This window comes from Oncorhynchus clarkii, chromosome 16 (assembly GCF_045791955.1).
Source record: "Oncorhynchus clarkii lewisi isolate Uvic-CL-2024 chromosome 16, UVic_Ocla_1.0, whole genome shotgun sequence".
Taxonomy (NCBI): Eukaryota; Metazoa; Chordata; class Actinopteri; order Salmoniformes; family Salmonidae; genus Oncorhynchus; species Oncorhynchus clarkii.
In genome coordinates, this window is record NC_092162.1 from 43704785 (window position 1) to 43848963 (window position 144179).

A 144179-nucleotide genomic window follows, 5' to 3' on the forward strand; every position below is an offset into this window, starting at 1 on the left:
CTAACATGGTCCAAGCACACCAAGGCAGTCGTGAAGAGGGCACGACAAAACCTTCTCCCACTCAGGAGACTGAAAAGATTTGGCATGGGTCCTCAGATCCTCAAAAGGTTCTACAGTTGCACCATCGAGAGCATCCTGACGGGTTGCATCACTGCCTGGTATGGCAACTGCTCGTCCTCCGACCGCAAGGCACTACAGAGGGTAGTGCGTACGGTCCAGTACATAACTGGGGCCAGGCTTCGTGCCATCCAGGACCTCTATATCAAAGACCCCTGCCACCCTAGTCATAGACTGTACTCTCCGCTACCGCACGGCAAGCGGTACCAGAGCGCCAAGTCTGGGTCCAAGAGGCTTCTAAACAGCTTCTACCCCCAAGCCTTAAGTCTCCTGAACATCTAATCAAATGGCTACCCAGACTATTTGGATTGCCCCCCCTTTTATGCTGCTGCTACTCTCTGTTACCATCTATGCATAGTCACTTTAATAACTCTAACTACATGTACATATTACCTCAATTACCTCGACTAATCGATGCCCCCGCACACATTGACTCTGTACCAGTTCCCCCCTGTATATAGCCTCGCTATTGTTATTTTATTGCTGCTCTTTAGTTATTTCTTACTTTTATTGCTTATTTTTTTTAGGTATTTTTCTTAAAACTGCATTGTTGGTTAAGGGCTTGTAAGCAAGCATTTCATTGTACACCTTTTGTACACCTTTTGTGTTCGTCGGCGGATGTGACAAATACAATTTGATTATATTTTAAAATGTCATTCAAGTCATGGGACCAATATTATATTCGAAAGTATCTAAAAGAAATTGTGACGATCACTGAAGTCACTTGTAGATGATTTGTACATGATGAGCAAATTTTTTGACAAATCGGTCCCATGACTTGAATAGGATTTGTGCCACAAATGCTAAAATGTTAGTATTTGCAAACAGTGGCAGGTAAACTAAACCAAAGCATTGATTGCTGTCATATCTTGTACAGGGTAAGGTAACCAATGTGTAATTTTGTAATTTGGATGAACTATCCCTTTAAAGACTCTTGGAAGATTAGTTCAAAGGAGAACTAAAAGAGCTCCTAATAAAATGTCTCTCTCTCTCTCACTCTCAGTCAGAAATACACACAGGAGATGAAATCACAGCAGGACTGAGAAAATCCCACTATATGAAAGGACTCTGCCAAGGAAAGAAAGAAAGTAGGATAACGGAATAGGGATTGTAAATGTGGAAAAGGGGTTTTGTCATCGAAGCAAAAACAAATTATCCTGCCATTGTTGTCTCTCCACCAGTAGACAATGTGGTTCTGCATGATTTGTGTTAGGAGGGTAATCATGGCAGTTATCCAGGATACATCCAATCTAATGACTTATTCAGCTATTCAGAGCTGATTATTATAGCTTTTATAGATGACGAACCCTCATAATCACAATCAGACTAATGATGAGTAGCTGAAGGAAGCAGCAGACGCACAAGGTCTTATTGTTTGCTCATTCATGTTGTGTAAAATAAAGTTGCAGGCTCACTTTTTGCCAGAGACGGATTAAGGTGATACATGTCTGTGTTAGAAACAGGCTCTTCAAGATACTTCGTTTTGAGCTCATTCCAGATGTTCTAAGATGCCTGCAACCTGTCATTTTGTCTGATATACTGTTTATATAAAATAATTAAACTAATACAGTATCTCATTTGAAACATCCTACTCATCCTAACATCCTACTCATGTGCTCATGTGATGGCATGGGGATGTCTTGTGAATTTGACTGCAGGGAGAGAGGGAGGGCAGGGCTGCACCCTGAAGGTAATGTATTGTGAATGGGTGAGCTAGTTTCCACAGGTAAGGCTGTGTAGATCAGGAATGGGTAACCCTTGGACTGCATGGCCCCCCTTTTGAAGGCCCTCAACTCAATAAAAAAGGATATACTGTATATATTGAAAATATATATAAAACGCAACATGCAACAATTTCAAAGATTTTGCTGAGTTACAGTTCATATAAGGAAATCAGTCAATTTAAATAAGTTCATTAGACCCAATTCTATGGATTGCACAACATTGCACAACATTTGAGAGAAATAATCTTTTTCTGCATATGGAACATTTCAGGGATATTTTTTTTCAGCTTATGAAACATGGGAGCAACACTTTACATGTTGAGTTTATGTTTTTGTTCAGTGTACCGTACCAGTCAAAAGTTTGGACACACCTACGCATTCAAGGGTTTTTCTTTATTTTGACTGTTTTCTAAATTATAGAATAATAGTGAAGACATCAAAACTATGAAATAACACATATGGAATCATGTAATAACCCAAAAAGTGTTTTAAAAAATCCAAATATATTTTATAGTAGTAACCACCCTTTGCCTTGATGGCAGCTTTGTACACTCTTGCACATATGGGTACGCAGACCCACAAGCAAGTGCAGCCCCTCATGATGACTTCAGCTCTTTTGTGGCCCCCACCCCCATCAAAGTTACCCATCCCTCGTTTAGGTAGTAGAGCTCCAGCAACATGCCCTGTCCTGTCTGCATTCCATTCCACAACCCTCTCTCTGTAGCACGGGCACTGGAACATTCCAATATGAGTCAAGATGGTAAGATTGGGGGAGGAATAAAAAGAGAAACGTTCCTCAAGTCTTTGACTACGTTTGAAAGTTGAGACTTCATATAGTACATGTATTTTTTATTTAGCCTTTATTTTATCAGGGAGTCATACTGATGTGTAGTACATATATAGTACAGTAGCACAGTACAGTGTAGTATAGTACGGTTGAGCAGTATAGCACAAGAGGCAGTGCAAAATCATGAATACAGTCACAGGTGTTGTTCCGCCCTGACGCAATAGCATAGGGCCAGTCACCCCATTTACCTGGGACTGTATTCATGATATAGCACTGCCTCGCGTGCTTTATTGCATTTAAAAAATATATATACATCAGGTGGGTCTAATCCGCATTCCAGCCAGTAACTAGTCCACAAGTTACCACCGGCTAAGTCTATGACGTTAAAATGCCTATTTACTCTGTTCCATCAGACTGCACAATCCACTGTGTCGTCAGCCCAGCCAGGCAATTTATAAACTTGATCTCCACTATAAAAAGCATCTAGACATTATCTCACATTTCTTTTACATTTGGAAAACATTTGGAAAACATTTGGAAAACAAATGAAAACATTTGGTTTTCAACAGCGGAGATTTCTATAAACCTTGCTGTCTGGCTCTCTGACATTTGCAACATTGTTTCAATATTCAAATTCGATCTCCAGAGGACCCATTGTAATGAACGTGTCAGGAGTCGGGACCAGACAAACAGGCAGGCAGTGTTTTTCAGCCAGTCAAAATCATAAATCAGTTGGCATCATTTTTATGGAGATATACAACGAAATGGTAAATCAAATCCAAGTGCAGCTAGTTTGCAGTCTTTCCGGCTTCAGTGTGAAGTGATTATGTTCGCTGTGTTGTTGGCTAGCTCCTCTGAACAAGTATCCAGACAAGTGAGCATTTTCTATGCCAGGTGAAATCGCGATAGGTCATTGTTATGGATGTGTCCAAATAAATGTCACTAGAAAACAGCTTTATAAAAAGCAAATGCAGCTACTTTTGCTACTTTGCTGACGTGACTGTAAGCTACCCATAGTTGTCTAGTTAGCAAGCAAGGGATAAGAACGTTGCCAGGACAGTATGGCAATGGAACATTTAGAACCAACGACTGGGTCGCGTCCATGGATACAGAACAAAAATACTGAATGACTGGGTCGTGTCTCTGGCAACTGAACCAAATCAAATCCAATCAAATCAAATCAAATGTTTATTTGTCACATACACATGGTTAGCAGATGTTAATGCGAGTGTAGCGAAATGCTTGTGCTTCTAGTTCCGACAATGCAGTAATAACCAACAAGTAATCTAGCTAACAATTCCAAAACGACTACCTTATAGACACACAAGTGTAAGGGGATAAAGAATATGTACATAAAGATATATGAATGAGTGATGGTACAGTGCGGCATAGGCAAGATACAGTAGATGGTATTGAGTACAGTATATACATATGAGATGAGTATGTAAACAAAGTGGCATAGTTAATAAAGTGGCTAGTGATACATGTATTACATAAAGATGCAGTAGATGATATAGAGTACAGTATATACGTATACATATGAGATGAATAATGTAGGGTATGTAAACATTATATTAGGTAGCATTGTTTAAAGTGGCTAGTGATATATTTTACATCATTTCCCATCAATTCCCATTATTAAAGTGGCTGGAGTTGAGTCAGTGTGTTGGCAGCAGCCACTCAATTCTAATAGAACAAACGACTAGCTGACTTGGGTGGCAACACTAGATTTGTGTCGGGACTATATCTTGTGGAAGGATTTTTTAATTAAAATATGTCAATCATTATTTGAATATGTTGGTAATCTGTTGCATAAAAGTGATAATGACTTCGAAGCCGGTGTTTGGAGGATATATATTGGCACGGTTTGCAGACTTCATCTAGGGCCTAACAACACTTGTGCCAATATATTCTCAAAACACCGGCTTCTCTGGCATTATCACTTAAATAAAATTGCTACCAATTAAATACAATTTAACTCTTCCACCAGAAGATATAGTCTGGACAAAAATCAGGTTGTTAGTTCTTTTGGTCATGTTGCTACAGACGTGATCCAGTCGTAATTATTTCTACACACGCAAAGATCGGGCTGTCTGTTCTAAACAAAATGGTTGCTATGCAGGCTGGATACATAACGTTCTTGGCAATTGCTAGATAGCTAGCCAACTTCAGCTAACTCAGTCACGTCAAATATTGAACCTGGAATGACAGTACACTAGCTGCATTTTTGTTTGTTTGAGCTTTTTTTTTCTATTGGCATTTACTTGGATATGTCAATAATAATGACGTAGGTACGCGATTTCGACTGGCTCAGAAAAAGTTGTCTTGTCTCGTCTGAGCACCGTTCACTAAATGCTAGGCTGGAAGCAAGGGGAAATTATGTGTAAGTTGAGATACATACAAGAGATGATTCTGACAGCAGCATGAACATGACGTTTTTATGGAGGGGTAGTGATTATTTTCAGATGGAACTGTTAGCAGGCATAGGTGTGGCTGTGCCCTGCCAATACAACACGGCTTGGAACGCTGTTCATCCAATCAGCATCCAGGATTCAAACAACCAGTTTTATAATATTCAATAATACACATTGAAAGAGACATTATGCACTAAGGTATCTATCTATACATCAATGAATTACAGTCAACATTAGCAATATGCCTGTCACATTGGCTTCTCTCACAAAAGCTATCACCCTGTATGACAGACAATACCCATTCAATGTTGACGAGTGCATGCCTCAAGGCCGTTCAGTCACTAATATATCACCAAAGCATTGCTGCTGGAAAAATATGAATGTATCAATATTTCAATACCAAGACTGCTGAATAGGCTACTGTATATTGTTCCACAGTATCAACCATGCAATGGGCCATAAAATAATGCAATTGCTATGGGCCAAATCCGCAATGAAAATGTAAAGCGTCATAAATCTGTATATGTCTGGCGTGACCCTGAAACAGTCATTTCTCCCAGGATGCCCCACCATCACTCCAGTGAAAAAAAGGAAAGATAATGAAAATATATTGTAGATTAGAAAGGAGTGCATTCAATCAAACCCAGGGAGAGCCTCAAAAACGTTCTTATCCGCATGTAAAGTAGGAAAAAATTCCAGCTCGTGCTCTGTATTTCACTGTGATAAATAAGCAGTGGTGAGGTTATACATCTGCCTTCTTAGTTTTTCTCTTGGTAGATAAAGAGTTTGGCCTATGAAGAGGAATCAGCGTTCAGGGGCAGATACATAATTTAGTTTCTCAGCCTGCTTTATCCAACCTTTGCCACCAAATAAATACAGAATGTAAAGCCCAGGGGCTCCTCTGCCTCGTTTCTCAAATAGTGGGAAACTCATTCTTCTGCTCATGATTCATTCAGATACAGTGAAGACAGAAATAGCCAATACCAGATTACACACTCTCAATTTGATGCCGATGAGTTCCCGGTGTATCTAAAGGAGTCACAACTTTATTTCAAAATGAATCATACATACAAGCAGCCTTGACTAATTTTGACAGATTCTGACTAGTTGTGTTCTTGCAATGACTAAAGAAGACCTTTGAGTAGAGTACATTCCTCCCTATTTGAACATTGCTCACCTACAGTTGAAGTCGGAAGTTTACAAACACCTTAGCCAACTACATTTAAACTCAGTTTTTCACAATTCCTGACAATTAATCCTAGTAAAAGTTCCCTGTTTTAGGATCAACACTTTATTTTAAGAATGTGAAATGTCAGAATAATAGTAGAGAGAATGATTTATTTCAGCTTTTATTTCTTTCATCACATCACAAGTTTAAACTTCCCCTCAATTAGTATTTGGAAGCGTTGCCTTTAAATTGTTTAACTTGGGTCAAACATTTCGGGGAGCCTTCCACAAGTTTCCACAATAAATTGGGTGAATTTTGGCCCATTCCTCCTCACAGAGTTGGTGTAACTGAGTCAGGTTTATAGACTTCCTTGCTCGCACACGCTTTTTCAGTTCTTCCCACATATTTTATTTTCTATGGAATTGAGGCCAGGGCTTTGTGATGGCCACTCCAATACCTTGACTTTGTTGTCCTTAAGCCATTTTGCCACAACTTTGGAAGTATGCTTGGGGTCATTGTCCATTTGGAAGACCCATTTGCGACCAAGCTTTAACTTCCTGACTGATGTCTTGAGATGTTGCTTCAATATATCCACATAATGGCCAAACAGTTCTATTTTTGTTTCATTAGACCAGAGGACATTTCTCCAAACAGTACGATCTTTGTCCCCATGTGCAGTTGCAAACCGTAGTCTGGCTTTTTTTATGGCGGATTTCGAGCAGTGGCTTCTTCCTTTCTGGGCGGCCTTTCAGTTTATGTCAATATTGGACTTGTTTTACTGTTGACATAGATACTTCACAAGGTCCTTTGCTGTTGTTCTGGGATTGATTTGCACTTTTCACACCAAAGTACGTTCATCTCTAGGAGACATAATGCGTCTCCTTCCTGAGCGGTATGACGGCTGCGTGGTCCCATGGTGTTAACACTTGCATACTGTTGTTTGTACAGATGAACGTGGTACCGTTAAGGCGTTTGGAAATTGCTCCCAAGGATGAACCAGACTTGTGGAGGTCTACAATTTTCTTTCTGTCTTGTCTGATTTATTTTGATTTTCCCATGATGTCAAGCAGAGTCACTGAGTTTGAAGGTAGGCCTTGAAATACATCCATAGGTACACCTTCAATTGACTCAAATGATGTCAGTTAGCCTATCAGAAGCTTCTTAAGCCATGACATCATTCTCTGGAATTTTCCAAGTTGTTTAAAGGCACAGTCAACTTAGTGTATGTAAACTTCTGACCCACTGTAATTGTGATACAGCGAATTATAAATTAAATAATCTGTCTGTTACCAATTGTTGGAAACATTACTTGTGTCATGCACCTGTCCTAACCGACTTTCCAAAACTATAGTTTGTTAACAAGAAATTTGTGGAGTGGTTGAAAAACTATTTTTAATGACTCCAACCTAAGTGTATGTAAAACCTCCGACTTCAACTGTAGGTCCATTACATATTGATATGTGGTTTTAGTTGTTTAAGTTTAGCATTTTTCCATCCTGAAAATGTATTCCATTATTTATTTTTTTACACTGTTTAGATTTAGGCAACCCCGAAAAATAAAGCTTAGGTTGCCCGGCCAAGGATTAAAATGGCAGAAACATTCCTGAATAAACAGTCTATAAAGTATTGTAGCAGTGACCTTTTCTGGTTGATCTGGGATCATCTCCTCTTAGACACCCCTGACACTGAAAATGTATTCTCACCACTAATGTACTTCTGGCAGATTATCTCAGATTATCCCATAACTCTGTCTATAGCCGAAGTCCATACTGCTGGAGTAAGTCTCTCCTGTAAGGGCATTCCGCTGCCCTCAACAACATACTATTTTCCTCATGAAAGTAGAAAAGGAATCTATCAATATCAAAACCTCTCTCTGGGCACAATATGTGAATTGTGATGATATACTGTCAGTGGTGTATTACTCCCTCTCTGGAAAATCTATATGGGAAATATAGGTGTGAAAGCATTCTCCACCATACGAGAGGCAGTCAGTACTCAGAGTGATCGATCTCACGCTCTCATCTGATACTAATCAATGCACCGGATGATTGATCATAATTCTAGCAACCCTCACAGACACATTATCTAAAGTTTCTCTGTGAGATTTTCTCTAAGGCCAATTCCATGTTCAGCTGATGCCGCCATCCATTTCGACAACGTTCACACCTCCAAAAGCAGCTATTGAGTTCTATGTTTTACTGATGCAGCCATCAATGTTCCCACCAAGGGTGTGTGTTTAATGTATTCCTCTTTGAAATCATCTGTGAAGAGTACATAAATACAGCCTACTTGCCAAGATCCATGTTCCATTTGGAACAATGAGAACTGTAATAGAATGACATGTCCAAAAATTCAATTAGTGGGTTTGAGTTTCACAGAATTACATTAAGAATTACATCAGAAACAAACATGGAACCCTAATTCTATTTCGGATAATACAGTGCATTCGGAACGTATTCAGACCCCTTGACGTTTTTCTAATTTTGTTACTTTACAGCCTTATTCTAAAATTGATGAAATACTTTTTGCCCTCATCAATCTACACACAATAACCCATAATGACAAAGTGAAAACAGGTTTTTAGCCATTTTTGCAATTTTTGCAGTATTACAAATTAAAAATCAGAAATACCTTATTTACATAAGTATTCAGACACTTTGCTATGAGACTCAGGAGCTCAGGTGCATCCTGTTTCCATTGATAATCCTTGAGAGGTTTCTACAATTTGATTGGAGTCCACCTTTGATTGAAAATGATTTGGAAAGGCACACACCTGTCTATATAAGGTCCCACAGTTGACAGTGCATGCAGAGCAAAAACCAAGCCATGAGGTCGAAGGAATTGTCCGTAGAGCTCCGAGACAGGATTGTGTCGAGGCAGAGAAACGGCGGAATGGTACCAAAAAATGTCTGCAGCATTGAAGGTCCCCAAGAACACAGTGACCTCCATCATTCTTAAATGGAAGAAGTTTGGAACAACCAAAACTCTTCCACCTGGCCAAACTGAACAATCGAGGAAGAAGGGCCTTGGTCAGGGTGACCAAGATCCCGATGGTCACTCTGACAGAGCACCAGAGTTCCTCTGTGGAGATGGGAGAACCTTCCAGAAAGACAACCATCTCTGCAGAACTCCACCATTCAGGCCTTTATGGTAGAGTGGTCAGACGGAAGCCACTCCTCAGTAAAAGACACATGACAGCCCGCTTGGAGTATGCCACCTAAAGACTCTCAGACCATGAGAAACAAAATGATCAGGTCTGATGAAACCAATATTGAACTCTTTGGCCTGAATGCCAAGCGTGACGTCTGGATGAAACCTTGCACCATCCCCACGGTGAAGCATGGTGGTGGTAGCATCATGCTGTGGGGATATTTTTCAGGGTCAGGGACTGGTAGACTAGTCAGGATCGAGGGAATGAAGAACGGTGCAAAGTACAGAGAAGATCCTTGATGAAAACCTGCTCCAGAGCGCTCAGGACTTCAGACTGGGGCGAAGGTTCAACTTCCAACAGGTCAACGAACCTCAGCACACAGCCAAGACAACACAGGAGTGGCTTCGGGACAAGTCTCTGAATGACCTTGAGTTGCCCAGCCAGAGCCCGGACTTGAACCTGATCAAACTTCTCTGGAGAGACCTGAAAATAGCTGTGCAGCGACTCTCCCAATCCAACCTGAGCTTGAGATGATCTGCAGAGAATAATGGGAGAAACTCCACAAATACAGGTGTGCCAAACTGGTTGCGTCATACCCAAGAAAACTCAAGGCTATAATCGCTGCCAAAAGGTGAATCGACAAAGTACTAAATAAAGGGTCTGAATACTTAAGTAAACGTGATTTTTCAGTTTATAGTTTTTATAAATCTGCAAACATTTCTAAAAACCTGTTTTTGCTTTGTCATTATGGGTTATTGTGTGTAGATTGATGAAAAAACACACAATGTGGTAAAAGTGAAGGGGTCTGAATTCTTTCCGAATGCACTGTAAGGGTGTTCATTTGACAGATTTTACAATAGAATGCTTTGCAAAAACAGGTTGACGAATGAAGATAATAAATAGCATTTTGGTCTTGAGACACACATACTGGCACTAGCGCCTATCCTTTACACAGCCTCAGTTTTTTGTCCTAATTATGATACAATTCCCAAACAGGCTTTTTGTTCTGGCAATGGCACCCTGTCTATATATATAGTTCTATTTTGATCAATGTGTTTTTCATGAAGAATGATCTTTAAATGTGTATATGTTTTACAGTGTTCATAAGAGGCTGTAAGTGAGTGATAACATTAGATATTTTAACTGTCAACTGTCAACTTTTCATTGTTGCACTAACATTAGTCCAACACCAAATTAGCCTTTCATTTACATAGGTCATTTATGTAACAGTATGAACGGTGTTATTCAAATCAAATCAAAGTTTATTTGTCACGTGCACCGAATACAACAGGTGTAAGACCTTACAGTGAAATGCTCTAACCAACAGTGCAAAAAAAGGTATTAGGTGAACAATAGGTAAGTAAAGAAATAAAACAACAACAGTAAAAAAGACAGTGAAAAATAACAGTTGTGAGGCTATATACAGTAGCGAGACTATATACAGTAGTGAGGCTATATACAGTAGCGAGGCTATATACAGTAGTGAGGCTATATACAGTAGCGTGGCTATATACAGTAGCGAGGCTATAACAGTAGCGAGGCTATATACAGTAGCGAGACTATATACAGTAGTGAGGCTATATACAGTAGCGTGGCTATATACAGTAGCGAGGCTATAACAGTAGCGAGGCTATATACAGTAGCGAGGCTATAACAGTAGCGAGGCTATATACAGTAGCGAGGCTATAACAGTAGCGAGGCTATAACAGTAGCGAGGCTATATACAGTAGCGAGGCTATAACAGTAGCGAGGCTATATACAGTAGCGAGGCTATAACAGTAGCGAGGCTATAACAGTAGCGAGGCTATAACAGTAGCGAGGCTATATACAGTAGCGAGGCTATAACAGTAGCGAGGCTATATACAGTAGCGAGCCTATATAAAGTAGTGAGGCTATAACAGTAGCGAGGCTATATACAGTAGCGAAGCTATAACAGTAGCGAGGCTATATACAGTAGCGAGGCTATAATAGTAGCGAGGCTATATACAGTAGCGAGGCTATAACATTAGCGAGGCTATAACAGTAGCGAGGCTACAACTGTAGCGAGGCTATATACAGTAGCGAGGCTATAACAGTAGCGAGGCTATATACAGTAGCGAGGCTATATACAGTAGCGAGGCTATAGCAGTAGCGAGGCTATATACAGTAGCGAGGCTATAACAGTAGCGAGGCTATATACAGTGGCGATGCTATATACAGTAGCGATGCTATATACAGTAGCGATGCTATATACAGTAGCGAGGCGATAGCAGTAGCGAGGCTATGTACAGTAGCGAGGCTAAAATAGTAGCGAGGCTATATACAGTAACGAGCCTATAACAGTAGCGAGGCTATATACAGTAGCGATACAGTAGCGAGGCTATACCAGTAGCGAGGTTATGTACAGTAGCGAGGCTATAACAGTAGCGAGGCTATATACAGTAGCGAGGCTATAACAGTAGCAAGGCTATAGCAGTAGCGAGGCTATATACAGTAGCGAGGCTATAACAGTAGCGATGCTATAACAGTAGCGAGGCTATAACAGTAGTGAGGCTATATACAGTAGCAAAGCTATAACAGTAGCGAGGCTATATACAGTAGCGAGGCTATACCAGTAGCGAGGCTATATACAGTAGTGAGGCTATAACAGTAGCGACGCTATAACAGTAGCGAGGCTATAACAGTAGCGAGGCTATAACAGTAGCGAGGCTATATACAGTAGTGAAGCTATAACAGTAGCGACGCTATAACAGTAGCGAGGTTATAACAGTAGCGAGGCTATATACAGTAGCGAAGCTATAACAGTAGCGAGGCTATAGCAGTAGCGAGGCTATATACAGTAGCGAGACTATAACAGTAGCGAGGCTATAACAGTAGCGAGGCTATAACAGTAGCGTGGCTATAACAGTAGCGAGGCTATATACAATAGCGAGGCTATAACAGTAGCGAGGCTATATACAGTAGCGAAGCTATAACAGTAGCGAGGCTATATACAGTAGCGAGGCTATAATAGTAGCGAGGCTATATACAGTAGCGAGGCTATAACAGTAGCGAGGCTATAACAGTAGCAAGGCTATAACAGTAGCGAGGCTATATACAGTAGCGAGGCTATAACAGTAGCGAAGCTATATACAGTAGCGAGGCTATAACAGTAGCGAGGCTATAACAGTAGCGAGGCTATATACAGTAGCGAGGCTATAACAGTAGCGAGGCTATGTACAGTAGCGAGGCTATAACAGTAGCGAGGCTATATACAGTAGCGAGGCTATGTACAGTAGCGAGGCTATAACAGTAGCGAGGCTATATACAGTAGCGAGGCTATAACAGTAGCGAGGCTATATACAGGCACCGGTTAATCGGGCTGATTGAGGTAGTATGTACATGTAGGTATGGTTAAAGTGACTATGCATATATGATAAACAGAGAGTAACAGCAGCGTAAAAGAGCTGTTGGGAGGAGGCACACAATGCAAAAAGTCCGGGTAGCCATTTGATTACCTGTTCAGGAGTCTTATGGCTTGGGGGTAAAAACTGTTTAGAAGCCTTTTTGGTCCTAGACTTGGCACTCTGGTACCGCTTGCCATGCGGTAGTAGAGAGAACAGTCTATGACTGGGGTGGCTGGGGTCTTTGACAATTTTTAGGGCCTTCCTCTGACACTGCCTGGTGTGACACAGCTAAGCCTCAGTGATGTACTGGGCTGTACGCACTACCCTCGGTAGTGCCTTGCGGTTGGAGGCCGAGCAATTGCCGTACCAGGCAGTGATGGTGCAGGTGTAGAACCTTTTGAGGATCTGAGGACTCATGCCAAATCTTTTTAGTTTCCTGATAGGGAATAGGCTTTGTCGTGCCCTCTTCACAACTGTCTTGGTGTGTTTGGACCATTCTAGTTTGATGGTGATGTGGACACCAAGGAACTTGAAGCTCTCAACCTGCTCCACTACAGCCCTGTCGATGAGAATGGGGGCGTGCTCAGTCCTCCTTTTCCTGTAGTCCACAATCATCTCCTTTGTCTTGGTTATGTTGAGGGATAGGTTGTTATTCTGGCCCGGCCAGGTCTCTGACCTCCTCACTATAGGCTGTCTCGTCGTTGTCGGTGATCAGGCCTACCACTGTTGTGTCGTCTGCAAACGAAATGATGGTGTTGGAGTCATGCCTGGCCATGCAGTCATGGGTGAACAGGGAATACAGGAGGGGACTGAACACGCACCCATGGGGAACTCTAGTGTTGCGGATCAGTGTGGCAGATGTGTTGCTACCTTCCCTCACCAGCTGGGGGCGGCCCTTCAGGAAGTGCAGGATCCAGTTGCAGAGGGAGGTGTTTATTCCCAGGATCCTTAGCTTAGTGATGAGCTTTGAGGGCACTATGGTGTTGAACGCTGAGCTGTAGTCAATGAATAGCAATCTCACGTAGGTGTTTCTTTTGTCCAGGTGGGAGAGGGCAGTGTGGAGTGCAATAGATATTGCATCATCTGTGGATCTGTTTGGGCGGTATGCAAATTGTAGTGGGTCTAGGGTTTCTGGGATAATGATGTGAGCCATTACCAGCCTTTCAAAGGACTTCATGGCTACGGAAGTTAGTGCTACGGGTCTGTAGTCATTTAGGCGGGTTGCCTTCATGTTCTTGGGCACATGGACTATGGTGGTCTACTTGAAATATGTTGGCATTACAGACTCAATCAGGGACATGTTGAAAATGTCAGTGAAGACACCTGCCAGTTGGTAAGCACATGCCCGGAGCACACGTCCTGGTAATCCGTCAGCCTTGTGAATGTTGTTTTAAATTCTTTCTCACATCGGCTATGGAGAGCGTGATCACACAGTCGTCCGGAACAGCTGATGCTCTCATGCGTGCCTCAGTGTTGCTTGCCTCGAAGCGAGCATAGAAATTATTTAGCTTGTCTGATAGGCTCGTGTCACTGGGCAGCTCTCGGCTGTGCTTCCCTTTGTAGTCGGTAATAGTTTGCAAGCCCTGCCACATAAGACGAGCGTTGGAGCCGGTGTTGTATGGTTCAATCTTAGCCCTGTATTTACGCTTTGCCCGTTTGATGGTTCATCGGAGGGCATAGCAGGATTTCTTATAAGCTTCCAGGTTAGAGTCCCGCACCTTGAAAGCAGCAGCTCTACCCTTTAGCTCAGTGCGAATGTTGCCTGTAATCCATGGCTTCTGGTTGGGGTATGTAAATACAGTCACTGTGGGTACAACGTCCTCGATGCACTTATTGTGCACCACACCAGTGACTGACGTGGTGTACTCCTCATTGCAATCGGAAGAATCCCGGAACATGTTCCAGTCTGTGCTAGCAAAACAGTCCTGTAGTTTAGCATCTGCTTCACCTGCCCACTTTTTTATAGACCGAGTCACTGGTGCTTTCTGCTTTAATTTTAGCTTGTAAGCAAGAATCAGGAGGATAGAATTGCGGTCGGATTTACCAAATGGAGGGCAAGGGAGAGCTTTGTACGTGTCTCTGTGTGTGGAGTACAGGTGATCTAGAACTTTTTTCCCTCTGGTTGCACATTTAAAATGTTGATAGAAATTGGGTAGAACTGATTTAAGTTTCCCTGCATTAAAGTCTCCAGCCACTAGGAGCGCCACCTCTGGGTGAGCGGTTTCCTGTTTGATTATTTCCTTATACAGCTGAATGAGTGCGGTCTTAGTGCCAGCATCCGCCTGTGGCACAATCTAGAGACTTCCTTAGATTTCGTGCACCAGCTGTTGTTAACAAATATGCACAGACTGACCCCCCCCCCCCCCCCCCCCCTCGTCTTATCGGAGTGTGCTGTTCTATCTTGCCGGTACAGCGTATTACCCGCTAGCAGAATATCCATGTCATCATTCAGCCACGATTTCGTGAAACATAAAATATTACAGTGTTTGATGTTCCGTTGGTATGATATTTGTGATCGTACCTCGTCTAATTTATTGTCCAATGATTGCACGTTGGCGAGTAATATTGACGATAATGGCAGCTCTCCCACTCGCCTTCTGCCAATCCTTACGAGGCATCCCGCTCTGTGTCCTCTGTACCTGCGTCTCTTCCTCTTGCAAATAACTGGAATGTTGGCCTTGTCCGGTGTTCGGAGAATGTCCTTGCTTGTTGAAGAACAAATTCTAATCCGATGTAAGTGATCTCTGTCCTGATATCCGGAAGCTCTTTTTTGCCATAAGATACGATTGCAGAAACATTATGTACAAAATAAGTTACAAATAACACAAAAAAAACACATAATAGCACAATTGGTTGGGCGCCCGTAGAACTGCTGCCATTTCTTCCATTTCTTCCATTTTCTATGTACGATGCAGGGTAATGACTGCCTTTTAATGACAGCACGGGAAGAAGAACTCATTCTGTTGTTCCTTCTTCACCATGAGAATGAATTTGCCCACACAGTTGTGGTAAGCAGTGAAAAGTGAGAATGGCAGCTCTCAAAGACACCCCCTTCTCACCTTTCTGATGCTTGTTTTGTCTCTGGATTACCTCCTGACTGCAGAGGCACAGGAATCTAAATTGGCTCTCAGTGACCCTTTAAGTCAAGGCACAGTGATTTCCTTTTAATCTAGACATGCTTTGTGTTGCTAGGGCCCGGTGCCCAATCCCCTGCTCTATCAGGCGGTTTTAGGGAATACTTTCTATTAACAGGGAGCACCGACTATTAACAACAGAACGATCATTAGAATGGGCAACAACAACAAAAACACAGCTGCTCTGTGCCGTTACAGGTTTCTCATTGCTCTGGATCTCAATTCAAACTTGTGGACTTAAGGACTAATCAGATGATTGCTTTCTGGACCTCGGGGAGAGGTGGAGAGATGCTGAGGTGAATAGGCTTTGACCTGTGTCAATAGAGGAGAGACGGTTTCGCCCGGGTCGAGTGCACAGTCTCACAGTCCTTTTTTGGGAACAAAGAATATGTCGTAAAGCACACTTCAACTAATCAGCACCTCATAGCCAACTGGAATGTCTTCCTCGATCAGACTCTATAGAATCAGAACAGTGGCTGGGCGAAACAGCAGGCATGCTGAACACAGTGCAAGACCAGGCTCATACGCACACAGATAACAGGGCTAACAGGGATGAGAAGGGAAGGGGATGAGGAATGGAGTGCTTTTGGCAAAGTGCACTTGTTAGGTACTGTGCAAACACATGTGGGTCTATCAGTTCTTGTTACAAATATAGAATAGCTATTCATCTATGCACGGCACAGAGTTTCAGTGTTCAACAGAGGTCAATTACGTCATGTGCTACGTGTTTACACTTCAACTGCATACTGGATATTCATAAATGGCAGAAAAGGGAGAAATAACCTCGATCTGGTATCTCTGTCTGTGTCTTCCGCTATGGCTGAGCTAACAAGTCATGTTTTAATGTTCTGATTAGGCCCAGAGTGTTTGAGGGAGAAAAGAGCATCCCATTATGACCTGCTGTGATGCCATCTCTCCTCTGCTATTACTGAGAGTTCCATTACACCACGTCAGGGAGAAGAGACAGATAAACACTGGCTTCTGCCAGACAGCCCAACATGAGACTCACTATACCAAACCCTCTTAGGAGAATCATTTTGGGCTGAAAGTTTTGATACACTTTCCGTGCGATTTTGAACGTTTTTCAACAGAATAGGGCATTAATGTCTGTCTTGGTAACTACTCAACCGTGAATAATGTACTTTGCAGTCACAGTCATTTTCCCATCAGTGTGAGCACAAGGAAGCGAAAGGCAAGCATAACCAAATATTTAAGAGGACTGTCGACTGCAGTACATATTCAATGCAAGATATTCAATGTGTGTTTTCTAAAGTAAACTTGCAATTTGTTTGTGATCGTGGTCTCTGCTCTACAAAATATAAAATTGACCTTTTTGCATTAATATCCCAGCTTGCCAACAACATCTAACAAGGACTGATAACAAGAAAACCACACAGTTTCTCTCCACACACACACACACGCACACACACACACACACACACACACACACACACAAATCATACCCACTGAGGCCAGGTGACCCTCATTTCCCCAGGGAGAGACAGCCCATTTGTATTCCAGCCACCGCATCTTGGAATCTGCATCCAAATGGGGAGTGAAATATTTATGCTGTAAAATGATGGCACTCTTCATTGTCAATTTACTTGGACATAAAAGTGCATTAGATGGATGGTGCATTCCTGCTCGGGCGAGTCAGAACAGACTCACTCAATGAGGCATCAGATTCCCATCAGTAGCTGGGAGAAAACGAGAGGGGGGAGAGAGAGAGAGGAGAGAAGGAGGGAAATGAGGGGAGCGAGAAGAAGGGAGAGAGGGGAGAGAGATGAGTAGTGAGCTTGGGGAGAATGCAGCAGCAGAGGTCCAGGCTGAAGACTGCCCGATCCCTTAGGCTGCATATGGGCAGAGCTCCCATAACCCCAGCCCTAAAACAATCTCAACACCATTATAAATCCCAAACTTAAAACTAAATGTCAAACGACTCCAAACCAAATACCATGCTTAGACACAGCCAGGCAGGCCTTTATGATGTTACTAATTATTCCTGATTGGACTTGTCTAATGATGACGGTGTGGTTTTAGATTAGGTCTTCACTATTTAAGCCTGTCATAAAGGAATACTTGTTAGAATATTCAGGTAATATATATTGTCCTTTCATGAGAACAATTGTTGTCATAGCCTCGTCAACATACCGGCATGCAGGGCAAGCTCAAATAAAATAAACAACTACAGCAAATCACTGATTGCATAACTATCATGTTGGTATGCATTCTTAAGTATCTAATAGAGCTAGGCACATTTTTTGACACAGTGCAGTTCAAGATATCAGCGATTTGGCTTCAGTGTGAGCGGCTTTACATAAGCCAATCTCAGTCGTTGCCTGAAGGGCTCCACTGACATTCCTTCCTGACTGTGGCATGTTCAGACACCGCCTTTACTTAGGAGGGAGCTGCCTTCGGGGAGCATGGCAGCACTGAAATTACCATCTCATCTCTCACATCTGTTTCTCTCTTTGTCTTCCTGTCTCTCTCTCTCTCTCACAAACAAACACACCTCTCGGGTCTCTGACTCTCTATATTTGTCTCTCTCACTCTCTGTGGGTCAGTGCTCTCCCCAAAACAACGGAACAACAAACACCTTTGTTTTCCTATAAGGAATCCTGGTTGTTCCTTTAAGAGATAGATACAAGCCACCCAAACACTGAACACTTTAGTGTACGGTCACACACTGGCATGTATCACTATTACTAAAGACACTTCAGGGCATGGTCACACCCGTGTTCCATTGACCAAGATGTCCACTTGTTCTGAATCATTACACAGCAACGACATGTCCTCCTCACCACCCTTCTCCAGGTGCTGCTGTCAATGGCCGTGTTCACTTCCCATTGACCTTGCTGTTCTATGAAAATTGAGAGGCTTTAAAAAGAGGCTTTAAAAAGTCAACAAGTCCCTATATAAAACACATTTCCTCTGAGGACACTGATGGATATAGGGGTTTATAGAGGGTTGGACCTATGGGATCGATACTCTATTTGGTCTATTCTGTGGTACTTGGAGACAAAGAACAAAGAGCTGATGACACCATGGGTTTAACTTTTAACCTATATGTCACTTCAGTTTGTGGTAGAATATTTACCTAAGCATGGAGTAATGTCTATCTATTGTTATTTGCCTCACGGCTCACGAACAGAAGTGGGTTCAAGCCAAATGGATTGTTGAAACAGCAAGCCATCTCAATCTAAGCACCAACCTTCTACTTTAGGTGACTATGCTAAGTTTTTGTTTTATTATTTCACTGCCATACTGTGTTCGATCTTGTCTAGCCATCTTGTCTCAAGAGGACCACAATGGAAATAAGTCCCAGACTTTAATGTGTGTTCCCCTCGATGATTTTATTCATGTGCACGTATGGCTTTTTCCAGTTTTATTTGTGCTTGTTTTTTTTTTTTAAATGGTCGAATGAATAAACTAAACTAAACTCAACTATGCAGCACAACTTATTGTGTGATGTTACGACACACATTGTTCGCCATGGGGTTGATCTGAAAGCAGGATATGAACTTTTACTCATATTTTTAGTTTACCCATGATATGCACATCATGAAAATGTCAAGTCCTTTGGCACACATTGTCACACTTCGTCTATTATCTGTTACGCAATCCTTCTTTCCAAAATGCTCTACAAAGCTGTACCTGCTATAGGCAACACTGTTCTGCTGACATTTCTAAATACAGATGTAGGTTTTTTTTGTACCAGTTTCTCACAGCAGGAAAATAATTCTGCATTTTTGTAGGGGTTGAATTTTGTTTTGTTAGGGCAGTGGAAATTACAAACTTTAGAAGCGTTTTTAAACCTTGAATAGACTACAAGTGTGCATTTCCTTCTGTGCAATGTCTCCACAACTACTTTTACCCCCCTTAGCCTGCCTCCACCTCCTCTCCCTTTTATTATATGTCTACTGTATGGTAACACCTGATTTCATCTGGGGGGGGGGGGGGGGGGGGGGACTCCCCAAAGTTATGCCCTGAGGCTATTTGAAGAGAGGGACAGCAAAGCCCCACCCCAGTGTCCACTGAGCAATGGCTTCTCTACAGCATGCAGGTCTGTTGTGCTGTGAACTCTTTGTTCCTGTGGTAAAAAGCGAGAGAGCCATCTCTAATCTAAGAGCTTTTACAGGCTCATTTTTCACCTGTCACTTCCCCCTCGCTCCTCAAGATTACCCTGAAGAAACCCCAGTATACTCTAACGTCCCGAATGGCAAATGATTCTTTACACAGTGCACTACTTTTGACCAGGCAGCTTAGGGGTCTGGTCAAAAGTAGTGCACTACATAGGGAATAGGGTTTGATTTGGGACACAGAGGCCCAGTGTCTGTCCAGGGCTATCAGGCCCACACACAACCCAGAGTAAAATATAATATGTCTGTCTGAGGAGCACAACAGCAACTCATAACTCAAAGATGTTGGTGTCCTTGTCAATAAAATCACATACAAATAGATTGGTCTCAAATGAATGTGCTCTCTCAAGATAAATGTATTGTCAGGTGAGGCTAGGTGCATATAGGCCTCATGGATGTCTCAGAACTGTCCCCCTCCTGTCCATCCCTCTGTTCCCTGCATTGCCTGGGGGTGAAATTCCTTTCAGGGAGCCACAGCCCTTTCAGAGTGATGTAGCCCCTTTTCAATAAAGTTGGGGGGAGGAGTCGACGGAGCTGTGAAGTTTGAAATGTTACAGTGAAGTGACCAGAATTCTACATTTCTATCACGTTGGTTGCTGCTGAAATTAAAAAGTTATGATACTGTACATTACAATAAAGACTGCATGAAAAATGACTATTGTTGAATTATTATGTTAATATCTCATTTCCATGTGGATTATAGTAATTCTAGGGGATAAATGCCACTAAGCACTTGAACATTCATGGTTGTCTCTAATTACGACGACACAAATGATTCCCTTTCACAAAATCTATGCAATTATCGCGCCAATATTGCTATTAGAATTGATACAAGAGCAGAGAGGCTCTGGATTACAACAAAAATGAACCAGTTTAATGAGGAGAGTGATATCCTCTGATGGGAAGGAGCAGGATGAGCAGCGCCTTCAGCAGCACATTACTACGATGAGCAAAGCTCTACATTACTACGATGAGCAGAGCTCTACATTACTACGATGAGCAGAGCTCTACATTACTACGATGAGCAGAGCTCTACATTACTACAATGAGTAGAGCTCTACATTACTACGATGAGCAGAGCTCTACATTACTACAATGAGTAGAGCTCTACATTACTACGATGAGCAGAGCTCTACATTACTACAATGAGTAGAGCTCTACATTACTACGATGAACAGAGCTCTACATTACTACAATGAACAGAGCTCTACATTACTACGATGAGCAGAGCTCTACATTACTACGATGAGTAGAGCTCTACATTACTACGATGAGCAGAGCTCTACATTACTACGATGAACCGAGCTCTACATTACTACGATGAACAAACCAAACTGATCAAATATATGGCCCCCAGGCCAGAAGCAGAGGTACTATTTGTTCAACGTTAGTCTCACGTTTCCCATTTTCAGTTAAAGATTCCTAAAATTCAGAGGTGTAGCTAATGTTCAGAGTTTAGGCTGTAAAACAACACCACATAGAAGGGTGTGGCTCCTGTATACCATGGCGAGTGGGGTAGAGAGGTTGGCCTTTTTTGAGAGGCTGATCTCCCATTGGTCGACGTTGGGCCTCTAAAATAGCATTACCTGAGTCAGGTAGAAAAGTAAAGTCAGTCTGAAGAAAGTTAGGATCGTGTTCTGTTGGTAACATCAGTCTGCAAGGACCAACATTTTCTGTTTGGCAGTTCTGTTTTTCACATCGGCATTTCTCTTCAGAAGGTGGGGAACTAAAAGGCCAACAAGGTGAGTGAGGTGAGTGAAATATCCATATTAATTAGCAATGCCGAAAGTGATGTCTTAAAAGTTCCTCGATGCTTTGGTTTTTTCAATTTTGAAATCTTTTCTGGGCGCTGAGTTGGAAAGTAATTTGTTTGCTGAGATCTTCATCATAGCGGAATCATGGACTTCATGCAATTCAATTCTGTAGAGAAAAAAACTACATATTTTAAAGGAATAACAGCTAATTAGAAAATAGAAAGGAGGCGACTGAAAACAGAATAAGAACCTAATAAAAATAAGATACTAATAAAAAAAATATCCATGTAACCAACAATGATACAGTACAACCTGGGAAGGAGTTCGTCATGTAAGTGTGTGTGTGTGTCTGGTCAGTATCAAAGCTCCTAAGCAGGTTTGTGAAGCAGTAGAGGGATGGTGACGGTGATGAGGGGTGTTTGGTTTCCTCAGGAGGGGGCTCTGAGGCAGCGGTGGAGCAGTAGAGGGGGTCACCGTGGAGGTGGCAAGGCTTTGTGAGTGAAGACAGAGCCAGCCAGAGCAAGCAGTCAGGCAGGCCTCTGATTGTATCCCAGAAAGAGGCCACATTCTCCTACCTGCCTGCCTGGAGCCATGGAGCAGTTATAGGACAGCACAGGCTGAAATGGAGAGGCCAAGTTACACTCCCTTCTCTGCTCCACGCCCTGTCCCTGCCACCCCCTCACCCTCCCTCACCTACTAACTGGAGTCATTAATTACATAGGCCACCGTCTCCTTCCCTCTATACTCAGGTTGAAACTGTTAAAAGAACTTAGTAGTTCTTCATAAACACCATGCAGCGAGAAAGGGCGTGTTGCTGCCTAAAACAGACACTCTGCCATTTTGTTCTCCACGGTGGGAGAAAAGGCATAATTAAATGTATTTAACTAAAGTTCCATAATAATATTTGCTTATTTGACCCAACTTTTGTTTCAGACATAAGATGGCCTGCTGGAGCCCTGCTGTATCGGCCAGAACTTTCTATGGATTCTATCCTTCATTCCACCGGAGTCTGTGTCTTTATTCAACCAGATTTCTGTGAAATGAAGTGTAAGAGACATGGAGCTCGAGCTTTGCACCCTAACTGAGCAATGGAGTCCATTTCCAAAGTGTTGTTGCCAGCAATCTTTAGTACTAAGTCTAATCATTTACACCAAACGATATGAATGGAAAATCTATATCCTGTATAGCTGATATTGCCCTGGAAGGAATGTCATCATAATTTACAACTGCTGATGTAAAAAGGGCTTTATAAACACATTTGACTGATTGATTGCTCATTTCAAATTCATCATAAAATCAAATGGGAAAATGTAAATGTTTTGTAATCTGATTAAAATTCTTATTTAATCTCCGTGTTTGCTTGCACTGTGACTGTAGATCAATGCTACTCTAGTCCAGATAACTATATGCTGAATGACCTAAATATATCCTGTCTCTGACCCTGTCCTTTGTGCAAGAGCTATCCCTGTCCTATCCTTTGTGAAAGAGCTGTTCAAATACTAAACAACATTTCCACAAATGTGTATTCAACAATTTACAGCAGCCACACCCTTTGGTGTAACTAGGGCTGGCACAATTACAGTATAACTGTGTAACCAACGGTTATGGATGAAGACTGAAATGAAAATATTTTTTTTCATTGATCAAACTAACAGCTGACTGAATGACCACAATGCAACAGGAGCACACATAGAAATATAATTAACAGAACAGGCTTGGAATCTCTAACCCTGGCAATTTGACTGGTAAACTCATTGGTACACTTGCAATGGCTGTCTGATATTGTGATGCAATACTTTCTATGATAATGTAGAATGTTCATTCAAATGATCTTAACTGATGTGGCTCATGCAATGGAATGTCTTTTTTGTGATGTCAGTTGAGTAAAATCAACAAAATCACAGCACATATTTTACTTCCTGCTTTGCATTAACTTGAACGGGGACGCCCGTTCCGTTCTATTCATTCTATTTCTATGGCAGCACAGACAGTCAGGAGCGGAGGAGAGGAGAAAATGCGCGTCACTTGCTGTTGGAATGCTAATTACAGTGACTGTCGTCATTTGGCTGGCCAATTACCGCCATCCAAAATACCATGACCGTCACAGCCCTAGGTGTAACACACCAGAACTCAATGCCACAACGTGTTTTTTCATTAGCTGACATGGCTCATCCAAGACTAGCCCACACACAAACACAATGCTAAAGTTCAGACAATGAAGTTGAGCTGAGAGGCCTCAGAGTAACTTCCAAGTTCAATTATCTATTCAGAATGTGCCGCCACACGAACAAATGTAGCACTACTTTGAATCAAATTGTATTGGTCACATACACATATTTAGCAGATGTTATCGCGGGTGTAGCGAAACGCTTGTGAGTCAGGTGCATCTCCTACCAATACATTATAGAGGGCGTGTCCCAAACGGCACCCTATTCCTTACGTGGTCCACTATATAGGGGATAGGGTGCCATTTGGGACATGACCAGAGCGTGAAAGTAGAACACAACCTTTTGACGTCCTCTGACCTCTTGGTGTGCTGCGGGTAGCTATTCATCTTTGAATTATTCTATTTCAAACCCAATCAACATGTGTCTTTACATACTGAACTAGAGAGGAACACGTTTCATATGCAACCTTTTGTCTCAAAGAGTAATGTCTTCTCTAACATCGAAGCTCAACGTCACTAGCTGCAGGCTTCTATAAGGCCTGGTCAGGCTAAAGCTTTTATGTTCAATGGTATTCTGAATGAAGCACAGCAAAACATTACAATCTGGGGTTTTACCCTGTTTCCAGTGGCATTTGTTTGCTTTGGTTGCCTTTTAATCAATTCCCCTTCGGAGAGCTTTTAAAAATGTCCAACGAAGCCATTTTTAAAAATCTCAATATCAAGTCTTTGCTGAGTCACAGTAAGTTCTCAATTAAAATGGTCAAAAATTAACATAAATTGCTTCTTAGCAAAGAGCCATTTCTCATGCAATAACTTTGCTAGGACTGTCTATGAGTGGTCTGAGTGGGAACCGAAAACTAGCTGATATTGGGAGAGAAGTTTGAAACCATTTCTTATTGGTTTATTAACTAATTAATTTACCTCCTGATTGCTGCAGGCCATAACTCCATCCCACCAAAACAGGCAGAACTTCAGGTGGTCTTTTCAAACAGCTCTTACACTAAAAGGGCATTATCATCATTTTCACAATTTCACAGTATTTTTCAATCTCATAGTGTGGAAATATATATAAAACACGGGAAAATCACATTTTTGACAGTACTGGGCCTTTAAAGTAAAAAACAAAACAATCAATCCAAAAAGCAAAGCAACAGATTTTCAGCACAGGGTTGTGGCTCCTCTTATATATAACCATGAATGCACCCACCTGCTCTCATTAGCATGGAAGCATTTTCTGCAGGCCCCAAACAGTGTTAAACAACAAAACAACGACAGGCTTTCATGTACAATGTTACTGTACACAGAGACAGCAACGCTAGGCCGTCAAACAGACAAAAACCCACAGAACAAGAGGAGAGTGCTGGCATTGCTGAAGCAGGGATTGGTAAAGTAGTCTACTGCCGGTCTTCCTGTCTAATGCGGAGGTGGACACCAAACCAAAACACACAAATAGCCTAATTGTCAGCGTTGTAAACCAAATGCCAATAACCACTGACATAGTCAAAGACATCTTTCTCTCACACGGTGTTGGAACAGTTCCAACATAGAAAAGAGAATGTTCCTTACTGTTCCGTTGTCTTATGACTCTATGAGTTCCGGATCACTGCAGTGTTTTGAAAATAGCTTCTACAGCAGCCAGGGAGCACCTCCTGCACTGTGAGTGAACTGGAAACGGGCACTGCTGCAGTAATCATGCCCGTCATGGGAGCTCCCTCACTTCTGTTTCTGCTCCTACTGAGCCCGAGCCTGGGGGAAGACACAGGTGAGAACCTAAAAATGTTCCGCAGAGCTGATACCGTGCTAATCTGTCGGAAACTCATCTTCACTTCTAATGAGTCTGGGGTTTCCAGTTGCTCCACCTGTTGTGTGAAATGAGTTACATGGGTTTATTTTAAAAAGACGGAAAATGTTTCTCATCACACATACAGTACATACTAATTGGGATCATGTGATTCCCCTTCCTGGGACGCTTTAGCACTATGCACCTTAGTCATACCTCTTCCTGTAATGCCACAGCCACAAGCAGTGATTACAATCATAGCATAAGGGTATTCATGTTAACACTGTGCCCTCCTATCCACTCCTAAACACCTCCACAGTGGCGGAGGACATGGGTGTTCACCAGCTGGGTCGTCTGGTGGAGCTGCTGACCTCAAGGGAGTGTGAGGACCTCCTCTCTGCCCTGTCCCACCCAGAAGAGAACATATTCCAGCAGCTGGACCATCTCTCACTGGAGAACAACCAACTGGACCTCCAGAAGAGAGTCAAGAGAGACACTGGTACTGCAGCGCTGACAGTACATCACAACCAAAAGCTCATTCGTTACACTGTGCAAACTCAGCCGGGTCTGAACCATACATTTGCTGTGCTTCTACACATACGTTGATGTACTGAGATGCAACGCAACAATCAAAAGGGCCTAGCTAGCTGTCCTAGCTAAATGCTCTGCTCTAACTCAACACTATATAGTGGGTATATTTATAGTGAGGCATTCAAAGCGATCGTTTATTATCCCAGTCTGTGAGGACTCAGAGGAGAGTGAGCGGTCTGTTCCCCCATGTCCTGTTCTGTTTACCTCTCCCTAGTTAGCTGCAGCAGCGTGGCTGGGTCTGCTGTCTGAGGGCCATATGCTGTATGTTTATCAGACAGGAACAGCGAGGCTCAGTGCCGGACAGCTCTGACAGACTGGCTGCTGAAGCACGGAGAACAGACGTACTACGACAGGCTGTCTCGCGCCCTGCAACACATCGGAAGGACAGACATTGCCATAGGTCAGACAGACAGATACAGTGCATACATACACACACGTGCTCACGCAAACACGCACACAGCACTGGTGACGTCTCATTGAAATCAGTCATCAAAGATATGGGATTCAGCTGCCAGAGAACAACACGATAAGTTAACTTGAACAAATTGTATTTTGACATTATTTCAGTGCACAAGGCTACTACTCATGACTTCAATAACATTGTCTACATACTTAATTCACTACAACAAGGTCCACTGTAATTAGAATAAAAAAATTGCATATTTTGGCTATGTCCGTCTCTGGCATGTGGTGTGATCTAGTGTGGAAGAGACTCCACAGTCGAGTGGCGATTGATCTGAGGTGTAAATGATCTGACAGAGGACTCAGTGGAGCTCACACCACATTCACTACAAACCATCTGGTCCTTTCATCATCGGAGAAAGAGGGGGGTAGAGAGAGCGAAAGAGAGGGATTGAGAGAGAGATAGCGGTAGAGAGACAGAGATGGAGAGAGAGGGGGTGGGTAGAGAGAGAACGAGCGAGAGAGGGGGGCAGGAAGAGACAGACAGAGAGAAATGACAAAAGCGTGACAGCCCAAGAACATCCCTTTAGTCAATACAGTGTATGAAAGCTATTTATTTTTGGATCAGAATGAATGTGTGGAATCTGTGGATACACAAAACACCAATTACCCAGGACCTGATTGCAATTAGGAATAAATCCACTTTGACACAACAACTTCGACTGTTTGTTTACTTTCTTTTTTAAAGTAAAAGTGAGAGCAGTTGCTGTATTGCTGAACTAATTGTATTTACCAAGGCCTGCTTAGTTCAAGTCCATTAACTTATGGAGGGCACCCAACACATGTTACCCATGGTTTCTCTCGGCCTCTCTTTCCCAATGCATAAACTGTAGATGGGTCGTTCCACAAAAAGAGTGTATTTTTCATCCCTGTGCACCAATATTTCATTTTAAAAGCCTGTAAAATTGAATGAAGTACCACAAATAAGCATTGTGACATGTCCATTTGTGTATCCTCTGTCTTCTAGGAATAATTGAATCCACTTATGTCTCCAAGTTTTCACCATCATTGTGTAGCCCTAGTCATTTCTGAAGATGATTATTTATTATTCATGTGATTAGTGGTTCATTTGTCTGTCCCTCATTTTAAGGTCAACCCTGTTGTGTGAACTGAACTCTCGTTTTAATATGATTAAACTATTCTTTAATTAAAAAAAATAATATTCAAAAGCAACATCGAACATCTAAAAGTCAAATCATAGTATAAAATCTGGTGAGCTGGTTCTACAATTTTGGGCCCTTTTCTGGTATTTTGTGGTGGAAAAGTGAGAGGGTCAAGCATAACATGTCAACCCTCTTACCCAAAGACAGACAGGCTAGAAATGTTTGAACAATAATAATAACAACATTTTGTGACACTTGCATTCAATTTCCCCTCCCTGTTACACACAAGCTTCCATTCCTCCTGTCACAAGGGGATTTATGGCTGATTAAAGATGAAATCATCAACCCTGTTGAGATCAACCCTGTTACTTTATTTGGCACATAATGATTTTTGTATTTAAGCTCTTGAGATGGAAAAGCATGTTTTTATGAACTTGAACATGTGCTCTTTTTTGACCAAGTTACACTTCTCAAAAGGTGGAACAACCCAGATACGCCTACAGTGCATTCTGAAAATATTCAGACCCCACATTTTGTTACGTTACAGCCTTATTCTAATATGGATTCAATCGTTTTCCCCCCCTCATCAATCTACACGCAATAACCCATAATGACAAAGCAAAACAGGTTTAAAAAATATATAATAATAACATACGGAAATATGACATTTACATAAGTATTCAGACCCTTTACTCAGTACTTTGTTGAAGCACCTTTGGCAGCGATCACAGCCTCGAGTCTTCTTGGGTATGACGCTACAAGCTTGGCACACCTGTATTTGGGGAGTTTCTCCCATTCTTCTCTGAAGATAAGCTCAAGCTTAGGTTGGAGGGGGAGCGTTGCTGCACAGCAATTTTCAGGTTACATCTTGTTTGATCGGATTCAAGTCCGGGCTCTGGCTGGGCCACTCAAGGACATTCAGAGACTTGTTCCGAAGCCACTCCTGTGTTGTCTTGGCTGTGTACTTAGGGTCATTGTTCTGTTGGAAGGTGAACCTTCGCCCCAGTCTGAGGTCCTGAGCGCTCTGGAGCAGGTTTTCATCAAGGATCTCCCTTTACTTTGCTCCATTCATCTTTCCCTCGATCCTGACTATTCTCCCAGTCCCTGCCACTGAAAAACATCCCCCAAGCATGATACTGCCACCACCATGCTTCACCGTAGGGATGGTGCCAGATTTTCTTCGTCTGAGAGTCCTTTAGGTGCCTTTTGGCAAACTCGAAGTGGACTGTCATGTGCCTTTTATTGAAGAGTGGCATCTCTCTGGCCACTCTTGCCATAATACGGACTTGGTCTTTTACCAAATAGGGCTATCTTCTGTATACCACCCCTACCTGGTTATAAACTAACTGATTGGCTCAAATGCATTAAGAAGGGAAAAAAATCACAAATTAACTTTTAACAAGGCACACCTGTTAATTGAAATGCATTCCAGGTAACTACCTCATGAAGCTGGTTGAGAGAATGCCAAGAGTGTGCAAATCTGTCATTAAGGAAAAGGGTGGCTACTTTGAAGAATCTTAAATATAAAATATATATTGATTTATTTAAAACTTTTTTGGTTACTACATGATTCCACATGTGTTATTTAATAGTTTTGACATCTTCACTATTATTCTACAATGTAGAAAATAGTTTTAAAAAAGAAAAACCCTTGAATGAGTAGGTGTGTCCAAACGTTTGACTGGTATGGTATATATCGGCCATTTTGAGTAGCCATTCACAGTGCCAATGTTGTGATGTCCTTCCAGAGGTGGGGAAAAATATCAACCAGGACAAAACCCTGAGTATGAAGAAGTATGTGGAGGAGTACCATCAGAGAGTCAGCTCCATAGAGTCTCCCCTGGTCCAGTCAGAGACAGGGGAACATCATGTTGACCCAAAGCCCCAAGCAAGGCACGGTAAGGTATAGAACCCCAGGCTAGATAATGGACACATAATTAAGCAACAAGGCCCAAGGGGGTTTGGTTTATGGCCAATATACCACGGCTAAGGGTTGTTCCTATGCACGATGGAACGCAAAGTGCCTGGATACAGCCCTTGGCCATGGTATATTGGCAATTCACCATAAACCCACAAGGTGCATTATTGCTGTTAGAGACTGGTTACCAACGTAAATAGAGTAGTTCATGTAAATGTTTTATCATACCCGTGGTATGATAAAACATACACCATGGCTGTCAGTCAATCAGAATTCAGGGCTCGAACCACCCCGTTTATAATGTATTATAGAGATAATGTGATGGTCATGTATGAGCCCTTGCAGAAAATCTCTACACGGTACTGTGAAGGAAAGTCACTGAAAAAAAGATTTGGTTGCACTAGTTGGGCAGTGAGCCATCAAATGTATTACTAATCATCAGTATCAACTGATGAGGAACAATATTTCCCAGGACAACTGAAATTTCTAAGTTGCAATTATCACCTGTCAAAAGTCAAGTTTTCTCATGGGCATGTATGCCAAGTAAAAAATATAAAAAAAACAGGTGTCTGATACTCCTCTGATTTGTCTGGACTCTCCTGTGCTTTTGTTGAGTAGGTGTTTGTCACTGTCTGCAAAGGAATATGTTGTGCTGTTGTTGAAGGTTGGCAGGCTGAGATCTGTTGTTGTGCTGTGGTTGATTGGTTGTTCTGCTGTTGTTAATTGGTTGACAGTAAGAAATATACCAGTGACGGAGCTGATATGGAGTGACCTGGAGCTGGTTGTGGAGAGGGCTCCTGTCCAGCCGTACCAGCGACGTCTACTGGATGGGGCTTGGCCCCTGGTCTACGGAGTCATGCTAGGCTTTGCCGGGACCTTCCTCATGGGGGTACCCGTCCTCCTCTTCCTCCTGTACATCTCCCGGGGGGACCAGAGGAAGCTACTCTGCCGCTCCTACAAGACCAGGGGTCCGTCATCATCATCACGTGGTCGCTACAGTCGCTCCAGACAGAAACACATGGCTGGGGCTGGAGATGTGACATCAGCAGAAATGGCTCCTCTAAAACCCATTACGTCACATGGAAAGGTCAAGGGATTCAAGCCAGGGGCTGCATTCCCTCTCTCCAAGTCAAGACAATGATCCACTGGGGTACACATAAAGGACAAACGAGAATATGTGAAAAATACTCCTAAAGCTAGTCTACAGCATTTTGTCCTCTCTGTGCTGTGCTCTGATGCCTTTGTTTCTCATCTATACACTATGCTGCATATTCAATTAACAGGCTCACTGTTCAGGTTAATGCTGTAGGGCCACAGTGTTTATTAAAGCAATTCTGACTCAACAATAATGACGTTTCATTATTTGATTATGCCATTACCAATGAGTAATGTAATCCAAGCACTGCTTTCCCCTGTACGCAGCCAGCCCTCGCACTTCAACCTTCCCAATGCAGCTGGACAATGGGCTTTATAAAACACCACTCCTAATTATGATACAAGACGATAGTGATAATACGCTTTCTGATCAACTAATAATAATCCATGCTGTGTTTGGTGGAGTAATAAGCATAACCATCTTGCCGGTGGCTAGACGAGATGATTGGTGTGACTGTGACAGATGCTCTGGAACCGTTGGAAACCAGCTCTCACACCAAAGGTTGTTCCAGTACTCCTATGACAGACATGCCACTTCCCATCTCCCTCCCGATGACTGCACTGTGCCCGTCTCTACCTCCTGGTGGTGGTGACGGCAGTGTGCCCGTCTGGCGTTGAGGAGCAACTAATTACCCAGCCTGCCGCCTGCTCCCTGGAGCCTGTCTGCCCGCCCATACCTCCACAGGCAGTCCCATCCCACACTAATAACAATGCTGCTAGCAGACAATGAGACACAGGCTTGGCAGTGACAACGGCATGGTATCATCTGACAGAGAGACAGAGACCAAATGAGAAAGAAGAAACTAGCCACTAGGCCAACAGAAAGATGAATTGTACGTGTAGGTGTGTAAACTGTACAGTAAACTCAAGCATGCTATTATCTTGAAGCAACAACTCTAATTCATTACATGCAATGTATCATTTTGCTTTCACATACAGAACACTGATGAGACAAACACTTTCAAATAGCCCAACAGGACCCTCGCAGCACTGAAGCACTTAATGCTCTCCATCATTCTTTACTCTCCTTTTCTCTCTTATCCCTACTTTCTAGTTCTTCTATAATTGAGCTAATTACTTCATTATACAAATGTGTCCTAATGTGCTTCAGGAAGCACGCAGCTCAGATTAATTGTGCTGCTAAACAGCAATTACAGGCAATTCGTTTAGAAATCAACATCTAAACAAATGATAGTGCCGAGCTACAGCGGGAGTTGCGTGCGTGTGCAGAGCAGTAAGAGGCCAAGAGGGTATGGACGCGGAACATATTGCACAAGTCGAAGGGAGAACGTTGAAGTCTGACAACAGTTATCACAAGTGGTTTAACAGTACGTGAGGAGACTCCAGATGGTTTTTACCACAGTCATTTTAAACACGTTTTCGTGAACAGAGGCTAAGTAATACTCAAGTTCATTTGATTAACTAGAAAGGAAAATAAAAAAGGCGTTTTACACATATTTCCAAACATTTGTACACTAACTTTACTTCCAAACAAAAAGATGGAACACTAGACCCCCAGGAGGCAAAATTCTTTGCAAAAGTAGGCTCCACTTCTTTTTCTCTCTATTCCCCTGGTACTGTTGACTATGACAGACTCAGCACCCGCTGTGTTGCAGTAGCCACGGGAGAGGAGAGCTGGTGTTCTCTATGCCTGAGTGACCCATACAGAAAAGACAGCATCCCACCTGGGGCCTGTCTCTCACAGTAAAAGACAGCATCCCACCTGGGGCCTGTCTCTCACAGTAAAAGACAGCATCCCACCTGGGACCTGTCTCTCACAGTAAAAGACAGCATCCCACCTGGGGCCTGTCTCTCACAGTAAAAGACACCCAGACAGTACAGACAGTGTGTTGTTGTCACAGCAGGGTACAATAGCTCTCAGGTGGTGGCGGAGCTGTGTGATATGAAAACCATGGCTGGGCCCACTGACTCATGCCCATTGGCAAATGGCCTGAGAGTTGGAGATTTGAAGATTGTTCAATGCATTTTACCATGACATTTCAGCAGCCTCAAATGTGTAAATTGGAGCTCGGTCAATTGTACAGTATAGATTGGTGTTTTGACATTTGACTGCATTCCCTCTCTCCAAGTTCAGGCCTTGTTCCATTAAGAAGCAGGCCTTACCTTCATTTGTAAGTTCTCTCATTGAAAGAAGCCATAACAGAAGTCACGGTTGAAAAAGAGAGAGGAAAATCTGACATCAAATTGACATTTACTGCTGAAGCACAGCAAAATGAGCAAGACGACACTTTCCAGGCACATCCATCCAATCTTATGTAGATCAAATTCCTTTTACAATGGTTTCTTGTGGTTATTTAACAGTCTACAGAGCAGGGGGCTTATCAAACAGGATCCTCTATTCTCCGAGGAGAGCACATCTGTCTCCTGTCATCGGCTCTGCTCAGCAGAAGGAGTCAGAAGTGCTTGTCTCTAATAAAACTAAAGATCGACGGGATGTGTGGCACGCCGAGGGGATGCTCAGGCTGGGGCTCAGACAGAGAAGGCTGGGGTGTCCTTGATATGCTGAGTGTGGAGAGCGCCGGCCGTAGCCGGGCCTCTGGGGTGTGCTTAGTGTCATTAAAAGCTTTATCTTCCTCCATTTGCATCTCCAGTCTTCCGCGGGCCAATGAGGTGACTCAGCACCCACTGGCCCAATCCCCCCACTCAGCCATCAGCTGCCTGTCACTCGACGAGTTCTCCCCCACTTCTACCTCCCTCCCCCTGGCTCAATGCATATGGATCACAGGAAAGAAAGATCACATCTCCATTCAGCTTCTTTAAAGACATGCTGTTTTAAATCGCCTCAACCTCCACTTCCGTGATTTTCTCTCTTTATCGGTTACTGGTTTCCTTTGGGGGAATGAGACACTTCATCAAAGTTTCTATCCCTGATCGGACCAGCTGGTTGAGTTTACAGATAAAGCCACAGTGCCCTCCTGTGGTGATGTTTAGTCACTGAAACAGCTGAGAGGAGCGAAAGCTACACTCAAGCTGAGTCCTTTCTGGTTCTGGAGCCATTAACAAAATTTCACAAAACTATATCCCCTCATATTTTGATTAATCCTGAACAACAGTAAAACCTCCCTGACTAGTGTGTTGTTATCAACAACAGAGAGGTGTGAACAGAGGGAGCGGAGCGTTGGACATTGATGAACACACACCAGACCTGGCACTGTCTGCATAGTGCTGACTGAGCATTGTGCCAGTAACCTAAATGTCCCCCCCCCCCCCCATTTTTTTGTTAAATACAAATATTTGCTTTCATCTCCCTGTGTTTCATAATTTTCCTTGAATTCGCAAAAGGCTGAATGCATCTTACTGGAGAAAGAATCAGAGCGAGCAAAAGAGCGCATCTCTGTCTCGTTATGGGTAAACCATCTATCTGATGCGGTCTGGTCAAAAAGAGTGTGACATTGTTGCCACCCGTAGAATTGAATGAAAGGGTAGCCAGCCAGCACTTGGCCTCCCTTGATTAAAAAAAAGCATAAAATAATAGCCAATTAGCATTGAGCTAAACTGAATGAGCTCAACTGTCTGTGAATGGTCCTGGCACACCAACAAAAAAAAGGTGTCAAGGGAAGCCAGTTTCGATTTGGCTTCACTCCTATCACATCGAGAGCATACGTCATTGACATAAATAACATTTTAAAAAATTCAATTGCTAACATGCATTGGTCAAAACTGAAGTCACATTGTCAAAACTCACACAGAAACAGAAACAGAAGTGTATGTGGACCAAACTGTGAAACATTTTTCATTGCTTTCACACAAAATGTATTCAATGACCACATTCTCCATCATCCATACTCCACCACCTGCAAAACTACATATTTGCAGCACATGTTTTCAAATGCTAACACACCGTTTCCAAAACTGTTAAAACACATTCAAAACAGAATGATGGCAAATGTTGTGCATTTCTGCAGTAACCAGATTGAAACATTTCAACTCAGCAAAAAAAAAAAAACGTCCTCTCACTGTCAACTGCGTTTATTTTCAGCAAACTTAACATGTTTAAATATTTGTATGAACATAACAAGATTCAACAACTGAGACATAAACTTAACAAGTTCCACAGACATGTGACTAACAGAAATGGAATAATGTTTCCCTGAACAAAGGCGGGGTCAAAATCAAAAGTAACAGTCCGTATCTGGTGTGGCCACCAGCTGCATTAAGTACTGCAGTGCACTCCTCATGGACTGCACAATATTTGCCAGTTCTTGCTGTGAGATGTTACCCCACTCTTCCACCAAGGCACCTGCAAGTTCCCGGACATTTCTGGGGAATGGCCCTAACCCTCACCCTCCAATCCAACAGGTCCTAGACGTGCTCAATGGAAATGTGATCCGGGCTCTTCGCTGGCCATGGCAGAACACTGACATTCCTGTCTTGCAGGAAATCATGCACAGAATGAGCAGTATGGCTGGTGGCATTGTCATGCTGGAGGGTCATGTCAGGATGAGCCTGCAGGAAGGGTACCACATGAGGGAGGAGGATGTCTTCCCTGTAACGCACAGCGTTGAGATTGCCTGCAATGACAACAACCTCAGTCCGATGATGCTGTGACACATCGCCCCAGAACATGACGGACCCTCCACCTCCAAATCGATCCCGCTCCAGAGTACAGGCATCGGTGTAACGCTCATTCCTTCGACGAAAACACGAATCCAACCATCACCCCTGGTGAGAAAAAAACGTGACTTGTCAGTGAAGAGCACTTTTTGCCAGTCCTGTCTGGTCCAGCAACGGTGGGTTTGTGCCCATAGGCAACGTTTTTGCCGGATGATGTCTGGTGAAGACCTGCCTTACAACAGGCCTACAAGCTCTCAGTCCAGCCTCTCTCAGCCTATTGCGGACAGTCTGAGCACTGATGGAGGAATTGTGCCTTCCTGGTGTGACTCGGGCAGTTGTTGTTGCCATCCTGTATGTGATGTTCGGATGTACCGATCCTGTGCAGGTGTTGTTACATACACGTGGTCTGCCACTGCGAGGACGATCAGCTGTCTGTCCTGTCTCCCTGTAGCACTGTCTTAGGCGTCTCACAGTACAGACATTGCAATTTATTGCCCTGGCCACATTTGCAGTCCTCATGCCTCCTTGCAGCTTGCATATTCACGCAGATGAGCAGAGACCCTGGGCATCTTTCTTTTGGTGTTTTTCAGTCAGAGTCAGTATAAAGGCCTCTTTAGTGTTCATAACTGTGACCTTAATTGCCTACCGTCTGTAAGCTGTTAGTGTCTTAACGACCGTTCTACAGGTGCATGTTCATTAATTGTTTATGGTTCATTGAACAAGCATGGGAAACTGTGTTTAAACCCTTTACAATGAAGATCTGTGAAGTTATTTAGATTTTTACGAATTACCTTTGAAAGACAAGGTCCTGAAAAAGGGATGGGTTTTTTTCTGCTGAGTTTAGACAAATCAGCAGAATATTTAAGAATTCCAAACACAGCTGATTGCAAATTCAGCATAAAAAGCCTACCCAAGCCTATCCTTTTTTTAGTCTCGTTACCAAAAAGACAAAAGAGGACGGCTTCGGGAGGATTTAGTTTGGAAACATGGATCAAGGAAGACAGACAGATTGGTGGGGAAATAAGAGTGACAGAGAGAGGGAGAATGCATGGAGGACAAAGGAGAGGAAGACCAAGAGCGGTGGTCTCTGATGAGATAAGGGCCACAATTATTGACCATGTTGTAAACCATGGTCTCTCTTTGAGAGGCTGGTTTAAGGGTGCAACCAAATCTGCAGCTGCATCAATAGTACAAATTATCCGGCAAAACAACCGGTGAGATGTGCATCCTTCAATGATAATTAACTACATATTACAGTACAATACAGTATGTTCACATTTTTACATGTACTGACATTTTGAAATATATTGATTGTTTTGTATTTTTCAGTAGGATCCAAAGGTTGCCTCCCACAGGGGGAGAGGCAGAATATTATCAGATGCGTAGGAAATTGCCATTGTCAACATGGTAATTGGAAACATTGCAATAAAACTGTGGAAAATTTGGGACAAAGTGCAGGCAGACAATATCACTTTTGGGAATGTGAATACGATCAGTACAACGACAATGGCCAGAGTCCTAGAGGAACATTAAAATAAGGATGAATCAGTTGTACACTGTAACCTTTGAGAGAAAGGGTGAACGTGTGAAACAACTCTGGTATCAGTATGTCCAGGTAAGATGTCTGTTCAATAACCAAACCGACTACATACACAGCTATGCATAATGTAAAGTACTGTAAAACCTGTGGATTTACTGTATTTTAGAGTAATGGAGATGGAAGCCAGGCAAACTGCACATACATTCATCTTTGTGGATGAAGCTGGATTCAACCTGGCAAAAACACGCAACAGGGGAAGAAATGTGATTGGACAGAGTGCAACCATGGATGTCCCAGGCCAGAGAGGAGCTAACATCACAATGTGTGCAGCACTGTTACACAAACCACTCATTGGTCCCTACAATACAGAGAGGCTCATTTATTTTCTGGATGACCTGCATAATCGACTTGTGCCAGAGGAGACTGGGGCAAGAAACTCCCCTACCTTCCTTGTTGTGCGGGATAATGTGGCAGTCCAACACTCTGCTGCAGTCACATCCCAAGATGTCAGTACTATTCCTGCCTCCATACTCCCCCTTCCTAAACCCCATAGAAGAGTTTCTCTCTGCGTGGAGGTGGAAGGTTTATGACCACCATCCACATGACCAGATGTCCTTACTGGATGCCATGAATGCGGGGGGTGGAAACACTTCTCCTGAAGACTGCCAGCGTTGGATTAGACATTCCAGAAGGTACTTTCCAAGATGGATCGCCAGAGAAGATATAAGATATGATGTTGATGAGAACTTAGGGCCAGATGCAGGAGAGAGGGAGAACTAGAACCCTCACAGTACTGTACAGTATGAGAATTATACTATACATGTTGATGAGAACTAGAACCCTCACAGTACTGTACAGTATGAGTGATTATACTATACATGTTGATGAGAACTAGAACCCTCACAGTACTGTACAGTGTGAGTGATTATACTATACATGTTGATGAGAACTAGAGCCCTCACAGTACTGTACAGTATGCGTGATTATACTATACATGTGGGTGAGAACTATAACCTTCACAGTACTGTACAGTATGAGTGATTATACTATACATGTTGATGAGAACTAGAGCCCTCACAGTACTGTACAGTATGAGTGATTATACTATACATGTTGATGAGAACTAGAATCCTCAAAGTACTGTACAGTATGAGTGATTATACTATACATGTTGATGAGAACTAGAACCCTCACAGTACTGTACAGTATGAGTGATTATACTATACATGTTGATGAGAACTATAACCTTCACAGTACTGTACAGTGTGAGTGATTATACTATACATGTTGATGAGAACTAGAGCCCTCACAGTACTGTACAGTATGAGTGATTATACTATACATGTTGATGAGAACTAGAGCCCTCACAGTACTGTACAGTATGAGTGATTATACTATACATGTTGATGAGAACTAGAACCCTCACAGTACTGTACAGTATGAGTGATTATACTATATATGTTGATGAGAACTATAACCTTCACAGTACTGTACAGTATGAGTGATTATACTATACATGTTGATGAGAACTAGAGCCCTCACAGTACTGTACAGTATGAGTGATTATACTATATATGTTGATGAGAACTAGAACCCTCACAGTACTGTACAGTATGAGTAATTATACTATACATGTTGATGAGAACTAGAACCCTCACAGTACTGTACAGTATGAGTATTATACTATACATGTTGATGAGAACTAGAACCCTCACAGTACTGTACAGTATGAGTAATTATACTATACATGTTGATGAGAACTAGAACCCTCTCGGTACTGTACAGTATGAGTGATTATACTATACATGTTGATGAGAACTAGAACCCTCACAGTACTGTACAGTATGAGTAATTATACTATACATGTTGATGAGAACTAGAACCCTCACAGTACTGTACAGTATGAGTGATTATACTATACATGTTGATGAGAACTAGAATCCTCACAGTACTGTACAGTATGAGTGATTATACTATACATGTTGGTGAGAACTATAACCTTCACAGTACTGTACAGTATGAGTGATTATACTATACATGTTGATGAGAACTAGAACCTTCACAGTACTGTACAGTATGAGTATTATGCTATACATGTTGATGAGAACTAGAACCCTCACAGTACTGTACAGTATGAGTGATTATACTATACATGTTGATGAGAACTAGAACCCTCACAGTACTGTACAGTATGAGTGATTATACTATATATGTTGATGAGAACTAGAACCCTCACAGTACTGTACAGTATGAGTGATTATACTATACATGTTGATGAGAACTAGAACCCTCACAGTACTGTACAGTATGAGTGATTATACTATACATGTTGATGAGAACTAGAACCCTCTCGGTACTGTACAGTATGAGTGATTATACCATACATGTTGATGAGAACTAGAACCCTCACAGTACTGTACAGTATACGTGATTATACTATACATGTTGATGAGAACTAGAACCCTCACAGTACTGTACAGTATGAGTATTATGCTATACATGTTGATGAGAACTAGAACCCTCACAGTACTGTACAGTATGCGTGATTATACTATACATGTTGATGAGAACTAGAACCCTCACAGTACTGTACAGTATGAGTATTATGCTATACATGTTGATGAGAACTAGAACCCTCACAGTACTGTACAGTATGCGTGATTATACTATACATGTTGATGAGAACTAGAACCCTCACAGTACTGTACAGTATGAGTGATTATACTATATATGTTGTTGATGGGAGTTTTTTTGTAATTATTATTGCAGCCCTGGAATTTCAGGAATTCGTTTTTTGTTTCAATTTTTTTTTTTTTTCACAAGTAAATTACTACATGCAAAGATATAGAAGAAATAAAGGCTGTTGAAGCAAATTGCTGCATTTCCGAATCATTATTGTTACATATACTTTAGTACAGTCAATAAAGTGAAAAATGTGTTATTAATATTCTATAATGAAATACTGATTTACGTGAAAAATCATTCAAAAGTCAAAGAGAAGTTAATAATTTATGTTTTTAGGTCAGTGTGTTATGAGTGACAATGTATGCTTTCTGAGTGAGAATTGTTGCCAGTGTTATGGTCAAACGAGCTTATTTTGAGACATGTATGAAGTGTTTTGGTGGTTTGAGTGAGTTTTGGAGGTGAGATCAACTGTTTGGCCAAGATGCATGTTGGTAATGCAGACTGTGTGAAGAGTTTTGGTGGTTTGAGTGAGTTTTGGAGGTGAGATCAACTGTTTGGCCAAGATGCATGTTGGTAATGCAGACTGTGTGAAGAGTTTTGAAAATATGGCTTCAGTATTGACCGATGCTTGTTAGCAATTGAAAAAAAATGAATTGTTGCGTCTCATTGTGTTGTCTTCCGGTGGCTAGCTAGCTAAAAGTGTCCCTTTCCAAAATTAGCCATGGATGGAGATAGTGATTTGGACTTGTGATTTTACTTAATTCTCCACACTGGCCAATTACTATAATGGCGATTCTGATCCAACCATTAATTCATACATGGTGCCCCTGACCTGAGAGGACGGAAGTTCAATATGTAGCTAGATGTAGAAGGCTAATGTTATCTAGCGAACGTTGCACAAGAAAGGAAGTTAGGCTAGCGAGCAAGCTTCTTAGCCAGGTAGCCTAGGACAACAAAAAATAAAAGTGTGTACTGTATGACAGATTCATAGATTGTTAAGTCAAGATGAAAGAGGAGGATGGCATTGTCGTTTCTCTACAAGTAGGGTGAGCCAACATGTTTTTTGCTATTTGCATGAAGCACACACACATAAATCAGAACCATGGACAACCACATATTTAGCTTACGTTGATAAGACTAAATGGTTTTTGGTATCTTTTATCTGTCACTGTTTTACACTAAGCAGAGGTGATTTGATGTTGAAATGGTGCTGCATTGGGGGAGGCAGCTCCTGTTTTCTTTGTGACTTGCGGTAACTTTCCTTGGTTCTAAATCAATAGTTGTTTAGTGGCCCGAAAATGTTGGAAACATTAACTTGCTGGACCATGCTGTAGGTCATGTAACTGTTTGTTACATGCAATATGCTTTGTGGACTCCACCAGACAGATGTTGCTCTCCGGTTTTGTGATGAAACAAAGCTGTGGTTGAATTTATTCTGCCACTGTGTCTTCTTATTGTCTCGGCCTTTAGGCCTATATATCATGGTCACAAGGCATATGAACTAACAGATAATAGAGCAAGCAACGCAATTATCACAACACACAGGTTGTAATATGGCATTCTTCTGGCTTGGCTTCCCTAGTGATTTTACCTACTCACCGATACGACTGGTTCAAATACCTAAGGTGAAAAATTTCCCGGTGTGCCCTTGAGCAAGGCATTAAACCTAATTTGCTCCAGGGGCGCGGTACTACTATGGCTGACCCTGTAACACACATTTCCCAGCACCTATCTGGTGTATGTGACAATAAAACAGAAAAAATATATACAAAAATCTGAGTGCCCAGGGGATAATGACCAATCTAGCCCCATATACAAGCTGAAAGTCAAGAGGAATGTAGGACTGAGGAATGAGGCACTCAGTCTCTCACATTTCAGTCCAGACATACTTAAGATGAAGAACCAGGCCATGGTAGAGATCAGACTGATGTTACAGATCTACACTGCCTTCGGAAGGTATTCAGACCCATTGACTTTTTCTACGTTTTGTTACGTTACAGCCTTATTCTAAAAATGATCAAATAGTTTTTCCCCACCTCAATCTACACAAAATACCCCATAATGACAAAGCAAAAACAGGTTTATAGAAATGTTTGCACCTCTATTTAAAAAATATATATAAATGTACATAAGTATTCAGAGCCTTCGCTATAAGACTAGAAATTGAGCTCAGGTGCATCCTGTTTCCATTGATCATCCTTGAGCTGTTTCTACAACTTGATTGGAGTCCACCTGTGGCTAATTGAATTGCTTGGACATGATTTATAAAGGCACACACCTGTCTATATAAGGTCCCACAGTTGACAGTACACAATACAGTACCAGTCAAAAGTTTGGACACACCTACTTATTCAATGGTTTTTCTTTATTGGTATTATTTTCTACATTGTAGAATAATAGTGAAGACATCATAACTATGAAATAACACATATGGATTCATGTAGTAACCAAAAAAGTGTTAAATCAAAATATATTTTATATTTGAGATTCTTGCCTTGATGACAGCTTTGCACACTCTTGGCATTCTCTCGAACAGTTTCACTTGGAATGCTTTTCCAACAGTCTTGAAGGAGTTCCCACACATGCTGAGCACTTGTTGGCTGCTTTTCCTTCACACTGTGGTACAAACCACAAACCATCTCAATTGGGTTGAGGTCAGGTGAATGTGGAGGCCAGGTCATCTGATGCAGCACTCAATCACTCTCCTTGGTCAAATAGCCGAATATTGCAGATGTAGGTAGATCTTACTGTGAAATGCTTACTTACAAGCCCTTAACCAACAATGCATTTCAAAAAAGAGTTAAGAAAATATTGAATAAATAAACTCAAGTAAAAAATAATAAAAAGTAACACATTAACATAACAATAACAAAGCTATATACAGGGGGTACCAGTACCGAGTCAATGAGCAGGTTAGTCGGGGTAATTTGTACATGTAGATAGGGGTGAAGTGACTATGCATAGATAATAAAGAAGTTTTAGAAATGGAAGACGTTTGGAACCACGAAGACTCTTACGAGAGCTGGCTGCCCGGCCAAACTGAGCAAGAACCCAATGGTCACTCTGACAGAGCTCTAGAGTTCCTCTGTGGAGATGGGAGAACCTTCCAGAAGGACAACCATCTCTGCAGCACTCTTTATGGTAGAGTGGCCAGATGGAAGTCACTCCTCAGTATAAAGCCATGACAGCCCGCTTGGAGTTTGCCAAAAGGCACCTAAAGGCTCTCAGACAATGAGAAACAAGATCAAAGCATCACGTCTGTAGGAAACCTGGCACGATCCCTAAGATGAAGCATGGTGGTGGCAGCATCATGCTGTGGGGCAGGGCCTGGTAGACTAGTCAGGATTGAGAGAAAGATGAACGAAGCAAAGTACAGAGAGATCCTTGATGAAAACCTGCTCCAGAGCGCTCAGGGCCTCAGACTGGGGCGAAGGTTTACCTTCCAACAGGACAACGGCCCTAAACACACAGCCAAGACAACACAGGATTGGCTTCTGGACAAGTCTCAATGTCCTTAAGTAGCCAGCCAGATCCCGGACTTGAACCCGATCGAACATCTCTGGAGAGACCTGAAAATAGCTGTGCAGCGACACTCCCCATCCATACCCAAGAAGAATCAATGATGTAATCGCTGCCAAAGGTGCTTCAACAAAGTACTGAGTAAAGGGTCTGAATACCTATGTAAACGGGATCTTTTAGTGGTTTTGCAAAACTGTCTAAAAATCAGTTTTTTCTTTGTCATTATAGGGTATTGTAGGGTATTCTGATGATGGGAAAAAAAATGATTTTAATCAATTTTAGTATAAGGCTGTAACGTAACAAAATATGGAAAAAGTGACCAGCATGTTGCACCCCCACAATCTTCTCTCCCCATTACTATTCACCCAGGCCTACAGAAATAATTGTCATGCATGATTTAAAACATGAATGAAGTAATTGTGCACAAGTTATTGGATTATCGCTGAGCAATAAACACACATAGCCAATGATGACATGCTGTCGCAACACATTATGTGGTTTCCTGTTTTACTGTAGGTTCTAATGACATCCCTTGACGTTCCACCACACAGCACAGCTTTACATTGTCCAATCTCATTTCCCTGCTGTTCAATACTGAACAACCCAATAAGGAGACACAATCTGGATATATTTTAATCATGTTGAGCTTTATCTAATGAGCAGACTGGAGAACCCACCTGCCAGTCACTGTAATGAGTTGAAAACATAAAATACAAGTGTGTTTTATTGTAACACCAGATAGGTGCAGTGAAATGTGCTGTTTTATAGGGTGAGGCATAGTTGTACAGCAGACCTGGAGCAAATTAGGGTTAAATGCCTTGCTCAAGGACACAGATTTTTTATTTTTGGGGGGATCGGGTTAGGCTAGGCTAGGCTACCTGCCAACGCTAGGCTACCTGCTGCAATGATCACTCACATCAGATATCAATCGCTCACACATCTGCCCCTACTCTATTATCAGGCCTTTGTCTTTTGAATGTCAATGTGTCATTATGTCATCATGGTTCTCAGTAAACATGTAATAAAGTATTTAAGGTGACTTAGATTTAATCAAAACAAAAATCCCAATTATTATTTATACTTTCATTATTTTCCTACCTCTGGTTTTAGCAAGGATACATATCTAAGGGATTATGATTAATATACTTATGAAGTCAGAAGTTTACATGCACCTTAGCCAAATACATTTATACTCAGTTTTTCACCATTTCTGACATTTAATCCAAGGAAAAATTCCCTGTTTTAGGTCAGATAGGACCACCACTTTATTTTAAGAATGTGAAAGGTCAGAATAATTATTTATTTCAGCTTTTATTTCTGTCATCACATTCCCAGTGGGTCAGAAGTTTACATACACTCAATTAGTATTTGGTAGCAATGCCTTTAAATTGTTTAACTTGGGTCAAATGTTTCAGGTAGCCTTCCACAAGCTTCCCACAATAAGTTGGGTGAATTTTGGCCCATTCCTCCTGACAGAGCTGGTGTAACTGAGTCAGGTTTGTAGGCCTCCTTGCTCGCACACGCTTTTTTCAGTTCAGCCCACACTTTCTATATGATTGAGGTCAGGGCTTTGTGATGGCCACTCCAATACTTTGACTTTGTTGTCCTTGAGCCATTTTGCCACAACTTTGGAAGTATCCTTGGGGTCATTGTTCATTTGTAAGACCCATTTGCGACTAAGCTTTAACTTCCTGACTGATGTCTTGAGATGTTGCTTCAATAAATCCACATAATGTTCCATCCTCATGATGCCATCTATTTTGTGAAGTGCACCAGTCCCTCCTGCAGCAAAGCACCCCCAAAACATGATGCTGCCACCCCCGTGCTTCACGGTTTGGACGGTGTTCTTTGGCTTGCAAGCCTCCCCATTGTTCCTCCAAACATAACGATGGTCATCAGTTCTAATTTTGTTTCATCAGACCAGAGGACATTTCTCCAAAAAGTACGATCTTTGTCCCCATGTGCAGTTGCAAACCGTAGTCTGGCTTTTCTATGGCGGTTTTGGAGCAGTGGCTTCTTCCTTGCTGAGCGGTCTTTCAGGTTATGTCGACATAGGACTCATTTTAATGTGGATATAGATACTTTGTACCTGTTTCCTCCAGCATCTTCACAAGGTCCTTTGCTGTTGTTCTGGGATTGATTTGCACTTTTCGCACCAAAGTACGTTCATCTCTAGGAGACAGAGCGCATCTCCTTTCTGAGCGGTATGACGGCTGCGTGGTCCCATGGTGTTTATACTTGCGTACTGTTGTTTGTACAGATGAAAGTAGTATCTTCAGGCATTTGGAAATTGCTCCCAAGGATGAACCAGACTTGTGGAGGTCTACAATTTTCTTTCTGTCTTGGCTGATTTCTTTTGATTTTTCCCATGATGTCAAGCAAAGAGGCACTTAGTTTGAAGGTAGACCTTGAAATACATCCACAGGTACACCTCCAATTGACTCAAATGATGTCAATTAGCCTATCAGAAGCTTCTAAAGCCTTGATATCATTTTATGGAATTTTCCAAGCTGTTTAAAGACACAGTCAACTCAGTGTATGTAAACTTCTGACCCACTGGAATTGTGATACAGTGAATTATAAGTGAAATAATCTGTCTGTAAACAACTGTTGGAAAAATAACTTGTGTCATGCACAAAGTAGATGTCCTAACCGACTTGCCAAAACTATAGTTTGTTAATAAGAAATTTGTGGAGTGGTTGAAAAACAAGTTTTAATGACTCCAACCTAAGAGTATGTAAACTTTTGATTTAAACTGTATATTGACTGATGAGACTTAGCTACATAGCATTTTAGATAATGTTTAGATTTATCTGAGAAACCATGCATGAAAAATTAAATTAAATGTAATTAATCACATGCTTCGTAAAAAAAAAAACAGGTGTAAACAACAGGTGTAGACTAACAGTGAAATGCTTACTTTACGGGCCCTTCCCAATAATGCAGGGAGAAAAATTGAAAAATTGCATAAAAAGGTTTTTCCCTCAGCCTCAAACGGCCCTCTTTACAATACATCCAAATGTTTGTTATCACATAATTATTGCAGAAAGGTCAATGTAATGTGGAAAAATACAAAGGTTGTAGCAAGGCAGCTATAGTTATGCAAGAGCTCTATGTACATTTACAGAATATTACCATTTTATAGCATGATAAATAAACTATTTTTATTTTGAGGATCAAGGAAGAATTGCATCATGATATTCTTTATCCAGAATCTTATTCAGTCTTATTGATTTGTGTTAAGCTTGGTGTTGACAGCGATGAATTAAATCATTGTGTTAACAGTAAAAATATTTATCATATCACAATGTGTCCAATCGCAAAATAACCAGCTAGTGTCCATAATTTAAATCTTATTACAGAGATTCAATCTTAAATAAAACACTGTTCCAAGCTAAAATGTGATACTATCTGTGGAAATGGGTCAACTATTCAACAACAAGTTTGATTTGACAGGCTCTAAAATTGAAATACTCTCAGAAAACAACAGACAGGGACTGGGCCCTTATTCTGTTGTTTTGGAGGCCGAATGGAATACAGTATTTTACATTGAGCCGTGGACCAGTGGTGTGATCGTATAACTGGGCGTTAAATAATTAACCGTCCTCTTACCAGGAGCAGCCTCTGTAATTTTAGACCTTAATTAATCACCCGGGAAACGCTCCATTCTTGGAACCATTTATTTGCCAACAGACTCGTGGAGAGGGACAATAGACATTAATTAATACTAGATATCAGTGGTCAAATGTGCCCCCATTCAAGACTGTAAACACACCCTGTCCAAAATGCGAGGCATACGACAGCATTTTGCTGAAATGGCACGACCAAGATTTATGATCCCCTTGGCTGTAAAAAATGCCTGTTAACAAAGCTCCATAATGTAGATCTCCCTAACACAAACACACGCCTGTTATCCCAGACCGACGCATATGCATAAGATGAATTGTAGTCTGTTGGTCAATGTCAAACTAATGTTACTTAAATTTCGCAAGTGTTTTATAATGCTCCATCATTCTTAGGCAGCGTAGAGAAGATGGGATAACATTCTGGTTCTATTTCAAGCCAGGCTGATACCTAGATAGCCCATATCCCATTTGGGGCAGCAGTGGCCTCTAATGCGATTTCTCCTCCCTCCCAGGTTGTTATTTAAGTGCTGCAAATGTCAATCTCAATTCTAATGCAAAGGTCAAACCCAACATTTTGCTGAGGATGGCAGCTCCAAAAAAAAGTCTGCCTAACAGTCTACAGATACAGTCTCTCAAGTACCGAGAAGAAAATCATTTGTGTCAACAATTCCAGAGTCATATACAATACAATATAGATATATGGATTTCCAATTAGTCTAATCGCCCTAAAGCATTTTGAACGGTTTGTGTAAACAGAATTTGTGGTTCACTCTCTCTGCCTTTATCTCACCTTTATTTAACCAGGTAGGCCAGTTGAGAACAAGTTCTCATTTACAACTGCAACCTGGCCAAGGTAAAGCAAAGCAGCGTGACAAAAACAACAACAGAGTTACACATGGGATAAACAAACGTACAGTCAATAACACAATAGAAAAATATATAAATATATATACCACTATGGCAATAAATAGGCCATAGTGGTGAAATAATTACAATTTAGCATTAACACTGGAGTGATAGATGTGAAGTTGATGTGCAAGTAGAGATACTGGGGTACAAAATAGCCAAAATAAATAACAATATGGGGATGAGGTAGTTGGGTGGGCTATTTACAGATGGGATGTGTACAGGTGCAGTGATCGGTAAGCTGCTCTGACAGCTGATGATTAAGTTAGTGAGGGAGATATGTCTCCAGCTTCAGTGATTTTTGCAATTCGTTCCAGTCATTGGCAACAGAGAACTGGAAGGAAAGGCGGCCGAAGGAGGAGTTGGCTTTGGGGATGATCAGTAAAATATTTCCTTGCTGGAGCGCGTGCTACGGGTGGGTGTTGCTCTGGTGACCAGTGAGCTGAGATAAGGCGGGGCTTTATCTAGCAAAGACATTTTGTGGTCAATGAATGTGCAGTCCTTATTCATCACACTAATCTACTGGCTACTACTGATTTAATGCAGTGGCTGAATGTGGCCCAGGGGCACACATACCTCATGGAGTCATATACACTCAGGGAGCACAGTGTTTAGAAGAGACATGCATTGTGGGACAGCTGTATGAGAGGTACATTTATGAAAGTACTGTACAGTAACTGTAACCATATTACAGCAATGTGCAGATCACTTTTGGTTACCGACAAGTAGTTAAAAGAAAATAGCATTATTTGTTCAAATTACACAACACAGTTCAAATCAAATCAAACTTTGTCACATGCGCTGAATACAACAGGTATTGAGCCTTTAACCAATAGTGCAGTTCAAGAAAGAGTTATAAAATATTTACCAAATAAACAAAACAATTATAAAACAAACACAATAAAATAACAATAACAAGGCTATATTATAAGGTCACAAGGCGAGACCCAGATGCAGACACTGAAGGCAGATGGTTGGAGTCTTAGATGTTTATTAATCCAAAAAGGGGTCGGCAAGAGAATGGTCATGGACAGGCAAAAGGTCAAAACCAGTTCAGAGTCCAGTAGGTACCGAAGGGCAGGCAAGCTCGAGGTCCGGGCAGGCAGAATGGTCAGGCAGGCAGGAGTCCAGAAAACAGGCAAGGGTCAAAACCAGGAGGACTAGCAAAAGAGAAGAGAAAAAGGAGTACGGGAAACAGGCTTGGGGGTAGTACGGGCTTGGGGGTAGTACGGGCTTGGGGGTAGTACGGGCTTGGGGGTAGTACGGGCTTGGGGGTAGTACGGGCTTGGGGGTAGTACGGGCTTGGGGGTAGTACGGGCTTGGGGGTAGTACGGGCTTGGGGGTAGAAGCTGTTAAGGAGCATTTTGGTCCTAGACTTGGTGCTCCGGTACCGCTTTCCGTGCGGTAGCAGAGAGAACAGTCTATGTCTTTAGTGACTGGAGTCTTTGACAATGTGTTTGGACCATGATCGTGTGTTGGTGATGTGGGCACCAAGGAACTCTCGACCCGCTCCACTACAGCCCCGTCGATGTTAATTAATGGGGGCCTGTTCGGCTCGCCTTTTCCTGTAGTCTACGATCAGCTCCTTTGTCTTCCTCACATTGAGGAGGTTGTTGTCCTGGCACCACACTGCCAGGTGTCTGACCTCCTCCCTATGGGCTGTATCATTGTCGTCAGTGATCAGGCCTACCACTGTTATGTCGTCAGCAAACTTAATGATGGTGTTGGAGTCGTGTTTGGCCACGCTGTCGTGGGTGAACAGGGAGCACAGGAGGGGTCTAAGCACACACCCCTGAGGAGCCCCAGTGTTGAGGATCAGTGTGGCAGACATGTTGTTGCCTACCCTTACCACCTGGGGGCAGCCCGTCAGGAAGTCCAGGATCCAGTTGCAGAGGGAAGTTTTTAGTCCCATGGTCCTTAGCTTAGTGATGAGCTTCATGGGCACTATGGTGTTTAACTCTGAGCTGTAGTCAATGAACAGCATTCTCACATAGGTGTTCCTTTTGTCCAGGTGGGAAAGGCCAGTGTGGAGTGCGACTGAGATTGCGTCATATGTGGATCTGTTGGGGCTGTATGCGAATTGGAGTGGGTCTAGGCCTAGGGTATCTGGGATGATGCTGTTGATGTGAGCCACAACCAGCAATTCAAAGCACTACAAGGCTACCGAAGTGAGTGCTACGGGGCGGTAATTATTTAGGCAGGTCGAAAATGTCAGTTTAGACACTTGCCAGTTGGTCCACGCATGCTTTGAGTACATGTCCTGGTAATCCGTCTGACACCCCAGTTTTGTGAATGTTGACCTGTTTAAAGGTCTTGCTCACAGCGGCTACCGAGAGCGTTATCACACAGTCGTCCAGAACAGCTGGTGCTCATGTGCATGCTTCAGTGTCGCTTGCCTTAAAGCGAGCATTAAAGGCATTTAGCTCATCTGGTACGCTCGCGTGACTGGGCAGCTCCCATCTGGGTTTCCATTTGTAGTCCGTAATAGTTTTCAAGCCCTGCCACATCTGACGAGCATCAGAGCCGGTGTAGTAGGATTCAATCTTAATCCTGTATTGACGCTTTGCTTGTTTGATGGTTTGTCTGAGGGCATAGCGGGACTTCATATAAGCGTCCGGATTAGTGTCCCGCTCCTTGAAAGCGGCAGCTCTAGCCTTTAGCTTGATGCGGATGTTGCCTGTAATCCATGGCTTCTGGTCGGGATATGTACATACCGTCACTGTGGGGACGACGTTGTCTGTGCACTTATTGATGAAGCCGATGACTGAGGTGGTATACTCCTCAATGCCATTGGATGAATCCCGAAACATATTCCAGTCTGAGCTAGCAAAACAGTCCTGTAGCGTAGCATCAGCGTCATCTGACCACTTCCGTATTGAGCGAGTCACTGGTACTTCCTGCTTTAGTTTTTGCTCGTAAGCAGGAATCAGGAGGATATAATTATGGTCAGATTTTCCAAATGGAGGGCAGGGGAGAGCTTTGTATGCATCTCTGTGTGTGGAGTAAAGGTGGTCTAGAGTTTTTTTTCCCTCTGGTTGCACATGTGACATGCTGGTAGAAATGAGGTAAAACGGATTTAAGTTTGCCTGTATTAAAGTCCCCGGCCACTATGAGCGCCGCCTCTGGATGAGCATTTTCTTGTTTTCTTATGGCCTTATACAGCTCGTTGAGTGCGGTCTTAGTGCCAGCATCGGTTTGTGGTAGTAAATAGACGGCTACAAATAATATAGATGGGAACTCTCTTGGTAGATAGTGTGGTCTACAGGTTATCATAAGGTACTCTACCTCAGGCGAGCAATACCACAAGACTTCTTTAATATTAGACATCGCGCACCAGCTGTTAATGACAAATAGTACAAATATTATCTCATTTGAAAAGATAAGTTTTCCAGTTTCCTTTCATTGCATTCAAATCATTATTTAACATGATTATATTCCTGTTGCTTATACAAGTAGTTAACAAGTAATTACATGATAAAACTGAAATGGATTGTTATGTGCAGAGGAGAATATAGCAGAGGAACATTTGGAATGAACACAGGCTACAATCTATCTAGCTACCACAGTACATCACTTTTAATGGACCACTCCTACAGGTGAATGAACAAGAGAATAGAATGGCATTCCATTAAACTCTAGAACCCTGTTTAAAACACAACCACCATGATTCACAATAACACCTCTCTAAACACAAAACATCCACCTGCTATTCTCAGGACATCTCACCAGCTCTCACCTGTACTGTAGCCTACCAGTGACACCTGCTGGGTACAGGCCTGTCACGTATTACCACAGAGGAGTTACAGGGGGAAAAGGCAGCATGATAGAGAGAAAGCCATTAAAAAGTGCAGCATCTCGGAGTGGCTCTCCCACAGCTACTGATTAAAGCTGATGGCCGTAGGAACTCTGTAATTACCTACGGTGCCTATTTTCTTCAGAGAGGAGGGAGGGAGGCTGCAGGACCAGGTGTAAAACAGAACATTTTAGGATTATTTCCTAATAGCATCATAAATCTATTCATGCGTCACTGTTACCGACAGCAACTGACTGCCACTGGGATAGCATGATTAGTGCACCTGCTACCAACATGATGCTAGGATTCAGTTGACCCTCACTAAATATTTGCATATTTTCATTAAAGTATACCAGTGTCATACAGTGGTTATAGAAATGAAGGTATACAATAGGCCTACCACTTCAGCTCATACATCGTTAATCTATATATCTATTTTTCTACAGATTTTAAAATAAAATGTTAAAGATTGTGGCATGATAAAGATAGTAAAAATGGAATTGAATTAGTTTAAAATGCCATTGGGTGTGACATCTAGTGGGATGCATATTGTGACAATGAATCAGAGGGAGGTCAGAGTAGACGAGCTGGGATAATGTGATTGGGGAATGATGTGTATCCCACAGCATGCACACGAGCACACACACACACACACACAGGATGCCCTCCGGCGTCATCCATCTCTGCATAATTTAGACCATAATTTAAACTCAATCATCGTCACTTCAACATCCAGCCCAAGTGCTAGGCCACTGGAGGTCTGCCACAACTGCTAAACCTTAAGTGGGTTGGTGGCACTGCTGTCCCCTCGGACATGCACTTAATAGGAGTGTGGATGCATCTATACTAATATATGAATACATAATGTAATCATATATTACTTACTGCTTTCAGATAAGACTATTCTTGGCCATAGCAGCACACAAAATGGCTTAAAACTGCTGCCAAACTTAGAGCACTTCTCTCAACAATACAGTATACAAGCCAAGGGGTGTTTTCTCAGAGTTGTGAGTGTGTTTGTGTTCTCTTCTCCTCATATTCAGTAATAACATTAGCAAATTGTCAAGTTATGCTCATTTATGCTCCAGAGCAAGCCCACACACTACATAGAGACTACTAGAGTACATATCAACCCAATAAGGACATACACTGCATTCGGAAAGTATTCATACCCCTTTACTTTTTCCACATTTTGTTACATTACAGCCTTATTCTAAAATGGATTAAATAGTTTTACCCCCCTCATTAATCTACACACAATACCCCATAATGACAAAGAAAAAATAGGTTTAGACATGTTTGAAAATGTATTTTTTTAAATACTTTGTTGAAGCACCTTTTGCAGTGATTACAGCCTCAAGTCTTCTTGGGTATGACGCTACAAGTTTGGCACAACTGTATTTGGGGAGTTTCTCCCATTCTTCTCTGCAGATACTCTTAAGCTCAGTCAGGTTGGATGAGGAGTGTCGCTGCACAGCCATTTTCAGGTCCCTCCAGAGATGTTAGATCGGGTTCAAGTCTGGGCTCTGGCTGGGCCACTCAAGGACATTCAGAGACCTGTCCCGAAGCCACTTGGCTGTGTGCTTAAGGTTGTTGTCCTGTTGGAAGGTGAACCTTAGCCCCAGTCTGAGTTCCTGAACGCTATGGAGCAGGTTTTCATCAAGGATCGCTCTGTCCTTGTAGGTCCTTTCGGCAAACTCCAAACTGGCTGTCATGTGCCTTTTACTGAGGAGTGGATTCCGTCTGGCCACTGTACCATAAAGGCCTGATTGGTAGAATGCTGCAGAGTTGGTCGTCCTTATGGAAGGTTCTCCCATCTCCACAGAGGAACTCTGTCAGAGTGACCATCGGGTTCTTGGTCACTTCCCTGACCAAAGCCCTTCTCCCTTGATTACTGTTTGGCCGGGCGGCCAGCTCTAGAAAGTCTTGGTGGTTCTAAACATCTTCCATTTAAGAATGATGGAGGCCACTGTGTTCTTGGGGACCTTCAATGCTGCAGAAATGATTTTGTATCCTTCCCCAGATCTGTGCCTCGACACTATCCTGTCTCGGAGCTCTACAGACAATTCCTTCAACCACATGGCTTGGTTTTTGCTCTGACATGCAAACTACTACTATATAGACTGTGGGACCTTATATAGACAGGTGTGCACCTGAGCAAAGGGCCTGTATACCTATGTAATAAGGTATTTGTTTTTTATTTGTAATAAATTCGCAGACATTTCTAAAAAATAAAAATAAAACTTTGTCATTATGGGGTAGTGTATAGATTGAGATTTATTTGTCCTTTTTATCCATTTTAGAATAAGACTGTAATGTAACAAACTGTATAAAAGGAAAGGGGTCTGAATACTTTCCAAATGCGCTGTAATAGCGTACTATTAAACAGATGAGTCCAGGGAAACAAAAGCCATGTGAAACTGCTGATGCCAAGTTCCTCCCCTTGCTCTCCAGCCTGCATTGCCCTTCTATAGAGTCAGCTAGGTCTCCATGGGGACAAGGCAGAGCAGAGTGCTCTCTCCTCTCCACAGCTGCGTCCTTCAATGGACACTCAGACTGGGTGTTAATTACAGAAAGACCACTGTCTCACCATGCAGCAGATGGGCTTGGTCAGCAACTTCACTAGACACTTTTTGTAGGCGAAATCTCCTTTGTGATTTCCCCGGCCCATACGGAGCGATTTGTGATCGCCTTACACTGTAGTATACTGCCCCCTGGCAACGGAGTGCAGTACTGCTAAGGAAGATATTACCATTTTCTAAACTACGGAGAAGCTACAGTGAGAGTCAACTGCAAAAAACCTGAAAACAATCTGTCATTTAATGGTATATCAAAACGTTATATTAGGCCATGGAAATGGAGCCATTCATTTGATTATTTGTAAAGCAGTAAAATTTGTCATAAAACAATACAATCAACGCATAGTATTCCACCACAATCTAGAGCCTCATCTCTACTATACCATGACAGAAATCACTCACAGAGCCAACAAACAGTCCAACCTGATCTACCATATAAAACAAAATATGCTAGTATATTCTTGCAGGGATTTATTTTTTTACATTTTATTTTACCTTTAACTAGGCAAGTCAGTTAAGAACAAATTCTTATTTTCCTAGGAACAGTGGGTTACTGCCTTGTTCAGGGGCAGAACGACAGATTTCTACCTCGTCGGCTCTGGGATTCGATCTTGCAACCTTTCGGTTACTAGTCCAATGCTCTGACCACTACACTACCTGCCGCCCCAGGGATGGTATGTTGAGTCTTGCCAGTGTAGTGAGTTACGTTACAGTCACACTCCATTGTGTGATTAAATGTTGTGGCGGTCAAGGTGACGGTGACAATGGACATGGTAACCAGTGCGATGGCTGTCACGGGAAAGGAAACCACCATGACGATGTGGATGGCGATGGTGATGACGGTGGCGTGAGCGGTGGTGGCGTTTATGATGTCGTGGCCCCTTATCCCTGAGAAGCAACGCTTTGAGCAGTCTGGTGAACGGGAAGCGACCTTTGCCACACAGCGTCCCCGTGAAGTCGTCCAGATCCAGAGACCACACCATGGCTCCACCCAGCTCCTGACGCTGCAGCGCTCTCATCTGCAGAGGAGCAGGAAGGAGTTTTACACATAGCTGTGATAGTTATCGGATCAAAGTTAGTCGGCTGGCTGAACCTGGCGTAATTACAAAATGGGTTGATTAATGTGCATTGTCCCCGTCAAATAAAGTAACAATGTAATGCAACTGTATCGGCTTGCTTGATATATAAAGACAGGAAATGTGTTGCACAGATGCTGTACTGATGTAAACATGTACCTTCTCCCTCAGGATATGTATATATTCAAAGTTCAGCCAGTGATCGCATTCATGTGCCTGTATCAGCTTCTTGCTCTTATCAAATGTCACCACCGCCCCACTTTTGAGGTACTGACACACCTATAGAGTGGAGCATAGAGACAGAACCTGTCAGGAATGTCAGCAAAGTTGGAACAAACTTTATTGACACTTGAACCGTAACAGGGTTCCTATTGCACCAGGTATGCTTTTTACCTCATGGTAGGCCATAACACGTACAGTAGTATCAGTCTCAGTATATTCCGCTGCGTCCTCTTGTAGCTCTGTGTCTTCCTTGTCAGAATTGATCTCGTTCCTCAGGATTCGGGGTACAGGTGAGTAGGCAGGGAACCCCAGAGTCAGCTTCTGGGAATCCACTCCCTGAGAGAGCCAGTACTGCACTTGGTTCTGGGAAAACAGTACGGCATAAAGGATCAATAGAAGAGACTAACAAACATAACATGTTCTTTGGAAATCATGACAAGTAAAACCAGCAGAAACAAACTTGGTGTCCAAGTCATTTCAATCAGCTCTACCCATCAGGAATACAATGATGAAGTCATTTATTTGTACTGAACTGTAGTGAGTACTTCTCTCTGAGGTGTGTCCATAGCTGGATGCTTCCGGCTGAACAATGGACTGATGTGACCTGACATTCCCTCCAGTGGCCCATGGAGGCCAGAGGTCACCAAGGAGATGAAGTCAACATACCTACAGGGTCAAAAGTCAGGATTACCTTCTTAGGAACATTTTTCATCACATGGAATAGCTGTAAAATAATATGTGGTGTGGTCTATCAACAAGTACTTCAATGAATGACATGTTACATGATTATGCCGTTCGTACTGTCCCTTTTACTGTATCAGATGTCAATCTAAAACTGTGAGAGGTGAGTGTCTCTCTCCACCATAGTCCCATACTCCCTGGTGCTGTGTGTGGACTCACTGGGGGAAGGAATGTGCATCGTAGGCCTCTCTGGCATAGTCCTCCAGGCCTGACACTGCTGTGGAGAGGAGCAGGGCCTCAATCCCTGAGACACGAGCCTCCTCCTGAATTCCTCCACGCAGCTCCTATGTTTGCACACACACACACACACACATTTCTCACTTTCACAACATCAAATGAAAATGCAAACAAGAAGTCATCTCAGCTCTTACCTTGAGCAGATTAGTGAATATATGTTTCCCCCCCTGTGCTACATTAGAAGCAGAGCGAGGTTGCCACACCACATCCAGTCCATCAAAGCCCTCCTGCCTCAGGTGTTTCAGAACAGACTGGACAAACATCTTCCTCCTGGTGTTGTCAGAGGACATTTTTAGGAGCCTATGGTGGAGGGATGGTTGAATGTTACTGCTTGGGTGAAAACTTTTCAATTCCAAAAGCACTTACAATTATTACTCTACATGTGAGTGGGGTACTGACCTGGTATCCGTAGAGTTCCTTCCCCCAACAGCAAGCAGAGTTTTCAGATCTGGGTTCCTGGTGGAGGGCAGAGAAGAGATGGAATTATACAACCTGATGGTTGTGGTAGTAACACACACACACACACACACACACACACCCCTCTTTGAGCATGTTGAGGGAGTTGCAGAGGGTCTTGTCCTCCTGTGTGAAGGGTGTGATGTGATAGTCCTGGTCCAGGTCCATGTAGGCCATGATGATATGAGTGCAGACGAATGGGTCAGCCATGTCCAGGCTGAAGGCAAGCATGTCAGGATGGTGCTGGGTCCTGCTGTTCACATAGCACACCAGACGGTACTCTTCCAGAGTACACATGGCTTTAGTGACCACCAGGCTGAACCAAACAAAAACTAAATGGAAGAGAGCAATAGTTCAGCAATGTGCAACTACTCTACAGTACAATATCTAATGTAAAGGCAAGGCTACCATTTATACCGAGGAGATTACATTTGAATAAGCCTACGATGTTCCTTACCTGCTGCCACATTCATGTTGTGCTGACATCCAGGTGGGAACTTACATCTGACAGGGCAAGAAAGTAGGATCTAGGAAAATTATCGCTCAGGTTGTTTTTGTGCCGAGAAAGTCCACATTCTGTTTTGTCACACTGATCTATATTTTACAGCTTTTAAAATAGAGCAGGAAAACACCACAACTGTACAATAAGATAGATGTAATTTGATTTTACATTGTATGCTTTAGCAACAGGTTTAGTAATTGAATATTATGAATTCAAACAAGTTCGTTTCAAACATTTGATTGTTTCAGTGTTGTGTTACATCATATTCCACTAGAGGGAGATTGGTCCATGTTGACAACTACCCGTTATGCGCATACAATTTAATGTAAAAAAATGTAAGAGGCTATTTGAACTATAACGGAATGTGTTAGATCAAATATGTATATTTTATGTAAGTTCATGTTGATCAGTCTATATTGTAGTAGTTTGTTCAAATCAAGAGAAAAACTAACATTCCACAGGTAACCTAATTAGCCTAGATACCGACATTATTGCTGTTTATTTGCGTGCGACTTAACACACCTGTCCTCCCGTGTCTGGATAACACCGGCGAAGGTCTCACTTCAAATTAGGAAAAACATTACTACATGTTCTCACCTCCAGGAGAAACAAATACACTGTGCTAGTCCTACTAATCACAACATGGGCCTATTGACCAACCACTTCTTTAAACCGTCGCACCTTCTTCTTCTGTGGACTTTGTATGTCAGTTGCAACCAACTTGAAGGTGCATTACCGCCACCAACTGGACTGGAGTGTGGACCAGAGACAGTCAAGGTCTGGAGGCTATACGTGCGCTCTAGCTAAAAGTCCGCTATCTGAGCCCTGCATGCCTAGAGCACCGTACCGATACCAGAGTGGGTACACTCGCTATAACGCAACATTTTTATTGTGGGAAAAACATCAGTAGAGTTGAAAATGCGATGGATACCCATTTTACTTGTATTTTTTATTCCGTAGCCTACACGGGAATGTAACTGCAAAAGGTATTTCTTTGTGCATTATGTCATCACGCAAAAAAAATTAATCTGCACAAGTCCATTTGATGGAAACATATTTTTGTATATATTGGTATGAAAATCTGTCGCCAATTGGATGGAAACCTAGCTATTGAGGTGAGGACATGGCCAATGTGGCCATCATAATCACCTTTCCCAATAGTATACAAATACGCTTGTATATTTAGAGAACTACAAAAACAGAGAAAGGATTACAGGTTAAATGTATTTGATTGGATTAAATGCTAGCGTCATGAAAGGTGCAACAGTTAGGTGTGATCATTGTCGGGAGGAGATGGAGACAGTGGTCATGTTCTATTTCAGTATGGGAGGGAAAGGGATTGTTATTAGATTTTAAGAAGTAATGGGGTTGAAGAGCCAGAATTAAGTGAACTGCTGTGGAAATCTTCAGCGGATGTAGTATTTAGGTATTTAATGATGTATTTTGTTTCCTTGGGGTTTACCAGGGGCATTCAACCCTTACACTATGAGGTCTGTAGCCTACTGGTTTTCTGTTCTACCTGATAATTAATTCCACCCACCTGGTGTTCCAGGTAAAAATCAGTCCCTGATCAGAATGGAACAATGAAAAAACACAGTGGAACTGGCTTCAAGGTCCAGAATTGAGTTTGAGGGGCCTACATGATGAGATTATTATTGGCAAAAAGAGCAAGATTATTTTTAATTGTCAAACAGCAGCCAAGCATCGATCATCATGTCTCCAGAATAAGACCCTCAGTATTTATTGGAAAGGAGCATCAAGCTCATCACCTTTCACTTTCCCCACCTTGTGAAGTTCATAACTTATTTCATCTGCAGCCTAATACACTGCCTGCTTTCCAGACAAGTCACAGTGGGAGGACCACACATGTCATTGCGTGACTCCAAGTTTACTTCCATGTGATGGTTATTATATAAACATTTGCACATAAAAGCGTTTCCACCAACATTTCTTGCATAATTAATATCCCACCTTGTCTAGAGTATTTTGTTTTTTGTCGACATTTGGAAAGTTTCCATTGGGCCTATCATGACATGTTTTTATCTGACGTGCGCTTTTACTCACATGAAAAAGGTTGGATGGAAACCTGAATAGTGAGACCAGCTGTTCAGTCACTACAGATGTATTTTACAGTATAGACTGTCACGTGTTTATTATCATGATTTTTGAGATCATCTAAGAACTATTTGCACAACACACAATCATTGAGATGCAGAAATGGACTGTTCAGACAACACTTTTTAGTTTTGTTTATTATCAACCTAAATGAACATTTTCCTCGATCTTCATTCATTTCATACATTCTCCATACATTCAGTAGTAAAAAATCCCATGTTCAAAACAGTTCCTGTGGAGAGATAAAGGATGATTCAGAATGACTCTGGGTCGATAGGTAACCTAACGATTAGTAAACGGGAACCATCCTGTTTTACAGTTTGCTTCATCGAGATAGATTCTCCACAACAGTGATAAATGGTTCCTTTAGTCAGTGTACCTGCTCCAGATCCCTCTCCTCATCCTCCTGAATATAGAGGACCAGCTCCTTCCTCTCTTTCTCTGTCTGCAACCCCACAGAGAGACACACTTCAGTCAGGGAGCCTCTCCTTAACACCTAGCTAACTCAGGACTACACACACATACAGTACGTGATCATCTACACATGTATTTTATTATTGCACTGCTCTTTTGAACTCAACTGCTGTGTCTGTGATATCATCTGAACAAGTGATCAGAATGGTCATTCTAGTTCCAGGAGGCCATAGAGGTAATGGGAGGGAAAATAAAGGAGAAACAGACAGACGGCTTGTCTTTCTCATGACCTCTGGCGACAACAGGATTCAAAGTGAAGTTGAGAAGTAGATGTTATAGGTAGTGGTGCCAAGTTTTCCCTGGACTTGTGTTGTGTGATTTGCCTGTTTACACTAACTGCCCCAGATAAGGTGGTGGAGGTTGAATAGAAAGGAAGCAAGTGAATGTGCAGGGTGAGTACCAGGAACACAGCTAAGAAAATTCCCACCCTAACTTATCACACTGCTCCAAATGCCCCCTTATCCCCACCAGACGTCAGAACAGTATCTACCTATCTCTTCCTTATATATCTTTTAAAATCTTAACTGTGTAATCACAGACGTTCTGTGAAGTGTTTGAGCTGGATTTTTTTTCTATTGATTGGATAACTCAAAAAGAAGTGTTCCGTCTTTGTCTTTGCCCAAATTGCAAACAAGACATAGTTAATGTGTACTGGGTGTAGATGATTTACATAGAATAATCCCCTGCCTCTTGATTTACTTTGTCATTACTAAATGAGGATCTGTGAAGTGATTCATGGTCATAATGATAAGGTGTGGGATTAAGTGGGACCTGCCTTTTCAGAGGTTTCGGTGTTTCTTGACCTCTGTTGGGCACAGAGGATGGCGTCATGGACGGAGAGGAAGAGGTGACCTTGGGCGATATTGCCCTCCTCAAACACCCCTCCCCCCTCCAGCTCCTCGTACACCTGTGCTGTAGACACACACACCCGAAACCAACAAAGTAATACAAGGAGAAAAACTAGGGAGCTTAGGGACGTTGCATGCCCTCTATGATACGTGGATTTTCTGTGTAAGTAATGTGACAGACATGGGCTTTTGTGTTAAGGGACTGAATTTTCCACCCAACGTTGTGGAGCTCAAATGACCTTAAACATTCTTTTGGATCAGGAAGCCCAAGGCATTGCATATGTGATTCAGCAGAAGAACAGAGAACACTTTGTAAATGAATGGTAAATTGAATGCCAACCTGCGCTATTCCCTTTGATGAATCACCTCTTTATCTCAATAGGAAAAAGTGAGAAGGAGAAGGAAATTGAAAATTCTAGACCCTATTATGGTCATGCTGAGATTGAATTTGAACCATTAACTGTGTTCTATGTAATCTTCTATGTGCCCTTAGTTTGCGCACAGTGACTCAGCTTTTTCTCCTGCAAGTAAGATTCTGTTCCCATGACTACATTTGAAAGTCACCTAGCTACGTCATGAAAACTAGATCTTACCTTGAACATTGGCCAAGTAAAGCTTGATCCCCAGCATCTCATAGCTTGAGTTCATCTGTGAACAACAAGCGCACAACAGCACACATCAAGCCTCAACCAATTCTATGAGAGCTGCAGTGCATATCACTGCAAATGTTCAAATGCATCCTGCACTTTCAGACTTGTTAAAAAAATGAAATAAAATGGGATACAGTAGTATCCCCCATCATCTCACAATTCCTATACTGCAGCTAGCATAATAGCAAACAAATAGCCAAGGCTTCAGCTAATGGGGACCCAAATAAAGGGAAAACAAAGAAAAACCAAATGGCTAGCTGTCTGACCTTGATGAGTACTTTGATTCCCATGAGGTCTATGAAGCAGACCCCTGCCAGGTCCAGGATGAGGGTGTGGAAGGGCCTGGGTTGAGAGTCCAGGGTAACAGGGGAGGAACTTGGTTGGTCTGGGTCGGGAGGCTGCTCGCCCAGCTCAATGTCACTACAGTGGAAGTTGACATAGCTGGTTGGTGATGGTGGCGGGTAAGGATTGCTGTCACCAATGTCAAAGTCATTCTGAAGCTCTATCTGTGACATGGTCTAGACATGGGGGAGGACATAACCACAAAATAGTCAACATAAGATAGCTAGTTTAAAGTAACTCTGTCCATTTTAATGCATGAATGCCCTTTGACCTGACGCCCCTTGACCTCTGACCTCTCACCTGAGACTTCATGGTTACCAAAGAGCAGGGCTTCTTCTTCTTGGTCTTCTTGTTTTGGCCTTCTAACTCCTTCTGCTGCTTCTTCAGAAACTTCTTCCTGGCTAAGAGAAGTTTACTTGGGTCCAATCCAGTCTACGCACAAACACACATACACAAACACACCATATGGGAAACGAGTCTAAACATAATTGACTTTGCATGTCAGAGAGAGGGATATGGCCATCCTATAGTCATTAAAGTACCTTTTTGATGACTTTTTGTCTGAATATCTCTGCATTGGCAAAATAGAGAGGGGAGCAGTAGTTCACTATTTTCACCCCCTCTACACATTTCACCTACAGAAAAAATAAATTAAAATGTCTCCATTCCATTGGATAGATTCACATTCATAAAACCTTGCTATGAAAGAAGACACAAACATAAATCCAAAGTAAATGGTGAATACGATGTTTTATTACCTTGCTGTAAATCTTGGGATTTTTGTAGAGATCTGTGTCCATGATCTGAGCCATCTCTGAACCATTGCGACTGTGAAGAACCAAATATAATGAATAATATCATTTTTTACCATTATAAAACAGATGACTATAGCAAATGTTCCCGTTTGTGACTTTTATTGCGCAATCAATGTTGTTTTACTTACAACTGGGTCTGGAAAATAACCACGAGGACGGAGAAGCTGACTCCAATGGCAACTCCGTAAGGCAAACTCAGGAAGAAAGTGGCTAAAAAGGACACCACCCACACACACTGGACAAGATACGGGATCATTAGAGCAGTAGATTTGACAGTGTTTGAGTATCGTCGCCAGAGCTGACACGTAACATGTGGATTATTTGACTCACACAGTCCAGTTTGCTCTTCTTCCAGAGGTAATATGGGTCAGAGAGTTGCAGCAGTGTGTTCTTCAGGTTGATCGCTATCAGGGCTCCCAGCACAGACTACAGGAATAAATGGTGATTAAAACACTCGCTACCTTCGACATGTTATTTGTAGATCATGAACGTGTATGATATAAGATGAAACAAAGACTTCTTTTGATTTTCTACCTTCAGTGCTACTGTACGTCAGTGATTCTCAACCAGGGGTCTAGGATGCCTGGGAGGCCTCAGAGAGATTTCAGGGGGTCCCTGATTTGAAAGCGCTTCAGTGGGCCCCGGCATGGAAAAGGTTGAGAACACCTGCTGTACGTCACTGTTCTTATCTTTTATTTAATGCACTGAAATAAAGGTCCTCACCTTTGGTAGTGGTTTGAGGAAAGCCCCCAAGGCCAGCATGGTGACCATGACCACCAGCATCACACACAGACTGGCAAACTGTGAAGAGGAAAGTAGAGGAGAGATTGATTATTGAGACAAGACCACAATATTACATACTGTTGTGTACTGAACAGAGCTCTTATGAAACTTGGTACGTTATGTTAGTCAGTCAACCAGAAAGCAAATTAACAATTGAACGATTATGAAGTGAATTGTTAGGCGTAAAAGTGAGAGGTATGTTCAATGAATACTGTGTTGTCTAGTGCCGTGCAACGTTTCTACGTGGTCCTGCCTCACTGCTCCCTGTGTCTGACCTGTGATGTTCCCCCAGCATTGTCTACCGCCAAGGTGACAGACAGAGCACAGCAGATCACATGGATCTTGAAGAAAGACCCCAAGAAGTTACTGCAGCCCAGAGCCAACATCTCCTGCACAGAAACGCACACTCCTATCAGTGTTTATAGTACACTATGATGAGTAATGGAGACTATAGTCAGACAGCTTAGACAGGGATTTGGTGGCATTACATTTTTTTTTAAATGGGACAAAATGGGGTTTTCATCTCATTTGAAGAAAAAAAGACGAAGACATGCTTGTCCCCTATTCATACCTGGTTGGGATCCACATCGTAGCCATGCTTTGCTGCCAGTGTCCTGCCCATAGCCAGGTTGATCACATAGCCCACAATAGCCAGGGAGAAGGCTGTGCTCAGCATGTCATCCCACTGAATCACTGTTGGGAGGATCGGAGCAGGAAATCTAGAAGAAGAGGTTGGGACCACAGCATCTACTGTGTAAGGATAGACTGTAAAACAGCCATAATAGCAAACCATAACAGTAAACTTTTCTGGTAATATTCTGTCCCCCTTACCCTAGCGGAATTTCTCCCACTATGTCCATGTGATACTTCTCAGGCAGGTCCAGGGGACCTGATATGGCTGTGGCCACTACCACCTGTCCAAATGGAAGTTCTGGTTTAACCATTTATATTGGTCTTACAACTCCATAGCATAGCATAGCATAGTATAGCATAGCACAGCACAGCATAGCATAGCATAAGAGGAACAGATTAGTCTCCTCGATTACTCACAACAATGATCTCCATGGGGATGGGGAAAGGCAGTTTGTGACGGAAGTGTGCACTCAGCTCCTTCACTGTGATGAGTACCACACTACTGACCAGAGCAAAGACCAGCGAGGCTATGTTGGTGTCAGGCAGGCCATAAAAAATATCTTTTAGAGTCTGGGACAAAAAGGGACATCATTTTGGCAACTTTTAGAAACTATAGAGAGGGGCATCATGGTTAGTGTAAGTAGTAATGTAGTTCTGCATGCATATAGGAGACTTACATATATGGTGGCAAGTGGTCCACTGTAGGGAGGTACTTTAATACCAAAGATGTACTTCAGTACAGAGATGAGGATCTGCAGTCCTGCAGCCGTCATGAAGCCCCTGATGAACGACTCAGACAAGTAGATGGCCACGAAGCCAAACTGCATTAGGCCCAGGCCCATCTGTTCAGATAGAATTTGTGTCCCAGGTCACTTACAATTATGAAGACAGTATTATTTTCACGATACCACACTAAGGTAACATATTGTATTGACACTGTACAATGATGAACTAAGCCTCTATGTGGCCCTCAGGCAATACCTGGATGACGGCAGTGAGACAGGCCAGTGTTCCAGAGATGCCCAGTCGAACCTCGTTCATCCTGTCCTCATCCACTAGTGTAGCATTGAGGGTGGCATTGAAGTGGCTGAAGTCAGACTCAGGGGCCAGACTCAGACACACCATTCCCACCATGATACTGAGCACAGCAAAAGTACCTGGACATAGAGATCACTCAATCACATCACACTTTAAAGAGATAGTATTTCATCTAAATTCTTCAATTATCCTTTTACATGTAGATTTACCGTAGATTTACAGTACCTGGGACCATTTGGTGAGCAGTGCCCATGAAGAAGTAAGGGATGAGAGGAAAGAAGGAGGAGTAGAGGCCATTGACAGGAGGCAGGTTAGCCAGCAGAGCAAACGCCATGCCTGTACAGAACATGACTCATGAATTGAATGAATCATAAACTCTTGATAATAAATTGTAACGTTAAAAACATCACTAGGAAACTATTCTGCTTCCAACTCTCATCTGAGATAATATATAGCAGGACAACAGCTCAAATGATGAGACACCAGAAGGAGGAGACTGACAAACCCTGAGGAACCTGAATGGTGCCTGCGCTGACCCCGCTAATGACATCACACAGCAGGTTCTCCTTCACCTTGTACTTGGGCAGCCAGCTCAGGATAGGCAGGTGTCTGAACAGCAGGGACTTGAGTCGAGACCCAGAGCACCTAATAACGTGCATCAGCATGCAAGTCTGGTTAGAACAGTCACCCTATTGCCTCATAGCTGGCTCCTCTTTATTTGATATAGTACCAGCTCAGTTCTCTCTAGGGGAACATACTGGTTTAAAATGTAGATGTCGTAATGAAAGTACTCAAGTGTTGTTAGATGAGCTTTATTGACTCATGAAAAGAGACAAACAGTTGTGGGCTTTTGATAGTCAGCAGAATGTAAACGTTGTACCTGAAGCATTTCTTCACTTTCTCTCCTATGGGGAAGGCCCGTTTCTTCTTGTCAAACTCCCCATCAAAGTCTGGGAGTGAGTAGGCTGGCCTGTTGATCACATAGCGTGGGCGCTCTTGTTGCATGGTTTCAGCCAATCAGAGGATAGTTAGACAGGCCAAGAATTGACGCTAGTATCCATGCAGCTGCACTGAGGTGTGAATGAGAGATTACATTGCATTGATAAAATGACACAACATTCCTCAAAAATTAGACTGGTCCAGATCTGTTTGAGCTCTTGCCAACTCCATGGCTGTTATTGTTAAGATAAACATGACTTTGGTGTGACAATTCCATTAAGAGTTGGCAAGATAGGAGAAACTGACTGGTACTCTTCCCTGGCTACTCAAAGGACACTCACAGAGCATCGTTTGAGGTGGCATCCATATACCAGGAAGGTCTATGAATATCACGCAACTATAATACATAGGCAGTGGTTAGAAAGAAGTAAGGTTGAATTAAGCACCCTTATTTCCTGAGTATAAACCTCTCATGTTCTGCTGGGTTCCTAATCTAACCTTGAGAGAGGTAGGTAGGTCCAGTGCCATTCTGTCTGAACAGAGCTAGATAACCAATCTTACAAATTAGAGGCACGTGGTCAGTCACACGCCAACCCCTCTCACACTACAAAGACCATGGTAATACTGAACTAAAACACTGGATGGGTTGCATATTCAAAATGTTTTAATTTTTTTTTAATGACAGACCATTAAGACTAGATGTTTCAGTAACGCAAGTGAAAAGGATATATATATATAACGAACTATATTTTGAGATCCGAAAGATCATTTCTTGCATGTGTGCCAGAGTCCGAATGCAAACAGTATTTCAGAAAGCCTACACGAAGACAATAGACCACCAAGTGTCTTACATTTGATACGAGGTGATCTGCAACATACTAAGCACATTTCAAAATCTAACACAAGGCAGAGTCAAGAGACCAGCAAATCAAGAACAAAGCAAGTATGCCGCACTGTACCGTAGTGTCAGAGTGAACCATCGGATGGCACTGGTTTGAGTTTTCACACCCCAGAAAAGACTCATTATTTGTTTTATACTGGGGCTATGCTGACACCTTCTCCGTGGGAGGAGCCACAGATGGGGAAACCCTGGCCTAGCTGCCTTTAGAGGGAAAGTCATAGGCATCATGTTTGGTTGGAATACTTCATTGTGGAAGTGCAATATGATCATGGAAATTATTATTGCAAGGATCCGTCTAAATAATAATATCATACAGTCACATCTCAACATAAACCACAGTTCAACATTTATTAATAGAATGTACAACCAAAATACATCTTGCGAATACATTTTAAAAAACTCTTACCATGCAAAACGAACCAATTGTTTATTTAAAATATTTCTCTCTCACGAATAGCCTTTCTCTATCTCGTACAAAAACACACCATTCACACATTTGCAGGCATTGCTATACAAATAGAGAAGGATACCAGGTTTAAAATCAAGACCAACTTGTTTAAAGGTGGAAATTGTTTAAATACATTAGATATTTAATATGATAAAAACAAAGCCAAATAATGTGCTGATCAACATGAATATAAGACAGAAAACGTATGAAGATAGAAACAGTGAAAAAGAAACCCCATCAAATCAGGACTTCCATACACCTGTGTATTAGCTTGCATTATATCCATCCTCACCCTCTGGCCTTTTCTCTTTAAAAGCAGACGACAGCATTGGAAGAACCAATCCAATGGAATGAATAACACTTTAAAGTGCATTATTATGCATCACATCAAATATGTGTGTGTAGTTAACTAAAAGAGAATAACAAATATTCAAAAGCATATGACAAGCCAACATCCAGACAGAGATAGCAACGACTGGCTAAATAATCCTGCTCTCCCTAGTGACGCAGAGAGAAACAGCAGAGAGACCACATAACACAGTGACAACCTTTTTCCCATGGGTGTATTTGACACTTACTCATTAGATTGGACATTGGATCAATACATTTCAACCTGAAATTTAAAATACAATTCTTAAAAACTGTGTATTTTAGGAAAGCTTCGACTCAAATCCTCAGAGACAAACCCCCACAGCCTACATGACCTAGTCTTGATCCCTAAGCCACTCTACAAATAGCCTTGTGCAAATCCTTGCTTAGAAACATAAGCCACTGCTGCCTGCCATTACAGATAAGCAGTAGATCCCCATCAGAAGGAGTTTTTCCAAGTGACTATATGGCTACTCACTCCAACAAAACAAATGAGCTGTTACTGTATGTATAGTAGTGAGGGTTGACAATAATTTAGGGCTTGTCCGGAGTGTGTAACTACGCTGATTAAAAGTTCAAAGAACTCTTATGCAGCCCTTCCAGATTCTCTGTGCTCTCTTTCGTTGAAACACGTTTTTTTGACCAACTCTTCTGCAGCTGGCTCGTTCCCCAAACCTCCTACCCAGTGTATGGTGGGTAAAATGGATGGTGATCAGAAGTCACTGAGGATACTGATGTCTGCAAACTCCTGGCGGTACCTGTGAGAGTACAGGGCTAGGAGGAAGGCCCATTTGAGAGTGAGGAAGCTCCAGACACAGGACAGGTACAGGCTCGTCGGGTCAGTGGGAGCTGCAGGACGGGAGAGAATATACAATCTGTCAAACTTTCTCAGAATAACTCTACACTTAATTATTAGATGATATATAGTTTCTGAATCTGTAATCAATAGCTACATAGCAGATAAGAGAATATGAGCCAGAGAGCGAGAGAAAGACTAACATTGCTTCTGTGTGATGGCGAGGGTTAGGAAAGTAGCGAAGGCCACCACAGCCAGGATGGAGAAGAGACCCGCAACAAAGATGAAGAACTTGAGTCCCTTCAGCCATGTGCGCCAGTAGTCCTGCAGGTACATAATGTGGGTGACAAGGGCCCAGAGCGCCAGCACTCCTGTTGGGTGACAGAAACATGTGGAATACCATATCATACTCTCCAGAAGGGCAGGCATGCTGTGAGACCTCGTGACTGAACTAGGACATAGGGACAGCGTGCGAAGTTAGGGAGCATCACAGAAAAAGCCATTGGTGAAGCAGATGTAAGGGGCCCTTGTGCTAATTAAAAGTTGTGACGCTAAATGTGATGCAAATAGTCAGCCTATTCAATTCACACTTCTACACATTTATTCATAGGTTGTGAGTAATAGTCTCAGTTCATCAAGGCATTAGGCTAGATCAGGGATGGGCAACTTTGATGGGGATGGAGGACACAAAAAATCTGAACTCATCATGAGGGGCCGATCTACACCCCACATTGCGAGCAAAACATTATAGTGGCCCCCCTCTTGCAGCGGAGATTTAAAAAATAATAATAAATAAATACAGATATATTTTAGAGTTAATTTTGTGCAATTCCACACATTTTGCCATGGGGTGTAGGGAAAATGTTGCAGTTTTAAAGAGTTTGCTGCAATTCTATACATTTTGCCATGGGGCTGAGATGTACATTAGCTGTTTTACAGCTCATTTCCTGCAATTCTAAACATTTTGAAGAGAAATGTTTGCAGTTTTTATATCTGAGTTAGACTGAATAACAAAACCCCCGGCAGGTAATTTGACCATGATAACAAGTTTAGACAAACTATCAGTGACTCAGATAACAAGAGAGAAACTACTGATGTACAACCAAATTTAACACTGCACCTTCTGTATTCTACTATTTTAACTCAAAACAGTATGTTGAGACAGCCGACGGAGTTCCTAATAAATAAAAAAGATATACATATTTTTATTGATCTAACGGTCTGTGCCAGTTGCCCATCCCTGGGCTCGATCTTTTAGCCTTTTTTTGCTACAGTAACAACACAGTATTACACAAAAACATTTCACTGAAACCATGAGAAATTATGGTGAAATGCCCATTTATCTTGGCCTACAAGTCTGTCGTGTGTGTGTGTGTGTGTGTATGTGTTGAGAACAACATTAGCATGAGCAACAATAGTGGAGTTGGCGGTTCACCTTCAAAATTAAAGTCCCCAATTGAAACATGAGAAGTGCTAAAAATTGTGGAACAATGCCCCAATTGGACAAGATGTTGGATGTTGGAATGTTGTTATATAAATTCAACAAATGACAATAGTTAAATTGACACAAAACGGTAGAAATCTGTTGAAATCGTACTGCGGATGTATTTGCATTGGGGGCATACGTATATGCACTGTACAGACTTACTTATCTTTGGACCATGCCTACTCAGTGACACCCACAGACAACAATTCGGAAGAGTTTACACAAATATTAGCAGCGTAGCTCTTATTGTGTCACTTTTGTAATTTGTGGGTTTTACAGAGTAGGCTGATACCTCATTCCATAGACCCTGGATTCATAAGTAGCCCAATGCAATTCTGAACTCTAATACATACACAGTGCAATTTCAACAGATACATTTTTTCAAATGAACAAATTGTCTTTTGTTGAATATCCATAACATTTCAACATTGTTTAGCATTATCTAATCCAATTGTGGCTCATTCCACTATTTTTATCCATTTGCATCAGTTTCAATGAATGATTTATATATACACTAGATGACTGTGTTGAAGCCACTGTTCCTTCATCTTGGCACTCCCCACCGTTGTAAAAAATATTTTATAAGATATAGAAATACATTTATAAATGTCTACATTAGTTTTTGCCATGATTATTTTATTACAAACACCTTAATAAATACTTTTACATTATACTATGCGTGTTAAACCTAATAATTAAACAAATATATAAAAACATTTATACATTTTAGAGACGACTAATGTTACTATGCACACTACTACAACACTTAAATACACGCAATGTTGTCCTTGAAACAACTGAAATACTGCAGAAGTCCATTAATTCCTACAGAGGACTATTCCTAATGCCCTTGCCTTCATGGATCGTTGGGACTTCCCTACCCCATGACGTTTAAAATGGTTACCTTCGAGTTAGGGTAGGGACGGTTAGCAATATGGCCGACCGGTGGCTTCAAAGCATCAGCAATAGAGGATTTTGTTTTAATACATAATTGATTTCAATGGGGAACTTTTATTTTGGAGGCGAACCGCCGATTCCACTATCGTTGCTCAAGCTAATATTGTTCACGACACACTGGTATGTCCGCCATTCTGTTGTTACTGTACCTGACAATCCGCCCATTGCCGCCGTCCATGGTTGTTTGTATGCTATGTTCCAGACAAAAAATGCTGAAAATCCAACCAGCATACCAAAGGTAGCATATCCTATACTGATGTATGTTCTACTCTTCCCCATTAACACGGATATAACTATAACTATAAATTGAAACGTTTTTTTGGGGGGGAAGCTGCTATTTTGACGGTCAATAACAACGTATAAACGTAGCCTGACAAACACGGCTCACGGAGTATAGTGATTACGCAACAGCAGTCCTGGCTAGCTGTTGTTATCCTGAAATCGCCCGAACTGGCTATACAACATCTGATTTCAGCTACATCACATGAACCATCTCGAATTGATACAAACGAATTGGTTATCGAGCGAACACAACACTCGCTGCAATTGTGTAAATTACACACAACCGACAAAAACAGTAACCTACAGTGGCAACAAATTAACAACTTATCCTACCAGCCCAGGAAGGTTCATCTTCTTCGTTAGGGTTTTACATCGGACTTTTTCCACAAAGTTATATTGCTGCCACCTAGTGTGCGGGTTAACCATAAAAAGATCCCAAAAATTCAACAATTATGTGGCTAAAAACATACTCAGTGGTGGAAAAACTACCCAATTGTCAAACTTGAGTAAAAGTAAAGATACCTTAATAGAAAATGACTCAAGTAAAAGTGAAAATCACCAAGTAAAATATACTTGATGTATTTGGTTTTAGATATACTTAAGTATCAAAAGTAAATGTCATTGCTAAAATCTGCTTAAGTATCAAAAGTAAAAGTAAATTCTATAAATAATTTAAAATTCCTCATATTAAGCAAACCAGACAGCACAGTTTTCCTGCTTTCATTTTTCGCCTAAAATTACATACCCAAATCTAACTGCCTGTATCTCAGGACCTGAAGCAAGGTTAAGCATAGTCTTGATACCATTTAAAAGAAACACTTTGAAGTTTGTGGAAATGTGAAATGAACATAGAAGAATATAACACATTAGATCTGGTAAAAGATGATACAAACAAAAAAACATTTTCTAAAAAAACAATTCCCATCCTCTTTGAAATGCAAGAGAAAGGCCATCATATAATATTGCAGTTTAGGCGCAATTTAAATTTTGGCCACAGCAGTGTGTGTGCAAAGTTTCAGATTGATCCAGTGATGCATGGCAATACTGGACAATATTTTGTGTCAAGTCTGCCAAATGTGCCAAATTGGTCAATTGCTACTGTTTTAAGTACATAACTATAGAGAAGATACAAAAATTATATGGTAATACAAAATGTTAGTTTAGATCTAGATGGCTGGGCGGTTTGGGGTGGGTGTGGAGTCAGAGACAGCAGGGGTTCAAATTGTAGAACCCAGTTCCTACATTTAAATATAAAAATTGATTTTATCAAACAAAACTATGCTACATTTTATCTCTTGGACCCTCAGGGTGACAAATCAGAGCAAGATTACTGAATGTAAGTACATTATTTACCTTCAGAGGTGAATGTATCAAACCAGTTGCCGTGATAAGTTTTTGTTGTTGTGCACTCTCCTCAAACAATAGCATGGTATTTTTTCACTGTAATAGCTACTGTAAATTGGACATTGCAGTTAGATTAACAAGAATGAAAGTTTTCTGTCCATGTAAGACATGTCTATGTCCTAGAAAGTTTGCTGTTACTAACAACTGTCATGCTAATCACATTAGCGCACATTAGCTCAACGGTCCTGGTATAGGGACATCGATCCCGTAGAGGTTAAAACACATATATATAGAGAGAGCCAGGGGCACATTTTAACACTCAGACATCCTCTACAAACAAAGCATTTGTGTTTGAGTGTCTGCCAGATCAAAGGCAGTAGGGGTGAGTGTGTGAATTTGACCATTTTCCTGTCCTGCTAAGCATTCAAAATGTAATGACTACGTTTGGGTATCAGAGAAAATGTATGGGAGTTAAAAGTACATATTTTCTTTAGGAATGTAGTGTAGTAAAAGTAAAAGTTATATAAATATAAATAGTAATATAAATAGTAAAGTACAGACACCCCAAAAAACGACTTAAGTAGTACTTCAAAGTATTTTTTATTTTGTTACTTTACAACAACGATCACCGTAAATCAATCATCAACATGCAGAAAAAAATCTATGGTATCATGGCAGTCCGCAAACGTTCATTGGAGATGCATGCCGGCACCTACTGTACGGGTGGTAAACTAAAAACAAATAGCCATTGTATGAAAGGGCATCATGACATCATTCAAAAATAGAAACATAACAAACATAACTCCCACTCTACAATTGCAGCATCTAACCTCCACTAGCATTTTGATACTCTTCCCGTCTGCATACACTTGACACAGGACCAAATATTTTGCATTGATTGCACTTAAGGGGCTTGTGCACGAAGGCTCTTACAGGGTATTTCACATAGCCCAACTTGACATGAAAAGGGAGAGACCCCTTCATCAAATAACAATATTATGGATCAAGTGAATGTCTTCACTCCATCTACCATACAGGTCAGCCTCAGGTACTACCTCTGCACACACTTTAAGTGCCACCCCAGTGATAACCCCCTTGATAGGTGCACTGTTTTGAAGATCCTACATTAAAGATTCCACAAATATATCTTCTTGAGGCACTTCCTGTCTTCGGACACACAAAAAAACGAAATAAGCACACTTCTTGTGACTTCCATTGATCCCACTTCACCCAATGCTTCCATTAGATTTATCAACACTTCAAACGGATCTCCAATGTTTCATTGGTCCAAAACCCTCACTCCAACTAAAAATGAGTCCACCACTACTTTACTTCTCTTGTTTCCTTTCTTTTTCGTCACTGTAAACCACTCCTTCTCACTCTCTGTGCTCTCATCTTCCCCCAACTCGCCAGCAGTTTCAAACAAAACATCAGTTACTGCCATCTTCCCACTGCCAGACTCCTTCCGGACCCTGGCCCAAGAATGATCAAGATTGTGTGTTATGTTCTAGAGCCAATGCTGCAGTGTCTTTCCGTCTTCAGCCAAGAGTCAAATTCATTTTACTGGGCTTTCTAAAACAGGCTGTATTGTATGCATGGATATTACCTCCCTTATCTTACCTCATTTGCACACACTGTATTTCAACTTTTTTATCTCTATTGTGTTATTGACTGTATGTTTGTTTATTCCATATGTAACTCTGTGTTGTTGTTTGTGTCGCACTGCTTTGCTTTATCTTGGCCAGGTCACAGTTGTAAATGAGAACTTGTTCTCAACTAGCCTACCTGGTTAAATAAAGGTGAAATACAAAATAAATAAATAAACATTAGAAGTGCCCATCCAAAAAGGCTCAAGGTCATTGGCCACAGATAAAATGATGTCAAATCACGTTATATGCAGAGTAGCTTTGATTGGACTGATGTCAACATCATACTTTCAACATCTTAGCTAGCAGTCATCATCATGAATCATGTCGACAATCTACTGGCAAATCCTTTTCAATCCTTGTCATATGAAGATAAATAATGAAGAGAAATTATAGATAAAACGTATCGGTGCTCATTGACCATTGGACATAAACATTCCACAACAAGTTGGAAATTGCAAATTCAACAATGAGTGGTGTGGAAGGAAGTGAGCACAGCACAACAAGGTGAGTCCAAAAATGTACTGTATGCTGCTACATAAATGATGTAACATGCCAGGGAAATATGTATACTGTAGCTAAGAAAGTAATAAAGTTAGTAAGTGTATGTTGTGTAGTAAGCTGTTAGTAGCCCATGTGCTTCACGCTAATAATTTGGTCCCTTTACCAACGTCCGTTTGACAACGTCCGTCCTAGCTCGCTCATTAATTTATTAATCTAAATTACGGATTGCCTCTTATCTGCTCATCGTTACCTTATGCCATAGTTTGTTCATCTCAATTGTCAGTAGAAACCACATTTGTTTAAACAAGTCAGCCATATCAGCTATGTTTTTTTTAAAGGCAGGAAATGAGGCTGAATTAACTGTTTCGCTGCCAGACAAGGCTCCGCTGATAGCCATGTGTTTCAGTGGTAAGGTGTTGGGACTGCTGTTGGGACTGCTTTATGTGGGCCCTAACAGTTTGTGGGAACCATTAGTCACCCTTATAGAGCTATTCATGTATTGGTTAGTGATGTGTAGAGGCTTTGCTGGCATGCATAATTATTTTTTATTTTTTTTTGACCTACCGAGATGCTAAAATCGACAGAAAACAAAACCTAAGAACGGGAAGCATAGAAATAGAGCACATAGAACAGATCTAAAACACACATTTCTATGTGATTTTGGTCTGGTCTCCCAAAAAGTTACATGTCGGTTTGTTGGTTTGTATTTTCTATCTAGGGATGCATGTGACATAAACACTTGCACAATATGTAAGCAATAGCTGAGTATAACCAATCCACAGATGAGCTATTATACTGTATAAGTGATCACACTTCACAGAACAGATGATGTGCAGTAAGACTCAAGCACTTCTAGCTGATTGCGAGAGTCAGCTATTGTTTACATGGTGTGCATCACGTGTGAATGCATCAGGAGATTGAAAATACAAGCGGACAGAACCATATACCTACCGGCGCTCTAAAATGTTGGGTAAATAATACTTTCCTGTGGATATTTTTTCTCAAATTTCGACCCACATAAGGACTAACTGCACAGACAACCGGTAGAGTAAGTTCAAATATAATTGCATTCAACATTTTGGATTGAGAGGAAGCCTATAGGGAGGAGGTCAGAGACCTGGCCGGGTGCTGCCAGAATAACAACCTATCCCTCAACGTAACCAAGACTAAGGAGATGATTGTGGACTACAGGAAAAGGAGGACCGAGCACGCCCCCATTCTCATCGCCGGGGCTGTAGTGGAGCAGGTTGAGAGCTTCAAGTTCCTTGGTGTCCATATCACCAACAAACTAGAATGGTCCAAGCACATCAAGACAGATGTGAAGAGGGCCACGACAAAGCCTATTCCCCCTCAGGAAACTAAAACGATTTGGCATGGGTCCTTAGATCCTCAAAAGGTTCTACAGCTGCAATATCGATATGGTTGCATCACTGCCTGGTACGGCAACTGCTTGGCATCCGACCACAAGGCACTGCAGAGGGTAGTGTGTACGGCCCAGTACATCACTGGGGCTAAGCTGCCAACCATCCAGGACCTCTACACCAGGCCGTGTTAAAGGAAGGCCATAAAAATTGTCAAAGACCCCAGCCACCCCAGTCATAGACTGTTCTCTCTACTACCGCATGGCAAGCGATACTGGAGCGCCAAGTCTAGGACAAAAAGGCTTCTCAACAGTTTTTACCCCCAAGCCATAAGACTCCTGAACAGCTAATCAAATGGCTACCCAGACCATTTGCAATGTGTAACCCCTCTTTTACGCTTCTGTTACTCTCTGTTTATCATATATGAATAGCCACTTTAACTATACATTCATGTAGTACTACCTCAATTGGCCCGACTAACCGGTGCCACTGCACATTGGCTAACGGGGCTATCAGCAATGTGTCCTGCCACTCACCACCAGTCAACCCCTCTTTTACACTACTGCTACTCTCTGTTTATCATGTATGCATAGTCACTTTAACCATACCTACATGTACAGTTGAAGTCGGAAGTTTACATACACTTAGGTTGGAGTCATTAAAACCCGTTTTTCAACCACTCCACAAATTTCTTGTTAACAAACTATAGTTTTGGCAAGTCGGTTAGGACATCTACCTTGTGCATGACACAAAAAATTGTTCTAACAATTGTTTACAGACAGATTATTCCACTTATAATTCACTGTATCACAATTCCTGTGGGTCAGACATACACTAAATTGACTGTGCCTTTAAACAACTTGGAAAATTACAGAAAATGATGTCATGGCTTTGGAAGCTTCTGATAGGCTAATTTACATAATTTGAGTCAATTGGAGGTGTACCGTGGATGTATTTCAAGGCCTACCTTCAAACTCAGTGCCTCTTTGCTTGACATCATGGGAAAATCAAAAGAAATCAGCCAAGACCTCAGAAAAAAAACTGTAGACCTCCACAAGTCTGGTTCATCCTTGGGAGCAATTTCCAAATGCCTGAAGGCACCACATTCATCTGTACAAACAACAGTACCTAAGTATTAACACCATGGGACCACGCCGTCGTCATACTGATCAGGAAGGAGATGCGTTCTGTCTCCTAGAGATGAACATACTAAAAATCCAAATCAATCCCAGAACAACAGCAAAGGACCTTGCGAAGATGCTGGAGGAAACAGGTATCTATATCCATAGTAAAACGAGTCCTATATCGACATAACCTGAAAGGCCGCTCAGCAAGGAAGAAGCCACTGCTCCAAAACCGCCATAAAAAAGCCAGCCTACAGCAACTGGGGACAAAGATAGTACTTTTTGGTGAAATGTCCTCTGGTCTGATGAAACAACAATAGAACTGTTTGGTCATAATGACCATCGTTATGTTTGGAGGAAAAATGGGGAGGCTTGCAAGTCGAAGAATACCATCCCAACCGTGAAGAACGGGGGTGGCAGTATCATGTTGTGGGGGTACTTTGCTGCAGGAGGGACTGGTGCACTTCACAAAATAGATGGCATCATGAGAGGTAAAATTGTGTGGACATATTGAAGCAACATCTCAAGACATCAGTCAGGAAGTTAAATCTTGGCCGCAAATAGGTCTTCCAAAATGACAATGAGTTGTGGCAAAATGGCTCAAGGACAACTAAGTCAAGGTATTGGAGTGGCCATCACAAAGTCCCCAATCCTATAGAATTTTTTGGGGCAGAACTGAAAAAGTGTGTGAGAGCAAGTAGGTCTACAAACCTGACTCAGTTATACCAGCTCTGTCAGTAGGAATGGGCCAAAATTCACCAACTTATTGTGGGAAGCTTGTGGAAGGCTACCCGAAACGTTTGACCCAAGTTAAACAATTTAAAGGCAATGCTACCAAATACTAATTGAGTTTATGTAAACTTCTGACCCACTGGGAATGTGATAAAAGCTGAGATGAATCATTCTCTCTACTATTATTCTGACATTTCACATTCTTAAAATAAAGTGGTGATCCTAACTGACCTAAGACAGGGAATTCTTACTAGGATTAAATGTCAGGAATTGTGAAAAACTGAGTTTAAATGGATTTGGCTAAGGTGTATGTAAACTTCTAACTTCAACTGTACATACTACGTCAATCAGCCCGACTAACCGGTGCCTGTATATAGCCCAGCTACTGTTATAACCTCGCTACTGTATATAGCCTCTCTACTGTTATTTTTCACTGTTTTTTTACTGTTGTTTTTATTTCTTTACTTATCTATTGTTCACCTAATACCTTTTTTTAACTTGAAAATTGCACTGTTGGTTAGAAAGAATTTCACTGTAAGATCTTACACCTGTTGTATTTGGCGCACGTGACAAATAAACTTTGATTTGATTTGATCGTGTCAGACTGTGTAACCAATAGTTGGTATTACAGTCTGATCTATTAGGTAGAAGGTAGGGTAGAAGGTAGGGTAGAAGGTAGGGTAGCAGGTAGGGTAGAAGGTAGGGTGGATGGTAGGGTAGAAGGTAGGGTAGCAGGTAGGGTAGCATGTAGGGTAGCAGGTAAGGTTAAAATGTAGGGTAGCATGTAGGGTAGCAGGTAGGGTAGAAGGTAGGGTAGCAGATAGGGTACAGGTAGGGTAGAAGGTAGGGTAGCAGGTAGGGTAGAAGGCAGGGTGGCAGGTAGGGTAGCATGTAGTGTCACAGGTAGGGTAGAAGGTAGGGTAGAAGTTAGGGTAGCAGGTAGGGTAGATTATAGGGTAAAAGGTAGGGTAGAAGGTAGGGTGGCAGGTAGGGTAGCATGTAGGGTAGAAGGTAGGGTAGAAGGTAAGGTAGCAGGTAGAGTAGAAGGTAGGGTAGAAGTGTGGGAACGAGTGTAGAGCACATCAAACTAAAACAAACAACAACAACAAAATCATATATGTTAACGTGATAAAGTCTAGTGCGGAACAGGATTATAACTAGGATTATATAGCTGAGAGAGTAAAATCATTTGTTTTAAATCCAAGTTGCAAACAGCAAGCAAACGAACAGTCATCTCTCGACCATAAATCACGTTATATGTCATTGAATTTTAAATTGTTCCTGGCTAAATGAGAGCCGATAAATGTATCTTAATTCTACAGCATTCACAGCAAATGATGTGGTTTTATTAATTGACTATTACAAGTAGGATCGAGACAGACATAGCTTATCTTTCCAGGTTGGTTATCATAGTGTGTACTCAACAGTCTTTCACAGAGGTAAACCACATCCTTGCTTTGCTTTAGCAATGACTGTTAGAATGCTGTAGAAGTGTAACATATTTTGGCTGCAGGGACACTGATTCATAGATGTTTCTTGCCCCTGACTCATCACTATGGCCTCCATTCCAATGCATCATATCCAGGTGAGTACTACTGTAGTAAAGAAATATATAATAATAATATTGTCAAGTACACAGGATAGGTACAGTGAAATGGGTAGTAGCCTACTTTGGTGGTGTAGCAGAGTAGGGGGCCATTTTAGGACTGCCACAGTGTTGTCTACCTCCCCCTCTACCCGCCACTATTCTGACACCCCAAGCCCCTAGAGCACACTAGTCATATCCAATCAGACAGCCACAGGAAGCTGACACACACACACACACACACACACACACACACACACACACACACACACACACACACACCACACACACACACAAAGCTCACAAACCCAAACTGTGATGCACCATCAGTTGTCATATCAAAAGGACAGGAGAGGAGAGTGAAAGAGAAAGACAGCTTTGGGCTCTCAGAACAGAACACGGAGGCTGAAACATGGCAGAAGAGGTATCAGGTAAAAAGATTTTAGTCTGTTATCACACATGTTAAAATTACAGAAATATCATGAGCTTTGGGCAAAATAAGTAATCATTTGTACTCATTGTGGTAATAATCGAGGATAAGTTAGTTTGGTACTTTTTTTGATGGGGGCACAATGTACTCATAATACACTTAAGGATGAATTTGATATTGATGTACATTTATGTGATACCAAACCAAGATTAAGATTATCAGGAGCAGATGGCCCCAATATCCCCATGTGCTGCTTCTCAGACACGGGACTTTCAAATGTTATCAGCTGTCTTTTAGAATGAAATGCAATAAGCATTTCAGTGAGGTATAAGGAGAGACCCAAATGAAAGAGAGACAAATGGATACCCATGAAACAGGTAGCTATTAAACATTATAAACTGGGTGGTTTGAGCCATGAATGCTGATTGGCTGACAGACGTGGTAAATCAGACCATATACCACGGATATGACAGAACATTTATTTTTACTTCCCTAATTTTAATATCAATAAGTCACTTCGGGGGTTTGTGAAATATGGCCAATATACCACGGCTAAGGGCTGTTCTTAGGCACAATGCATATACCACAGCCCCTTGGGCCTTATTGCTTAATTATAAACCGGGTAGTTTGGGTCCTGCATGCTGATTGGCTGAAACAACATTTCAGTCATGTGTATACCAGACAACATACCATGGCTATGACTCAAAAATACTTTACTGTTCTACTTATGTTGGTAACGAGTTTATAATAGCAATAGGGCTCCTCTGGGTTTGTGGTATATGGCCGTACCATGGCTAAAGGCTGTATCCAGGCACTCCGCTTAGGCTTATTGCATATATGCATAGTCACTTTAACCATATCTACATGTACATACTACCTCAATCAGCCTGACTAACCGGTGTCTGTATGTAGCCTCACTACTTTTATAGCCTCGCTACTGTATATAGCCTGTCTTTTTTACTGTTGTTTTTATTTCTTTACTTACCTATTGTTCACCAAATAACTTTGTTGCACTATTGGTTAGAGCCTGTAAGTAAGCATTTCACTGTAAGGTCTACTACACCTGTTGTATTCGGCGCACGTGACAAATAAACTTTGATTTGATTTGATATTGCTTAATTATAGTCATCTCTCACATTACATCTGTTTCTAACACCTTCTCTCCATTTCTTATCACTATCTACTTGTCTTCCTCTATGAGCGTAGGGTCGGGTGAATAAATACTCTGCCATCCTCTCCCTACTTGCTAACTGACCTAGGGAGACAATAGGAAGGAAAAGGTGAGAGGGAGGGTGTGAAAAGATAAAATAGCCTAAAACAGCAATACAATCGTACATACTATGTATGGTTCTGTAGGTACATGTTTCAAGGAAAAGGAAGAAGTCCCGTGATATAAACGTCTGGTGTTTTGCTCCCATGAGGTGCTTGTCCTCAAAAGTACTATAAGTTTGTGTGTGTGTGTGCACATTTTAGAGACAGTTGTAACACTGACGCACAACAAAGACAGCATGCTAAGAGCACATTCCGAATGGGCGTAGATGCAGGAAATTCCACTCCCTTTCCCAGAGGAACTGCACACACACACACACACACACACACACACACACACACACACACACACACACACACACACACACACACACACACACACACACACACACACACACACACACACACACACACACACACACACACACACACACACACACACACACACTTATCAATCTGATGAGCTGATGACAAGATTGTTGTGGGGAAAGAACACCAGACCATGGGACTCTTTCTTTGTTAATTCAATCTGTAAATCAATGGTGATTAACAGTTTAGATGCAGAAGAAAACAAATTCAGTATTCCTAAATTGAAATTAACAAATGAACCTGTAATAAATGTGCAAATTGAATAACAAATGAGCAAATAATGTGTCTCCCCTCAAATATTTGTATTTTTTTAAAATCACTTGCTATAAATCCACAAGTAGATATGATTTGAGAAAGGTGACTCAGACCGTAGTGTGAGGGTGTATTCACTAGGTGGCAGCATTAAATTCCCAAAATGGAAGAAAGTCCAAATGAGGTAGGGGACATTTTGACAACATCCACAATGACTCAGACTGTGACTGGTGGTGAAGTGGAGGGAAGGGACACACATTAACCCCAGAGGATGACAATATTTATTAAGGCAGTGCTTGATGATGCTCGCTGGTTACTGTTTGGCCATCTCTTAGGGCCTATACTATACAAGGCCCAGCTAGCAGTTCTGAGCTCACAATGTTACTGGCTTTTGTTTCAATGTGTTGCAATCATTTGTTTAAAAGATTGAATTATCGTTATGCCCTCAGTCCTAACACGTGGTTTGAGATCAGCTGTGGGTCATTAAATAGGCGTGATGTATTTTTACCACATCAACCGTGTATCAGTAAAAGCTTTGTAAGTAGGCCTAAACCAGTCAACCAAAACTGTTGAACTACCGAGTTGAAACATAACAAACATTTGCAGCCCTCATGACACTGGACTGTGCACTGTGCAGTCGCTCTGTGAGATGCTATCTGATGGAGTCTAGCAGCTAGCTACAGCATGTGTTATTCCTTATCGAACAAACTGACGTGTTAACATTCCCTGAGGAGGTCATACAAATGAAAACTGGATTCCTTCTTCACTATGAGCATTCTTAAACCGGCATCTTGATGTCCCTGGAAGACAAACACTAGAGCCTCACTCAGCCTTCCTTAGCTTGTTCTGTGTATGTCTCTGCCAGAGACTGTACTTTTAGTTCATTTGTTTTTTATGTTTGGGAATTTTTGATCGTCTCTAAGCAGGATTAAACATTCTTCACAGTCCTCAGGAAGACATCTTTGGTAAGAAATTGTTATTGCCTGCTTTTCAGGTGGATTGTTTTCGTCCGAACTACAGGGAGAGGTTTCTTAGCCCGCTTTGAAGGGTTGAGACATTTCACGTAGACTACTGGTTTTTAATGGGTGCTATTTTAGGGTCAGGTGTTTGTTGTACTAGGCAGCACACTGCGTTTTGTGACCACCCTAAATAACTTTCTCACCTACAGTCTAGGGAGAGGATGATGAGGAGAGGTGATATCAGAAAAATACAACAGAAAAATACTTTGAAGAAAAACAACAGGTGTCTGGGTCGAGATAAAGAAGCCGAGACACCCTGAGATATTCAGCCTTTCAGATAAACTCTATCTCTTCTCAAGGTCCAGGGTATATCTCCTCAGTGGCTATATAGAATGACACAAGACAGAGTAGTAACTGAGGCGGCTTAGTGACTAGAAGGAGGCGGAGAGCATGAGCTGTGACACCATCAGTGGGGTCAGCCCAGGAAGGGCATCTCTCTGCTGGAACAATGGCTGGGATCTACTAACAAGCCTTATAATGTAACCATGTCACAGATGAGAATCATGAAATGACCACATTACGTTGTGCTACTGTAGGTGGGAGAGAGCAAGTATGCGTCTGAAATGGCACCCTATTTCCTGCATAGTGCCCTACTTTTGACCAGAGCCCTATGCCGGCCCTGGTCAAAAGTAGTGCACTGTATAAGGAATAGGGTGCCATTTAGGACGGAGACCAAGTCAAGGGTCTGTCCAGCCTGACATTATACTGATTTACACTACCATTCGAAAGTTTGGGGTCACTTAGAAATGTCGTTGTTTTCCATGAAAACATACATGAGATTAGTTGCAAAATGAATAGGAAATATAGTCAAGACGTTGACAAGTTTATAAATAATGATTTTTAATTGAAATAATAATTGTGTCCTTCAAACTGCTTTCGTCAAATAATTACAGCCTTGCAGACCTTTGTCATTCTAGTTGTCAATTTGATGAGGTAATCTGAAGAGATTTCACTCCATAGTTCCAGAAGCACCTCCCACAAGTTGGATTGGCTTGATGGGCCCTATTTACGTACCAATGGTCAAGCTTCTCCCACAACAGCTCAATAGGGTTGAGATCAGGTGACTGTGCTGGCCTTTCCTCTGTCCAGTGTCTGTGTATTTTTTGCGTGTACTATTTCATGAAGTTGCCAGTTGAGGACTTGTGAGGCGTCAGTTTCTCAAACTAGACACTCTAATGTACTTGTCCTCTTGCTCAGTTGTGCACCGGGGCCTCCCACTCCTCTTTCTATTCTGGTTAGAGACAGTTTGCGCTGTTTTGTGAAGGGAGTAGTACACAGTGTTGTACGAGATAGCCTTAATAGCCTTACTTTCTCAGAACAAGAATAGACTGACAAGTTTCAGAATAAAGTTATTTGTTTCTGGCCATTTTGAGCCTGTAATCAAACCCACGAATGCTGATGCTCCAGATACTCAACTAGTCTAAAGAAGGCCAGTTTTATTGTTTCTTTAAATCAGAACAACAGTTTTCAGCTGTGCTAACATAATTACAAAAGCGTTTTCTAATGATCAATTAGCCTTTTAAAATACTAAACTTGGATTAGCTAACACAACATGCCATTGGAACACAGGAGTGATGGTTGCTGATAATGGGCCTCTTTACGCCTATGTAGATATTCCATTAAAGAATCAGCCGTTTCCAGTAACAATAGTCATTTACAACATTAACAATGTCTACACTGTATTTATGATCAATTTGAAGTTATTTATTAATGGACACAAAAAAAAAGCTTTTCTTTCAAAAACAAGGAAATTGACCCCAAACTTTTGAACGGTAGTGTACATCTCCTGAAACTGTCCCCCAGGCCAGGGCATGACAGAAAAACAGAACCAAACGTATTGTGTTTCCACAGAACATTACTAGAGGAAAATGTATAGGAAAATACATTAAATTGTTTTTCCTCGCTCTTCTCTTTCACTTAGCAACGGCTTCAGCCATGTTCTCCATGGACACCTTCTTCAAATCTATCTTGTTGCCGTCCAGACGGATAACACCAGAGGAGGGGGAAGTAAGTAATCTGTTTATACATCAGGTCACCAAGACAACCACGAGTTCTCCTTCTTCATAATACAAACATGAACATATTTAAAAGAAGGATAGAGTGTTATCTGAATTGTGAGGAAAGTGTTGGAGTGTTGAATTCACTATAGCGAAATTTGCCACTTTTACAATTCGACTTCTTTGTTTGTTTAACTCAAGCATTAAATGTCCACAAAGAAACAGGACTTGGATACACTGTAATGTTTTACAGACACTGTATGATGACATGCATATTTGAATACCATTACTCACTTAATAATTAGGCTACAGGTAATTCCGGTTCAACGGGTTGTGTGCTGGGTTTCAAGAAAGGTCTGTGAAACCCACATGACTAATCACATCAGACTTTGAAATAGTTTATAAGACTTCATAGCAGAGTTGTTCTATGTAGGGTGTATAGGGGGAGAATCACTCTTGCCGTCCGTCCTGTAACTATGTCATGCCTCCCCTGTTGTTTTTGTCTGTCCCTGGCCTGAGGCAATTAATCTGTCTGTGTCCACGTGTCTGTGGCCTACTGCATGGTTAGACAGACAGCTGGGGCCACTCTGATAAGTGTCCACACACCCCAATCCTACACACACGCACAGGCAGACAGACACGCAGACATGCAGACACACACACACACACACACACACAGAAAGGGAGAGAGAGAGAGTGAGAAAGAGAGGGAGGGGGAGAGAGAGAGAGAGAGAGAGAGAGAGAGAGAGAGAGAGAGAGAGAGAGACTTTGCCAGAGCAAATTTGTCAAAAATAACCCATAAATCAGTAGGAAACTACCACTATACACACACAAAAAATTGGGTTCCTCAAGGGTTCTTTGGGAAGGTGATGGATACTGAATGATGGATACCAAATAACCCTTTGAGCCTTTCAATGGCTCTTTGCAGTTGAAAACAAGATTCTTTCCTCTTTTAGCGATAATTCAAATGTATGGCCGGTGGGTCATTCTAATATTTTGGGACATGGTTTTCTCACAGCTCTTTTAGTGACAACTAAAATGTAGGGCCGGTGGGTCATTCTAATATTTTGGGACGTGATTTTCTCACAGCTCTTTTAGTGATAACTAAAATGTAGGGCCGGTGGGTCATTCTAATATTTTGGGACGTGATTTTCTCACAGCTCTTTTAGTGATAACTAAAATGTAGGGCCGGTGGGTCATTCTAATATTTTGGGACGTGGTTTTCTCACAGCTCTTTTAGTGACAACTAAAATGTAGGGCCGGTGGGTCATTCTAATATTTTGGGACGTGATTTTCTCACAGCTCTTTTAGTGACAACTAAAATGTAGGGCCGGTGGGTCATTCTAATATTTTGGGACGTGGTTTTCTCACAGCTCTTTTAGTGCAACCGGGAGTCATTCCAGTTGGTCTAATCTGTTGTGTTATGCTATTAGATGTTACATATGACTATGGTCAGTGAAGGTGTCTTGTGAGAATGGTTAATTAAGTCAGTAGTTCTCAATTCTCTCCTCAGGAATTACCAGACGTACCAAAGCTAGCATTCCTGATAAAACTTGTTCATAAAAACAATAATAAAACCAATGGAATTATAACCATTTAATATGGCTATTAAACCAGAGTAAGAAACACTGTATGGTTCTAAAAAGAACCTTTGTAGAACCATTCATTTTTTTTCTATAATATAGCTCCCGAAAAGGGTTCACTGTAAGACGTTTCTGTAATTTCAACAGTGAAATACGGTAGAATGCACAGTAAAATACCTTCAGTGTACCTTCATTGTATACCTTCATAACTAATTATGGTGCATTGTGGGAAGATGTTGTGGGCGAGGAAAGAGTTTCGGGCTCAAGAACATATTTTAAGGTGTGCCTTGTAAGAGGCTATATTTGTTGCACCCGTGAGAGGAAATGCTTTACCCTCACAGAATATAAACTCAGCAACAACAAAAAAACATCCCTTTTTCAGGACCCTGTCTTTCAAATATAATTCGAAAAATCCAAATAACTTCACAGATCTTCATTGTAAAGGGTTAAAACACAGTTTCCCATGCTTGTTCAATGAACCATAAACAATTAATGAACATGTACCTGTGGAACGGTCGTTAAGGTCACAGTTATGAAAATGTAGGACACTAGAGATACCTTTTTACTGACTCTGAAAAACACACAAAAAAAGATGCCCAGGGTCCCTGCTCATCTGCGTGAATGTGCCTTAGGCATTCTGCAAGGAGGCATGAGGACTACAGATGTGGCCAGGGCAATAAATTCCAATGTCCGTATTGTGAGACGCTTAAGATAGAGCTACAGGGAGACAGGACGTACAGCTGATCATCCACGCAGGGGTGTGTAACATGTGTAACAACACCTGCACAGGATCGGTATATCCGAAAATCACCCCTAAGGGACAGGTATAGGATGGCAACAACAACTGCCCAAGTTACACCAGGAACGCACAATCCCTCCATCAGTGCTCAGACTGTCCGCAATAGGCTGAGAGAGGCTGGACTGAGGGCTTGTATGCCTGTTGTAAGGCAGGTCCTCACCAGACATCCCCGGCAACAACGTTGTCTATGGGCACAAACCCACCGTCGCTGGACCAGACAGAACTGGCAAAAAGTGCTCTTCACCGACGAGTCACAGTTTTGTCTCACCAGGAGTGATGGTCGGATTCGCGTTTATTGTGGAAGGAATGAACATTACACCGAGGCCTGTACTCTGGAGCGGGATGAATTTGGAGGTGGAGGATCAGCCATGGTCTGGGGTGCTGTGTCACAGCATCATCAGACTGAGCTTGTTGTCATTGCAGGCAATCTCAACGCTGCTGTGCGTTACTGGGAAGACATCCTCCTCCCTCATGTGGTACCCTTCCTACAGGCTCATCCTGACATGACCCTCCAGCACGACAATGCTCGTTCTGTGCGTGATTTCCTGCAATACAGGAATGTCAGTGTTCTGCCATGGCCAGCGAAGAACTTGGATCTCAATTCCATTGAGCACGTCTGGGACCTGTTGGATCGGAGGGTGAGGGCTAGGGCCATTCCCCTCAGAAATGTCAGGGAACTTGGAGGGGCCTTGGTGGAAGAGTGGGGTAACATCTCACAGCAATAACTGGCAAATCTGGTGCAGTCCATGAGGAGGAGATGCACTGCAGTACTTAATGCAGCTGGTGGCCACACCAGATACTGACTGTTACTTTTGATTTTGACCCCCCCCCCCCCCCTTTGTTCAGGGACACATTATTCCATTTCTGTTAGTCACATGTCTGTGGAACTTGTTCAGATGTTGAATCTTGATATGTTCATACAAATATTTACACGTTAAGTTTGCTGAAAATAAACGCAGTTGACAGTGCGAGGACGTTTCTTTTTTTGCTGAGTTTAGTAATATACTGTATTTTAGGAATTCTATAAACCTTATTCTGAAAATCTACAGTAATTTGCAGGCCAATTGCTGCCAGTAATTTACTGTAAATCAGTTCCATACTGCATTTTTGTAGTGCCAAAAACCTTTGCAAATCTAGTGGGTATGTGGTATTGTTGTTTCTGATTAACATATTTTGAGGTGTGTCTTGTAAGAGGCTATATTTGTTGCACCCGCTGTATGAATTTAACAGATATGTGGTAGTGGCTCCCTAACAATTGAATGTCTACAGAGGACAGATCAGAGTGACAGGAAGGTTTACACCTGTGTTGAGTGGCTAGCCATGTCTACAGAGGACAGATCAGAGTGACAGGAAGGTTTACACCTGTGTTGAGTGGCTAGCCATGTCTACAGAGGACAGATCAGAGTGACAGGAAGGTTTACACCTGTGTTGAGTGGCTAGCCATGTCTACAGAGGACAGATCAGAGTGACTAGAAGGTTTACACCTGTGTTGAGTGGCTAGCCATGTCTACAGAGGACAGATCAGAGTGACTAGAAGGTTTACACCTGTGTTGAGTGGCTAGCCATGTCTACAGAGGACAGATCAGAGTGACTAGAAGGTTTACACCTGTGTTGAGTGGCTAGCCATGTCTACAGAGGACAGATCAGAGTGACTAGAAGGTTTACACCTGTGTTGAGTGGCTAGCCATGTCTACAGAGGACAGATCAGAGTGACAGGAAGGTTTACACCTGTGTTGAGTGGCTAGCCATGTCTACAGAGGACAGATCAGAGTGACAGGAAGGTTTACACCTGTGTTGAGTGGCTAGCCATGTCTACAGAGGACAGATCAGAGTGACTGGAAGGTTTACACCTGTGTTGAGTGGCTAGCCATGTCTACAGAGGACAGATCAGAGTGACTAGAAGGTTTACACCTGTGTTGAGTGGCTAGCCATGTCTACAGAGGACAGATCAGAGTGGCAGGAAGGTTTACACCTGTGTTGAGTGGCTAGCCATGTCTACAGAGGACAGATCAGAGTGACAGGAAGGTTTACACCTGTGTTGAGTGGCTAGCCATGTCTACAGAGGACAGATCAGAGTGACTAGAAGGTTTACACCTGTGTTGAGTGGCTAGCCATGTCTACAGAGGACAGATCAGAGTGACTAGAAGGTTTACACCTGTGTTGAGTGGCTAGCCATGTCTACAGAGGACAGATCAGAGTGGCAGGAAGGTTTACACCTGTGTTGAGTGGCTAGCCGTGTCCTTTTGATCTGTTTTTGCCCTGTAGTCACTGTTACTGTAGAAGCCTTTGTTAAGGCCTAAATTGCAAGTGATATAAAACACCAAATAGCAGTTGACATTCTGTAATATAGAATGACTTATTCATTATTAGCAACTTCGTAAAAGTTTTTCAATACAATTCAACAATAAAGTGCTGTTTTGCTGTATAGTTAATGCAGTGTACTGTAAATGATGGTGCATTGTGGAAAAATGTTCTGGGAGGGGAAGAATTTCAGGTGTGTCCTGTACTATGTTTGTTGCACACGTTCGTGAGAGCCCTGTACCAATTTAAGTGATATGTGGTAGTAGTTCTCAACCAATGAAATGTCTATAGGGGACAAATGAGAGTGAAAGAGGGTCCTAAACCATTAATGGTTGACTATTTATTCATGTGCATTTGATCTGTTTTTCCCTGCAATCACGACCAGTTTTGAAGCCTTTGTTAAGGCCCCAAGAAGGGAAAGTGATATAAAACACCTAGTATTCATTAATATTCTGTAATATACAAATGCCTAGCAGCCAACCTGCATCCCTTGTAATTACAGTAAAATACTATAAAAATAAATTTCTTACATTTTATTAGTCATTACTTTGACGTTATAGTAATTTAGAGGAAGCAGATATCAAGGTACGGTGAATATCTCAGTAAGGTATTGTCACTATCAGAGCTAGTCAGAGCTATATCATAAGATACCTTGTTGTAATTACAATTATTTTGAAGACCAGTGTATCCTCAGGAGGCCGAAGAAATTTGGCTTGGCCCCTAAGACCTTCAGAAACTTTTACAGATGGACAATTTAGATCATCTTGTTGGGCTGTATCGTCGCCTGGTACGGAAACTGCACCGCCCGCAACCACAGGGCTCTCCAGAAGGTGGTACGGTCTGCCCAACGCATCACCGGGGACATACTGCCTAACCTCCAGGACAACAACAGCATCCGATGTCACAGGAAGACCGAAAATGTGAAAATGAAAACTTGCAAAGAGCATTGGGTAATGTGGGTAATTGCAGTAATATGCTGTAATTGTAATTTGTACTGTAAATTAGATTACAGTAACTGACTTGGTACTGTAAATTAGATTTTGGTAACATTTGTGGTACCGTAAAATGGATTACAGTGGGTGTACTGTAAATGAAATTACAGTAACTTACTGGCCAATTGCTGCCAGTAAGTTACTGTACATTTTACAGGAGATGTTTTAGTGTTGTAACCATAGCGGAACCCTTTTTTCTATTATATGTTGTAACCATAGCGGAACCCTTTTTTTATTATATAGAACCTTAGGATAGGGTTATTTTTAGCACCATAGAGCATGACTCTTTATAGAACCTTAAAAAAAGGTTCCACATAGCACTAAAAAGGGTTCCGCTATGGTAGCAAGCCAAATAACCCTTATTTGGCACTAAATAGTGTGTACCTCTACCCCTAATCAAAGTGTTTTTGCACCAGTAACTCCTGATGTACAGGTGCTGCTATCTGGACAGGATCATTGTGTAGCCTGCCCACAGTACTGGACTGGAACATTATGAACACTTATATTTGATATACTTATCATTGACTCAATCTCATCTACCAAACTCAGGCGAAATACAGTGCTGGAGCTGTTGGAGCTCCGACTCAACATATTGTGGTGTGTTTTGGAATGCCCTACAAAATGTTAGAAAAATATATATATTTGTGACACATCCAACTGGGCACATATGTCAGTTCAACGTCTAGTTTAGATTTACATTTGCTTGTCAACTAACGTGAATTCAATGTGAAATAAACCCAAATGTTCATCCTCTAATTGGGTTTTTGGTTAAAAGTTGGGTGAAAAAAAAGACGAAATTCCGTTAAATATATGCATTTTTGCAAATCCCACAAAGTTTTCGGCGTTAATTCAATGTCATGTCATCACATTGTTTTGGTTGAAATGACTTGGAAACAGACAGCGTTGATTCAACTACATAGTTGTTGTCCCGTGGGATAGGCCTACAGAAGTAGGATAATCAAAAAGTTTAGAACAGCCACTGGAATGACTCCCAACTGAAATGTCATCGCAACTGAATGTTGGGAACACGAACAAGAAACAGCCAATTTGCTGCAGTGAATAAGAGAATCAGATCCTTCTGAAAAGGCCGCCGATTTTAATGACTCCGAAATCACTTGACAAGCAGCGGGGACTCATTTGAGAGCAAGTGTGCTTACGCAAAGCTACAATCATGCGCCTGTGCTGAGATAGAGCTGAGGCTGATTGAAAGTGGGTTGGAGTCTCGGTCGAGCAGAGGCAGCAGCCAGCAACGTCGTGCGAGGTGGCAGTGACAGCCGGGTTGAGTTTTGATGTAGGCACAGTAGCCTAACAGTCAGGTTGGAAACTTGGCTTTAGTGACACAAGAGCAACATGTGGCGATTCAACTGGTCGTGCAATGTCCACTGTCGGTATGCTATGTTGTTGTAATGTGGGTCCGGTCTTTGTAACCGGTAGACAGACATGCTTGGTGCTCCCGTCTTCGACATGCGTAAACGTGAAAGTTGTTTTGTTTGACTTGAAAAAATATGCATCTGTTCCGGAGTTACAATTATCGAATTTTCCCGGATCATTATTCTGTGGAAACATCGACCATTCGAGGCATCAGTTGGGTATGTGATTATTGATGCCTATAATAGCATACCTTTATTTTGTATTTTATTTAACCTCTATTTAACTAGGCAAGTCAGTTAAGAACAAATTCTTATTTACAATGACGGCCTACAAAACCTACAGTTGCACAGGCTAATAGTATACTCATCTTGTAATGATGATAATCATCATCACTAGGCTACTTATCCTCATCATTATCTGTAACATCATTCCTTTTTTGTCCTTGCCTTGTGCTTATTGTTTAGCTTTGAGATGGTTTGATGATGATCTGACGATAGTGATGATGATTAATGATGATGATGATAATGAGTGCTCACGGGTCATAATATAATTCTTCATAAAAACAACTTTTTTTCTTCAGAAAGTAAAGTATGACCTTGGCTGAAAATATTCTCAAAATAGTCACATCCATGGCAGTTTGAGACAGTGTTTTCGCAGCAAAAATAGGCCTTCAATAAATGATATAGCCCATCACGTGGACATGTTTTGAGAGTGAGACTCCTGTTCCAGGTAGAAATGAAGCACCACAGTACTTGATCAAAACATAATGTGGTGGGAGGTAGAACATTCTCTACAGAAAGTCTGCCTTGTGTCTGCACGCATGTCACCGTCATGCTCTGTCTCTCTGCCTTTCGCACACACTGCACACTTCACCAATCAGTTACTATAGGCACTACAAGAGGAGGGAAGACGGGTCACACTTGAAAACACTGCAACACTTCAGCATAGAAGTTTACGTCATCGTATGTGATTGTGCCACTGCATTAGTGTCTGCGTGGTGAGATGTGTGGGTGGTGTTTCACTGCAGAGGTGGAGAGTGAATGGGGCTGTGGAGTCAGACAATGTGTTGATGGAAGAAGTGTGTGTGTGTGTGGGGGGGGGGGGCTCACCACATCCACAGACACAGTCTGTGTGATTCCCCGAAACAAAAAGCAGCTTCCTGCGTTGCATGTGAGACTGTGGAGAAGGTTCAGACTGACACAGGGACTACTAGTCTTGGGTGTGGGGCAGAGGAGAGGAAGCTAGTGGAGACCCAGACATTTTTTTATTTTTTTTTATTACTCTTGTTATTTATAGTGCATTGTTTATTGTTCACCTTGATCCCCCCCATTCGGTTTACATGGTAGACAAGAATGTCTATTTTCCCCCAGCCACAGGAAGATTCCGAATAGTGCTCCTCGTGAAAGATCTAAATTTGGCTTTTGACTTTGTTGTTGAATTGCTCAGGATTATACAGACGTTGTGATTAGCTGAATCTGTGATGACCTGACTATAAAAAGGCATAGGTCTTATATATGATCTATAACAGCTTAACAAGCAACGGTGTCGCCTGTCAGTGGACAGTTCATATTTGTTTTATTTAAATAAACATATATTTGGCAATGTCTATGGAGTAGCCGTAACATATTACTGTAGGTAGGACGTCAATGGAAATATTACTTAATAGCCTGATCTTGTGTTCACGAATAACAACTGGATTGGCTGAGAACCCAAAAATTAAGATGGTTTAGGAAAGCTTCTAAATATCATATGCATAGTGAGTTTGTTTATTTGTTTCTGTGTATATTGTTCTTCCTCAAGTAGCCTATAGTTGATTCATTAGGACACCCTATGGTGATGATGTTTTAGTCTAGCCCATTTGCTTAATGTCCTTAAATCCAGCTTGACCTAGTCCCTAGAGGTTCAACAACAACTACAACCCCTCTGATAGATAAATAGATCAATGCTTGATCTTATTCATGTCAATAGCTGTGGGCGCATTGCAAAATGTTAAAAGCTAAACATCCAACACCCTGTTTTTCGTTTGATATTCGTAAATACACTTATTACATTGATAATACAGTAGGATATGGAAATGTTAAATTATAGACTTAGACTGGAAATTGAGTTGAGTTGGCCTTATTTGAACCACGGTGCAGTGCTTCATGCCTTAGATGATCAGGCAAACATCATTATTCCTAAAGCATCTGCGGCTCCACCTCATCTTTGTGTCTGTTTGATGATGTGTCTGGAATGCTGAGGCGCCATGCAACAACATTAGACCCAATTAAACTGGCTTCACACTGGGCGCCAGCTAACTCTAGTTAATTAAGACACACATGGCACGCGTGGTCTGATACCACCACTAGTAGCAAATGCAGACAGAATCATTTTCCTAGAATGAATAAATGCTAATAAGGTCTGTAACCCAATGTCCATGCTTATTGCAATGCATACCAGTGCTGGGATGGTGGTGATGACTCCTGGAGATAAACAGGACAAAATGACTCACATTGGTAGAGGTCCTCATAATAAGAGATACATAGCAAGAAGGGCACTTCTTGATAAGAGGGACGGGACATGGCATCTGGCATTTCCCACTGTATGCCCCATACTGCTGCCAGGCCTTCAACTTTGTTTCTTAGAGTTGTTTTCTAAGATGCAAGGGCTTCTCCAAGGGAACAAAAAAACAAAGTCACCATAGCCTACAGGTGTGTCTGTGCAATGCTACATCAGGCAAGAAGTGACGCCTCTACAAGCATGGTTTTGCTGCTCTCAGCATGGCAGAGAGAGAGCAGAAGCGACAGAACATATGAGAGAAACTTAATTCTATTTTATAGAGTTGGCTAACAGCTGAAAAGGGCAATGTGCAGTACCTCTGGTTGGGAGCATGTGACAGTGTTGGCAGTAGGACCGACCAGCACAGTTTACTCTGTCAACAGAAAGGAAGGGTGGAGAGGTCTCCACGCTAGGAGCCATTGAACACCTGACTTAAGAGAAGAAAAGCAATCTAGTACAAAAATAAGAAAAGGGGATAGAAGAAGAATACTGACTGCAAATGGAGCTGAGGGAAAAAATGACGTGTTCAAACCATTTTATTTTTTTAGTTGCATTTTATACCCAAGCCCAGCACAAGGCCATCAATAGCGCTCCCACACAAAGAGAGACGAGATGACAATAACTAGTCAGGTTCCATATTTCTATTTTTTATCATTTGATCTGCCGATCCCACACCGCGACACAGTGAAAACGTGAGGCCTGTGTCTTATATAATCAATTTTCTTCTGAGTGGCCCTCAAGGTAAGGCAGTAGCCACTCATGAGTTAACAAGACCTGGAAAGATAGAGGAGAGAATGCCCTGAACATCCCTTGTAAATGACTGTGTACTCCGATGACACCTCAGCCAGCGGAGTCCATCCATGTCACGCAACTTAGCAGCTGGCTTGGGAACACATTTAGAGAGGCTGTCAGTGGATCATAAAATAAGAGTTATAGAACAACAGAAGAGGAAGTGGGAATTAGGCTACAGCATAGTGTTGGTGAGTTGAGAGGAGGGTTTGCCCATATATCATTGGGTTTAGGACATATATTGCCTGAACCAGTAGACATATAGAAAACACTCACTGAAAACAAACTGAACACAACAGTATGTATCTCATTAGACATTAGAATATTTCACATTCAACCTATCTTTCTGGTCCCACCCAATGGTTTCTGAGAACAACCAGTTTAACCAGTTCTGTTGGAATGCCTATGAGAGGAAGCCATAATATATTATAGGCCTTATTATTCAGCAATGCCTTGATATTATAGGCTTTCTGGACTGGACGTGAACCTCTATGATGGAATAATGAAATTATGTAATAGTTGGTTATGTTTCTTTCTCTCCCACTTTCCCCTAGACCCCACTGCCAGAGGCCCTTGACACACAGGACACCATGAAGCAGGTACGTAGTATGCCGATCAGGGACAGTGCCACACACACACCAGGGTTGGGCTCATTTTGAATTGAAGGCATATTTTAGTTTACTTCCTGAATTGACTGCCTTCAATTCTAATTGATTCCAACCCCGACACATACAAACACACAGTACAGTAGTACTTCACATCCCTACAGCTAGTCTTAGACCTTAATCAAACTGCTCTGGCTTCTGATTCATCTTTGATTAATCACAATCTTCATGAGAAGAGAACCAACAAGGTCATTGAGTTGACATGTAGGAACATTATTTATGTCGGACATTTTGACCTCACCCTCAAATCATCTGTTACACCATAGAAACACCACATTAGCATAGTAGAAATGGTGACTGGAAGCTCAAGTACAGTAAATAGTAGTTCACCTCTTAAAGCTGTAGGTCCTTAGGGTTAAACATTTAGTGTTATTCACTTACGTCTTATTACATCATATAATGCCCCACATTTTCTATAGTGTGCCATGTGAAATTCTAAGACTCGCAAGACCTTCAACATACACGTTGCCTCAATACGATGATCCAATGTATGAGCATAATGACATTCCTCAACAATTTTAGTCATCTCAATTAAATGTCAACCCGCAACCTGTTGATATCGGACATTGGCCCGGCCTTCAGGCTGTAGCAAATTGTTTCTCCTGGGCCCTTTTAGCCACTGCGCCAGCCTTTGTTGTTGCAGCGTTGGCATCTTCTGTAACTGCTGAACCTGTTCTTTTTGAGTTCCTAATATCACTGCTTGAGCAGTGGAGTCTTTAAGAACACATTCCAATCCAGGCGAGCACTGCAGTCACAAGGAGTCTAAAGGACACTCCACGATCCACAGCTAGCTAACCCCCCCCCCCCCCCCTCCCCCCCTCGCCTTCAAGCCCTCACTACCCCCCCCCCTGCCTGACCAGAGCAGACCCAACCCTCTCACTCCTTTATCTAACTGCTCCTTCAATAGCCCCCTCGCAGGAGAAATCAGCCCGATAACGGTGTTGAAATGGAAAGACAAACCTGGCTCCTGACTGGTATTATTTTACCCAATATACATAGACGCAGTCAGGCAGGCACACACACGCTCACACGTATGAATACACACACACACACACACACACACACACACACACACACACACAGCCGCTCTCACTTTGATGCATCCAGAATCTCCAGGAATAAAAACAGTGGAACAGTGTTCTCTTCTACTCCAGGAAGAATGGAAACACAGTAAAATATCAATGCCAGTAAATAGGCCTATACAACATTAAAGTTGAGTTCATGTCTATGTTTTTTTCTGCACTGAACATGTAGGGAGTATCTTTAATAAATATCCAGTCAGCCTTGGAATGTTCCTAACTTCCCAAGGGCTTTTTCTGTGTGAGTGCTGTGTGTATTTTGGAAAGGGGAGAGAGGATGCAGGTCTTATAGCTAATGGGAGAACAGTAGCGAGGCTACAGGGAGGTTGGCTTTGTTGGTGCTTTGTTTGGTAGTTGTTGTTCTTGTTTTTTATGTCTTTGGAGCATGTGTCAAACTCAAGGCCTGCGAGCCGATTCAATCTGACCCAAGGGTGGTTTGAGTAAAAAATTGTTTTTTAGTTTGACATTTTTTGGAAGGGGGGGACGATTGTCAATTGACATTGAAATGACTAAAACCAAAAACTGTAGAATTTATTATTGACCGAATGTTATAGTCTCTTTACTCTGTCCAGCTTGCTAACAGTCATCAAAACTGAAGCTAGACAGTCAGGGAGCATCGAAAATTCAGAAAGCGATGGCTAGAGGACAATTTGTTAAACATTTTCATGGCAAGGAAATATACAGTGCAGTAGGATTCAGACCGCTTGACTTTTTCCACATTTTGTCATGTTACAGCCTTATTCTAAAATGGATTCAATAATCCCCCCCCCCCCCCATCAATCTACACACAATACCCCACAATGACAAAGCAAGAACAAGTTTTTAGAAATGTTTGCAAGTGAAAAAGACAAAACAGGAAATACCTTATTTACGTACATTAGTATTCAGATCCTTTGCTATAAGACTTGAAATTGAGCTCAGGTGCATCCTGTTCCCATTGATCATCCTTGAGATGTTTCTACAACTTGATTGGAGTCCACCTGTGGTAAATTCAATTGATTGGACATGATTTGGAAAGGCACACACCTGTCTATATAATGTCCCACAGTTGACAGTGCATGTCAGAGCAAAAACCAAGCCATGAGCTCAAAGGAATTGTCTGTAAAGCTCCGAGACAGGATTGTGTCGAGGTACAGATCTGGGGAAGGGTACTGATTTCATTTTTTTATTTTTTATTTTATTTGCTAATATTTCTAAAAACTTGTTTTTGCTTTGTCATTATGGGTTGTTGTGTGTAGATTGATGAGGGAACCAAAACTATTTAATCCATTTTAGAATAAGGCTGTAAAAATGTGTTTTTTAAGTCAAGTGGTCTGAATACTTTCCTACTGTAATTCATTTTAAGTTGGGCCCTCCGGACCTCTTTGAAGACTGAATTTTGCGAGCTGGGAAAATGAGTTTGAGACTCCTGGTTTAGAGATTTGAGATTGTTCTGTTAGTTATCTAATGATGATCAAGATGGTTATTGTGATTTGGGATTTGGTGCTACGTATATTCACACAGGTAAAAAAATAAACTTCTCATCAATGCCGCCAGGCCTTTTTACCTAAATTGGCACTTCCTGTTTTGAATAAAGGAAGAAAAAAAATCCAGTGCTGTAGCTTGGTATTTCTGAAATGGGGGAGGAAGTGTACTTGTTGGAAACAATAACCCCTCAGAAGGTCTGAAGTGGTCTTGTCTGTATAGAGAGTGGGATGTGAGATGCAGTTCCTACAGCTCCTCTGCCCACCGGCGTGGTGCTCCATCCCTCCCTCCAGGTACAGTCATGTTCCAGAGAGAACAGAAGAGGAGAGAACAAAGCCCACCAAGGTCACAGCACAGAGGGAGACTGTAGACTCGCCCACAGAGGAAACTTCAGAACACTAGTAGAAATTTGACACTATTTAACACAGACTATGGGCACAAATATAGTAAGCCCACACACCACATTCAGTTATTGAAACAGTTACTGTTACTGAGCCAGAGAATGAAGTTAACAAAGTGACTTTATTTACAGTGGGGAGAACAAGTATTTGATACACTGCCGATTTTGCAGGTTTTCCCACTTACAAAGCATGTAGAGGTCTGTAATTTTTATCATAGGTACACTTCAACTGTGAGAGACGGAATCTAAAAAAAATCCAGAAAATCACATTGTATGATTTTTAAGTAATTAATTGGCATTTTATTGCATGACATAAGTATTTGATCACTTACCAACCAGTAAGAATTCCGGCTCTCACAGACCTGTTAGTTTTTCTTTAAGAAGCGCTCTAGTTCTCCACTCATTACCTGTATTAACTGCACCTGTTTGAACTCGTTACCTGTATAAACGACACCTGTTCACACACTCAATCAAACAGACCTCAACCTCTCCACACTGGCCAAGACCAGAAAGCTGTGTAAGGACATCAGGGAGAAAATTGTAGACCTGCACAAGGCTGGGATGGGCTACAGGACAATAGGCAAGCAGCTTGGTGAGAAGGCAACAACTGTTGGCACAATTAATAGAAAATGGAAGAAGTTCAAGTGACGGTCAATCACCCTCAGTCTGGGGCTCCATGCAAGATCTCACTTTGTTGGGCATAAATGATCATGAGGAAGGTGAGGGATCAGCCCAGAACTACGCGGCAGGACCTGGTCAATGACCTGAAGAGAGCTGGGACCACAGTCTCAAAGAAAACCATTAGTAACACACTACGCTGTCATGGATTAAAATCCTGCAGCGCACGCAAGGTCCTCCTGCTCAAGCCAACGCATGTCCAGAACCATCTGAAGTTGCCAATGACCATCTGGATGATCCAGAGGAGGAATGGGAGAAGGTCATGTGGTCTGGTGAGACAAAAATATAGCTTTTTGGTCTAAACTCCACTCGCCGTGTTTGGAGGAAGAAGAAGGATAAGTACAAACCCAAGAACACCATCCCAACCGTGAAGCATGGAGGTGGAAACATCATTATTTGGGGATGCTTTTCTGCAAAGGGGACAGGACGACTGCACCGTATTGAGGGGAGGATGGATGGGGCCATGTATCGCAAGATCTTGGCCAACAACCTCCTTCCCTCAGTAAGAGCATTGAATATGGGTCGTGCCTGGGTCTTCCAGCATGACAACGACCCGAAACACACAGCCAGGGCAACTAAGGAGCGGCTCCGTAAGAAGCATCTCAAGGTCCTGGAGTGGCCTAGCCAGTCTCCAGACCTGAACCCAATAGAAAATAATTGGAGGGAGCTGAAAGTCCGTATTGCTCAGCGACAGCCCCGAAACCTGAAGGATCTGGAGAAGGTCTGTATGGAGGAGTGGGCCAAAATCCCTGCTGCAGTGTGTGCAAACCTGGTCAAGAACTACAGGAAACATATGATCTCTGTAATTGCAAACAAAGGTTTCTGTACCAAATATTAAGTTCTGCTTTTCTGATGTATCAAATACTTATGTGTTGCAATAAAATGCTAATTAAATACTTAAAAATCATACAATGTGATTTTCTGGATTTTTGTTTTAGATTCCGTCTCTCACAGTTGAAGTGTACCTATGATAAAAAATTACAGACCTCTACATGCTTTATAAGTAGGAAAACCTGCTAAATCAGCAGTGTATCAAATACTTGTTCTCCCCACTGTAAGTGTTGTTATAAGAAGGGGGGAAAAGTGTGGGTGGAAAGGCCATAACCACAGACCACATTAGCCATTATCAGACAAACCAACCCACCCACAAATATAAAAACAATTTTAACAGGCCCATGTTCCTTTTGTGATACTACACTATTCAAACACAGACATAACATTCAAAGGCAGACTTTGACTTGGTCTCCATAAGAAAGTGTGTCATTAATGTTTATCTAAAGCACATACTCAGCCTGTTCCGGACCTGAAACGTCAGAGAGAGCAGTGTGAGAGAGAAAGGGCCACTTCTACAGTACATACAGTATGCCATTCACCAGCACTGGCACACCTGAGGGAAAACGGTTTACTCTCTAACCTGATGCATGGGGTCGGGAACAATCAGGGAGTTCCTCCTGCCTATACTACTAACACATGGGCTATAGTCCCTAGATCAGTGCTTCCTTACCTTTTTTTGAACTACGGCACACCTTTATGGGATCCATTTTTAGCACCCCACCAAAAATGGCCCTATTCATTTATTTAGTGGCAATGACCCCCATCTCATCTGATCCCTACTGCAAAATTCTCTATTTTCTGTTACAAACGTTTTTTAAAGACGAATTACAGTTTAAAACTATTTTCATAGTTCCCTACTCGTGATGATTCATTTGTGTGTACCTCTAAGAGCGTCCCACGAATCCGTGCAATTTTTTTGTAAAAATAGGTCTTTAGTTTTTAACTGTTTGAGCTAGAGACTTGTGGTTTTCTGCATTGTAAAGGTGCAACCACCGACACAAAGCCATACGTGCCGTGTTTGTTTATATGGCAGAGGCTGTGGTACAGCTAAATCTATAAAAGCCTATTTATTCTTCATATGAAAATGTGGACAGAATGTGACGCATATTGCGGAGACTCTGGAGGCACGCAGAGGCCCAATTGAGCTCTCGACCATTTTTTAAATATAATTGAGCTCTGCATCACTCCTCATTGACATTAATGGGTGACGGTAGGTGAGGGCGGGAGGTCCGGAATAAACACAAACTTACTTCCTTGACAGCAGCTCTGTGCTGCTAGGCGAAGTGTAAGAAGTATGAATGCCCTGACCTTGCCAATGCAGATTGACCATGTGGCGCCTTTAATCAGACTTGCCTGTGCTAACTGTTCTCACAGGCAAAGTAAATTGATACAACCCACTGAGCAAAAACTTTTTTGCATCAACGTTGTTTCCACATTATTTCAACCTAATAAATCATTGCGATGAGATTGGCTCAAATCAAATTGTATTTGTCACATACGCTGAATACAACAGGTTGTCACGGCCGTTAAAAGAGCTGGACCAAGGTGCAGCGTGGTGAGCGTACATTTTCTCTTTTATTCAAAATGACGCCGACAAAACAATAAACAATACAACACAAACTGTGAAGCTTAAGGCTATGTGCCATCAAACTAAGTTAACTTCCCACAAACACAGATGGGAAAAAGGGTACCTAAGTATGGTTCCCAATCATAGACAATGATAGACAGCTGTCCCTGATTGAGAACCATACCCGGCCAAAACATAGAAATAGAAAATCATAGAAACACAAAACATAGAATGCCCACCCCAACTCACGCCCTGACAAACCAAAATAGAGACATAAAAAGGATCTCTAAGGTCAGGGCGTGACAACAGTGAAATGCTTACTTACAAGCCCTGAATCAAAACAATGCAGTTTAAAGAAAAATACAAACAAACAAAAAATTACAAATAATAATAAAATAACAAAAGCCAGGCTATATACAGGGGGTACCGGTACAGAGTCAGTGTGCGGGTCACCGGCTAGTCGAGGTAATTGAGGTAATATGTATGTAGGTAGAGTTATTAAAGTGACTATGCATAGATAATAACAGAGAGTAGCAGGAGCGTAAAAGAGGGGGGGGGGGGGGGACAATGCAAATAGTCTGGGGTAGCCATTTGATTAGATGTTCAGGGGTTTCATGGCTTGGGGGTAGAAGCTGTTTAGAAGCCTCTTGGACCTATACTTGGCACTCCGGTATCACTTGCCGTTCGGTAGCAGAGAGAACAGTCTATGACTAGGGTGGCTGGGGTCTTTGACAATTTTTAGGGCCTTCCTCTGACACCGCCTGGTATAGAGGTCCTGGAGGGCAGGAAGCTTGGCACCGGTGATGAATCAACATAGAAAACTAAATGGATTTGCCAAAAAGTATCAACAGAACGCATTCCGTCTTTTTTTTCACTTTTTTTTAACCTAAACCGAATGACATGGTGAAAGGTTGTGTTGACTTCAAGTTGAATTCACAGTAGATGACAGCTCAACCGAATGTAAATCAAAACCAGACGTTGAACTGACGTCTGTGTCCAGTGGGAAAGGACTTTGCTCATGATGTGCGCCCCTCAACTGATAAAAATGCAACAACATGCCTGAGCAAACTGGATTTGTAGATACAGATGTGACCATGAGCTATTCAAGTTTCAATGTCAAATGCACAAGTACAGTGAAATGCCATTCTTGCCAGCGCTAAACCCAAACAAGGCAGTAATCAATGTCAATGTAGTACAAAAAATAACACAAGGTAGAAGAAAAACACACAAGATATAAAAACAAGATAACTAAGAAGCTCTATACAGGGTCAGTTCCAATACCATATTTACAATGTGCAGTGATTCTGGAGTGATAGAGGTAGATATGTTTTAGGGTAAGGTGACTAGGCATCAGGATACAAGATAAACAATGTATTTATCTGTGTGGCAGTGGTGCTCCCAAGTCAAAATTGAATGTGCATTCCACAGGTCACATTTATAAGTGTGTTCAAAAAAAGAATCAAGATTGGGAAAAGGTTTGCAGCACACCTGGACAGCTTCTCCAGGCACACCCTTTGAAAACCGTTGCCCTAGATCACATTTTCTCAACTAGTTCATCACAGAGTTCACAGAGATTTAGAGCTTTTGTTCTTCCAGTATATACAGAACCGAACAGATTGATGATGAGTGATTATGTCCTGTGTGTTTAGCTACTTAGTAGGTGGGGTGCTGTACCCAGGATGTGCTGTATGAAACATTCTGTTTTGGTCTGTTGTTATAAGAAAATGTGTTTAAGATTGCAAGCTGAACACAGTCACAGTAGAAATGCCAGCTTGTTTGCAATGATGATGGGGGGATTTATGCATTTGGAGTTTATTATCTCAGTGTCAGAGGTCAGAGATGACCAGGCTGAGAACATGGTGGTAGCTAGTGGTCCCACGGGAACAGTGGTGACCTCCAGCCAGCACAGCCAGTAGAGCCAGTCTGCAGTCCCCTGGGACCAGTCTGCAGTCCCCTGGGACCAGTCTGCAGTCAGTGGAGAGGATGAAAGGTTCAGAATGATACATACAGTCTGTAGACACTAGGTCTGGGAGCAGGACAGCCTGTGGGAAAACAGAGGTATGAAGGGGGGGGCTTGGGGGACCCCTCAGTTAACTTCTCACACAGCAGGTGTGTCTCTTTGAACTTTAAAGTAGCATGCAGGTTTCCCCGTTCTTTTGTACATGGTTCTGAAAAATGGATGAGAACCCCAGGTTCTGTCAGGTTGTGTTGTCTTTGACGAGGCCGGAGTCGGCAGATCAGTCACGGGTCAGAAGCCAATCATTTCATCCCGAGTGGCTTGGGGCCAGAGCCATTGGCCAAGGCAGGCTAGGAGCCTGGCTTTGGTGACAGGAGAGAGAGGGGAGAGGGCCTCACAGGCTGCCCCATCCACCACAACACCAGCCAGAGCAGGCTAAGGGCTGGGGCCTGGCTAGGGGCCAGGCGTTTGGGAGAGGAGGCTAGGAAATCACCGTCCACCACAACACCACGCCAAGTGGAGACAAAAGCTAAAGGAAATGGTCTTTGTTAAGTTCAATCTGAATCTCAAGACCACCACCTTGGACAAACAGAGCCCTGAAGGAAGCCCAATAACAAACAATCAACTGTGTGAGTCACTCGTGGAATCACAAGACTAGGACCAAGAACATATTGAGTGGAAGGGAGTGAAATGAAGACATTCTAGTCCATTAACAAACCAGTGAATGTTGATATTTAGCCATTTGTAATATTGGTTTTGTCATGGAGGTTGCGTATAAACAGGAAATGGTAGGAAATAGGCTGCACAGCAACAGACCCAATGTGCTGTGAGTTACATAAGCTTTAGTCTGCATCAGTGGTTGTTACAAATTTTACACAAGTTTTTTTTCTTCTCACATTCTGTTTGGGTGGTAGAGCATGGCAGAGAGGAGCGAGATAGGAGGGGGCAGGGAATGGGAAAAAAATGACTGGGAGGTGTATTAGAAATGATACTACTTAGAGAATCTGAGAGGAGGCAAAGTGAAAACTCTCAGAATGGCAAAGTTGTCAACGTTGCCAAGTGACATCCACTCTCTCTCTGACAAGGAGACAGTTATGTGTGTGGTGTGGGAGAGTTTAGCAGTGCAGTAACTCTCTCCATAACACATTCTCACCAGCTCTCCTCCCACACGCGCACAATTAGGGACTCTAGCCCCTGCAAAGCCAAACACTCCACTCACACCAGTGACGTATGTGACATCACACATGGTTCCTGTAATGCTTCTCACAGAATGTATGCTTTCTGCCACTGCCACTTGCTTTTCACTTGTCATTCTAGCTCCTTGCATGTCTACACAGTGGGTCACTGTTGTCACTGTCTGTTGTCACAAGACCTTCTGTGTGACACTTCACATTTCCCGCTTCATTTGTGTGACCTCATGTCTTTATCACGTCATGGAAATGACACAGAAGTAAAGGCATGTTGGTTGTGTGCATATGATAAGCAGAGGAAGAGGTCCATTGTTCAATTACATTTTGATTTGCACATAGCCTACATTTGACTGTATCAAGTATCCCTCTCTCTCTCTTTCTCGCACACCTTGTAGTTTCTGTCGGATCGAATTCTGAAGGCAGCCAGGGTGGTGTACAGTGCCTTGATAGAGCGTAGCCCTGGCCTGATCAGAGACAGAAAGCATCACCTGAAGACCTACAGGTATGGGGCCTTGCTCCTGTCAATGATTGCAAATTCTACTCTTACTGTGCCTGTTTGTCTTTCTGAAATGAAAATGCTAGATCGTTTCCTTGTAGAAATCTCACTCTTTCCCTTACAGACAATGTTGTTCGGGGAAAGAGCTTGTTGATTGGCTGATGAAGCTAAACGAATGCTTCCAATCAAGGAGCCAGGCAGTTGGCATGTGGCAAGTCCTGGTGGATGAAGGAATCATTGTTCATGGTAAGAGACTTTAATCAGAGTGAATGTATTATCATCATGTATTGTCAAATATGATCATTTGACAAGAATCAACAACTCCCTGCTGTGAGTGTAACCAAACTCAATGTCTCCTATCACAATGTAGTGAAGCAGGAGTTAAACTTCCATGACAAAGACACTCAATTTTACCGCTTCCTGGATTTGGAGTTCGGACTGAACCACATGACCAATGAGAAACTCTCACTGAACCACATGACCAACGAGAAGGACCAATTAGACGATGAGCTGCAGGAGGGTTTGTCGTTATTACTGCAGATTGGTCCAGATGCTCTTTTGACCATGATTTTACGTAAATGGTGAGTTCCATTTTATTATGCTGTGTGTTTGTATCAAGGTTGTTTTACTCTTCCAAGTCAAAGGGAAATTTCCATCCTCAGATGGACAATAAACTTATATTGTATTATATCTGCTCTCCTATCGTACCATATATCAATCATCCTATTGTAAGGCCTAACCTCTGACCCTCTTGTAACCTGCGCGTATCCCGTCCTCTCTGCAGCCCCAGCCAGCGTAGTGCGGAGGACATGGAGGTGATCTATGAGGAGCTGCTTCATGTCAAGGCTGCTGCTCACCTCTCCACCTCAGTGAGTCTCAGCTTCCTGTCCTGTCTTTGGCCGCGTCCCAAGTGGAACCCTATTCCTTATGTATTGCACTACCATATTGCTCTGTCCAAAAGTAGTGAGCTGTCCAAAAGTAGTGAGCTCTACAGTGAATGTGGTGCTATTGAGAACAAGTACAGCCTGAGTCTAGTCAGAAGATGTTCTGTAGAAACCGTGCTACACCGGTCCATGGCCCACATTCACAGTCTCAGAGTAGGGCTACTAATAAAGCACCAGTTTTGCCTAGATCGGCGGTCTTCAATTGAGTCTTCAACTCCCAGGCAAACCGGCAACCCAGGGACCCCCATCATATGTTAGCTAAAACATTTAGGTGAATGATAATGGCAAGGATATACTGTATGTAATTCAAAATGTGTTTATTTTGTCGTTGCTAGCGATATTCATAATAATCTTATTTTTTATCACTTATATATATATATATATATATACAGTACCATTCAAAAGTTTGGACACACCTACTCATTCAAGTGTTTTTCTTAATTTTTAACAATTTTCTACATTGTAGAATAATAGTGAAAACATCAAAACTATGAAATAGCACATATGGGAGGGATCATGTAGTAACCAAAAAAATGTTAAAAAAATCAAAATATATTTTATATTTGAGATTCTTCAAAGTAGCCACCCTTTGCCTTGATGACAGTTTTACAAACTTGGCATTCTCTCAATCAGCTTCATGAGGTAGTCACCTGGAAGGCTTATCCAACAACCTTGAAGGAGTTCCCACATATGCTGAGCACTTCTTGGCTGCTTTTCCTTCACTCTGCGGTCCAACTCATCCCAAACCATCTCAATTGGGTTGAGGTCGTGTGATTATGGAGGCCATGTCATCTGATGCTGCACTCCATCACTCTCCTTGGTCAAATAGCCCCGACACAGCTTGTAGGTGTGTTTTGGGTCATTGTCCTGTTGAAAAACAAATGATAATCCCACTAAGCGCAAACCAGATGGGATGGCGTATCGCTTCAGAATGTTGTATACACATGCTGTAGCCATGTGCCTTGAATTCTAAATAAATCACTGACAGTGTCACCAGCAAAGCACCCTCACACCATCACACCTCCTCCTCCATGCTTCACGGTGGGAACCACACATGTGGAGATCATCCATTCACCTACTCTGCATCTCACAAAGACACAGTGGTTGAAACCAGAAATCTCAAATTTGGACTCATCAGACCAAAGGACAGATTTCCACCAGTCTAATGTCCATTGCTCGTATTTCTTGACCAAGCAAGTCTCTACTTATTATTGGCATCCTTTAGTAGTGGTTTCTTTGCAGCAATTCGACAATGAAGGCCTGATTCACCCTGTCTCCTCTGAACAGTTGATTTTGAGATGTGTCTGTTTCTTGAACTCTGTGAAGCATCTATTTGGGCTGACATTTCTGAGGTTGGTAACTCTAATGAACTTATTCTCTTCAGCAGAGGTTTTTGAAAATGCACTTGAAGAAAGTTTTTTATATTTTCCAGATTGTCTGACATTCATGTCTTAAAGTAATGATGAACTGTTCTTTCTTTTTGCTTATTTGAGCGGTTCTTGCCATAATATGGACTTGGTCTTTTACCAAATAGGGCTATCTTCTGTATACCAACCCTACTCTTCACAACACAACTGATTAGCTCAAATGCATTAAGAAGGAAAGAAATTCCACAAATGAACTTTTAACAAGGCACACCTGTTAATTGAAATTCATTCCAGGTGACTACCTCATGAAGCTGGTTGAGAGAACGCCAAGATTGTGCAAAGCTGTCATCAAGGCAAAGGGTGGAGACTTTGAAGAATCTCAAATATAAAATATATTTTGATTTGTTTAACACTTTTTTGGTTGTTACATAATTCCATTTGTGTTATTTCATAGTTTTGATGTCTTCACTATTATTATACAATGTATAAAATAGTAAAAATAAAGAAAAACCCTGGAATGAGTAGGTGTGTCCAAACTTTTGATATATATATATATATATATATATATATATATATATATATATATATATATATATATATATATATATTTGTTTATTTATTTTTAAACATTGCTGAACCCCTGCAGTACCGCCGTGGACCCCCAGTTAAATACCCCTGGCCTAGATCATAAATCACAAAGAATACGATTATGTGGACGGGGGGGACCTGATCCTAAATCAGTACTCCTACTCTGAGATGCTTTGTGAATTGACATTGGGGCCCAGTTCTTAGAAAGTGAATAGAATATGGGCCCAGTTCTGAGAAAGGGAATTGAATATGGGCCCAGTTCTTAGAAAGTTAATTGAATATGGGGCCCAGTTCTTATAAAGTGAATTGAATATGGGCCCAGTTCTTCGAAAGGGAATTGAATATGGGCGAAGTTCTTCGAAAGGGAATTGAATATGGGCCCAGTTCTTAGAAAGGGAATTGAATATGGGGCCCAGTTCTTCGAAAGGGAATTGAATATGGGGCCCAGTTCTTCGAAAGGGAATTGAATATAGGCCCAGTTCTTAGAAAGTGAATTGATCCTCCAGTGGACTAGTAAATCTGCACACGATGAGCGGTTTTCCCAGACCCAGATAAAGTCAAACCTGAGCTGCAAAAGCAATGCTCAATCGAGTTTTGAAAGTGATTTGAAGGGATTTTTAGTCCAGGAATAGGTTCAAATGGGGTCCAAGAGGAGGAAGCAGCCCTACTGTATGTCCTGTAAGCGCTAAGGCTTTACACTGACCCTCCCTCTGACCTCTCCCTGTTTAATCCTGTCTCGTTCCCTTTCCTTGTTTCTTCCTGTAGGTCCGTAAGGAGTTGGCAGCAGTGCTGATGTTTGAGTCCCATGCCAAGGCAGGCACAGTCTGTGAGTGTCATAGTCCTCTGTGATGTTTTTTTAAAACTCTGGTGGGCGAGAGAGCGAAAGAGAGCCTCACCGGGCCCACATCACCACCACAGGTGCTAGAGAAACTCTGTCTCTGTTACCATCCTCCCCCTCAGTGCAGTATACAACAAACCTGTCCATCAGTAGCAGAACAAATTATTTCTGCCACGGATGTAAAACCTACTGAAACCCACTTGAATATTTCAAAATCTTTATCTTGGACAATTAGTCCATTAGATTGTCAGAGAAATCTGTCTGTCGGCAAAGCTGACTGAAACACTGAAATGTCAACCCGAAAATGCCATGTGCACCTTTGTGAACATGGAAAAAAAATACAAATCACCAGCACTTTGCCTCCCGGCCTTTCGTTTTTATTGGACTTACCTGTGAAGCACTGTGCCTACATCCTTATCTGGTAGAGCTGGCTGACTGTTGAGACTGATGTGAATCCTAAATCTCGGTGTCTTTGTGTTTCTCAGTGTTCAGTCAGGGAGACAAAGGCACTTCCTGGTACATCATCTGGAAGGGCTCTGTCAATGTCATCACACATGGAAAGGTAAGGTCTTTACCCCAGTTATCTTAATTGTGTACAATTCTTTAGGATACACACTATAGATTCATGTTTGGATATAGAGAATTTGAATTGTATTCACACTACTCTTACAGTTAATCAAATCAAGTTAATCAAATTGTTGGTCACATGCGCCAAATGCAACAGGTGTAGACTTTACAGTGAAATGCCTACTTATGAGCCCATTCTCAACAGTGCAGAGTTAAAATTTAAGACAAATATTTTATAAATAAAATAGGAAATAGTAACACAATAAAAACAGTAACGAGGCTGTATACAAGGAGTACCAGTACTGATTCAGGTAATACAGTATACAGTATGTACATGTAATACAGTATGTACATGTGGGTGGGGTAAAAGTGACTTGGCAATCAGGATATATAATAAACAGAGTACCAGCAGGGTATTTTAAGTGTGAAAGTGTCTCTATTTGTGAGTGTGTAGGGGGTCAATATTCATGCATGTGTTTTGTGCGTGTGAGCGTATGCAGTCTGTGTGTTGGAGTGTCAATGTAGTATGTGTGAGTGTGTGGGTAGAGTCTAGTACATGTGCACATAGAGCCAGTGCAAGAGAGTTAGTGCAAAACAATAAAGAAATAAATCATTGAGGGGGTCAATGTAAATTTGACCAGGTAGCCATTTCATTAACTGTTCAGCAGTCTTATGGCTTGGGGGTAGAAGTTGTTAAGGAGCCTTTTGGTCACACTTACATAGTTATACTGTGTGTGTGTGTGTGTGTGTGTGTGTGTGTGTGTGTGTGTGTGTGTGTGTGTGTGTGTGTGTGTGTGTGTGTGTGTGTGTGTGTGTGTGTGTGTGTGTGTGTGTGTGTGTGTGTGTGTGAGATGCAGGGCCTGGTGACGACGTTACATGAGGGAGAAGACTTTGGGCAGCTGGCCCTGGTGAACGATGCTCCCAGAGCAGCCACCATCATCCTGAGAGAGGACAACTGCCACTTCCTACGAGTCGACAAACAGGACTTCATACGCATCCTCAAGGTGGGTTTGGTCACAACCTGAAGATGGGTGCATATCGTATTCATACTGATGTGTGTGTACTGTATGTAAAGTAGATACACGTTCTCTTTGATCACAACCTGCTTTTGTGTACAGTACATACTCTATTCAAATCAATAGGGGCGTGTGGGTAAAATCACTGGGGAAGCCACGCCAGTAAAAAAGGTCATACTACAACCTATGTTGTGATAGTTGCGTTGTTTGCTCTATAAACATTAGTTCAAACACCACCGTGATATACAATAAGACTGTGACAACAAGAAGACAACAGTCACACAGTGGTGGAATAAATTCAACTACACATACGTTTGTTTCCTCACAAAACCCGAGAGCAACATCTGTCCGGTGAAGTCCACAAAGCATATATTGCATGTAAAAAAAAAAATCAACTTAAACATGTAAACATCATCAAATCAACAAGGCTATATATGCTTAGTTTAATACACTGAAAGCAAACTTAAAAATACCAAAAACTATTTAGTCCAACCAATGTTGCTAAATTTCATGTGGCTGTCCATGGCACTGATTTCTGTGTGTGTGTGTGTGTGTGTGTGTGTGTGTGTGTGTGTGTGTGTGTGCGTGTGCGTGTGCGTGCATGTGCACTCACCCTACTTGAAGAGTACGCTTTTAGTTTTTTGTTTTTATAGTCTACCTAGCGAAATTGCTTGCTAGCCTAACTTCCTCGTATGGTTAACAATGAACCAACTAAGTTAGCCAGCTAGTTAACGTGAGACTACTGGACTACATATTGAACTTCAATCATCTCTGGCCAGAGGCACAAAATGTAAATTTTTGGTTAGATCAGAATCGCCATCATAATCATAGGCCTGTCCAGAGAATTAAGACAAAACCGCAAATCCAAATCCCCATCTCCATGCAGGAAAGGGACGATTTAGCAAGCTAGCTACTGCAGGACATCAACACAAGTAGACCAGAAACAGACATGTTTTCTGACAATTAGATTATCCTTAGAATGTGATTTGATTGGTGTGAAGCCAAATCCAAAACTGGCCTCCCTTGGGGGAGCGTTTTGCTGCGCCAGGACAATCCACAGTTGAGCTCAGCTCAACACTGATTGGCTCATTCTTTTTTCTTTTTATTTTTTTCATCAAGAGAGGCAAAATGCTTGCTGGCATTGATCAATCAAATGCTACAGCGGCAAAATGCAGCATCAGATACGTGTGCTACACATATTGAGACAGAGGGGCGCTGTTTCCTTCGCTCTGAAGATTTCTCCTGTGAGATTCAGCCACTTGCAAATTGACTCAAAATTCTGAAAACACAGAGAGACGAAGGATATATTATTTTATAAATAAAATGTAAAAATGTGTCAAATATTTTGGGAAGCCTGGCTTCCCTTGGCATCCATGAATACACACCAATGATTCAAATATGCCTATTGCATATGCTAAAAGGTGTATGTATCCATGTGTACCATGTATAGTGTGAACTGCATGTAAAGTCTGTGCATGACTGTGTGTTTACATTGTGTTTCAGGATGTGGAAGCTAACACCATGCGTCTGGTGGAACATGGTAAAGCTGTGCTGGTGCTGGAGAAGGCTGAGTCAACCAATCCTGGAGGGGCAGGAAACAGCAGCAAGTAAGACACTCCCACCTTTCATATATTATACTGTATAACAACAACCAGTCAAACAAGCACTTATACATTAATCAAGACCTAAATGAACACACTCTTCTATGTTTAGACCAATGTCATGTAAAACACACATTTTACTGTAGAATATTAAATGTGAAAGAAACAAGCACTGTTTTAGTTAACAGTGTTGTTAATTGTGGCAGTTAGCTGCCTGCCTATTGTTGATTCAATACAGAAATAGACCTGAACACTGTTCAGTTGAATAGACTGTGCTTTGTTATCTCACTTCAAGTGTTTTAGCAAACGTTGAGTTTAATCAATGTGATGCTCAAATAGCTGCCTCTTTATACTGTTAACCAATGTGTCCACCTGTGGCTCTTTCCACACTACACACATACTGACACTCTCTCCCCCTCCCCTCCGCTCTGCCTCTTTTTCTCCCTCTCCCTCTGTTATTTCCCCCTCTCCCTCTCCCTCCCCCTCCCCTACACACTCAGGTATACAGTGATGGCTGGAACTCCAGAGAAGATCCTAGAACACCTGCTTGAGACAGTGAAGCTGGATACTAATGGCAGTGATGCTATAGGTAGGTAACCTGTATGGCTTGCCTTGTATGGGTCCAAACATTTTTCTACTGTAGTGGCTGGACCCCTCTATGTCGCTGGACCACTGACATATTCCCACTGTTTTATGTTCAAAGAACAGGAGTTCCTATTTTAAAACAATCTAGGTAGAAGCAGGAATTCTCCAGGGTAGCTGTTTAGGCCCCTTGCTTTTTTTTCAATCTTTACTAACGACATGCCACTGGCTTTGAGTAAGGCCAGTGTTTCTATGTATGCAGAGGATGCAACACTATAGACGTCAGCTACTACAGTGACTCAAATGACTGCAACACTTAACAAAGAGCTGCAGTTAGTTTCGGAATGGGTAGCAAGGAATAAGTTAGTCATAAATATTTCCAAAACTAAAAGCATTGAATTTGGGACAAATCATTCACTAAACTCTAAACCTCAATTACATCTCATATTGAATAATGTGGAAATTGAGCAAGTTGAGGTGTTTAAACTGCTTGGAGTTACCCTGGATTGTGAACTGTCAAAACATATTGATACAACAGTAGCTAAGATGGGGAGAAGTCTGTCCATAATAAAGCGCTGCTCTGCCTTCTTAACAACACTATCAACAAGGCAGGTCCTACAGGCCCTGGTTTTGTCACACCTGGACTACTGTTAAGTAGTATGGCCAGGTGCCACAAATATGGACTTGGGAAAATTGCAGTTGGTTCAGAACAGGGCAGCCCTTAAAAGTACACAGACAGCTAACATTAATGACATGCATGTCAATCTCTCATAGCTCAAAGTGGAAGAGAGATTGACATCATCATTATCATCATAATCATCATCATTGTTTTCGTAAGAGGTGTTGACAAGCTGAAGGTACCGAGCTGTCTGTTTAAAATACTAGCACACAGCTCGAACACCCATGCATACCCCACAAGACATGCCACCAGAGGTCTCTTCACAGTCCCCAAGTTCAGAACAGACTATGAGAGGCTCACAGTACTACATAGAGCCATGACTACATGAAACTCTATTCCACATAAGGTGACGGATGCAAGCAGTAGAATCAGATTTAAAAAGCAGATAAAAATACACCTTATGGAACAGCGGGGACTGTGAAGTAACACAAACATAGGCACAGACACATGCATACACACACATGATAACATACTATACACACTTACACATGGATTCTGTGTTGTAGGTGTGTGATAGTGGAGTATGGGCCTGAGGGCACACACTCAGTGTGTTGTTAATTCTGTAATGAATGCATTGTAATGCTTTTGAAATTGTATAAATGCCTTAAAATTGCCGGACCCCAGGTAGAGTGGGGATCCATAATAATAAATACAAATACAAATACAAAACACACTATACTTCACATCTGAATCCTCAGCCAAACTTTAAAGATTGTTTCTGGTTTCATGGGAACGGTTTGTTTTGGTCACTCACATGAAACAGCCAACAAAGACAGAAAAGAACAGGCAGAATCAGGCCAGGCACATTCCTGGAAATTTATTTTATATCCGCTCACTAAAGGCCATCAGATGACTCATTGCGCCTGTGTTTTTCAGGGAGGAAGTGGATGGGACACAAAGTGGAGGGACACAGAGTGCCATTAGTCCTTGTTAGTGAGTTATGTGTTGTTCTGTCTGTGCCCACAGATCCCTGTGTGAGCGACTTCCTGCTAACCCACAGGGTCTTCATGCCCTCCAGCCAGCTTTGCCCGGCCCTGCAACATCAATATCCTTTGATGATTATGATGATGCTGGTGATGATGATGACGGTGGTGGTAGTGGTTGTGTGATGATGATGATGATGTCCTAAGCTGTGTCTATTTCTATTTACTTACACTTTGTCTCTAAGAGGATCACATACCCAACATTTGTGGGAGTATTTTGAATCTGTGTACCCGAAAAACAAATTAAACGTTTAAATGTTATTAAATTAAATAAATAAAACAAATGAACATAATTCAACCAAAGCATCCAGCTTCTCCAGCTGAAGACTAGTGTCTCTTCAAGTCAAAAGCAGCTCAGACCGTGGTCTAGGTCTAGAATAGCTGTGTTAAGCTGTTGTTCAAGTGTGTTGGTTCTCTTCCTTATCCCTGAGTGCACCTACCATGCTGAGCCTTCTGAGGGCTCAGATCTGGAGAAGGCAGCCTATGCCCTCAACACCAAGCAGAAGATAGTGAAGTTGATTTGCCAGTGGGTGGCGCTGTTCGGCCAGCTGCTCAAAGATGACCCCATCGCTGTAGACTTCCTGGAGGTGAGTGAAGGGGTAGTGGGATTCTCTATAACCAAACAAATCAAATCAAATCAATTTATATAGCCACATCAGCTGATATCTCAAAGTGCTTTACAGAAACCCAGCCTAAAAAAGCTAGCTGTGCCACCAAAGACCCTGGGTTCGCAGCCGGCCGCGACCGGGAGGTCCATGGGGCGGCGCACAATTAGCCTAGCGTCGTCCGGGTTAGGGAGGGTTTGTCCAGTAGGGATATCCTTGTCTCATCGCGCACTAGCGACTCCTGTGGCAGGCCGGGCGCAGTGCGCACTGACCAGGTCGCTAGGTGTACGGTGTTTCCTCCGACACATTGGTGCGGCTGGCTTCCAGGTTGGAAGCCAGCCTGTTAGACTTTACACCCGTCCACTCGCCCCGACCTGGGCGCGAACCAGGGACGCTCTGCACACGTCAACAGTCACCCTCGAAGCATCGTTACCCATCGCTCCACAAAAGCCGCGGCCCTTGCAGAGCAAGGGGAACCACCACTTCAAGGTCTCAGAGCAAGTGACGTCACCGATTGAAACGCCACTAGCGCACGCCACTAGCGCGCACCACCGCTAACTAGCTAGCAATTTCACATCGGCTACACACGCTGTGTTAAGAAGCAGTGCGGCTTAGCATAGCTTCTTAGCATAGCTCTCGACCCTCGTCTCTCCCGAGCCCGTACAGGAGAGAGACAAGACAGTAACTACTAACAATTGGATACCACGAAAAAGGGGGGGTAAAAAGAATAATAATAAAAATAGCCGAGCCTTATATCAATGTTATCCAAATATCATGCTCTGAAAAATCTGTTATACAGTAAATTGTGCAGTATATTGTATTGAATCATAGCCTGTGTGTTGTTTCTGTGTGTTGTGACCATAATAATATACATTCAGTGTTGATACATTGAGTGTTTCTATGCATGACAGACGCTGGGGGAGGAGGTGGCAGGTGACTCCCGTCTGTCCAGTATGCTGAGGGAGCAGCTCAGAGACAGGAGGAGAACCAGAATGTGAGTAGTAACACGTTTTTATTTATTTTACCGTTATTTAACTAGGCAAGTCAGCTAAGAACAAAATATTTAGTATTTTCAATGGTGGCCTAGTTAACTGGCTTGTTCAGGGGCAGAATGACAGATTTGGGGATTCAATATTTCAGTTACAAGTCCAACGCTCTAACCACTAGGCTACCTGCCACCCCTTTCGCCAGAGTGTATCTGAAATGTACAACTTTTGGGCCCATAGGGTGAATAATGAAGGTCAAAGTTCAATATAGTATGGTATGGATATAAGCCTTGCGCTCACAGGAATGTGAAACAAAAGCAAAAGTCATGTTCTTTCCTTTACAGTCATATTGATAACATTATGTAGTATCGTAACCAAGCCAATAAGAGTGTTTCTGGAAACTAGATTTGAGATTTGAATTAGGCTACTATCATGTTTGTATTTTTCAATATCTTTCCAGGCTTGAGAATGAACTCGGGTCACTGACAAGGGTAAGTTGAACCACATTAATAAAGGCTTATAAAGGTCATTCTTGCGCACACAAATACATCTGCATCTCTGTTTATTACCACATGCCATGTTCTCTTTACTTAGACAGATTGGGAGATAGCAGAAGAGACAATACAACTCCAACCTTTATAACACAGCGTGTTAGTCTTCAGAGCTGCTGGAGCTAAAAGATAAAAGATTAAAAGCATAAAAAACATGGAGAAATTAAAAGTCACACTTGTGGCTGACTTACTCTGTCTATTGTTTGTTTCCATTAGCTTAACCATCAGTTTGACTGGTTTTCCAGTTGTGAGGAGCCAGTGGGGAAGTGTCTGCCAATCAGATCAAAGGACAAAGGTCAGTGAGACTACTACTACCATAGCATGGTAATAACTATGTCATGAATAGCATGGTAATGCCTTTTCTATAATGACACAAAATGCACAATTTGCCTTTTTGTCTGTGTATTAACTATTGGATAACCATTGGCAGCCCACTGTAACCATAAAATGCACTTACAGATGGATCAATGTAAATGTGTCACAACTTCCACCGAAGTTGGTTCCTCTCCTTGTTCGGGCGGCGTTCGGCGGTCGGCGTCGCCGGTCTTCTAGCCATCATTGATTCTTTTTCCATTTGTTTTGTCTTGTCTTCCCACACACCTGGTTTCAATTCCATCATTACATGTTGAGTATTTAACCCTCTGTTCCCCCCATGTCCTTGTCCGGAATGTTTATTGTGCTTGTGCACGTATTTCTGTATGGGGTGCGTACTGGCGGCAGAGGAGTCAGGCGCAGGAGAGCAAAAACTGTGTTACAACGGTGCAGTTTAATAATGAAAATCACAGTAAACAGAACAATCAATACAATGGGTACAAAACCCGTCGCACACCAGAAATACGTGCACAAGCACTTACAATAAACAATTCCGGACAAGGACATGGGGGGGAACAGAGGGTTAAATACACAACATGTAATGATGGAATTGAAACCAGGTGTGTGGGAAGACAAGACAAATGAAAAATGGATCAATGATGGCTAGAAGACCGGCGACACCGACCGCCGCCCGAACAAGGAGAGGAACCAACTTCGGCGGAAGTCGTGACAAAATGGTTGTTGCTATACTTTGTTTAAATTATCCAATGCAGCTGTTTGTTTTTTAAAATCTCTATGTTAAATAATTTCTGAGTAAAAATGTACCTTATTGGGATTGTTTAAAATTATTAGAATTTTCATAACAAAGAACAATGGGTGTGGGGACAGGAAAACTGAAAACTAGCTGTTATTGGTAGAGAGGTTTGGAACTCTCTTTCTTATTGGTCTATTAACTCATTTACAACCTGAGGATTTCACCAGGCAGGCTAAAACTCCATCCCACCAAAACAGGCAGAACTTCAGGTGGTCTTTTCAAACAGCTCTTACACTAAAAGGGCATTATCATCCTTTTCACAATTTCACAGTATTATTCCAACCTCATAGTGTGGAAATATATATAAAACACAGGACAATCACATTTTTTGACTGCACTGGGCCTTTAATGCTTAACTTCCTTTCCCATGTCTCTGTGTTTTCTCTCCTAGTATTGTATGAGATCTTCCGGCCAGACCATACGTCAATCACTCTGATGCTGCCGGTGAACACCTCTGTTCAGGAAATGATGTCATCGCTGGTAAATCCAGGAGGAGACCACGTCCTGGTCAAAATGAACTCCATGGGAGGTGCGTGGCTATTCTTTCTTTTTCCATGTCATCTGGAAGCAATATGAAGCCCTTTTCTAAGATCCAGCTGTACAGGACATTCATTATTTCCCCTTTCAGTTTGTACACTTGGTACAATACTCCCTCCTTCAGGCAAGAGCAGCTATATTCATAACTTTACAATTTGGTATATGTGCATGTTAATGTCTTGTGACATGTCATTTGAGATGATGGTAAGTTTTATTGAGAGAGTGTGTAACTGTCAGTGAGTGTTGATGTTAAGTCGGGATGTGTGTCTCTGAGGTATTGTGTGTTAAAGGGCTTGTCTTTGCCGTATCATAGACAGGGCTCAGCTGAAGCTGGATGCCACAGCAGTCTACACCTCCCTGGGGCTGAATGAGAGACTGTTCCTCTGCACTGCCACCCAGGTGGAACAACTGGTGAGTCCTAACCTCACCTACAATCTACACCTACTCTAGTCTCTCATGGGTGCTGAGATGACCATATATAACTTATCTATAACTTAAGAACCACACTGCATGGTGAATCAGAGAAAAACATCCCCAGACTGTCATCATCGCATACCGTTCATAGATGTTTGTGTGATTTCATGGCATCATTTATGGTGTTTGTTCTCTGGCACCTTGACAGATGCCCCTGAAGGAGCAGCAGGGCCCTGATCAGAGCACCATTGACACTTTGGAGCAGATGTGTTCCAAGGACATCGCCAGCCAGCTCACCAACTACGACTGGGAACTGTTTACCGCCATGCATGAGGTAAGGAAGGAAATGAGGTGAGCCCATGCCAGAGCTTTGCCAGTGTTATGGAGCGGAAGTTATGGATTTGGGACCAGCAGGATAAGAGTTCAAAGAGGAGAAACTGTGACGTATGCTGCAATAGGCACTTGAGTGGGATCATTTGCTACCCAGCTTTAAATACAGAGTATCACCAGTATGCCCCATTTCCCTGAAAAAAAGGGCTTAGTTAATAAGAATGAGGTAGAAAAGTTTGAAAATGTATGCAGTCACTACTACTGTAAGTCGCTCTGGATAACAGCATCTGCTAAATGACTTGAATGTACAGGTCTATTAAGGGTATGACATCTATCTCACATGTGGGTATGCACCGTGGTGGGGAGCTGGTTTGACAAGGCCTGGTGACTCAGATGTGAGCTGTCTCAGTCTGTCTCAGAACAACAATAGTAGCCCTGATTATACTCTAACGTGCATCATTTGTCCTGATCTTGTCTTGATCTGGTCTGTTTACACTTGTAAGATCTGATCACAATCGGTTAACAAAATGTTTTTGAATCATCTACACTTGTCTGAAAAAGTGGGCACAGGACACATTTTAGCATCAGGTATAAACAGGCCTAAAGGATTCGCTATCTGTCACTCAGGCATGTGTCTGAGGCATCCTCTCTCTGGTAACTGTTACTGCAGCATCATATCAGTCATAAGGTCGACTCCTCACCCGACACACTACTACCCTGTATTGGCCACGTGTTCATCTGACACACATACCTCTTTTTATGCAAGTTTATTTAACCAGGTTGTCAAAATACCTCTTTGACAAGGACATCAAGTTCAAGTCAAGTTCAAATGTTATGCCAAATTGAAGGTTTAGTCCATTGGATGGTTGCTTGATATACCTGTATTTGGGTACATACAAATACTTTGGATCTGTGTTTAATGTGCCACAGTACATACGGATGGTAAATGAATGTCTCTCCCCCACCAGGTGGAACTAGTGTACTATATATTTGGGCGACATAAATTCCAAGGCGCCACCACAGCTAACCTGGAGCGTTTTGTGCATCGCTTCAACGAGGTGCAGTACTGGGTGGTGACGGAGGTGTGTCTGTGTGCTGACCTGATGAAGAGAGCCATGCTGCTGAAGAAGTTCATCAAGATGGCCGCCATGTGAGTCTCACTTAAATTAAGACACAGTTTACCTTGTAACTTGCAGATTAATGACTATGTTATCTTAGGGGTAAATATCCCTACAGAGCAGTATACTATATTGGTGATTTTGTACAATAACACTCTATATACAAAAAATATTCAACATACCAGCAGAAATCATGTTTTCATATCCAGATAAAATATTGGCAATGTCTGTAGACACTGTTGCTCTAATAACCATTTTGGTAATGTATACGTTTAGTCTTCCCACAGCTGTTACTGGCTGTGTTTCCTGTTTCAGGTTGAAGGAGCAGAAAAACCTCAATTCATTCTTTGCTGTGATGTTTGGTCTAAGCAACAGTGCTGTACAGAGACTTTACAAGACCTGGGAGGTGAGGCCTGCTGGGGACAATGACCTACGTTTTTAGGATCGCTTATAATAACAATGTATGTTATTTACAACATATGTGAAATGGATATCAGAGGAGTAACAGTTGTTGTTGTTGTTGTTGTTGTTGTTGAAAGAGAGTGCCGAGTAAGACGAAAAGGGTCTATTGTGCCTACGAGAGGTTAATGGTGAGTGAGTTAATGTGTACACACTTCATAACAAAGTGTTCTATTAAATGTCATAGATAACAACAGGTGACATCACAGGCCACTTGTCAATCCCTCCCCCTCATTTCCACTGTGTGTATGAATCGTGTTTTGTAATATGTGCGTTGTTTATGGCCTATATTTCCTTTACAACTAGAGCTAATGGAGAAGTGTGTGTATTTCTCTTAATGTGTCAGGATCCATCACGTAATCACCGAGCCTACAGACTGGCTGTGGCAAAGCTCAGTCCTCCCTACATCCCCTTCATGCCCCTGCTACTAAAAGGTAGTAGGAATACGTTGTTAGAAACCTCTTGTGGTAGATGTAGCATTCAATACCTGAGTACAAGTCTACATGGCCCTACACTGAGCCAGTATGTTGTTCTGTTCGCCATCGGTTCCTCTAGACATGACATTCATCCACGAGGGAAACAAGAACTACACTGAAAAACTGGTCAATTTTGAGAAAATGGTGAGTTTGTCGAGCCTAAATATCAAATTCTTACATCGGCCCTTACCCAAGTTATGTCTTCTCTTTTTTGTCTTGTAAACTATTGGCTAAATAAGCCGCCTTGTCTTTTCACTGTTTCAGCGCATGATTGCCAAGACAGTGAAGATCGTTCGAGGGTGCAGAAGCACGCCTTACGGTAAGACAACAAAATGAAAAAGTTGTAGGAAAGAATGGAATAAGGACAATGTTGGGGCATGGTGTTCACACTCAACGGTTCTTTGTCCCGCAGTGCCTTCCTCGCCTCAGAAGGGGCTCGCAGACAGAATGTTTCTGGAGGCGCCTTCCATTCGGGTGTCCACGTGTAAGCTATGCCACATAGCTATGCCTCAATGCTTAACTCATTTTCCACTCAGAGCTTCAAATGAGATTAAGTAAATGTAGCTCTTCTGTGTTAGGTGTTAAGAAACAATCTCCCTCTTTGTCGCTTGTCCAGATTCTGAGCAGTCCCTCCCTCTCCGGAATCCCAGCAACATCCGCCACTATGTTCAGAACTTTGAAGTGATCGACAACCAGCGCAAACTGACACAACTGTCCAGGGGAATGGAGCGCTGAGTGCTGAACCAGACCAGTGTAAAAGTACTGTATCTACATATCTCTGTGTATAAAGACTGTCTATAAGACAGCCTGTGAATAAGAGGTTGGCAGGGGAATACACACACCTCCATGGTCATACTAATCCACATGCAAGCTCTTCTATAGACTCGTGTGCATGTCCGGTGTCAAGAATGGAGGACTGTGGATGTTTCTGGGCTGTTCAGTATCACACAGAGCGCAGTCAAGAGAAGCAGCTGTTTGGACTGCTAATCAAGTGACTAGGACCTGAGGAGGGATCCGACTGGCAGTATCTAGTGACCCCTAGTGCCTTACCAGAGGTGTTGCTGGTCCTGTGACTGCTGTTTCTGATACCACTACACTCCGGAGGAAGAAGTGCATATTTTTGGCATTAGTCATTATTTATACGATCATATGTATAGCAGACTATTTGTATGATAATCTTATGGTTTCACAAGTGCCATATACGGGTTGGGGCAAACGAGACGGTGTTGGCTGAGATTGTTGACAACATGTAAACTATATTTAGTCTCCAATTTTTTTTTTTAAACAAATGCATTTGCACAATGAGCACTTCTCTCAAATACATCGTTACAGTTGTTGGTTAGCTAGCTAGCGATTTTTTTTTGCTATATTAGCATAGATGTGACATCAGTCAAAACAAGACATGGTATCAAGAACAAGATAAAAACTAGTTGATACGAGCCACCTACGATTCCCCACTGGCAGCTTCTTGTCATTGTTGCTAGCTATCTGGCCATCCTGAATCACAACACAGACTTCTGCCCCATTGATGCGAGTGCGTCGTTTTCATGACGTTGTTAGCTAACGCCTTGATCACACCGATAGTGTTTTGCACAAAATAGGACGCAGCATCATCTGGATGTGTGCAACAAAGTGCAACATTCATCTTCTGCTACCATTTCTGTCAAGCCGTCTACGCACACAGTTTGGCGCTTCGTTCGATAAATCTAACGTATGTACCACACAGAACGCACTGCAACTGCAACGCAATGCTGCAAGGCAAACGCAGCGTTCCATTTGAAATAAATGTACTTTCGGTGTACCAAATTGCCAAACAATGTTGGTGTGATCGAGGTGTAACCCGTCTACATAAGCACATATAAGCACATACAGCAGAGGAGATATATGCTATAGCATGCAGTTATGGAGTGTTTGTTTTGACCTTTTTCCACTTTGTAATACAACTGTGTACAATGAATAGTTTAGCAATCAGCTATGTTGCCAGAACGCATACACAAACGTGTAAAACATTTCATACCATGTACGTTTATTTTTTTTCTAAATAAATTATTTTCAGAATGATGTGTATTCAATCAAAGCATGAATTTGTAAAAAAAAATGTAATTTTTTTTTTATTGGAAATGCAAACCATAAAATAAGATACAAATGATCACTGTAAGACTAACACCCCCCAATATGAGGAGAGTAAATTTCACAACAAGCAATTATTTTTTATTGGATCTAAAAACATTCTCCTTGTCAGAAATATATTTACAACTTTTGGTAAAAAGGAGAAAAAAAATGATTAAAAAGGGGCTAGGATAAACCCAGTGTAGTATCCTGCTTTAACCACAGAGGATTATGTTTAAAACATCCTCAACATATAAATAACCCTAGGTTGAAATGTTCAGTCTGGACACTAACGTCATAGAAATACTGTTCAAAACAATTGTATATGTGTAAAATGAATCCACTGAGAGGCATTAGCAGTCTTTGCACCACGAGTCCGGATAAAGCTCTCTCATGAAAAGCCTAATCGCAGAATGAAATCACCAATATCATCCAGGGGGCATAGCAGATCAAAACAGATGTGTAACACTATGGCTGTGTTTAGATAGCTGATACAATTGAACTGCACATACATTATCACACAAGTAACTCGAGTTCAACTCAGAGGTTTGATGGAGGTCGTTATATATATATATATTTTACCACTGATATCTAAAATATCGATACTAAAGATTGGCTAGTTATAATGGTGGAGCAAAATGTAAGTGGTCAAAAATGGGAAAGACCTAGAGAGAAAAAATCTGACCATAACGCTCCGACCACGAGAAGAGTTTATGTATGGTTGATATCTCACACTCATCACCAGATGGTAGATACAATGGGTTTAGCGCAACTCCTCCGGAACAAAACCAAAGAAAATAACAAAAAATGCAACAACAAAAAAAGAAAAACAATATTAACCAGAGTAAATAATATTGCACGTACAAACAAGATGATTTTTTGTTCCCAATGCCCAGTTGCTATTCCTTTACAAGAGGCACAAACTGATTATACAGTACAGACATGTATGTACATGCTCTCTATTGCATTAAATGAATAGCTACTCTGGTCCTAGCTGTCCTGAACAGCAGTCTCATCCTATCCTGAGCACAAATTGCAGTGGCGCGATGATCAGCATTACTGCTGGACAAGTCTACCCTTCTCTAGTGATGCAAGGGAGGAAGGAGCGGACTTAGCAATGGGAAAGAACTCTCTGATTGACACGAAAAACATACACAGACAGGAGCATGCACACATGAAGTCACACGCAGTCCAACACACACACACACACACACACACACACACACACACACACACACACACACACACACACACACACACACACACCTCTCTCATGCACAGACTATTTATTTACATAAAAACATGACAAATAAATGAACCCCACATATTTTCAGTCCCTGGGTGAAGCTGCAGCATTGTGTTGGGAGTGCATTTGGTACTCATAGTCAGTTCTCTTTATCCATAAGGGCATCAAATAAAATAAATCAACCAAAGTGAAGATGCTCGCAGCACACTAAGATCGAGGCCAAATGTGTAGGGACTGGACATTTGGCTGTTTCCCTGACACTCACATGGAATGAGCCCTGACCTGCTAGCAACCCACTCAGAATGTACTGCAACTTCCCTGATCTCTGTTGGCAACACACACGATAGGTATATATTGACTTTCAAGACATCATTACACACCAAGGCTGAGGATATACCTGGATGGCCTTTGCTTCAACCCAATTTCCATACTGCCTCTTGCAGCACAAGCAACGTCTGGAAACCTTGCTTACAAGTCACCAGCCAGAGTTCTGGCAAAGCACCACACTGTTTCAAGCTGTTAGTGAGATCTATCTCACAGGCCCATGGTGGTGGATCCAGTCAAGTCCCAGACGACTTTGAGGCAATGCTTTCATTTTGTCACAACGAACATGGATCAACACGACGTGATCAGTTCATGTCAAACTCGTAGGAAGATCAGTCAGTCAGTATCCTGTCTGTTTTTGGCATCTTGTTAGTCATCAGTAGATTTCCTTTGTGTGCAAAACAACTGAACCAAGCACTGCATGTCCACCACTCAGAAGCGGGCAGAAGCCATGTAGATAGGTTTAGATAAAACAGAGGAGTCTGACAAACATTACTGGAGCACTTGGGCTGCACTTACATCTTACATAAAACATTAACAGACGAGACTGTAAAAAATCTTTGGTAGAAATGTTCATAGGTAAAAAGTCAAAGTGTAGAGAGTTTGGCAACATGATACAGACACAATCATCTGTCTATGGGTAGAAACCCTGATCATGCAGTTTCCAGGTCTTTGGTGGGGAAAGTATCGGCTGTGATTCTTTAATGCTACAAAAAGGAAGAGAGAGGTATTCACTCCCCTCGACACCAGAAGAAAGATGTGGCCATCCCGTTTGAAGCACTGAGCACATTTGTACTTTTTAGCACCAAAACGAAGGCAATTAAAAAGACTTAAACATTATTATCTTTCACAGGGATCCAAGAGAAGTAAAAGCTATTTTAAAAGATGTGGAGGGAGAAACCAAGCGTCTTCCTCCATCCTGGGCTAATCAAGGGCTCCCATTCTCCATCTTCTGTAGTCACTCGTCTTGGACTTCAACTCAAATAGGATCAGTAAGTCTCAGGCCTGTTTGTCTGACTGTGACACTGTTCATCTTGGTGATCGACCACAACCCCGACGAGGACAAACAAAACAACACATATTAAATTAAAAACATTCATTTGGTTTGTAGTTCTTAGGGTTTTCTTCCTCTAGTGCAGTACAGTGGAGTTCCAGTGGTCTTTTCTCCTCTTCCTCACTCTTCAACTGCAGTCTGATCCTCTCTGGACATTTAAATGAACCACGTTTCTCTGTTGCAATCATGTGTGTATCTAGGTTTCTTTGGTTCTTTGACAACAAAGTAGCTTGTTTTAATCCTTCTGTGGTGTTTAGGCCTCAGACGTAGCATGGGGCTTGAGTTGGGCCTTCTCCATAGCCGTGCCGTAGGGTAGCGACCTCTTGAAGAAGCCAAGCTGGGAGGGAGAAAGAAAAAAAAGACAGAAAAAGTTTGAACAGAATATAATATTTATAACATTGTCTCAAATCTTCATATGTCAATGAGGTTCTCGTCTCTCCAGACAGCCTTACATTTAGGCCTGGAGAAGGCTGAGCTAAGAGCAAGATGGAGTTTGGCCTGAGACGTATAAGTCTTAGTTATAAAGGCAAATCCGGGACGTTCTGAAGAGATGGAAACCGCCCACTCTGCCTGATGTTAACATCAGTCACTCACTTTGTACAGGACGTAAATCACCAGTGCCAGCAGAAGAAGTCCAGCTAGTATGGCCAAGATGATGATCCACATTGGCACAGAGTACTGGCTGTCCGGCTTGTTCCACACCACCGGGGTCACCACCTGAGGAGGGGGCAGAGAATTAGTCATGACCACCACTTATACTATAATAGCCTCGATTCCAGGCTTCCTGCAGTTTCCCAACAGCGGAGTGATGTACAAAACTTTTACATGCTGTATGGTAATGCATAACTAACAATACAGTAACATAGAGAGGTTTGGTAACATGGGTGTATTGCACATAGACCTACCTTTTTAGATCCACTTGGTAGCTCCTTGGGTAAGATGGCATAGGGCATCTTGATTACACTGAATCTTGCCAGGCACTCAAGCACATACCCTTTGTATGCTCTCTGAGGATGGAAGCAAAACAACAGGAACTGGATCAGATTGGATATTCATTGTGATTCTGCAAATAATTAGTGTAGGAGTACTGGGAAATTGCAGCTTGTATATGTGTTAGCGAGGCTAGTGTGGACTGGTAATGGGTGCACTTTGTCTTATATCCAGTAGGTGGCGGTCGTGTGCTGCCCAGAGATGCAACTCTATTTCCAGACCGGCTGTCTCTCACAAAACCCCTCTGACATTCCAATCCTATGAGAAGCCACGACCACCAGCTAATGAATTTTCAATGCACTCACACATAGGCTTTGTGTGTAAGGTCTCTCACAACTGCTTCTGTGGACATATACCATCCAGCTCTAACTAGAACACGATAACACTAGACACACACACACATACGACTATTGAAATTAGATTTGAATGATACTCTCTGTTAGCTACAACTTTCCCTTCATTTGGGCCAACTATTTGAGACAGTACACACTGGCAGAGTTTCGCTCTGAGCTAGCATTAATACCGACATCTAGTCAATACAATCCCATGTGTGAGTCTGACTGGACATTCATCTTTCACAGTCTTGAATTTGAGGTTTTGAGTGTTGATTTTTCCCCGTTGTAAGATGCTTAAAGGAATCATTCTGCTTATACTCAGCCAAACCTTGACATGAGAAAATACACAGACGACAACGTGAACGGAGACAGTCCGTCTCATGCAATCAGTGCCAATGTCATCTGGCAGAAACATGCATCTACATGTGCAGTGGGTTTGAGAGGAGGCCAGTAGTTCTGTCGGGTTGGTTTTAATCTCTGCATCTGAACCTGACCAAGATCCACTCTTCAATCGCAATTTTAAAAAGGTATGTAGGGGAGCAATTGTATGCAGAGTGGTTGGTTTCATCTCCAGTCCCTACGGTACGGTACGTACCTCGATGAAGGTCTCAGCCCAGATGCGTGAGCGCACTTTGAGGATGGCGCTGGTCCCCTTCTCCAGAAGACCAACGTCACACTGCAGCGTCCAGCATTCTACATTAGAGCAGGACTAGAGGGAGAGAGGGAGGGAGGAAGAGAGAGAGGGAGAAGGAGGGAGGGAGGAAGAGAGAGAGAAGGAGGGAGGAGGAGAGAGAGTGGGTTAAGGCTTAACAAATTACATAAAATATGCCATCATTTGAGATATGCCATGCAAAAATTGCTGTCCTCAGCAAGGAAAACCAAACAGCTACAAAACAAACTTAATTTGACATTCGGTCAGGCTTAATTTAACAGTAATTACTGTAAGTGCGTGAATTAAAAACTGACGTGAAGGTCAGTAAACAGGGAGGGGGTGGATGGGAAGAGCAGTAAGGGCAATGTTAACTCTGCAGGCCAAATAAATAGAACAAAGAGGTCAATGTTATGATCCAATGCAGGGCTGCTTCCAATTAGAAAGATTGAGTGAATGTCATGAGACTGTAAAAATCCAGCATGCAGTCGACGCTCAACATTATTGCCCAACCACCAGCTCCCTTTTCACAAGACTGTTAGAATACACAATCTTAATTAAATCCTCATAATGGTAGCTGGGCGCTTTGCATTGTAAACCTCCACAAACTGACTTTTAATGCTGGCGTGTTAGACAGACCACCCCGGCCGGATTGGGCGGTTTTGGTGGGCTTCCTGCGGGAGCGAATTAGTTTGCCTATTAAGACAAGAGCCAAGGAGGGCAAATGAATGCAGGAGGAGAGGGTGTAGTACACAACCCAGTACCTACCCTACTGCCTGTAACCTCCCTCAGGGCCTTACAGTTAAGACAGGCTTAATAACGGCATTACAGTGACAGACAGACAGACAGACAGACAGACAGACAGACAGACAGACAATTGTTTCCAAAATATTACACTTGATTAAAACTGGAGGCTAACTGAGGCTGGGGGAGGCTAAGGGATTCTGGTAGGCCTGGGGAAATGGTCCATTTGGATATGGTAGAGCGCCAGATCCTCCCTAGTGGGGTGGCCGAGGTCAGGGGCAGGAGCTGGGAGGGAAGCTTCTGTTCCCACAATGAGTAGAACAGCAGTGACTGGCTATATAATAGACCTGCAGTGTGTGTGTGTTGAAGTGTACAATGGCAGCTACTGTGTGACATGAATGTAAACAATAATTCAATCTACATTTTCCTAGATTGTTCTAAAAGCCATTTAGAGACAAAGCTCACAGTGCTACTTCATTTACAGGCCAGACATAGCGAGGGGTCTCTCTCATTTACCAGTCCCCTACTACAACCAGATTCAATCAAGGGCCCATACAACGGCATTATGCACAGCTCTGACCACTAACACACTTTCTCTTGAAACTTATGTTTTTATTAACAGAGACGTCTGTTCTTAGTTCCAACTCAGCATAGAAACTGAAGTGCTAAGAGTGAAACAAAGAATGGCGGCCTTTATAGAAACGTGTCATCGGGCAGGCTTGATAAACGAGGGGCGGTTAAGAGCGACAGGCGGGGGGGGACAAAGACCTCTTTCACCACTCTGGGTAGTGACAGACCAATGAGGGGGAGAACAGAGGGAGAGCTACCTGTTCCCGGTGCTGGTTGGATCAATAGGGCCAGTGTGTGCCAGGGGCAGTGGTACTCACACTAACAACACCACGGAGTGGAAAATTAGAGGGCGGTCTGTGAACTAACCAGCGCATCATGCGCCTGGTCCCACAGATCCCCCTATTTCCATGTCCCTACTGCCCCAGCTCCACCCTCCCAGTCTCCCTGCAGCCCTTTAATGTTAATCACCACAGCGGGACCACCACCACCCCACGCCCTCTGACCCCTTCCTCTCAATTACCTTATAACCTCATTAGTCAATCCCAGGAGGCTTTCCAAGAGCAGGGCCAGAGCCACTGTCCCAGATCAATACATGCCATGGCTTCAGGCAACTCAGAGGAGCAGAGAGGCAGAGGTTCAACCCTCCAGCTCAGCTCTATTCCAAAGGAAAGTCTCTAGTCACTTCCATCTACTTGTCCTGTTTTGAACTATTTGAAATATTTGACAACATGAAATACCACCAGAGGCAACAACAAGCGCTACTCATCACTCAAAAAGCCAGTTGCATTAATAGCACACTGTTCCAATAACTCTCGCCATCTGTCCTTGCTAAGGGCCTCACCAGGTTAGTGTGCTCAGCCAGCTGGTCTCTGTGGACGTCTCTCCTCTCGATGTGGTGATCCTGGCCGGGCACAAGTAGGGGAGGCTGCTCTGTGGACGACTGCTGGAGCTGAGGAGACCGAGGGAAAGAACATACACCACCCATTAGGACAGAGACCTCACCCATGAGAGACGAGCAGACCACCCATTAGGTCAATACATTACAGACAGAAACCTCACACATGGGAGACGAGCACACCACCCTTTCTGTCAATATAGGGAGTGAAGTTAGTGACCCATCATTATCCTTGTTATTAATCTAGTGAATGTGAGGTCTCATTCACATGGTTTCCCATAGAAACACACTGTAGTGCGCAAAGAAAATCAGATCACAGCTAAATGGGAAACCTCTCCGGCCTCATCTCAGCATCTGGCCATTTAGAAGTTTGAAGCGGAAACAAGCGACTACCCAAGAGTCATCGGTTCCCATGAAAAACCTGAGGCTTAAACCCTGCAGAAGGGGACCTAATGTTAGAAGTTGAGTGAGTGTATCAGTACAGAAGAGGTTCGTCAAGCTGTGCTGAGCTGAGGGAAGTGCTGAGAGATCAAAGTGTTAGTGGGGATGGTGTCCTGGGTGGGGCTGGTTAGGGCTGGCTGGGCAGGGAGGGTGGAGGTGGGTGTAGAGACTGTTAATCACACACTGAATTAGAACCTGTGGGACATCTTCACAGTGCCCGTCTCTCTGAAGTGTTCTAGCCTCACACAGATGTCTGTCAGCCTCATGTGACCCTGAGAAGGGTGTGTGTGTGTGTGTGTGTGTGTGTGTGTGTGTGTGTGTGTGTGTGTGTGTGTGTGTGTGTGTGTGTGTGTGTGTGTGTGTGTGTGTGTGTGTGTCTGTCTATGTTGACCGAGCGAGACAATGAGTTCAAGACTTGCCGTACTCTTGCACATGTGTAAACAACTTTTTGCAAACAAGTGTTAACATAAACATTAAAACATTGAAATAACTTTCCCCCGTCATACATCAAAAGACATTCCAATGATTGATTGCTCACCTTGAGCTGCATGTAGTTGATGGAGTGGTTGGTGGTGCAGTTGAGGGGTCCCTCAGTAGAGATCTCCAGAGGGTAGAGGAGACCCTGGCCCTGAACACTGAGAGGACAACTGAGCTGAAGCACTGTGTGGCTAATACCACTGGGGCCTTTGTTCACCAGCTGACAGACAGGGGAAAGAACGAGAGAGAAAGGGAGAGAGACGGAAGGAAAGGCAGAAAAAGAGAGCAATTAGTTAAAATAATATTACAAGCATATAAACCCTCCCCCCCAGCTAGTCTTTGCTAAAAATTAACCCGACCCAGACTGACCCAGACTTCCAGGAAATGGCATGTTGGTGTGATGTCATCTAAACTTGAGCACTGTTTTTCTGTGAACTGTGAAAGGTGGTCCGGTGTGATGTCTATCACGGGAGACTAGGTTGCCCTTACAAATTGAATTAGACCTGTAATGATGTGAAGCTCAAAACAAATCCCTGTGCTTCCTGGAATGTGTATCTTCTCTTTCTTCTTTCTCCTTTGACTTGTCTGCAGCCCCAGGAAGTAGTGTCTGCTCTGCTTCTACACAAAGGTTAGTGTCTGGTCTGGTCTGCTTCTACACAAAGGTTAGTGTCTGGTCTGGTCTGCTTCTACACAAAGGTTAGTGTCTGGTCTGGTCTGCTTCTACACAAAGGTTAGTGTCTGGTCTGGTCTGCTTCTACACAAAGGTTAGTGTCTGGTCTGGTCTGCTTCCACACAAAGGTTAGTGTCTGGTCTGGTCTGCTTCTACACAAAGGTTAGTGTCTGGTCTGGTCTGCTTCTACACAAAGGTTAGTGGCTGGTCTGGTCTGCTTCTACACAAAGGTTAGTGTCTGGTCTGGTCTGCTTCTACACAAAGGTTAGTGTCTGGTCTGGTCTGCTTCTACACAAAGGTTAGTGTCTGGTCTGGTCTGCTTCTACAGAAAACAGCTAGTGTCTGTGAAGTACTGTCTGCTGCTACAGACCTGCTTAAGGCCAGAGTCTGCTGTATAGAACTCTCTGCCATACTACATCCTGATGGGTCTGCTGTATAGAACTCTCTGCCATACTACAACCTGATGAGTCTGCTGTATAGAACTCTCTGCCATACTACATCCTGATGAGTCTGCTGTATAGAACTCTCTGCCATACTACATCCTGATGGGTCTGCTGTATAGAATTCTCTGCCATACTACATCCTGATGAGTCTGCTGTATAGAACTCTCTGCCATACTACATCCTGATGAGTCTGCTGTATAGAACTCTCTGCCATACTACATCCTGATGAGTCTGCTGTATAGAACTCTCTGCCATACTACATCCTGATGGGTCTGCCCAGCCAGCTAGCAGCTATCCTCCTGGAGGGCCTCTGGCTCCTTTCATTGAAACATGTCCACTCACAGTTTGGCTGCATTCACCTTTGTCTATGCACTGAATGTCTCATTGGATCTTCCCAACCTAACCTTAATCCTAATCCTAATCCTAATCCTAACCCCAATCCTTTGACTCCTTACCTCATAGACGTGTTGGACTCCAGGCCCGATGTCCTGCTCCACCTGGGGGCTCTTGGACACCTTCCAGTTGGGGGGAGGGAAGAAGACCTTGTCTGGCCGGGAGACTCTTCAAAAGAGAGGGAAAGGAAAGCATGAGACTGTGTGGGGAGAAAAATAAAACAACTTTTATGGAGTTGCAAAGGGTTTTTGCTCTGATGGGGGAAATCTAACACAGAGATTCCTCCCACCCCTGGACTTCTCTCTGACTTCCTCTAGACTCACCCTTGTAAAATAACATCGGCCTGGACAACCACTTCCAACCTGTAGGGAACCACCTCGCTGTGGGAATTATTCTCATTTTTACTGTGGAGGGAAAGCGAGAGAGGAAGAGAGGGTGATGAATCAGAGACAACACACCTCTGCAGCTATATGGTGATATTGGAGTACTGCGGTATTTTCGATGGTCTGTGTCCTACGAGTTTAGCCTTGAATTATTTTGTCAGTGACACATAACACTGACAAAATAACACACATAACATGAGGCCCAGCTCAAACGTATGCCTAGAGAGGCGATGGAACGGAGTCATACCTGCGGATCTGCAGCTCAAACTGAACCGTCTTGCGCGTGTCCTTCAGTCGTGGCACAGTGAAGCGCAGACCTGCCCACAGCTGCAGACGAGGAGAAGCAATGTGATCAGGGACAAGGGGTCGATGTCAACATGATGTGAGGCGAGAGAGTTCCAGATGTCTAAGGGGGATGATGCAACCAATATATCTAAAAGCTAACCTTGTAAGGGCATTAGGAAACGTGTGCACTATTTTTGATACTATTTAGACACATACAGTACAGCGACGGTGAGTAGACTCTCTGTTATACAATCATAACAGCATAGCGGGGGCCAGAGTCCCCGAAAGGATAACAGTCCTGTCCTCTCTTTCGCTCTCCTCCCAACTGTTCTGTTGTCTTCAGGGGTCAATCGGTCAGTCAGTCGGTACTCCCTGTCTGCCTGGCTGGCACATACACAGCTGTAATACACCTGGGCCTGCAGGTCCAGACAGTCTGGGACTTCCTGCTTACAGTGTTCTGTTTTGCTGCCCTTTATTTCAACTGGGATTTCATGCCTCTTTTTGTTTTCCAGCGAGTTTAGAGCTTTTGCTGTTTAACTGTGTAGTGTGAGTGTGTATGGAACTGCAGATGTGCACTGTAAAAACAATTAGAACACTGCTCATAAACATTCTATGCCATTATGAATTATACCTAACGCAAAGTACAGTATCCTCAGCACATTGGGTACTACAATGGCTGGATCTATACTATATGTTTGTTGCATACTAAAGTTTTTACATTTTTGTTTACACTTTTGAATACAACCATTCTATCAGAAAACCTTCTTAACCTCTCCACCAATGTCCACTTTACAGTCTTCCTCTGCAGTCAGACACATTAGGAGGGAACCTCTGCTCGGAGCAGAGACGTAGACCAGCTTCTTGCTACTCGGACAGGAACTTCCTCTCTGGACACTGCTGTGACATGAAAAGAGAGCCTTTCCTCTCCAGTTCAGTTCTCTACCGCTCAACCCCTGGACGACACACAACCCCTTCCTTCACACACTAGGAAACATTGATTTTGTGCTAGCCTCAATTACTTTTCTACCACTAAACAGATCTCAGAGGGCTAGACGAGCTATTCCACCAGCCATCAACACTCATCAGAACCAATGAAGAGTATTGCTTAAGAGTAGGGCCAGGACCATGTGACCTAACCAGAAAAAACTGCTCGCCCCATTCATAACCAATGCTCTTCAGAAAGGTCTTGGAGTAGAACCAGGCCCAAAGTTTATTTTTATGTCATGTGACCTCATTCTCATTCTGATGGAGACCAAGATGGCCGAAACAAACATCAATGATATTTCACGCCAAGAGCCAGAGCTGCTCCTGTTTTCCACCCATGTGACCTAACCAGGAAATACTCCTGACCCTTCTGATGACCAATCTTCAGAAGGGCAAGCAGAACATGAATCCTTGACTTACGCTGGTGCCAGACTTCATAGGGTTGCCCAGGTCACAGCTGAGGTAGCGGGTCTGGTTCTCTGTCTCGTAGCTACAAGTTAGCTGGGTCAGGCTCTGGGGGGGGGGGGGAGAGAGAGAGAGAGAGAGAGAGAGAGAGAGAGAGAGACAGAGACAGAGGCACAGAGACAGACAGAGAGAGACAAAGAGAGAGACAGAGAGACAGAGAGCAAGGAGAAAGAGTGCTGGTTTAGAAGCATATACATTCATATGTGTTTGTCATTGGTTAGAACACAACAAAGAAGAATCATAGATACAGGTCTGCAGATCAAACACCAAGAACAAACATTTAGTTCCATTTTGTGATTTCATAACTTCCATAACAGCCTTGTTCCTTATAGATCTATCATCACAAGTCTTATGAGCCAATAGACTGTGACTCTTATATTACTTCACATCTAATAGTAGTGTTGGGTTCAGGTGAATGTTTAGTAGTTCCTCTCACCTCGTTATTGCGGGCTATACCGCTGTAGTCCGCTTCAGGAGGCAGCACCACGTACAGCTCAGCCTCGTAGGCCCCTCCTTCACCCTCGTTCCGAGCGTTGAAAGTCAAGGTCAGTGAGTTGTCGTCACCTAGGTACGCTTCCTTCCGGTCCCTGAGGGCCCCAAAAAAAACAGAAATTGATTACTAATCGGGTCAGACGTCAGGTGGTCGGGTCTCCGAGTGTAAATAAGATTCGGGAGAGGTGGGAGAGGGTGCCATTATACTAGAGACAACTGTGAAGGCTGTGTGCACAGTGTGTACAGTATAAAGCAGTGTCAGGTCACTAACATACTTGCATGTTCTGTTGCTATAGCCTGATATCCGTGCTTCATCTCTCTCGAAATGGGACACAGCCCAAAACACATCACTTAGATTCATGTCAGGAAATTCCACCTCCCCTCCCCTCCCCTTCCCCTGCATCCCCCTCACACACAACTTTTCAAATGTAGCAACAAAGTCATACATGCGTTAGAGCACAGAATAGGAATGTAAAACACCTCCCCTTCCACTCCCTCCCTTTCTCCCTCCCCACATTTCTTCCTCCATCTCTCGCTCTCTTTCTGAACACAATGAGAGAGGAATTCCACACGAGGGCCACACAGACGCTTCTAATTAGAGCTGGACTCATAAAACCAGGCAGAGAGAGAAAGCAACATGGACCATATTTCAAACACTGATCTTCTATTGGCCAACTAGCCAGCCAGCCTAGTCAGACTCCAACAGCCATCACGCTCTTTAAAGAAAACAAAAGGGATACATTGGAAGAACCCACAAAAACCTAAAACCTCTCTTAAGGGGCAGTGGTGGTACAGGTTGTGTGCTTTGGCAGGAAAACAGTATAAATATTTTGATGGATACAATGCTGGGAATTTCATGATTGACCCCTTGCCCCAAGCTACTATTAAACAAAGCATTTAAATTAATCATCACTATAATCTGACTGCCAGAGGCAAGTAGTTCATGCATTTCCTCAACTGAAATCCCTTATAGACAAATGTACAAACACCTTCCTAATATTAAGTTGCACACCCTCCCTTCCATTTTGCCCTCAGAACAGCCTCAATTCGTCGGGGCATGGACTCTACAAGGTGTCAAAAGCATTCCACAGGGATGCTGGCCCATGTTGACTCCAATTCTTGACACAGTTTTGTCAAGTTGTCCGGATGTCCTTTGGGTGGTGGACCATTCTTGATACACATGGGAAACTGTTGAGCATGAAAAACGCAGCACTTAAATATTTTGCCTTGCCCATTCACCCTCTGAATGGCGCGCGCGCACACACACACACACACACACACACACACACACACACACCCCATGTCTCAAATCATCTCAAGGCTTAAAAATCCTTCTTTAATCTGTCTCCTCCCGTTCATCTACACTGATAGAAGTGGATTTAAGTGACATCAATAAGGGATCATAACTTTCACCTGGATTCACCTGGTCAGTCTATGTCATGGAAAGAGCAGGTGTTCATCATGTTTTGTACACTCAGGATACGTGATAGACTTTTACAATAGAGAAATGGAATTAGCGCGCAAACAAATATGAACATGAGAGGGCAGAAAGAGAGCAAGGGGGCATGTTATTTTGGAGAAAAATGCCCACAGATTTCTCAAATCGAAGTATGGAGATGCTGTGAATACTACTTCAACAGAAGCTGATAGGAGGCTAGAACTGGTTGGCACACACACACACACACACACACACACACACACACACACCCCTCTCCATACGTTCAAAACAAAACCCCTTTCATCTCTCATGTCTCTTTCCCCGAGCTGCCTGACAACCAATCCTTGCACCTAGACCAGGGACCAGCACTTCTTCCTGTTTCCAAAGCAGAGTAGTATCTTCTGTGAGTGGAGCATTGTGGGTGTAATAACAGACTGGTCTGCTCTGCAAGCTAAACTAAACAAACGGGTGGAGCACGACACAGCTTTATTTATCCATCAGATCAGAACGACAACAAGGCCGACTCATCTGTATAGTTGGGTGAATAGTTCAACCGTTCATCATACACAGTAGATATATTCTCCTGATCTAGTGGCTTTCATGGGTGTTTGGAATAACTCACCCGTGCACCGCCAGCTTTAAGTCAGGAACACAAATATTGTCTTCTCCACAGTCCAGCAGAATCTGGGCCTAGAGGAGGAAAGAGGAGGAGAGGAATAAGTCCAAGAGTGACAGAGCTTACACAGGATCCACAGTTCCCATTAAAATGAGGCCTACACTTCTTTCAGTTTGACTTAACATACAGAATTAGACACGTTGCTTTGGTGGTGAACATACAATGGAGTAATTGCAGCGGGATAGGACATGTCGTGCAGACCAGAATGACTAATACATTCCAGTCCGAGCCCCAACCACCCACCGCCTCCTAAGCAAAGTGTCATCACTACAGACCAAACACCTGTAATAATAACCCTGTTAAACGCTCTTATCTTCTGGGGGAGGTTAGTGACTATGACCGTGTGTGATGACACAAACAACCCTAATTCAGCCCTGTGTCTGACTTCACGTCCTTTCAGAGAGAAATGGGTCGATAAGAAGGCAGGAGAAGCCGTCCGACTGTGTGTAGGGTGACAAAACCCCCTCCATCATAGAGTGTCCGACTTCCCCTTCAGGAGAGGGGACGGAGGGACCAGCAGGCAGGAGCAGCGCCACAACGCAGCCCAGAGACAGGAGGACAAGAAGGAGAAGCGGTACGCCAGGAGGGCCTCTCTGGGGAGGCCAGCAGCTCTCTGTCCACGCATCCACCAGCGCCGCACACTGACGCCCACACCACTAGCGCTCTGCAGCGGACCACAAGCTAGCCACACGCGACGCCACCCAGCGCTCCGCATGCAGGACCATACATGAACCAGGGGGAGGGAGGGGCTGAAGCTGGTACAGAGACATGGGGGAGGAGGGGGTAATCTAGAGGGCTAGAGGCTATGGTGGAAATACTAGAAAGACATGAGCTAAGCAGTAAAGGGCGCCCAGTAACCACTGAACGTGTTTGTGTAGCAGGGAAAAGCCCAGGCTTGACGTAGGTAATAGTTGCCCCGTGCGATTCCATCACAGTGTGATGATCATGATGACGACGAAGATAATAAATAGAAGTAGATTAGAAAGAGAGCGCACTGCCTCCCCTGTCATTACACAGCCGGGCTTTCTAATTTAAGACACCGGGGTAACCATAGTAACCACCAGCTCACTCACTCTGCCCCTTCAGCGTGTGCTGGCCTATATACAGACTCAGTCAATCAGGGTAAAAGCTATTTAGATTCCTATCCTGGCTGCCATTAAACAACAACTGGCAGAGGGAAGCCAGATGAATAGCGTGCAGTCAGTGTATTGAGGGTACCGTGTGTATAGTAAACAGTTTCACTCAATAACTGTGTCAATATCAGCGAAAATAAATCACGGCCCCTGTGTGTGGAATGTATCAGGCATTCACCCATTCCAGCTTCACTCTCAGAGTGGCGTTTTGTGGATCCATTTTTATTATGTTCCCATTGCTCTGGCTTCACGGCAACATGTGGGGCACATTATAGAGAAACGATTAAACTATGCAGAGAGGCTTCGGTGATCTCTCACTCTCACTCAGCAACCAGAGGGTGTGAGAACTGGGGTGAGCCAGCAGGTATATGTAACTGCCAAAATAATGGAAACACTTGAGTAAATGCGAGATATAAAGTATATTGAAAGTAAGTGCTTCCACGCAGGTGTGGTTCCTGAGTTAATTAAGCAATTAACATCCAATCATGCTTAGGGTGACATGTAAAAATGCTGGGCAGGGCATTATTTTAGTTACCTTGGCTATGCCCCCATAGGATGACAACGCCCCAATCCACAGGGTGGATGAGTGGTCACTGAATGGTTTGATGATCATAAAACGATGTAAACCATATGCCATGGCCGTCTCAGTCACCAGATCTCAACCCAATTCAACACATATTGGTGATTCTGGAGTGGCGCCTGAAATGGCGTTTCCTCCACCATCAACAAAACACCAGATGATGGAATTTCTTGTGGAAGAATGGTGTCGCATCCCTCCAATAGAGTTCCATACAGATGTAGAATCCATGCCAAGGTGCATTGAAGCTGTTCTAACTCGTGGTGACCCAACCTCCTATTAAGACACTTTATGTTGGTGTTTCCTTTATTTTGGTAGTTACCTGTATGTAGCCTATGCTGCAACAGCCAGCCCAGTACAAACGATGCCATACGGAGGAATCCATAATAAGGTATCATGTATCTGATTAAATCCAGGCTGTAGTGAGTAGACATCCCCTACATTCACACTGGGTATCAATGATTCATGAAATATGTTATCTGAAGTTCAGTTTCAGTACTACAACAACATAGCTTTATCAGGGTTCAGTATTTAGCTCTTGGTTGGAGTGTAAGTACAATACACCACATCTGATGAATCCCTAGCAGCTTTGATACGACAAGTGAACACCAATGACAGGGTTTAGTACTGCCCTGCTCCGAGAGAGTAAAGAGAAATACAGAGAGAAAGATGGAGGGGGGGGGGGGTCGAACTGCAAACTCGGCCAGGGCCTTTCCCAAAACACTCCAATCCAATCCAGCGGTTATTGTTGAGCTCACATAGGGTGCAGCACGCCACAGCTGAAGGCAGGCAGCCCACACGCTGAGTCCTGCTCACGTCTCTCGCTCCCTGCCAGGATAAAACTGGCAAATCTACACCAGATGGCACATGGCCTGTGTGCTGCGAGCAAAGGGCCCCAGAGGCCCCACCCAAAAATATCCATTAACCCTGTGTGTCGGGGTCTTACTGTGCACCTCTCGGTCGGAACACGACTCCTGTGATCCGTTACACAGCCCAGCCAGGCTGAAAGCAGCTATTCCTGGTGGGGCAGTCAAACACTCTCCAACTCCATCTCCACTGTACCATGCACACGCCTCACATTTCTCTTGTTGAAAACTGCTTTCCAGACCCTCTGGACCCCTTCCCAGCAGAGCAGTTTGGAAATCAACAAGGAGAGCAGCCTGAGTCGTTCTGAGGGGGTGGAGGTCTAGTCAAGGAGAAAACATTACCATCAGCTCTGAGTGAGTGAATGGATTTCCAGCCAGGTCTTTCACTGCGTCTTGTTCATTAAAACGTGTGCAGTGCTCCACCTCAGTAGATATACGGGGCCTGTTAACGTCGAGTCAGTCTTCAGGGTTAGGAGTGCAGTGCTGGGGGGGGGGGCAGAGTCAGACAGGGGGGGAGCGTATTGAAGTACCTTCTGCTCGATGAGCTCGGTGGACTGGTAGTTGAGGATGGGTCTGAGGCCGTGGGAGTCGAAAGCTGCCTGAGGATCCAGACTGAAGTTGAGGGAGATGTAGATGGGGGAGAGCTTATCTCTGAACTCCTTATCATCCTGGAGTCAAATAGAGAGAGACAGGGTTCATTAGAAAGAGTGTGAGTGTGCACTTGTGCGCGCGTGTGTGTGTGTGTGTGTGTGTGTGTGTGTGTGTGTGTGTGTGTGTGTGTGTGTGTGTGTGTGTGTGTGTGTGTGTGTGTGTGTGTGTGTGTGTGTGTGTGTGTGTGTGTGTGTGTCTTACCCTCAGATAGATCTTGGTGTCATGACACACACGCTCTCTGTTCCGCACCCTCACACTCCTCGTGAGCACTGTCTGCTGGGAGTCTACAAACAGAGCCCTCTTCACCCCTCCCTTCTGCTTGTGCTTCAGACGGTCCAACTGCACCTCTACCTGGAAGTCTGGAACACACACACACAAAGGAACACACACACAAAGGAACACACACACACACACAGGAACACACACACACACAGGAACACACACACACACAGGACACAACCATGAATGTGCCATTGTTTTATACACCATCAATCAGACATTAAAACACACTTGCACACTCAAGCAAATAGAGAATCCAGACTATGTAGTTTGTTTACCATATGCTACAAATAGCAGAGTAGCCATATGCATAGAGGGGTAATTAGTGGAATAATTGCTGAAGTTGCGTAAGAGGAGCCTTGTGCTTTGATTGGAACTCATTAAAAGTGGATCGGGGAAGATATGGGGATTCTGGAACCCAGACTCTGCTCTTAATCTCTTTGTCACGATAAAATACAGAGCAACAACAAAGTCATTCCACATACATGCAACAACTTGTTATATAAATTGATATCCGTGTGCAATTGAAAGTATGGTATAGTACGTCATCTGGACCAGATGTGGACAGTTGGCTCACCTAGGTTGTCTGGGAGGTACTTCCCATTGGCCGAGAGGCAGAAACTCAGGTTGACACTGTTTCGAACAGAGGAGAACATAACAAAGACATGATGATGAGGGAAGCATATGCATTCATGGCAAAAAGTCAACAAACACGCACAGACACCGCACTCATTCCCTCTCTTCCTCTTCTCTTTGGCTAAACTCTAACTCTTCAGTTTTCTTACTTTACAAGACAAGCGGCATAATGGGTATCACTGTATAATATGGCGCAATGGGTAATGTTGGGAAAGGCATCTGCCTGCTATAGCCAGCCAAGCTAATAACATGGTGTGTGTCCCCCAGCCCAAGCCCCATCCCCGGAGTTTAAGAGGATGAAATTGAGCGTCATCTCATGTAGCCCCACAGGCAGGACAGTCAATCAGTGTCTGTATCTATACGGGCCGGGGGGCTCTTGCTCTCTCCCATGACATGAGCCACAGCTTCCAAGAGTCAGCAACCCAAACTCCAAGCCCGACAACCAAACTCACACTGGCGGGAAAAGAAGGAGGGAAGGAGAGAAGGAGCGAGGGAAAGAGATCAAGGGAACAAGTGAAAAAGAGGGAGCGAAACCGACTAGTATAGACAGAACAAAGGAAGGAACATATTTGAAAGAGAATGAAAGAGCCAGAAAGAGGATGTCTATATCTAGGATATATATCCATTATATATTGTGCTCTTGTGTCTCTAGGTTTTTTAGTGTTTGAGTGTGTGCATGCGCACGAGTCTCCACATCCTGATGTTTCCCAGCTGTGTTCCACCACCAAACAATATCTCATTCAAAAGCCACTGCCAAACCTCCTGACCCCTCACTCGCCCTCCTTCCCTCCACCCCCACCTACATCCCTCCCCATCACCAGGCAACGCAGTGTAATCAAGACGTGTATACAACAGTTTCCTTTATGGATCTGGGGACTAGAGAGAGAGGGGGGGGGGGGGGGGGGCCAGCAGACACACAAGCACAGTGTCAAGCATGTTGAGCAGCACAGCCAGAGATTAGAGGAGCCCTGTTCTGTTCTGTTTCCTCTCCCATTGGATGGGGAATACCATGCAGCACATTCAAACGGAAGGGGAAAATAGCTGCCAGCCACAATGCCCTTATTCAGCATTTTATTTTACTTTTTCTCCTTTCGAAGAAATATAATCTGTTATGAAGTTGCTGTGATAACAGGTCACCACCACCAGATAAGACTGACTGTTTCTCAAGTAAATATGTTCTCAATGGGTCTTCCTGTCTAAGTACAACTGAGTGCCAAAACACGTTCAGCAAATTAAGTCTGGCCCTTACTTATAAAGAGTTTCAGTGTATGAGTGCTGATCTAGGACCCGTTTAGCCTTTTAGATCATAATGTATAAGAGACAGCACATCGAAAGGGGGGACCTGATCCTAGATCAGCACTCATGCTCCGAGATGCTTCACATACAGGCCCAGAATAAAGGCCCAGGAGACTAGACAAGTACTCAACAGGAGACCGGTATGCTGCAGTACTTACCAGGAGACACGTATGCTGAAATACGTACCAGGAGGTGGGTACGCTGCAGAACTTACCAGGAGACAGGGATGGTGGTGTTGCCGTTGTTGACTGAACAACTCTTCTCCTCAGGGTTGATCATGGTGGGGTAGACAGTCAGGGAGGCACTGGTGTTGACAATGGGCCGGGATCTGTGGTACAATACATGGGAACAGAAGCCCGGTTAACAAATGATAGAGGCACACCTTTTGGTAAACCTCTTAACTAAACTTATATTAGACATCACTCAATAGATTGACAGATAGGAGACTATGAGAGAGTGTTACCTGTACAGAACTGTCTTGTCAACTCCAAAAGCACCAACAATAAGATCTGTCAAGAAAATAAATTTCATCAAGTTCATGGACTACAGGTAAACAACAAGACCAAAATTGTTTAAAGACAATTGTGATAAATAAAGTATACCAGATTCATTTAAGGACCAAACAGCTGTGCCACATAGGTGCCATATAGATTGCAAAATAGTGGGAATAGATTTCTGATGCACGGATTCCATGGCACATTGATTTTCTACCCTTATTTTACCAGGTAAGTTGACTGAGAACACAATCTTCATTTACACCAACGACCTGGGGAATAGTTACAGGGGAGAGGAGGGGGGATTGTAAACTGGGGATGATTAGGTGGCCATGGTGGTATGAGGGCCAGATTGGGAATTTAGCCAGGACACCAGGGTTAACACCCCTACTCTTACAATAAGTGCCATGGGATCTTTAGTTACCACAGAGAGTCAGGACACCCATTTAACTTCCCATCCCAAAGACAGCACCCTACACAGGGCAATGTCCCCAATCACTGCCCTGGGACATTGGGAATATTTTTTAGACCAGAGGGAAGAGTACCTCCTACTGGCCCTCCAACACCACTTCCAGCAGCATCTGGTCTCCCATCTAGCGATCAACCAGGACCAAACCTGCTTAGCTTCAGAAACAAGCCAGCAGTGGGATGCAGGGTGGTTTGCTGCTGGCAAAATTGTTTATGAACTGATATGCAAAACAACACCAGATTCAAAACTAATTGCAGTCACAAAAACCATCAAGCGCTATGATGAAACTGGCTCACATGAGCACCGCCACAGGAAAGGAAGACCCAGAGTTACCTCTGCTGCAGAGGATAA

The 144179-nt window shown here is 42.6% G+C and overlaps 5 protein-coding genes and 1 pseudogene across 9 annotated transcripts in view; 2 read left to right on the plus strand and 4 right to left on the minus strand.

Annotated features, from left to right (window-relative positions):
- The first annotated feature begins 25612 nt into the window (after window positions 1–25612).
- LOC139367318 (transmembrane and death domain 1) lies at window positions 25613–31547 on the plus strand. The gene is made up of 6 exons (XM_071105533.1): window positions 25613–25682; window positions 26020–26199; window positions 26566–26691; window positions 29605–29754; window positions 30509–30742; window positions 31366–31547. The coding sequence occupies exons 1-6, from the start codon at window positions 25613–25615 to the stop codon at window positions 31545–31547; spliced, it is 942 nt and encodes a 313-aa protein (XP_070961634.1).
- A 19533-nt stretch (window positions 31548–51080) lies between these two features.
- Window positions 51081–58054, minus strand: LOC139368513 (chitinase-3-like protein 1; annotated as a pseudogene).
- Window positions 58055–59606: 1552 nt separating this feature from the next.
- LOC139368514 (solute carrier family 26 member 9-like) lies at window positions 59607–66230 on the minus strand. Its single transcript, XM_071107503.1, has 20 exons — window positions 65965–66230; window positions 65590–65729; window positions 65310–65420; window positions 65028–65203; window positions 64724–64888; window positions 64464–64616; window positions 64245–64327; window positions 63985–64132; window positions 63689–63802; window positions 63354–63431; window positions 62961–63056; window positions 62759–62865; window positions 62574–62643; window positions 62358–62450; window positions 62116–62247; window positions 61740–61991; window positions 61417–61471; window positions 60751–60887; window positions 59881–59946; window positions 59607–59733 (listed from the first exon to the last, which is right to left on the minus strand). The coding sequence occupies exons 1-20, from the start codon at window positions 66087–66089 to the stop codon at window positions 59722–59724; spliced, it is 2313 nt and encodes a 770-aa protein (XP_070963604.1). The 5' UTR covers window positions 66090–66230; the 3' UTR covers window positions 59607–59721.
- A 1028-nt stretch (window positions 66231–67258) lies between these two features.
- Window positions 67259–71645, minus strand: LOC139368515 (solute carrier family 48 member 1a). Its single transcript, XM_071107504.1, has 3 exons — window positions 71130–71645; window positions 68741–68908; window positions 67259–68590 (listed from the first exon to the last, which is right to left on the minus strand). The coding sequence occupies exons 1-3, from the start codon at window positions 71257–71259 to the stop codon at window positions 68454–68456; spliced, it is 435 nt and encodes a 144-aa protein (XP_070963605.1). The 5' UTR covers window positions 71260–71645; the 3' UTR covers window positions 67259–68453.
- An 8235-nt stretch (window positions 71646–79880) lies between these two features.
- On the plus strand, window positions 79881–123422 carry LOC139368517 (Rap guanine nucleotide exchange factor (GEF) 3). 5 transcript variants are annotated; one of them, XM_071107507.1, is made up of 28 exons: window positions 79881–79989; window positions 84819–84904; window positions 95822–95866; window positions 105497–105603; window positions 105722–105843; window positions 105968–106178; window positions 106382–106466; window positions 109262–109322; window positions 109820–109896; window positions 110759–110905; window positions 112421–112524; window positions 113019–113107; window positions 114746–114824; window positions 115199–115349; window positions 116279–116361; window positions 116814–116844; window positions 117121–117199; window positions 118422–118559; window positions 118881–118978; window positions 119190–119315; window positions 120280–120461; window positions 120745–120835; window positions 120969–121019; window positions 121235–121322; window positions 121444–121508; window positions 121629–121683; window positions 121777–121848; window positions 121981–123422. In XM_071107507.1, the coding sequence occupies exons 1-28, from the start codon at window positions 79971–79973 to the stop codon at window positions 122097–122099; spliced, it is 2661 nt and encodes an 886-aa protein (XP_070963608.1). In that variant the 5' UTR covers window positions 79881–79970; the 3' UTR covers window positions 122100–123422. The 5 variants fall into 5 exon arrangements, with proteins under 5 accessions (XP_070963608.1, XP_070963609.1, XP_070963610.1 ...); XM_071107508.1 differs by lacking the exons at window positions 79881–79989; window positions 84819–84904 and adding an exon at window positions 91513–92158; XM_071107509.1 differs by lacking the exons at window positions 79881–79989; window positions 84819–84904 and adding an exon at window positions 91517–92158 and having other exon boundaries at window positions 120376–120461.
- Window positions 123423–123454: 32 nt separating this feature from the next.
- Window positions 123455–144179, minus strand: part of LOC139368516 (integrin, alpha 5 (fibronectin receptor, alpha polypeptide)) — a 52194-nt gene continuing 31469 nt past the window's right edge. The window contains exons 14-30 of the mRNA XM_071107506.1: window positions 143329–143374; window positions 143080–143193; window positions 141511–141566; window positions 140856–141013; window positions 140534–140671; window positions 137374–137441; window positions 135258–135408; window positions 134777–134869; window positions 133335–133414; window positions 133028–133108; window positions 132767–132872; window positions 131260–131418; window positions 130227–130334; window positions 128018–128131; window positions 127003–127104; window positions 126692–126814; window positions 123455–126434 (exon numbers count right to left, since the gene is read on the minus strand). Of these exons, the coding sequence (XP_070963607.1) occupies window positions 126351–126434; window positions 126692–126814; window positions 127003–127104; window positions 128018–128131; window positions 130227–130334; window positions 131260–131418; window positions 132767–132872; window positions 133028–133108; window positions 133335–133414; window positions 134777–134869; window positions 135258–135408; window positions 137374–137441; window positions 140534–140671; window positions 140856–141013; window positions 141511–141566; window positions 143080–143193; window positions 143329–143374 (1781 nt within the window). The 3' untranslated portion in view covers window positions 123455–126350. The remainder of the gene's footprint in view (window positions 126435–126691; window positions 126815–127002; window positions 127105–128017; window positions 128132–130226; window positions 130335–131259; window positions 131419–132766; window positions 132873–133027; window positions 133109–133334; window positions 133415–134776; window positions 134870–135257; window positions 135409–137373; window positions 137442–140533; window positions 140672–140855; window positions 141014–141510; window positions 141567–143079; window positions 143194–143328; window positions 143375–144179) is intronic.

Excerpts from the sequence above, each read along its gene's own strand:
- LOC139367318 (XM_071105533.1), top strand. The coding sequence starts at position 25,613 with ATGCCCGTCATGGGAGCTCCCTCACTTCTGTTTCTGCTCCTACTGAGC. Across the intron at positions 26,692-29,604 it reads AAGGACAGACATTGCCATAG|AGGTGGGGAAAAATATCAAC; the intron begins GTCAGACAGACA and ends ATGTCCTTCCAG. Across the intron at positions 30,743-31,365 it reads CCGCTCCTACAAGACCAGGG|ACGAGATGATTGGTGTGACT; the intron begins GTCCGTCATCAT and ends GCCGGTGGCTAG.
- LOC139368517 (XM_071107507.1), top strand. Across the intron at positions 106,467-109,261 it reads CTGCTCACCTCTCCACCTCA|GTCCGTAAGGAGTTGGCAGC; the intron begins GTGAGTCTCAGC and ends TTCTTCCTGTAG. Across the intron at positions 121,509-121,628 it reads TGGTCAATTTTGAGAAAATG|CGCATGATTGCCAAGACAGT; the intron begins GTGAGTTTGTCG and ends TCACTGTTTCAG.
- LOC139368514 (XM_071107503.1), bottom strand. The coding sequence starts at position 66,089 with ATGCAACAAGAGCGCCCACGCTATGTGATCAACAGGCCAGCCTACTCA. Across the intron at positions 64,617-64,723 it reads GACCACTTGCCACCATATAT|ACTCTAAAAGATATTTTTTA; the intron begins GTAAGTCTCCTA and ends TTTTTGTCCCAG. Across the intron at positions 59,947-60,750 it reads ACACCGAAACCTCTGAAAAG|ACAGAGAAAGAGAGGAAGGA; the intron begins GCAGGTCCCACT and ends GTGGGGTTGCAG.
- LOC139368515 (XM_071107504.1), bottom strand. The coding sequence starts at position 71,259 with ATGGGGAAGAGTAGAACATACATCAGTATAGGATATGCTACCTTTGGT. Across the intron at positions 68,909-71,129 it reads GGCAATGGGCGGATTGTCAG|GAGTGCTGGCGCTCTGGGCC; the intron begins GTACAGTAACAA and ends GTCACCCAACAG. Across the intron at positions 68,591-68,740 it reads CGCCATCACACAGAAGCAAT|CTCCCACTGACCCGACGAGC; the intron begins GTTAGTCTTTCT and ends CCCGTCCTGCAG.